Below are 144179 nucleotides of genomic sequence, written 5' to 3' on the forward strand. Positions count from 1 at the left end.
TTAAAAACGATTTTCTTAAAATTGTTTTAAAAGACTTTTTTAAGTATTTGACATACCTAACCCAAAGGTCGATAGAGACTACCAACTCAATTTAATCAAAATAAACACAAAAATTCATTTTCCCCAAATAAATCGTAATTTATGATTTTCATCGAAAACTTATTCGTTCGCCAAAAAAGACGTTACGACACCTATAAATAGATATTTTCAAAAAGAAAATCACAAAAAATATAGTATATATAAAGAAAATTATAAAAAAGAAGATATTTTTAGCATTAAGAAGTTAAAGATGTATAAAAAAATAAAACATCAAAATACTGTTTCTTTAAAAAATAAATATTTAGTTATATTTAAATAATAATTAACTTGATAAAAATGAAAAATTATTTAATTGATGATGATGTACTACAATAATTTATATACAAAGTATCCATAAAAAGATAATGGAGAATCCAATTCACGTATAAAGGTGGGAGCAGCAAAAACAAGATCAGTTGCTAAAACTAAAGCTATAGATGAATGAACTCCTAACTATCATGAAATGTAATGAAATGCTTTATATCATATATGAACATTGTAGATATAAGAGGAAGCTAAAAATTTGAGAATCATGATAATATGTTGACGGCCTGCGCCCCACGAGCAACCTTGATGAAGACATCCTCGAGAGTGGTGTCGGCCAAACCCCATGCAAACACTGTAAACCTGCTCTTTGCATTCTCGACTGCTTGGAATACGTCTGCAATTCTCACCTCTTGCTTTGGCATCTCGAACTTCTGCGTCCCTGATATTTGGTATATCTTGTTAGCATTCGGCGAGAGATGGTGTACCATGTTCTCGACTTCTTCCTCGTGATTCGAGGACGTTGTTATAGTAAATATGTAAGATCCTCCGTATCTTCCCTTCAGCTGCCATTCACAGTGTAAAAGCAAGTTACATGTAATTCAACATATACCAATCACTGGCTAACTTCATATTAAAAAGGGTTTTAGTTAAAATCATCTCGAGTTTATCGACTTGAAAATATCCATAGAAGGCGAACTTACCTCTTTGCATTTCCTATGCACTGCAAGCTTCCATCTACAAAATCCCTAATCGATCACATAGAAACTCTGCCTCTTCCATCGAATGGGCTGAAAACATTCAGATAATGTTGGTTGGTATCTAAAGGCCATTAGTTCTCACCTTCTATAAATGGTGCTTCTTTTGCATGCACCGTTTTCTTCTTTTTATGTTAAGTGCAAAACGGAGAGCAAAGCATGCAAATAGGCTACTAATACCAAGAACAACAAATCCAGGATGCAAGTGATGCATGTTCAATTATCCAGAAAAGAAAGAAGAATGAGATACTTGTGAGAATAATTGCCCGATCTCGTTTTGCCTGCTTCACAACGCTCCACAAACTATTTCTTGAAGCTGGATCGAGACCAGTACTGGGTTCATCCATATAGACAACCTTGCAAAATATCAAAATGATTAAAGCCATGAAGAGCATTGGAGGATTTTAAGTTCAGGAATGGCTTAAATAGGAATGGCTTAAATAGAAATGACGAGTGAACTCTTACCTTAGGATCCCCAATCAGTGAAATGGCAACGCTGAGTCTCCTCTTCATACCTCCACTGTATTTTCCGGCTTGTTTGTCGGCAACCCCTCCATGAAATAGGTTGACACTCTTAAGAGAGTCTTCCACTGCCTGCAGAGCAATGGCATGAGAATGAGGACAACAGAATCAAAACACTTTTACAAGATGATAAATGGAATCCAATAGAAGAGCCTCTAAACCTTTATATTTGATTAATAAATAGTATTTATGCAAGTAAAATCCACAACAAGCTCAGAACATGTAGATAATTTTGACTTACTTGATTTAATGCAGAACCTTTGAGGTTCTTCAGTCTGCCATAAAATAGCAAGTGCTCCCTTCCAGTTAGTGATTCCCAGAGAAGGCTAGTTTCCAAATAACAAAAACAAAATGAGAAATCTTTCAACACGGAAAATTATTTGTTTCTTTGCAGAAGGAAGTGAATATATCATACTCGTGCTGAGGACAGACACCCATGCTTGTATAGATTGTATCCATGGAAGTCAATATATCCAAACCCTGAACGTATGCTGTCCCTGATGTTGGTTTTGTAAGCCCAATCATCTGTCCACAGAATAACACACAGATATTGCATATTTTTACCAGCTAAATCTAGTTCTGTCAGTAGAAGATACTGGTGCAAGACAACAACAATCATGCCAGCACCCTCACATGAAAGAACATGCATATAAGTCTGGGTTTAATTCCATAAAAGAATTTCTCTTAATTAGGAACACACACACACACACACACACACACACACATATATATATATATATATGTCATACACTACCATATTTATTAAAGATGTCTTGCCAGCGCCATTGGGTCCGAGCAGGCCAAAACACTCCCCTCTAGGCAAAGCAAGAGAAAATCCTCTCACTGCAGTTTTCTCAGGATTTCCATCCCTTGCAGGATATTTCTTTTTGAGGTTGTCACAAACGATGGGACAACTTGTAGTTGATTCAAGTAGCAACTGTTCAACCTTCTCTCGCTGGAAAACAGGTATAAAAGAAAATATCATAAAAATGAGTCATATCACATTGAGCTAGAAAACAACACCTTGAAAAACATACTACTTCTGCGTAATAATTAATCAATACATAAAAAAAAGTTTTAATTTGCAATGGATTCACTTGAGTTCAGATAATGACATGAAAGTTACAAGGATACGGATAGAGAAACATCTGGAGAAAATTACTAATGCTATAGTTGCAAGAGGTGAACCTGAAACCTCAAATGACATTTTCAGCTCCCATAAAGGCATAACCAAGAAACCTAGTCATCCTTCTACTGCATTATAACAACTAACAGAAGGAGCAAAAACATTTAAGGACGGAAAATAAGGGAGAGAAAAATTAAAGCTTAGAAATTTAGATGATCAAACTGTTTCCTGTACTACCATTAAAAATTATCATGTTAACAGAAATTAAAGATCCCTCTCTGTCGGTGAGGGAATGACTGGTCTTTTAGAAGAATGTCCGTCAATTAAGGGAATGTTGGTCACAGACCCATTCAAGAAAACTACCCCTGCATAAGAATATGCTTCTACAAAGCCAAAGAAAAGAAATTATGTTACCTCCTGATTAACATCATCTTTATCTATCTGAACAAGAACTTTTGATCTCTGTCTTTGTAGACTAGGACTCTTTAAAGGTAGTGCAGGCTGTCTCCGGAATTTATGCAAGAAAAACAGGGCTCTTCCCCAGCACCGTAGAAGAAACCTGATCTACATAAAAAGCAACAAAAGAACCAAAATCCACTCGACCGAAATGATAACCATGACCTCATTCAACCCATTTGTGCTATCACTCAAATCCCCCCACCGCATCCCATCTGTGCCCATAGCATTTCCTTGGAAAGAATATTGTCCAAAACTCGTATAATCCACGATACAAAGAGAATCCAGGAAATAACTCCAACACGATAAGCCAGCCTCCTACAAGTAGCAAGTAGGGTGAAAGGTACAAGTGAAGATTGTTAGTTTAAATGAATAACAATAAGTCTTGAGAGATTGAAAGAGATACATCTTGCAGAAATGTGTTACAGCTATTCTAACTTCAAAAAGCCTACTAATTTATGATAGTATGACCTCAGGTTGAATTCATTTCAATTACTCACTAATCATTATATACCACCATTCAGTACATCAAAGAAGTAAATGACTCCTATATGAGGCATTCATCAATGAATAGGATAAGGTGATCAATAATATTGGATGGGAAAGGAACAGTCTCTGCCAACAAAATTAAATGCTAAAAGCAATTTTCTTTCTGGCCACGAAAGATATTAGCTTCTTTACAGCGTCCTTTAATCAAGATATTAATTTCATTAACTAATAATTCATGGTTGCAAAATAAAGATTACAAAGCTTGCAAATTAATAACAATTCCTTTTATAATTCCTTAATAGTTAAACTTACTGAAATGATTCATCTTCAACGAAGGGCTGGAAGAGAAAGCCACCTAAAGTCCCGCTCCAAAGACAAATGTATCCAACAACTGTAATCATTACAAGAAGTTATGGGAAATAAGTCGGTTAATTTCTTTAAACAGAGTGGAGTTTTGCCAACTAAGAGAAATAAATCAAAGAGCTAAGATAGACCTGAAGCAGTCTTAACATTGAAACAATGCAGCGACAAGGAAGGCCAGGGAATTTGCAGGTTTATGTAGAGGAAGTAAACACAAACTGGATGCTATAATCATTTAGTGTGAAAAACTTCAACCCTGGAAAGAAATCAAACACATTAAAGACAGCTTGAAATAAAGATACTAAAGAGCAGTAAAATGACTAGATTAGTACCAATGACTGAGCCAAATATCACAAAACATAACATGTACAGCAAAGAGATGACAAGAAAATAAGCATAAGATCATCCAATAGGTCCATCTCCAAGCCCATGCATTTTCATCATGACTCGAAGTTTCTGTTGTTTTTCGTAGACCAGTGAAGTCAACACCACCTACATTGAAAAACCAGAAAGTTGAGATAAATATGGAACAATAGATTTATAGAACCATCAAGACATTAAGAAAGAGATCATAACTGACAATGACTCTTGGGTAAATAAAATTGTAACTTGGACCACCTTAGATCAGATTTTCCATTTAATGAGTTTGCTCATAACTTATGAGCAATGCAGAAAGCCGACAACTAAGACATACTTGTTATCCAAATACTCGGAGTGGGGAAGATATCATCCAATAAGGTCCATCTCCAAGCCCATGCATTTTCATCATGACTCGAAGTTTCTGTTGTTTTTCGTAGACCAGTGAAGTCACACCACCTACATTGAAAACCAGAAAGTTGAGATAAATATGGAACAATAGATTTATAGAACATCAAGACATTAAGAGAAAGAGATCATAACTGACAATGACTCTTGGGTAAATAAATTGTACTTGGACCACCTTAGATCAGATTTTCCATTTAATGATTTGCTCATAACTTATGGAGGCAATGCGAGCTCGACTCGAAACTCTGAAATGGAGCTCGACTCGAAAACTCGCGAGCTTAAAATTTTCAAGCTCTACTTAAACTCGAAATCCTGAACTGAAGCTCGTGAGCAGCTCAAAAAGGCTCGAAATGAAAAAAAAATTTCTCATTGTCCATAACCCCGCCAGATTTATTTTAAAAATTTCCCTGGACTAGGGGTGTAAACGAGCCGAGTTGAGCTCGAGTATTGCTGAGCTCGACTCGAAAACTCTGAAATGGAGCTCGACTCGAAAACTCGCGAGCTTAAAATTTTCAAGCTCTACTTAAACTCGAAATCCTGAACTGAAGCTCGTGAGCAGCTCAAAAAGGCTCGAAATGAAAAAAAAATTTCTTAAACTTAACTCTATTGAAGCCTCAAACTCAAACTCGAACCTGAACCTTAAATACATGAAAATCTTACTGTATTTTTTAAAAAAAAATTAATAAATAAATGTTAATATTATTAATAATTTATTTTAAAAAAACAAAAATTTAATATATTATATTTTTGAGCTGTTCACGAGCTTTTCGAGTCGAATATCAAGTAGCTCATTTCGGTTCGTTAAGAACTCGAGTCGAGCTCGAGCTCGAGTCCATTCGATCCGAGTATTTATCGAGCCTTGATCGAGTCGATCTCGAGTAGCTCGTGATTTGTCTCGTCTCATTTACAGCCCTACCCTGGACCCAAACTAGAAATTAAATTTGATTATAGAACTTATACTATCAAATAAATGTTACCAAACTGTGATGGTTTTGATGACGATCAACTTGATATAGGAGTAATATATTAAAATTTTGCAACCCTGGGGACACTAACTGAACTGTACTTTAAGACCGAATACTAATGAATAAGAGATAAGTACTTACAGGGAATAGTTGTATAATAACCCATGTAAAGAAGAGTGTTCAAACTCTAGCAGCATTCTTGTACCAGGCCCTTGCAAAAACTGAAGGTAGGCATTGGATACCTGTATATGCAACAATGGAAAATATCACTCTCCACAGGCTTATGATCAGTAAGCTATTACCATATAAACTTGTGGAATTACCAATAAATTCATAAGAGAGAAGCACATTAGCAATGCAGATTGTATAACAAATTTGAACCATTGAGGCAGCCCTATTCTTTCATGTCACTACTAAACCTAAATGCAATGCACATAGATATAGACTATAGTATAGCACAAAAAACTTGAATATAATGGGCAAGGATTCTATCTGTACCTAAAAAGAACACCATAAGCCATTAAATGATTCAAGATTTATATAAAAACATTTTGTATATATCATATTTGGAAAATATACAAAATGAAACAATCACTGGAAAAGACTCTCACTCCTCATGGTTTCCTAAACCTTGACTGCTTAGTCAAAACAATTTATTCCGCTAAATATTTCCTTCTGACAGATGTTGATAAATTAAAACTATCTACTGAACCAAAACTAGATAGAGTATAAGTGATGACTTTACAAGAGATAAAACCTGAGTGCTTGAGTAATCAAAAGGCATGATATTGCACATAATTTAATATGGAAATTATGATGGACGACATTGAGATTCAGCCAAGATATTGCCAGTTTAGGATGGTTTTCATAGATGCCTTCACCTATTAGTAACAACTTTTGTGTTCAATCCAATAACGTAACAAATACATGAGTCTAAGGTCAACCTAAGGTGTAAATGTAATGTGGAAAGGAGGAAAGCTAACTTCAGCTAGTTCAAATATATACCAGATTTACAGATCGGGAATCCGCAATAATGACAGAGACATGCCACTTGTGTAATTCCTGTAGGTAGAATTGTACCAGACGCTCACATTAAAATTACTGCCATCTGAGTTCAAGAATCATATGCTGTGTGGAAAAGATAAAATTGTCAGAATTTTCTCCACCTAACATGATTTTACGTAAACAAGGTATTATTACAATAGCAACGACACAATTTAAGTCAGAATTTAAGCTTTAGACTAACCTGCAACAAACTCATTTATCTTCTCTTCCACGTTCCCTTTTCTGTAACCTTTATACAGCTCATCGTTCACCTCAGAAAACTATTCCTCCATAGGTACAAACCTTGAGCGCATCTAATCTCTACATTCATAGAATATTAAAGAATAAGCATAGATTAGGAATCTTCATGAAATAAATTTTAAAGTAGCATTGTAATTTTCTAGAAAGAAAGGTAATACTGTAAAATTAGATCATAATTATTATAACCCCATCAGATAAGCTGATGGCACCAGAATTCTGAAGTTTGGGATGTTTAAATACACACAACGATTATTACTTTTTCCAACAAATATTCCATACCCCTTATAAACCATGCCTAATATTCTTGAAATTTCAACTATGGCATTTCAACTAGCCCATTCAAGCAATCTCACTCGTATAAAGGAAAGTCACTGGCATTTAATTAGAGAAAAAGATTCTTTAAGAGAGAGAAAATTTGAAGAGCATGTACCGGTTTCATCTGCTATAGATGATTTGAAGAAAAAGAATATGTTGAGTTTGCTGTGCATTGACTTTGAACATTATAGATGGGAAGCTCTGAAGAAAAAGCCGCTTCAAGATATTGGTATGCTCTGGATATGTTTCTGTACCCTGAAGCATTTTGAAAGAAAAATAAGCAGATAAATAATAAATCACAAACCAAAAGATGGAAGCAATATTATGGCATCATATAAGCCATCACCAAAATCATAACAGAATTAGGAACTATGTGAAAGCGGAAAAGGAAGGAACAAACAGGAGAACAACTTACCAGGACATTGCTGGACACACTGCCTAAAACATTGGAGGAATTGATATTGAAAGAAGTTGAGAACACTCCGCGTCAAAACTAACAAAAAAAGAAAAGAACTTTAGATCTAACTTCATCTTTCACTATAGCAGTTCGTTTAAAATCAAAGAAATTTGAATTCTAAGTTTATTAAAAAAGGAAAGAGAAGTAAGACACATACTTTGTCCAAGCGTTTTATTATTCCCAGTGAAAATGATGTTGCAGGACAAGACCCCGTACTTCTGCAAGACTCATTTGGCAAGTCTGCAGACATAATTGAATTAGTTCTAACAGCACGATAGTTTGGACCTGGTATTTGTAACAGTGCCGGCCATTCCGGGGGATTCGGGATTGGACAAGCTGCAACTTGATCAGTCGTCGAGTACTGTATCCCACATTCTCTCCTCTGGCACCCACCATTTCCATCACTTTCAACACAAATACACCCACATCGACGATCGGCTCTGTCTAGTTGATTGTCCAACACAGTTTGCAGCACAAAAACAGCACGCAGAAAAAGAATGGGAAGGAAATCAACCGAACATTTGTCCACGTGTTCCTTTTCTGCAAAATAGAACAATTATCTAATAGTTAGATATATAACAAAACTTTTGAAGGCTTGTGCAGTGTTATGGGAAACTCAATCCTATTTGACGATACACCTATTTTGAATGGATAATTTTCAATTTTATAGAAAATAATTACAGTATTGATTCTAGTAGTTGTTTAACATTAATGGAACAGAAAAATTCAGACCTAAATACACAATTGTTTAAGAAAGTACTGATCCCACATACATTCTGACTTAAAACAGAAAACATTAAACAATAATAAAAATAAGAAAAGATCAAAGATCATATCAGCTAGTAAACCAATCAACAACTGCAATAACCAATAGCAACAATAAATACAAAGCAAAGCCCAGAAAACAAAAAAGTGTTCTAGGCACACACAAAAATATCTAACCCGCTATTCGTTATCATCTTCCGAGTTTCATTTTGTCATAAAAAAAAAGTGGTTTTTTCACACCAAAAAAAATCTTATATATAAGGAAAGAGTCGAAAATGTGAGAAATTGAATGAGTTTCACCTGAAAAGTTAAATTCTTTCTAAGAAGAGCATTAGCCTGAGTCCAGAAACTGGCTGGACTCAATGTCGGACGATGATCCACCATTGATGAGTATGAATTTGCTTACCCAAATATTAAGTCCTACAACTCTGAGAAAAATTGAGTGTTCAGCTCCTCTGCTATGCTTTATAAGAGGGAAACGTAGCTCTGTCCTATGCTGATTCGTTTTCCCGATTAAAAAAATCCGTTAATTTTTTTTATTAAATTACTGATTTCTCCCTCTTTTGACTTCTTTCATTGGTCTGTTGGAAGATTTCCCCGGGGTTTTTAAACTTTGGCAAAGTAAATCTTTTAAAATTATTATTGTACCCTTCACGCGTTTTCCAATACTAAGAAATAAATAGAATATCTTTTTTATATATTCTTTAATAAAATTATTAATGAATCAACTTATAGTGGTTAAAATAATCGTTAATGTTCTTAGAGGTCATGTGTTTCGAGCACCAACAACTACAATAGTGGTTGATCGTTCATTGTCAAATAATTGAGAGTACTTATAACATATACTACTTTGTAATCGCTTTTAACTTAATTAAAAATAATAATATATAATAAGTATTTTACATATTAGTTTAACATAAATATAATATAAATATCTAAATTTACAAATGGTTGAATGCTTGAATGGTCCAAAGAAATTGAATGAAAATTTCTTGGAAATGTTAACCATTGGTTGAAGTCAATATCACATGACTTTTCCATCAAGTAAAGAACAAACAAAAACTTGAAATGACTTTTCCATCAAGAAAACCATTGCTCTAGTGATTATTATATTAGTATGTAAGTGGTCCTAACATTGAATAAACGAATATTAACTCTTCGTTTTACACGTCTCTTACGTATATAATCGTTTGAATCTAAAACTTTTAATTTATTACTAAGATTACTCGATGAGTTTAACTCTATGTTCTTTTGCTGTCAAAGGATATACTTTTATTGTAAATTTCCAAATTTTGTGTGCAAAAGTCTTGAGTGGCTAAGGTTAACATTATGTCCTCAAATTTTTAAGAAGTTATAATCAAGGTGATTCAATTAATATTTTTATAATTAAATCACTCTTTTGTTAGAAAAATAAACTTGTTTGATAAGATTTGATATAATAATTTTGGTCTTTAAAATTTATATATCGTATTAGTTTAGTCCTAATTCGAAATAATTGCTCGTCCTTCCATCATCGTGATCTCTTCTTCATCTCTCTCTCTCTCTGCTTCTCTCATTGTTATAGTTATTATCTTCTTTCTCGTTGTTCTCACCCTGTTCCTCTGTCACTGCAACTATGAAATATTCCTCCAACAATAACACTTCACGTTCAAACTTCCTCCAATTATTCCCTCCCAAAACACTCGTATAAAAATGTATTAAATTTAAAATTTTAAAAATATTTAAATTTATTGAATTCATTTAAATTAGAAATGAATTACTAGATTACATAAAATTTTAGAGACTAAAATTATTGTTATATCAGCCTCATCAAGCATTACTTTCATTTTTAATGGAGGAGTGACTTGATTGTAACAAAATATTAATTGAGTGAATCAATTATAACTTTTTAAAATTTGGTGTCCCAGAGACTTACCTTAACTATTTTTGCATGTCAATTTTTTGTATTAGTCAAAGGCTCAAAGCTTGTGTTTTATAATAATTTTATAAATTGAATTCCACATTTTATTTTTATATATCAATTTACCTTTTTGCCTTTGAACAACGCGCTTATTTCAAAACTGTAAACTAAAACCATGTTTGGCAAAATAGTTTTTCATGTTGTACACAGTATACATCATTTTTTATTTTTTATTTTAGGAAAATTCTACGATGCTCGATGAGTATCGCTGAGCACCACTAATGATGAGCATCATTAATTTAATTTAATAAAATTTAAAATTCTAAAATTTAAAATGATGAGCATCATTTTATACTCAACGTATAATTATAAATTAGTTAAAAATCTAAAATTAAATTGTTTAAAATAAAATATTAATTACATTATTTTTCATAATATTTTTAGGTAAATTATACCACTGACACCTAACTATTATCCCTTTCCATTTTGACCACCGTTTTTGAAATTTTATCAATAAGGTCATCCAACTATATTTATTTTTATGTAATTAAAGAATTATTTTGAATTCTTAACATAATTGATAATATATATATATATATATATATATAATTTATTTATATTTAATCATTAATTAAAATTAAAATTATTAATTATATTGAAAAAGTTAATTTAATGATTATATATAAAGAATAAATATAGTTTAAAAATCTATTTTTTTTAAAAAACTCAATTAGATGATTATATATAATATTGTAAATTTTAATTAAATATAAGGTTTGAATCCCTTTACAATTACGTCAGTTTCCTTTTTTCTCTGCCATTAGTTATAACAACTTATATACACAAATTTGTAAACAAATACCAAGTGAAGTGTGTTATAAGTCATTGGTTTGATTCCCCTTGGAAGCAGATTATATTATATTATATGCATTCTGCATATCAAATCAGTTGCTGATTGGATCCAAGATAAAATGCATTTAAATAGTTGAAGGACCTGATTGTTAAAATTTCAAAAATGATAGTCAAAATAAAAAAAGGAAATAGTTAGGTGGCAAGTGGTATAATTTATCCAAAAAAATATGAAAATAATATAAATAATATTTTATTTTAATTAATTTATCATTTTAACTAATTTATAATTATGCGTTGAGTCATTTAGGATTTTAAATTTTTATAAATTAAATTAATGATACTCATCGTTAGTGGTGTCAAGCGGTATTTGTCGAACGTGGTAGACTCATCCTTTATTTTTATCAACTAATTTTACATATTTTTTTAATTCATAAAAAAATATTTCATTTGGTTAATGTAAAATAACATTATTTAAATAGATGGTCATAATTAATATATATTGATTATTCTAAAATTACAATAATAAAAAGCTCTAAACCATAATTAAACTTTGTATAGAAAATAGATTCATTTCGCATTATTTTTTACACGAACTGCAACTTAAATCCATTTTGTATTAAGGTTTATGGTTGTTGCTCACAATGATGAAAGATAATGATATTTTCATCTTTTAAATTTGAGTTCTCTCATTAGAAATATATATATATATATATTTGATTTTATTTTTTGTTGATTAAAAGTATAAAATCTAGTTTGAATAACTTTTTATTAAATAAGTTTCTTTTGTGATCAAATAATCGTCTCTATAAATAGATATTAGGGATTAGAGTTAAAAATTAAATTGTTTCTCAAAATTCTTCTTGTATTCTTTTATTTTTGATAATAGTGAAAAATTCTTCTACTCATGGTTTATTTTTTATTTTTTTAAATCCATATAAAAGTTTGGTATATTTTATTGTGCAATCATTATACTCATCGTTAACTTTCAATAAATTGGCATCAACGCATTCGTGTCGTTTGTCTGGATCACAACAATGATGTCTTTGAAGAATGAAATTTTATTGCTGGATCACAACATCATATTCGCATTATGGTAGGTGAAGCTGTAAGTAATTGTAGCTCATATGGATTTAGAAGATGTCATGCTAGGGTTAGATAAGATGTCTTCGATATTGACAATAGAAGAATAGTTGTTTAAAGAACGAAAGGCCCTATCCAGGGCCGTGGCTGGGGTGGCGCGAACTGCGCGACCGTGCAGGGCCCCAAAACAAGTATATATATAATGACGTTTTCCAATAAACGCCACTATAGATGGACCAATTGCGACATTTTTTTAAAAAAACGCCACTATTATTGCGGCTTTATTGATAAAACGTCATTATTGTTGCCCCGAAATCGAATATATCTAAAAAATAAGGACACATTTATAAGAATTTGTATAGGACCCCCGAAAACCCTGCCACGGCTCTGGCCCTATCACAATTACATCTATATTTATCGAATAAAAATCTGTGCTGAAATAGAAAAATGTGGCTACGTTATAGAAGAAGTTATAGAAATTATGTGCGAAGAAAACTCTACATCTAAAGCAAGGATGAACAAACTCGATTCAACTTGAAAAATCGGTTTCTTTCAACTTGATTCGACTCAAATTGACTTTGAGTTGTAATTTCATAAACTCAAATAGAAAAAATTTCAAGTTTAAATCAAGTTATAAAATACAACTCGAATAACTCAAAATTTTAACGACTCCGATGAGGGAACTTTACAACTTCAACGTAAAATTTCAACATCCTTATTGAAAGCCTCAAAATGATACAAGTTTACAGCATTAAAAACTAAGTTGATATGCAAATTTGAAGACAATTCGACCATATAAGCATTAGAGCTTGTTTTCTTCAACATCTTACTAGCCCAAACCTCTTTGACTTCAACTTGTGATAAGCGCCCTTTGTAAACCTTTCTCGCCTCATATGCACAAGAATTAAATCTTCTTCTAACTCCTTAATACAATGATGCAGATTAGTTTTATTAGCATAGCTCTTACCGTTTGCTTTTCAATGTAGTTGTCGCCTTTCGATGAACTTGTCGTATATGATCAACAAAAGTCTCTCCATCGTCACTCACTCTCGTTTCATGTGGCAAAGGAATCAAATCAAGACTTCCTTGAAAAACAACTCAGCAACATGGGTAGAATCAGAAATTTCAAAACAAAGGAATGAAATACGTCATCTTTAAGAAATTTTCTGTAAAACCTCCAACCCGATCTAGTCAGAAACCAAGTTAGATATGTCATATTGACTGACAGAAATTTAGTCAAAGTTGAACCGGAATTAAATCGAACAAACAGATATTCAAACAATCACCAAACATCAAAACTAGGAGCTAAGGTGTCACGTATATCAAACATAGGGTCCAAATTACAAATCAGAGCATCAAAAAAAGGGTCTAAAACATATTTTTTTTTTCCAAAATGGGTCCGTGAGTTTCGAAACCTTGAAAGAAGGTTCGAACCCACATTAAAACAATCAAAACTCAAGGCAAAGTTTCGAAACCACCAAACCTAATTTCTCAAAAATCTCAAAACCTTACTGTTGGATTATGCTGTTTAATTTTCTTTCGAATTCAATTATCACTTGTTTAGGCATTTGCTATTTATCATATTTTAGCCTGCATTCACGCACTCGTGATCATATTTTAGCCTGCATTTCCTAAATAATGCTGAAGAACCAGATGATTAAACTCCATCCTCTATTGGGTTATTTTCATTCTTTTTTCTTTTGTGTTGATGCTTGTATAGGATTTTCAAAACTTCAAAGTGAAGTCTCAAGACTTGTTCTGTTTCTTTGTTTGTTTCTTTCTTTTTTTAACTTAGGTTGTTGCTTTAACCTGGGATTGTTTTTGTCTGGTATTCTATACAGTCGAAGACTCATAAAATGTATCAAAATCGTTCTACTTGTTTTGTTGTTGTTTATTAATTCACCTTTTCCTGATTTGAGAGGATCACAAGTCAAACCAATCAACCTAAAAAGGAAGAACCCAATTCATGCATCAAAGATTTACATATTTAAGCACAAATTCGAACAAATTTACAATAGACGAGGATTACCCAACAACAACTACATGAAAAACAAGCAGATAAAATATCTGGGCATCCCTAAAACTTGATAAATTTGAAGAATTAAGAACTAAAAAAATAGAAAATACGATAGAAAAAGAAGAAGATGACGAAGGGTTGAGGTTGTTATCTGAAAAAGTCAATCAATCGGAGTGAGAGGCATCGTCTTCGTCTTCGTCGGTGTAGTCGGAGAAAGGTTGATCGGGAGGATTGAAGCAGAGGTAGAGCCATAAAGAGTCGGCGAGGCGGCCGATATGACGGCAAGGGAGGCAAAAGGTGAGGTACAACACTTGCTCGCTGCTCAACCTCTCTGGATTACAGGCTATGTATTGGCATAGATTTGCTGATAGATTGGCGATTGCCACCACCACCGAGCTGTTTAACACCATCGCCCCTTCTCTCTGTCCCTTTCCTTTTTCCTTTTATTTCACTATCTGTATTTCCTACCTTGTCATTTTTTGAACCTGTCTGGTCTGATGGAGTATTATGTATGTAGTTTTGTTTTGGTCAAATTATATTATTAGTCTCTGTAATATACATATTCTTATACTTCACAAACAGGTGACTCAGATCGGGTTTAGATCATGTCATTTTGGGTTTATATTATATTATGTTTAATTATTTAGGTCAGTTTGGATCTGGTTCAGATTTAGTTTGGGTGTATGTAAATCAAGTCGGGTCAATATAAAATCCGTTGATTTTCGATTTGGGTCAAACTTTGGATCATGTCAATTCGGATTGAATTGGTTACGAGTCTAATCAAATATATATAGAATAATTAATATATTCTTATAAAAAATATGTCTTGTTGTTTGTTAATCTTATCATTTATATTTAATTATAATTCTCAATCGTTTAATATTTTGAATTAAACTGTCATTTAGAGATCATAAATTGATAATTTGACACAAATATAATTTTATAATGCTTGTTACCAAAATTTTATATTGATCTTTGTACGGAAATTGTCTAATGACAACTATTTGATAGAGAAATAAAATTTATTTTTTAATTATAAATTTAATATTTTTATTAAAGTCTAAGGGTTACTTTCAGATCAGGTTAAATTCGGTTCGAATTACTTTCGATTTGGGCTATTTTTTAGTTCGGGTTACTTTTGATTCAGATTAATTTCGGTTCGAGTTGTTTTCAGTTCGGGTTAATTTCGATTCGAGTTAATTTCGGTTCGGCTTGCTTTCATTTTGGGTTATTTTCGATTGGGGTCAAATTGGATATGGTTCATATTGGTTCAGCTAAATTTTAGATTATGTATGGCTCTGGTCGGGTATGATTCAGGTTTCATATCAAATTTAATCATGTTCGGGTTAATATCGTGTATTGGGTCGGATAAATCGATTCGGATCAAGTTTGTCGGGTCTAACTTTAATATGTAAAATTTTAGTAATGTGTTCTTAAGTTTTAAAATGTCAATTGATTTAAATCATATAAAAATAAATTAAAATAATTTATTAGTGTCAAAATATAACTATCATTGTATCGATCTTCATAATTTATATAGAATAAATAATAAAAAAAAGTAATCGTTTTCAGGGGAAAATACAATTTTATCATGCACTAAATGTATAATATTATAATTCATAGAAAGGCTTGTCCGCAGTTTTATCAATTTCGGGGTGGTCGTGCCTTTGTTAACAGTTATAATTTAATTATATAATGTATAAATATTAGTTGAAAAATAAACTTTATAATACAGCTATAATTTGTTTTCTTTTATACTAACTAAAAGTTTTCAATATTTAATCTAATAATCGATTGCTAGGGTTTGATACTGGAATTGTGTTGACCATGACCAAATAAATTTGAGGAAAAACCAAACATTGTTCAAATTTTCCATGCCTCCCATCCTTGTCTTCGACAGGAAAATTTCTTGAAATCTTCGTAATATTACATGCCAGTTATGACTAAATGAAATCTTTAATTACAAATCAATTGCTTTGATTTCCTGTATCACTTGGAGAAGTTGAAGCACTCTTGGGAGTTGAAAATGGCAAAGCATTAGGTTGTAGAAATATCGAACTCCCAGGCTGCGAACCAGTGGAAGTCGGTTTGTTGAAGAAGCTCGATCCACATCCATTTCCATTCACTGCAAATGACTGCTCTCCCCATTTCAACTTTTGTGCCAAGCTCTCCGCACCGCCACCATTATTGCCGGCTCCGAAGATCGACGTGAGAGCCGCTGCTAATGCAGATTGGAAGTTTGGGTCTGTCGTGATCGCTTTGGTTGCAGCAGCGATAGTATCTGTAATGGCGGTTGAGGATGGCCTTGATGATGCTTTTGCATATAAGATTGATAAATGTTATTCTCCATCGTCGACGGCGGTACTCTTCCGTTAATGTTGAGAGCTCCGATATGGGATTTCATGTAGGGTTGTTGTTGAGTACTTCCGCCATAGGTGAAGAGCCCGTTGCCCCATGACAGGGTGTTGGATTCCGAAGAACCGAAGCTGAGACTCGTGGAAGTGTTGTATCTCGATGTCGCAGGGTAAGCCGAAGAGAATCTGTTGAAAGGAAACAATGAGGATGACGATGAGGATGGTGTTGAAGTAAGGTCGAGAGTGATGGTAGGATGGGCCGACGGTAGTGAAGTGTTGGGCAAGTAGAACTTCGATTTCGAGTTATCGGAAAGGTAAACGTTGAGTCCATGGAGGGAGGGGTGGGAGGAAGTTGATGATGGAACATTGGAACCTGACGACGATGTGGAACCGGACAATAGCATAGAGGCTGCCGCACAAGTGGTGGAAGCCATTGCAGTGGCCGACATTGGAAGTGGATGATTGTGAGTTCCTTCGTATGTTGTGATTAAGATCGACATGTCTTCGGCACATCTTTGAACCTGTTTTCTCACAGGGCAAGAAGGTACAACTGTGCAACGATAATACGCTCGAGGACATGGATTTCCTTTAGCAATCTTCTGTCCATATTTCCTCCATTGACATCCATCATTCATCTGTAATTATAAAGAAACTTGTTATAATCGAAAATGTGCAACAATGTAGGATGTGTACAGTGTACGAGATATTAATGCACGTACTGTGGGAGTATCACATCTGGTTCTGACGCAAACCCTAGCTTTCTTGGCAGGGTTTTGTTGCAAGACTTCATCGTCTCCTCCACTTTTGGTTGTCTTGACAACTTTACTCGGAGGCCATGTTTCTTCTTCCTTGTGTTCTTGAGAACTATTCACTGGGCTCGGATTCGGCAGGGGTTCATCGTCTACCTCGGACTTAGAAGCTTCGAATTTGTAATCCAAAGCGAGAGATAAACCTTCATTGCCTCTGATCTCCTCCTCTTTTCGATGGCCGCTGCCAGATGCTTTGCCCTTATCGTCCCTTTTCGAGTCACTCGAAAATCTTCCGAGCGTAAGGGAAACAAGGTCGGGTTCTTCTTTTTCTCCTTCGATTTGTTGTTCTTGGTGTTCATCGTTTGGTGCTGATTGAGATTTCTTGAATCTTCTCCAACGATGTCGTAGAATTGCATTTGTAGCATCTGGTAATCCTTCATTATCCGATTCAGATACATCTTTAGCCTTTGGTTTTCTTCTCTCGCCTCTCCCATCTCAGCTTTGGCTGATTCAAGTTGATCACCCTATTTCCATACACAAAATTCAATTAACCAAATACTCTTCATTGCTTATCTTTATGTTAACAAGAACCAAGGTACTTATCATTATGTTATTATTTCTAATCATTACAACCAAGATTTTATATTGGAACGAAATTTCAAAATTAAAAAATAAACGAATTTATAAAATTCTAGAGAGTGAAATTAAATTATCAATAAAAAAGATCTAAAATATACGATCATTTAAAAATTTCAAGAATCACGACTATCTCATCTTCCCTTCAATCCATTTATTCCTCTAATTGTTCAATATTAAAACTATCTTAAAACATTTTAATTAAATAAATCATTTTAACGTCAAGGACGATATATTGTGTTGATAGAATGTTTGAATTCTTGATGTTAGAGATAAGAGCAAATCTAAAAATGAAAGAAAGAAATATCATACATACATGCATACAAAATAGTCATTGATCATCTACTTTAAGATGGATATATATATATATATATATATATATATAGTGTTTTTCGTTTAGTATGTTTTCAGTTAATTCATTCGAGGTTACTAAATCATCAATTTTGTATGCCCTCTATCCGAAACTCTTCTATTAATAATTTGAGAATAATCTAACCTGCTCCTTTCGACTTGAAGAAGATGCCATGGGGTACTCAGCTTCTGCTCTTCCAGTATCAGATTTTACAGAAACCTGTTTAGTTTTGCACAATATAAAATGTTTCTTATAATATATAAATCAAAGCTTGAAGTTTAGACGGAAAATATGAATTAGAAAAGTAATGGTGCCAATAAAAGATGGGCGATGACTTCAAGTCCAGCATCTAGACGATGAACATACATGAGTACAGTCAAAATCTTGGAAAATCAAGGGATTCAAGAAAATTAAAAATCTAAAAACTCTATATAAGAACAAAAAAAACGCAAGAGACTTGATTAATTGTCAATGTCTGCCAACTTGGAAGGTTGCCCTTATTTCTTTCTTTCACAACCAGTTGATGTATTTGTCCAATATATCTCTTTCTTGTGCAATTGATAGAATGCTTCATAAACTTATGTATGTATATATGTATGTATGTATGTATGTGCAGATGTTGATTGGCGATATGTTACATGAGAACCATCTAGGATCAGAAATACTTTCCGGATAATGTGGAAATATATTTTTTATAATTTCTTTTTTTCTTTTATATATGTCATTTTATTAATGTACAATAAATCATTTTATTTTTTTATTTATTATTACTTATATATTAGTATTTACTAATAATATGGTGGGTCATTCCCAGTTATAATAGATATTGGTGATAAAAAAAAGAAATCAAATTTGTAAAACAACCATAGCAAAACTATTTATTACAACAACAACAACAAAACCCTATTCTCATATGCAATGGGGGTGAGGGTAAGGGGAGGTAGGTTAGTAGGTTGCCCCCAACGTCAGGTTGAGAGCAGCTTCCATGGAAGACCAACGGCAATTCAAAAAATTAAAAATACAGATTAAATACAATGCATATATAAATAATTAAATAAATAAATAGCAAAACTATTTATTAAATGCCTCTAATTACTAGTCATATATATTTATATGTGAAGTGGGGGTTTTAATGAGTTTACCTTGTTGTTGCTGCTGCTTAAATCCTTTTTCCCAGGGGAAGACGGCTTCATATCATCATTTTCAAAGTATGGCTGTTTATCTCCTACCTGATTTTTTTTCAAACACGAGATAAAGCCAAAATATTTCATTTATCCAGAGATGGAACATAACAAAAACTGTATATATCCGCCATTAAAACATAGAACAAAGCTGTGTGTGTTTTTTTTTCACCTTGGGAAGAACAACAGCAGCAGCAGCAGGCTCTTCATCACCAGAAGAAGAAGAAGAAGAATCAGCCGTCTTCTCTTTCTTTATCACCGAACCTCCGTCAATACCATCGCATCTCTTCATCTTCATCAAAATCTGCTCCATCTTCAGCTTTCTTTTGATATATTAAAGTCTCTGAAACGAGGCAATTAACCTTTTCTTTTATAGAGAGGCTGCTGCTGTATTTGACTCTATTTTAATTTTTTTTATATAAAAAAAGTCATGAAATCTAGTTGTCTCATTTAATTATCCATAAATAAAATATTTTTATATAAACAATGACTTCATAAATCATGCAAAAAAAAAAACAAAATGTCAACAAAACCCAATCCACTTGTGATAAGAAAAAGAAGAGTCGAATGGGAATAGGCAAAATAAATAATGTGTAAATGAAGTTCAACCCGTCCAACTCAGTTGGTAGAGCGCAAGGCTCTTAACCTTGTGATCGTGAGATCGAGTCTTACGGTGGACAATTCATAATTCTGACTGCCGGAGGTCTTCTACGGAAGTTGCTTTCAACCCGTTGAGTAGGACTGTAAATGAGACAATACAGATCGTGAGCTACTCGAGATCGACTCGATCAATGCTCGATAAATACTCGGAACAAATTGACTCGAGCTCGAGCTCGACTCGAGTTCGTAACGATCCGAAACGAGCTACTCGATATTCGACTCGAAAAACTCGTGAGCAACTCGAAAATATAATATATTAAGATTTTATTTTAAAAAAATAAATTATTAATAATATTAACATTTATGTATTGATTTTTTTAAATACACTAAGATTTTCATGTATTTATCGAGTTAAGTTTAAGATTTTATTTTCATTTCGAGCCTTTTCGAGTTGTTCACGAGCTTCAGTTCAGGATTTCGAGTTCGAGTCGAGTCGAGCTCAGCAATACTCGAGCTCGACTCGGCTCGTTTACACCCCTACCGTTGAGGGCAACCTACTACCTTACCTTCCTTTACCTATTATATATGGGATTAGGGTAGGCTATTTTTTTTTATGTTAAGGGCAACAGAGAATAAAGAAAGAGGGGATTGAGCCGCAATACACGGTCCCCACCTAATGTCAAATAATGCTACCATTCGTTGAACTTTCGTACTTTTCATTACATAACGTCACATGGCCTTTTGGATTTGTTCATGGTCAAACTATTTATCCCAACCCTTCTCTTTTTGGTTACCTACGAAAGACCCCGGTATATCATTATTATTTTAAAATTGTATTGTATTTAATTCTTTTAGATAAACCGGGTGAATATAATGTAATATATGTTAAGAATTTTTAGAAAAATTTAACCTTCTGACAATAGACCTTTATATCCCTACATATAAAGTATTCAAACCCGAGATTTCAATAAATATTAATTAATTCTTTAACTATTGAGGTCGTTTGATTCATGTACCATTAGAATTATACTTAATTTTAAATATATTTTTTCTAAAATTTTCTTTGCCTTAGTTTTTCTTTTATCTAATTTATTTCAAAGTGTTGCTTTAAGTTAATGTATTGTTTGATTTTTTATTCGGATCTAAATGAACATCATCTCTATTTTAATTTCTTTCTTATTATATATTATTTGAAGAATTTATTTTTTTTGTTTGTTTTAATGGCATGGTTGTTCTTCTGCGTGTATAATATGACTTTGTCTATCATTACGATAGTTTGACGTTTTATATTTCATTCATCATGACGTACCCCCTAATCAGGAAAGATTAACGGTACCAAATTGATAGATCTCTTTTTACGATAATTTATTGATTTATTTAAAATTGTTCGTGGTGCAATCTGACAAATTGATTTTCTCAATCACCACGCCTACATTAATATTAACTCTAGTCTTAATAGAGACAAGAAAATTATTGATAATGGATATTATTATCTTTTGAAAGATAAAATATGTATTTGAGAAAATTATTGATTTCAATTTTTTAGGACATTTAGATTTCCATGTTAGGATTGTGTTACTTTTATTGGACCTTGTCTTTTGTAGTTTTGTTTAATGAAAATCCGATTTGTTGTTTTAAAATATAAATACAAAATTTTCTTAATATTTATATTTTTGATTTATTGTACCCACTGTTTTAACGTTCGCATTTCCCAAGAATAGAGGAGTTTTAAGGTTTAAAAAGGTGGAGTTGGGATTGATGTCAAACATGGGATAAAATAATTAGCGGCATTGACCCTTCTTTAACCAGTTATTGTTGTTGGTGAGGTCGAAAAATAATATAATTTTAAAATATTTTTTAATAATAATAAGATCAACATGTAAAATAGCTATTATTATTTTTTAAATCTTTAGATTAAATAATGATTATTGTTCTTAACCAACTCCCTAAAAAATTAACCAAAATAATGATTATTGTTATTATTTTACTATTATTATTATTATTATATTTTTCACTACTTAATTTCACACGAATTATTATTTGAGAATGTAATGTTTTGTTTCTATGAGGTTAGTATATTTATAGATAATAAATTATATATGGGTTTTATATAAATATATATTTAATTTCAATGATAAAAGAGATTGTTATTTTCTCTAAATAATTCAAGTTTGAGCAGTTGTGTTTGCAGGGTGTATGTAAGTTATTAATATTAAAAACGATTATGAAGAGATATTATATTATAATTACCTTATATTTAATATTATTTTTTACCTTTCCAAGTTAGCTTCAATGGTGCATGCATTGTTTTGGTTTTGTCCATTTTCTGAAAAATGGTTTGACATTTCCCAAAAATTAAATATCATTTACATGGATATTATATTTCACGTCTTTAATTCATTAATTGTATAATTACAAAATAAATATTATGTATGTCAATCGTGTTATTCTGTTTAAAATTATATCGTGTTTATTGTATTATTTTTATATCTACTAAATTTATGTTATGTTTTTTCAGAGACCGTTAATTTTATTTAAAAAGAGAAAACATCTTAAATCACAATGAAAATTTACGTTGAAAATTTTATTTATGTTATTTTTATATTAATTATATTCAACATTAATGAATAAAAAGTATGAAGATAATGTAATGAGTAGTGTAGGTAGTAAATTCAAGTACATTATTGTTCCCACATTCAAGTTCTATAATAGTTTAACTTTTTTAATAGTTTAGATGATTATAAGGTGTAATCATCATTTTTCAAATCTATATCTATATTATTATTATTATTATTATTATTATTTACAAACCCAAAAACTAATATCCAAATCCATTTACAAACGGGCCTCAAGCCCAACCCAAATCAACCCCAAAATAAGACCCAAACAGGCCCCAACCTAAAACCCGACCCAAAATCCAACTAGAATCCGACCCGAAATAATATTGGAGTTGGTTATTGTCCGATGATATTTTCTTATTTTTCTTATCTCATATCTTTATCTTTTATTTTTAATAATTATATTTTTATGATATGTTTTCTGTCTTTTGGAATGTTTTTTATTTTTGTTATTGATCGTTTGATCTCTTTTTTGTTTTATTTTTTAGGGTTAGATTTGATATCGCCGCGACTGATTAAGATGACACTCATTTGTTATCCTTCTAATATTTTCTCCTTTGGACGTTCAGATTGGATTTGAATACACAACATGTGTTCGTAGATACTTTTCTCACGATGTTAAGCTCTTATTTGCATTTGTTAGTGATTTTTCTATAGTTTGATCGAGTTTTATGGTTCATATGTTGATGCAGTCAAATATGTTTGTATCTACTTTTTTGTTAGATGAGTTTTCACATTTTCCTTGTATGATCTTTATATGATCTCAAATGGCTAGTTTATTATGCTAATGGTTATAGGAGAATATTCTAATTATGTGTTTGATTTACAATTTTATATGTAAACTTTTATTGTAATTTTAGATACTTTTTTATTTTATTTAATAAAATTAACTACTTTTGTTTCTGTAAAAAAAATCACATTTATGATATAAAATGTTACTTAAAACGACCAATTACAATGAAACTGGGACATATACCATCCATATTCTTACATGAAAAATATCTGTAATGGAGGAAAGCTCAATATCGTGTGAAGGTAGAAAGTAGGAACAGTTGTTAGCAGCCTTTTGCCTGCAAATAATAGTCCACATGCATAATTAAACTATTTACATATATAGAAGAAGGAAGAGGGATGTTGAGAGATGCATGTATATGGAACAAGTCATACAAGAATATAAAATATAACCCAATAGTCCACATGTATAATTAAACTATTTGCATACATAGAAGAAGGAAGAGGGATGATAATAAGTGGCGAATCTAAAAATATTTTTTAGGGTGTACAAACATATGTTAATAACATACAATTTTTTAATGTGACGAGCTTAAATAATATTTTAGGATGGACACAATCAATAAAATAAATAACTAGACAACGAAAATTCTGATTTCAGGGTGGATACGTGCCCTTCCTTCGATACATGTGGATCCGTCACTAGTATTAACTATAAAACATTTAGATATTTTCTATTGATAATTTAATTGCATCTCCTAAAAAAATTTCTAATTTCGTCTCCAACATTGTATCCAACAACACCTTAGCTTAGTTGAAAGATTAAACAAGCTTAGGTCAATGCTTTGTTCTTTATTCTTGCTTGTGATTGTTTATAAGCTTTAATAAAAACAAGTGGATTTTATTTATTTTCCAAGTCAAATCACTTAGGATACATAATATATAATATGGCGTAGGGAATTATATTCAATGAAATATACCGTTAGGGACTTGGTTTCCAAACGGTCATACAGGCAATTTTAAACTATTGAGGCATTGGAAAGTTGAAGAAAAAATAGGCATACTAGTCCTTTACGTTGGGATATATATATATACATACATACATGGAGGATTAGTTCAACTACGTATTTAAAGAACCCATACATTGGAATGTCAAATATTTTGATTGGATAATAAATCTTGTAATTTTGGGTAACACATGAAAGAATTATGTAAAGAGAAAATAACCTCAGTGACCAAAAATCCTAGATAATATACGATTTTGACCAACTTTTTTTAGATTTGCGAAAATGACCAACAAAATCGCAATGTGATCTCTAATTCGCATTGCGATCTCCACTATCGCAAATTCGCGTTGCATTTCGCGTTGCGATAATTGAAAATCGCGTTGCGATAGATGAAAATTGTGTTGCGATTTTCCATTTCGCGTTGCGATAGTTGAAAATCGCAACGCGAAATGGAAAATCGCAACGCGAAATGCAACGCGAATTTGCGATAGTGGAGATCGCAATGCGAATTAAAGATCGCATTGCGATTTTGTTGGTCATTTTCGCAAATCTAAAAAAAGTTGGTCAAAATCGTATATTATCTGGGATTTTTGGTCACTGAAGTTATTTTCTATTATGTAAATATAGAACATGAAAATAGTAATAAAGGACATCTTCATTTATAGTTAATACATGTTAGTTGAATTTAACTAATTTAATATTAGTATTATCATAATATTATATAAGAGGACGTTTAATCGAATATATTTAAACGTCAAGTATACTTCCCAACTTAAATTATTCATAATGAAAAATTCTTAAGTGGAGGAATCTAATATATACACGTAGGAATAGGATAATTAATTAATTAAGTATTCCCATATGTTTATAGCTAGGAATGGACCAAAGGGACGGGTGGGGGTAGTTGTCCCCTGAAAATTTAAAATCATCATATATTTTAAATTTTTTTATGTGTTTTCTATTAAAAATATATATTTTCGTCTCCTTGTAAATTTAGAAATTCATCACTCTAACAAACTCACATAACAAACAAAAAACAAGGAAAATAATAAAAGTCTAAGGTCAATGATGAGTAAGATTTTGCATATGGACGCAACCGTTAAGTAATTATATAATATTTTTCATTAATATCGATTTAATTGTTTATTTATGATGAAGTCAACTTTCTAAACAAGTTCTAATCACTGGATATTCGTTTAAAGAAAAAAAAACATCTATTTGTATGTTAAGAATTTGACTATTTCTAATTAAGACGTGTATATATATATGGATAGGATCCACTTTCAGAAAATATATTTTCTTTCAATTTTGTATAGATTTAGAATCGTTAGATGAGTGAAAATTAACCGTTGAGAATAACTCTTTGTTATTTTTCAGTGAATATCTTCTCGTTTCCTATTATTAATCCCGACCGTCTATTTTCACTCATTCAACGATCCTAAATATGTGTAAAACTAAAAAATTTTACATTGTGTAATTAGATCTTATTTTATATATGCACAATGTAAAACTTTATAATTTTACATAGATTTAGAATCGTTTGATGAGTGAAAAGAGACGACTGAGATTAAAAGTAGAAAACGAGAAGACATTCGCTAGGAAAAAATGAGTTAATCTCAACCGTCTATTTTCACTCATCAAACGGTCCTAAATCTATGTAAAGAAAAAGAGTTTTACATTATGAAAATAGATCATAAACCTATATGAATATATATATATATAGAATTTGTAGATATTTTCGTAAGACATGTGATGTAATTCAAAAAAAGTCAACGGGATATGCACATAAGTTTCGACATTTCAGAAATTATAGTTTATATACAAAGTCAATTGTCTTATATATAAATTTGTATACGTTGAGAACTTTTATTCAAACAATCTTAGCTCAGAGTTCCTTTCGTCTATGCGTATGTGTATTTGTGCATAAACAATAGGGAAATTGTTAAGGTGAAATGTATAGAATTCATAAAAAAAATTATTTGACTTTGTTCTAAATTATGTTATTTGGTTTGGTTAAGTTGTTATTTATTTATTTATGAATATTGATATACAAACAATTTGTCTTATATGAATTTCTATTACCGACGCATGATATGTTTTTTTTTTGACAAAATAGCTTTTAAATAAGAGAAATTAATATATATTAGGGTTTTATTTTTCATAAAATTTTGGAAGATATCTTGAAAGCGTCATTAGAGATGCTGGATTTCATCCGTGCTGATTTTTTAATAAAATTATTAATTTATTTTATAAATATAGAAATATAAAAGTAATTTGGGCTTGCAAGTCAATAGATTCGTTTTGGGGTTTCCATCGGCCCAATTACAATATTTAGGAGACAACTATGGTTTTGAAATCATAGTACCAAAAATGAGAGATAAAAAAAAAATCAAAGTACCAAAAACACCCATTCAGGTTTTGAAAACCCAAAGGCCTCTAGGCCTTATTTTGTAAATACATGTAACACCCAAGATTCGAGCTAGATTAGGGATGACAATCGGACGGGATGAGTATGAATACCCCTTCTCCCATCCCCATACCCACTTAATACTTTTATATCCATCACCTACCCACTATCCACGACGAGTAAAAGTTTTTAATTCACACCCGTCTATATGGGTACATTCTCAAATCCACCCCCACCCCCACACTTACTATCCAACTAGATATCCACCACTCATCTCGTATCCGTTTATACTCACACATACCCGCCTGACAGCAACCTCACAGATTACATAAGCAACAAAACATAAAACAAATACGTCCATTAAGAAACATAATAAAATGTTTATACCCTAATATTTGGATAGACATTATGACCAAATTCATGAGGTCATAGAATTTTAATATCAATTATATTTTATAAATTTTAAAATTCCAGTAAAATATTTACGAAGTCACAAATTAAGAATAATACAAAATTTTAAAGCCGTAATAAAGTGAAAACACGAGAACCTCCATATAATGACGAACGTTGATATGAAGAAATTATAAACCTCCATTTATAGATTGAGAAGAAATTAGACTCAAAAAATTATACATCTTGATTGTTTTAGTAGACCCAGTAAAAGCAGCAGCAATTTGCTTATCCGCGTTCCCATAAACAGTTTTATCAATGGCTAACGTTGGAGATCAAGGACGCTCTGGTCATCGTGTAGCTCAGAAGTTTGAGCCTTCCTCTGATTGGACTCATGACGATAAGGCCAGTTATCTTTTCGTTGATCTTCCTGGTACGATTCAAAATCTTTCATTTTCATTTAATTACCGTACACATATATATTGATGTTCATGTGTTGTGTTGAATAAGGTTTTAAAAAGGAGCACCTGAGGCTTGAGCTAGCTTCAACCGGTCACATAATAATCAGTGGAGAAAGAATAGTTGACGACAACAAATCCATGTATTTCGAGCAAAGCTTTCCATTGCCTTAGAATTCGGATACGGATAAGGTCAGTGGGAAATTCGATGGCGATTTTCTTCACATTACAGTCCCCAAGCTATCTGTTGCAGAAGAAGAAAATCATGCTGCACATGGCTTAGGCGATACGAGTGTTCCTACGGAGACCAACGTTTACCATGGTGAAAATCAAAGCAAACATGAGAATCATGAAGGGAGTGATGATCACGATCGGCGGAGCAGTGACGGCGTCGATGAAGCCGGCAAAGAAGGTAGCCGAGTTGCGAGCTTTCCGGAGGAGATGGTGAAGACCGTTAATAAATTAACAAAACTGTTGACGTAATATTTTTTAAATTTTGTCAATGATGACATGACATTATTTTATTTTGATACGTCAACATCACCGTTAATTTTTATAGGTGAATAATCAAAATAAAATTAAAGCATAACATTAGATATGATGTTGAAGAAAAAAATAGTTAAGAGACCAAACATAATTGCACGAATAGTTAAGAAAAAAAATTGTAATTACACAATAATATATGTTTAAAATTTAAAATATTATTAATTAAAAAATGTAATTACACGCATAATTATCTCAATTCTCATCTATCCTCTAAGAATTGTAGACGGTAATTGAAGGCATTCAATTACATAAACCTATGAATTATGGTGATAAATTAAAAAATTCACAAGTGTATATTACACTCAATTAATTTTCAAACATACTCTATAAACATGTACATATTGAATACTAATATTATAATAAAATAATTATTTGAAAAATATGAAAAGATAAAATGTTAATAAATCTATAATCATATATCAATAATATACATTAATATGCTTTATGAGTATTTTTTTTGTACACAAAAGTTTAGGTCAATGGTGGCTCTCTCAGTCCAGGGCTAGGGAATACCTAAGATCCAATTGTGATTTACATAGAACTTTACAGATTGCCCACTAAGAGTGACGGTGGTGGGATTCAAACTTGTCCTTACAAGCTCAAATTCCTGAATCTCAACCACTTGTGCCAACACTCGTTGGTTGCATTATGAGTATTTTCCATCTAACCATTTAATAGTCTAAATAATGATTTACAAGTCAAGATGTACATCATCTAACTAAACGGACCATAATAATTAAAGAGATGGTTGTTATTTTTAGAGATCTCATGTTCGAACACATCTGCAAAGAGACTTCTAAAAATAAATTATGCCTTTGTCCCTCAATTCCACCATTCCTGTCCGGATCCAATAAGTTTTGATAACACACTTCATCTGATGTCGCCAACAAAAACTTTTACTTGTCCCCTTGGCAAATAATCAAGTACCCCATTGAAAAATCTTGAAGCACGGTAAAAAGAATAAACTGTCACACCCCAATTATGGGGTAAATTAATTAAAAAAAATTATGAATGAGGATGATAGAGTAGGTAGAAGTGGACAAATTGTTGGGTGAGATGAGAATAAATTAAGGATAATGCATTGCCACCCTTGAATCTATCGTTTTCCAGCTTAGAGGAAATTTTATTTTATTTCCTACTTGTTGATTCACAGCTTAATTAGTTGACAAAAGAAAGAAAATGGCTCCACAACATTTATTGCTCCTTCTCATCTTCCTCCTCCATATCTCTCTTCTTCTTCCTCCTCCTCCATGTCTCTCTTCTTCTTCATCGAATGCACATTTCATCGCAGGATGTTCATCATCTCTGACCGATCTTGTTTCCGACGAATATCCACCTTAAAAAAATCCGCCGTACCTCATATTCAAACCTCCAGTTTCAGCCAAGTAAATGTGTGAACAGACCTATGGGTTCTTACCTACACCACCACGGCCCTTGGGAACTTGTTTTTGATAATTGTTTATGGATACCTTATGTTTTAACCACCTATTGTGATCACTGCACATTCATGGGCCGTGGTAACACCCTGCTGGAAGTTTTCGTTTCAGAGCTAAAGGGGCCAGTCGAGTGGAAAGCCTCGAAGAGTCCAGCGTATTACAAACGTGTGGATTTTGTTCATGGTTTGAAGGTGGATGGTATGTATGCCCTCGCTGTGAAGCAAGCTTGCAAGTTTGCTAAAGAACATGCCTTGAAGAGTGGACCAATAATTCTTGAAATGGACACACACCTGTAGGTATCATGGTCGCTCCATGTTTGATCTTGGAAGTACCTATATAACACGTGATGAGATTAGTGGTGTTAGGCATGAGCGTGATCCAATTGAAAGAATTAGGAAGTTGATATTATCCCATAACCTAGCTTCTGAGAAAGAGTTGAAGGACATCGAGAAGGAAGTGAGAAAAGAGGTGGACGATGCAATCACTCGAACAAAGGAAAATCCAATGTGACTTTCGGTCCTGCAATTGCCGTGGGGGCCAATGAATTATCAATTACTTTCGGTGCTGAAATTGTCGTGGGATCCAATGCATTTTCAATTGTTGCATTTGCCGTGGAGACCATTCCATTATCATTTTGTTTATTCATTGCAAACACATGGCTATTCAAATCATTATCAATCTCCAATGTCAAATGTGGGGCCAAATTTATTTGATTTCCACCTACAGCTTGGAATTTCGAAGAAGCATATGGTAAGAACTTGGCCTTGTCTCCTAATTTTCATTAGTTTTTGTTTACGGCCCAATAGTGTAAATTATTTTGGTCCAGTCTCTAATTTTAGTGATTAATTATTAAAGTAACCCACAAGTATTCTATTATACAAATTGGGTTTCCAAATTATTATTTAAATTCTAATAAGCTATCTTTATGGCGAGGGAAATTATTTGGATACGAGTTAATAATTTTGATGGCCTGGATCGTGAGGAAAATATTGGAAGTTAAATTAAAGATCGAGGGCGTTCAAATGGAATTTAAATGGTCGATCGATATGGCACGGAAAATCGAGATAATACTTTACTACCTCTTTATGCTTTATGGAACATGTTGATATTGGTAAATGTATGAATAAGATAATGTTGGTCACTTTTGTGGAGTTGAATAATTTATTCACTCGATATGAATGTGGTAGAAATTCTGTAACTAAATACGGATCGAATGACTAAGATAAGAGATTGATAATTGTTAGAATTAAATTACAAGTTTGTGATTGGTGATAAAGAAATCAGCTCTGGATTTGTAACTTATATTTTATATCATCAAGGGTTAAATGTTAAAGATACTTGGATGAAAAATTATGAGAATACTCCGATATGGTAAAATTACGAAATTACCCTTATGTTGGAAAATGATAAGAATTGCCACTGGAAGTTGGTTAATAACTCTGAAAAGATATTGATCCGATATACTACTGATGTGCATAAGAAATGTTAGTTTTATTTGGAAATTATGGATAACCGGTTTTAATCCTATGAGAGTTTGTGAAGGAATCATTTCAAAATCAAAGAATGTTCGGGAAAACAATTGATCATAGGATCTCTAAATTATAATTGTTTTCGTTAAGAGCTAATATTGAAATTTATCTGGTTAAGAAATTACGAAAATGCCCTTGAGAGATAAAATAGTCTGAATTGACCCTGAATGAGAGAGTACTTTGAGGATTTGTACTTAACTCGATTAAGTACGAATTTAATTGTTAAGATCCTGTCTTTGTACAGAAAAATTTATAATATTCCGTTTGTAAAATCTGAGAAGACACTTGACCCGAAAATATTCGAATAAGGAGTAAATACTTGAAGAGTAATTTAACGGAGGTATTCTGCTGACAGAATTGTTCGAAAGGACTGAAGTAAATGATAAGATTGAATTAAATAATAAGACCGGATGGAAGGAAATGATTGAAATATTCTAGAATTATAAAATGACCAAATTACCCCTGGAATGGAAATGACTCAAGAATGTCACCAAGCTCAGGAATGAATGGATATACTCAAGCTTTGAAATGAATAGAAAAAAATGTTAAGCACCAAAATGACCAAAATGCCCTTATGACCTAGAATAAGTAAATGTCTTGGATTAATTAAGAAATCCAAATAAACATGGATGTTGTGCTACCAGTAAAAGTTATGGAACGCAACTTAAGTGATTAATCAACGTTAATTACCTGAATGATATAAGTATCACTTGAATGTTTGTTCATCTTCTCAAATTTGGATCGATGATAATTCTGGAAGTACTTGGCGCAGCTCAACTCTAGAGCGCATACAGTACTAATAAGTGGGTAGTCGTTAGTCAAATCAACCACGAATACCAGAATGACTTTATTATATGAATAAATTGAAATGAAATGAAGTACAACGTGTATTTGAAATTCAGAAACGTCTGAATTATTCTGGAAAACTTTAAAGTAATCGGGATAGACTTGCTTACCAAACGAACTAAGTAACATCAATGACTAAGGATTAAATAGGTGATTTGATGAGTTTGGAAACACTGTTGAACTTACATGATGGATTGTCATTATGGGTTATGATCCATGGATCAAGTACGTCAGTATTTCCTGATATTGTTGAAACGTGGAAATGAAATAAAGACCGTTGGAAGATTTATTCAGTGATGATTATGGGGATGATCTATGGATCTGCACTATGGTATTAAAGAGTGAATACACTGGAAGGATAATGAGTTGACTTGTTGACATGCATCAGTTTGAGAGTTGTGTAACTCGAGTTGTTTGATAATATGATCGATAGTCGTAGATTGTAAATGACTTGAATCTTCGATTCTATATTTCATCTAAAATCACTTCGGTCATGTTTGAAAAAAAAACAAGTAACGCAGATGGAAAAGATTCTGAATATCTCATTTGGTTCAATTGGGCTGAAATCCTATGAATTTAAAGTATATTCCTGAATACCCCTGATTGTTTGGGTAATGGAATCACTCGCAGTAAATCTGAATTTAGAATTATTATGTATAAAGGTTCCTGAACGTTTTCCTAAAGCACACGAAAATATAGTGGGATTCTAATGTATCAACATTAAATGTCTGGCTAGATCGGTTAGTAATCGATTCTCCTCAATAGAACCTTGTTCCAGGAATTCGTTCAAATTTCATAAGTTTCATGTTATCCAAAATGATAACTACAATGGCCTCTGGAAATACTTGGATTCTCTAGTGTGTTCCCTACTTATTACTGAACTGTTTTATTGGTTTTAATATGTGGTACACTGAATTCATTGGTTATTGTTTTATGGATGCACCAATTTAATGTGACAATTTATGGAATATGGCTGCTATTTAATTTTTGTTTTGAAATGGTATATGATTACCATGTTTTTGGATTTATGGAATTTATGTCACGGTGCAATTGAATTTTGGAATTGAATTACGATGGAATAGCTCTGATCAAGCTAAATGGGCCTAATGTGACTCTTGAGGGCCCCAAGATGTTTCATTAGGTCAGCTTTCCTTTACTGTGTGCTTAGGGTAAGCTATATGGACTTATTGACTTAGGCTTAAGGATACAAGCTTCATAGCCTATCCTTAAGTCGACTTTCTTTTTGCTATGTGCATAAAGTAAGCTATATGGAAAATAATTTTTGGGAACTACTGATGGTGTACCAGAAAAGGGTTTAAACTATGATTTTCAAAAGTTAAACTCTTTTACGAAATTGTGAGATTTACTGGACTATGATTTGTACCTATTATGATTTTATTATACTGTTGGAACACACTAGACATCCTATTCGATCTCCTGAAAATGTCATACTTTGAAAGGTTTCTTATGAACTGAGATTCATGGCTTCTACTCGATGAACTTTTAATGGAACCCCAAATTATTCTGCAAGCTGGTATACGTATGATTCAATAAGGAAATTATATGGCTTTCCATTTATCTACATGTCATGTAGCATCATCTGGTTGTTTTGTATTACTGAGCTTTCCAAAGCTCACTCTATTACTCACCTTTTCAGGTTAAAACAATTGTACCAGTGCATCTATCGACTTCAGTAAGGGAGTTCTTCCGGCGTGGTTGTAGAGTATGGTACTTGTGATTAGGGGGCATGTAATTGTATTTTGATTTATATACGAGTTTGGAAATCTGTTTTATTTTTAAATAGTGGTAAATGATTTTATAAGTTTACATGTTCTGATAAAAAGTTTTAAAATTTCCGCTATTTTTACGGTGGGTCGCTCCGGTGGCCCTAATGTGACTTCCCGAATCGGATCGGGCTACCCACATCGGTTTGAGGTGTTACATAAACTCTGTAGGAAAACAAGACAACAAGGTCCAAACATGGGCCAAGTTTGGAATAAAGATGCAATACTTTCACATTCACAAGAAAAGTTGAATGACATGATGTACATATGTACATTAGTATTTTTTTAGTCTCACTGGAATGAACGTGGAATTTTATGTTAGAGATTGAATTTATAAATTTTAGGAGACCAAAACATATTATCAATAGAAATAAAAAGAAAATACCGGAAATTTCTTTTACCTTGTAATGTTTGTTACATATATTAATCATGCTTCATTTAGAACATTTGTTAAAAATTTCAATAATGGGTGATGTTCATGGAACAAGAACAGCTCAAGAGTTGGTTCCCCATGTGAAATGGATTGAAGACTCCATGGCGCATTATCTATTAATTCATCTTCCTGGTACAATTCAACATCTTTTATCTCTATGTTTCCTTTTATGCCTTTGGTATATCCTAGAGACAAACTAAAAGTCTTAATGATATCTTGTCTCAAGTCATGTTTCATCTTCTTCTTCTTCTTCTTCCTCCTCCTTTCGACGTCGTATTTTTCTTGATATAGGTTTCGAAAAGGAGGACGTGATGGTTGGGCTTGCTTACCCAGGCTATGTGACAATCAGTGGAGAAAGAATAGTGAATGCTGAGAAATCCATATATTTCGGGCAAGCTTTGAAATTAGCAGACAATCTAGACATGAATAAGATCGATCAATCTTTTGAGGGTGAAACGTTATGCCTCACTTTTCCCAAGAGAATAGGAAAAGATGAAAACGACCAGTATCACTGCAGAAAAGCATTCACAAGAAGTAATCAACAATGGGGAAAATCAAAGAGAGAGATTGCCATGATCCAGAGAATGAAGAACGAAGCAAGTTAAGTGATGATCAATTTATTGAAGAACATGATGAGATGGGAAACGAGGGGGGAATATTGGAGAGTGCTATCAAATTGCTTAAGAACAATGTTACCGCAACGTTTGTTTTGGCATTTTCTTTGGGGGTTCTTGTGTCTCGATGGTTTGGATCAAACCAGCAATCTGGTTTACATGTCTGTTCATAAATTTATCATCATACAATGTTATTAATGCAACTCGCAATAACTTCATATATATATATATATATATATATGTCAAAATCGATAATTTGAAAATAATTTGTGTTTTGACACTTATCCACTTCATTATTTTTTCTTGAGTAGTCTATTCAAACCAGAGTTTTCTAGGAAGAACAACATTTTCTTTTATCAAGACCACTCGATGGATTATACACTATTCACCTCAAATTCACAAGTAATATAGTTAAAAAAATCTATTACTGTATCTTGAAAAGATGACATAAATTGCTGAATGTCTAATGATTATAATCAACTTGAAAAGTAGAAGAACCTGTTTTCCTACCTGGGTTGTGCCATTGAAAAGTAAATCAAATAGTATATCCATATTAAGCTGCCACTGAATTTGGAACAAAAGTAAAGGCAAATCCCAGATGGAGAGAGAGGTGATTTTAGCCTGCCATTTTCCATGGACCCGTATTATTGGTTCCTGGAAATTTCGTCATATACAGGGGTATCTTTTTGTTTGTCACTACTTTGGAAGCTTCCCTTTTGGCACATTCTTCTCATTCTTCTCAATATATTTTACTGGAACATTAAAATATATGTATTTTAATATTAAACCAGCTTAATATACAAGTTCAAATCCGGTGTTTAAAAGATTGAACACCATATTTTATCATGAATCCTGGTTTATACTTTGCCATAGGCAGAAAAGCTAGAGGTTTGGTTATAACATTTGTTTAATGCAGATTTAGAAATTGTTTGATCTTCTTCATTCATTCTTACCATTCTGAATCTTCTGATAGATGTTCTTTACAAGGATTATGGTCAAGCTGAACAACACCGACCACTACAGGGTCGCGACCAAAGTTATGATTGGAGTTTCAATTTCTCATGTCAACGTAATTTTTCTCACCCTTAATCTCTTTGATCTTTCAAGTTTGCTTTCTGGTATCTGATCTCCGTTTGGCCATTTATATATATATATATATATATATTCATAGAATTTTCTGAGTTCATCATATCAATTTTCCTGTCCTTGTCACAACGGAGATGGTGTGGACACATGAAATCAACAGTTACACTAGTGAATCTATCAGTGTCATGCAACACGCACCGTTAGGTGATAGCTAGCATTCAGTAGATTGGAGTTTGAATTCCGGTATTTGCAACCGTTTTCCTTACCCGAGCTGTACCGAATAACAAATAGCAGTCCTTAATAGCTCATGTTGCTAAAGAATTACTCAGTATATGTTGTTGTTTGCAGGAAATTCAACTCATATTTCATTTCCTGACTTCCAAAGTTTTTATTGGCTTTACAGTTGAAGAGGTTTTACCAGGATTGAACACGGTTTTTAGCGTTATTATTCCGGATTCGAGCAAGGTACGTACGTAATATGTTTAGACTTCACTTGTCACCTGAATCTTTAACAATGTAATGCACAATAAATATAAGATATGATCATATGATCCTATTATAAGTATGCAGAGTGCTTAATTCTTACAGCAATGGTGATTGCACCTAACAGGCAGAACTGCAATACTTGCGTGAGTATGTGGGGTTTAGTGCAGGATTAGGAATGAAGGCAAACAATCAAAACAGATTCGATCCTGTAGCAAACATCTCGGGTGTAATAGGAAGCACTTTTTTCTCTCTCGGAGCCGACGTGGGCATCGATCTAACAAGAAGGACACTCAACCAATTCAGTACTGGTTTTAGCTTGAATTGTGCCTTCCTTATTGCTTCCTTGACGCTGTGAGCATTTAATATATATCTAGAGAAGAAAACAGAATTAATTTCTGTTAGAATATATGTATTGAAAACCTTAGCATCTGTGGACAATGCAGGAGTGATGGTTTCGACAGCTTGAAAGCATCAGTTTACCATCCGCTGAACCCCCCGACCAGGACCGGAATCGCAGCCGAGTTGAAGCATAAAATGTCGGAGGAGGCAACCACGCTTACACTCGGAGCGCAGCATGCACTGCTACCGTTTACATTGGTTAAGGCCCGAATGAATACCGATGGCAAAGTCAGTGGCGTTCTTCGGCAGGAAATTTGGCAAAAGCTGTATGTCTCCGTTTCCGGGGAGCTGGATTTAAGGGACCATAATAGTATTCCAAGAATTGGAGTTTCAATGGCTGTCAAGAACTAGAATATCCAATCCATTATACTCGGTTGATTTTGTTGCCAAAAAAAACACAGTATTAACTAAGAAATGAGTGGGAATATGCATACAGGTTCCATTGTATTACTGATAAATAATGTGAAACGAAAATCAAAGTTGGTGGGTGTTTCTTCAATGATCAGAAGTTAAAGCTATATTCATCATGCAGCTGCTAATGTTGTGGAAACAATTGCAGTCAACAAGAAGTGTTCATTTTGGAGAAGAGACAAGATTTGCAGAAAGAGGAAGTCATCAACCAGGCAATTGGAGTATTGTGTTTATATTTTGTTGGTGTTATATCAATTTTTTCAATCATATTTGAGATATTTTTTAATACGTGTACCATGTTCATGTTCTTTTATGCTCATGGATGAAAACCATAACTACTAGAGAAAAAGGCTCCAAGAACCAACTAAACAGGCAAAAAACATCAAAACCCATTATCCCTCTACAAAGGAAAGAAAAAGCAAATGAAAACCCTAACTAATGCTTCTCTTTAAGCAAAGTCCATAAATATAATGGAATGAAAAAAAAAGTGGAGATGCGGGGTATCGATCCCCGTACCTCTCGCATGCTAAGCGAGCGCTCTACCATCTGAGCTACATCCCCAGTTCGCTGTAGAACTGTACATTAAGTGTATGATATATAAAACAAACTTTCTGAAAGCCAAAACGGTGTGTTGATCGGAACTCGGGCTGCTACTTATTTTGTTCAATTTTCCACGTTCCTGACTTACACTAGTTATGTGTACGTTGCCAAGTAAACTGGTTACTTCATTTTTTAACTCTTTGGGTAGTTCTTTCTATCTTCTTTATTCACCTTGCAAGTTGCGAATGTGTTGTTTTTGTGTACATCAGAATTGAGTAGACACATGCAAGTGTTAATGTTTCAATTAATGTTGAATTGCTGAATTCCCTAGAAAGCAAGGAAAAACGACTTGTCAATTACCAGGGAAGTACATTCAAATTGCAGGACCACAACCAAATATGTTAGTCGTATTTGACTACAACAATTCATTTATTCCAATATTTTCCCATTTTTCAGATACTCAACATAGATTGCTTCTTCAGATCAATCAAACAGGGAATAAGCTGAGATTTCCCTTTTGATTCTATGTTTTAATTACATAAAACATAATAATTTCATAAAATTATATGTTCGACACGATAATACTATTATATCTATTATAAACAAGTATAGTAGGCGAATAATTTTTTGTTGGAGGTATGGTGTTTCTCTTGTATAGTAAGCAAGATATGTGTTATGGCAAATTATTCACTCGTTTATTAGCTCATTGGTTTGTACATGACTTTCATGTCCCCCTCTAATGGCATTAATCACTCACATGATATGGATTGTACATCTGATGAATTCGGTTGACAACAACTAGTACGCCTCTAGACATTTCCAAAGTTCGAATCTTTGATCAATTGGCCGAGCTTCAAGTTCTGTACTTGTAACGGTTTGCCCAGAAGAGGTAATGGAAGAAATTTAGACCGCTGAGTACGCACATCAACCAGTAGAACCTCTCTAGGTGGTAGTGATTCAAGTTGCTACCTGCAAGCCACGTTGTGTGTCGAACGATGCTGGTGACATTTTTGACTATTGATATAAGGACTGAACTGAAATAGTATCCCATGGAAAGTGAAGCCCAAGAAAGGGAAGTGGCCAAGGATCTCATGCTTGTTGGGGCCTCGGTGAAGAAGAATTCCATCATTCCAGCTAAGGTGAAGAGATCAGCTGATCCGAGGAACAGGTATTGGAGAGCTATCCAGAGGAACGTGATTGGTAGAGGCTCGGCAGAATCGAGTAGTCCCGACTCAACTGCTACTTTTTTTCTCTTTATTTCCACTAGAGCTGCCATTGCCATCGCAACGATAGATAGAATCAGCCCTGTTCCTATTCTCTGGAGATGAGTGATTCCCATTTCAGTCTTGGTCACTTTCCTGGCAAATGGAACAATGACATGGTTATAGGTCGGTGCGATGATCATCACGAAGATGATAGGGAAGACGGGTAGAGAAGCTGGTGGAACTTTTAAGGAACCAATCTTGGTGTTCATGGTGGCTGCTTGTTGGACAGAAAACGTAGAGAGCTGAGCAAGGCAGCAGTTGAGCATTATAGTGCACATAAAAACTGGGATTATCCTTAGCACTACCTTCACCTCTTCTACTTCCTTTACAGTACATTGTAACATCGGGCTAACCGGTTTTTCTGCGATTGCTTTATTTAGGAACTTGAGGTCCTCTGTAAGAGTCTGACTTGGGACCTTCACCTGTGCATCACTCTCTTCTTTACCGGTTTCGATACTATCGGTTGATGGACTCGTAGTTGTCTCCATGCCAATGACTTCATTATTTGGATTCTTAGACTTGCAATTGTTGTAAACTGCTGCAAATAAAACCTGTTGGAGATATCAATTGGTCAAGCTCTAGCTTTGCAACTTGCAGTGCTTTTTGTAGACTTAATTATTCGTTCAAGTTCTACCTTAAACATTGTTGTAATGGGGCTTCCAGCAGGTATCTTTGTTCTGTAAATAGGAGAGCCAAGAAGGAAAACGGGGATTGAAGTCAGTATCGCCACAGTAGCAACACCGAAGCCCCATTTCCAGCCTTTGTTGTCTTCAATCCATATCACGAATGTCACCGCAATTAATCCTCCACAAGAAAGGCAGAAAACGAAGTAATTGAAGAATGACGATCTCTGCTTCCTCCCTTGCGGTGTGGTATCATCGAATTGCTCAGCTCCATGAGGGGGAAGTGAACCTTTTATTCCACCAACACCTAGTGCCACTAGATAAAGGCCGATAAATAACATGGTTTCTTTATGTCCATTGGCTTTCTCGCACGGGATTTCAGTGCTTGTGAAAGCACAAACTGGTGGTTTCAACGAAGGCATGTGAGCTTGCACTGTGAGTATTAACAGGCCCTGTTAAAGTCAAGTAAATAATATCAGAGAATAAAGAAAACACAAAGTCCCTACCATCTGAATTCAATTGAAGCGGACTCATTAGATTGGGAATTTTTCTCTTCCACCAATCAGATTTCTCTAAGGGAAAGGCAGATTCATTTGTGGGACCAAGCCGGCACAATGCTAGTACAGGCCAAATTAACACTTTCAATCTTTTTCCCACATTCCCCACCACATTTTTTCAAGTGTCATTATTGGTTAGGCTTGCAATGTCTTGGCGAGCCAATTGATAATGTGTTAATTGCAGGTAGGGACATCATCAGGTGGGCCTAGAGACACTGCAGTATTGTTCACACATGCTTCTAGATGAATGGAGCATTGAATGCTTCATCCTGCTTGAAATAATAATCAGATGATGATTTCCTCAACTGTGTTCTACACCTTACCAAAAAAAAGGACCTGCAAACTGTGTTAATTAGACTCGAGTGCGGGGTTTTTTTTATGCTTTTACTTGTATTTGGAGGATCCTTGGAGGTTAAATACGAGTACTTCAACAAAAATACGAGTCGGAGCAACATAGTTCGAGAAAGCTAATTAGGTGTTCTCTTTACCAACTTGTACCCCAGCTGGTAACAGCTTTTGTGCTTTTTTGATTATCATGTTTCAATCTTTACTGTTAGATTCTTACCACGAATTCTATTGCAGCACTCGTCAAATAGAGTCGATAGGTGGTGAAGAAAGCATCTGATAAAAAGCCACCAAGGAGAGCAAGCAGGAATGCCGTTCCCATGAAATTGGTAACAATGTTTGCAGAGCTAGATGGAGAATAGTGCATGAACTTGGAAAGGTACAGCACGAGGTTGCTCGCATTGGCCAGGAAAGCCAGATTCTCCAGTATCTCCACCACTAAAATATAACAAAGATAACACAAGTTGTCTATTGAATTTACAATATCTAAACCGTTGGTTTAGCAAAAACCAAGTTGTCTACTTTTGTATGACCTTGGAAGCTTACAAAAAGCATAGCAAATATGTTAGGAATTCATAAGCGGAAAAATAACTAACGCGATATTATCGGAAAAATAACTAATGCGATATTAACGTAAAAAATAAGACATGTACAAGACAAAGAACTGACCTAAGACAAAGGAGGCTGCAATCATGCCACCGTGCTGGTCTCTCATGACAGGTCTATTCCTCCAATTCACATACCCTTCCCATGTGTTCAACTGTCGTCCATCTTCCTGCAACGACGTCGGACCAAGAACTGGATTAGAAACAAGTGGCAAAGCCCGGACATAAAGTAAGAAAAGGAATCAGAACGTAAGAACACACCATGGCAACTTTTATTATTATATATTGTGTTTGAAATGAAGTGGGGGATCTCTCTCTGGTTGAGAATACTTTCATAAGGGGAATTTCTTGAATAAAAGGTAGTAGAGGCTTGAGTCATTTATATAGACAAAGAAAATATGTGGTCCAAGTTTCAGAGAAAGGTCTAGACCCGATTATAAAGACTACTCATTCCTTCCTACATTTTCCGTGTTGACAATTTGTATTACATGGAAATAGATTGAAGAAGTGAAGAGAGAGAGAGAGAGAGAGAGAGAGAGAGAGGATACTAGTGGAGGTGTGTTCTTATCTAAGATCACTTGGTTTTTGTGAATCATAATGGAAGATAGAGGATAAAAATGGAAGGCATGACAGATTAGGAATCAATACTTGTTTGCACACTTGTTATGATGATTGATACATGTTATGTTTTCTATTTTTATTTTTTTAAGTAGTCTTGGCGATTATAAGGTAGTATTTGTTCGAAAAGCTCTTGATCATTTGACAATGAACGTCCAAATATTTCTGTAGACGTCGTACTTAAAGTCGAGACCTCTAAAGATAACAACTATCCCTTAACCATTTGATTAGTTGTAAGCCTTAAATAGTGAATTCGTAAAGGGGAAAAAAGGCAAAAAGAGATTGAGAACAAGATCATTGTAGATTGGGAAAGAATACCAATGACAAGCATTAAGTTCCAGGTCTAAAGTTCTAGTTTTGTAGTCTTAGCATTCTCATACACCCAAAAATACACAAAGGATATGAGCTCCTCAGAATATCTCAACATGCAGTTCTACAAACTATAAAGAAAAATACAATATAGCTTTATGCAACTTGATGGATTACTTTTAAACTTTAATTATCTCTCAGAACTAGTAAAACTCTAAACAATCCAAAACAACTTAAGAATGAGGTTCTGTACACTGGTGGTGGAGTCAAAGCAACAAGAGGATGTGAGCCAAGATAGAAATTAGATAAGAAAAATCAATTTTCAGCAACATGTGTTGATCGCTAGTTAATTAATAGTTTTCATCCATAAAGGGTCATTTTTACTCAAAATGAAATGTTTGACTAAGGTGCGAATGTCTAATTACATAGCATAGTGTATTTGGTGTTCTTATCCATCTTCTATATTGCTAAGGATTAGGTTTTTAGAGGGTTAGACGTACTCAAATTCAGATGCACATTTGTTTAAGACATGTCTTAGAAGGGAAACACCAACAAGATCATTTGAATTTCTTATTTATCTAATAAAAATAACTTCTTATTTATGATTATTATTATTACGGGACTTGCTAGATGCCATCATTTATCAACATGACTAATTGTCCTCGTCTATACATGTGTAAGGAGATGATTTTCTAGTTGATATTAGGTTCGAATTGGAAATGAATGTGGTGTGAGATGATTGCCTGCCCAAAGTCCAAAACTGTGCAATATATAGATGACTAATGGTATTTAATTTAATTTTCTTTATCAACAATGGGGTATCTGAGATCGAGATATAAATAAGAACAAAACAAACAAGTGGACTAGATTAAATGAAGTTGTAATGATATGATGTTGATTAAGGTACAACTAAGGTCATTGCTTTTGTTGTACATGTCCCACACCCCAGACACTCGCCCTTCCTAGTGGCACTGCCACTGTGTCTTTAAAGCTAATCTTGAGAGAAATGAGTGCCTTTTTTACCTCCACTTTCTCTGCATTATCCTCTTGGATCCCATATTTGACTTTCCTAATTATATAAAAGAGCTTGTTCCATATCAGATGGGTTAGGCTGCTTGAGTTTCTAGTCCGACAAAAACCCAATCTCATGTCATGTTGTAATCACTGTCTTATACATGTGAAATTGTCTGTTTTTTCATGTTTCCCACTTGTGTTTTCACCTTCAATTCTTACCTGTCACTGCAAAGAGAAGGTCATCCGAGATAGGGACGAATGTAAGATTTTATATTACAATTGTAACAACCCGAATTTTTTTAAAAAAAATAATATTTAATTGAAATTGGAGGTTAATTGTAAAAATTGGCGAAAATTTGAGGACTAAATTGAAAGATTTTAAAATTTGGAGCTTGTGTTAGAGTTAAAGAAAATTCAGGGACTAGGCCCTGAATTTACCCAATAAAATTAGGTGAATTTTGGTTATATATGTTATATGCGTGGGTGGTTTTCTGCTTCAAAACAGAAAACCACCACCCCAAATTTCCTTTCCCCTACTTCCGTTTCCGACCTAGATCCAGACGCCGTTCGAATTCCGATCGTCGTTTTGAAACCACCGTTGTGTTCATCATCGAGCGAGGAACAAACTCTTCAATTTAATTGAAGTGAAACGCTGCCAAACGTCGGGAATTTACAGTCAAAGTCTTGACATTTTTATTAGCTCTATTACCGGGAAAATTTTAAATTCACTGCCGATCGTTGCTCCGTTTACGAAACCTCCTGCACCATCGTGTTCCTTGTGTCGTTTCGAGTCCGCCGGTGTCAACCTTGTTCGCCGTCGACGGCGGCGCGTGAGGAGGTGGAGCAGTCAAAGATTCGGCCGAGTTGAAATCGAGCTCTCTGTCGTTCAAAAATTTGAACCGATTGTTGTAAGTATCTCGAAATCGCTCAAAATAATTTTTAGAAATTTTTCCGGGATTTTTAGGGTCCCGGAGGAGGCCTCACGCGCCACACGCGCCGCCGCAGGGAGAGTGGACGCTGCTGGAAACCGGTTTGACTGGTTTTCAACCGGTTTGACCGGTTTTACCGGTTTTACCGGTCTGACCCGACCCGATCGACCCGACCCGACCGTTGACCGTTGACTTCCTTTGACCAAAACTTAAAATGGCTTTGACCGAGCATTAAACGACCGTTAATCTTTTCCAAGTATACCTATTCTGATAGTTTTCGACGTCCGGAATCTGTTTCCGAAGTCCATTTCGTCAAATTCGAACCCGAATGCCTCCAAATCGACGGTCAAAGTGGTTGACTTTGATTTTGACCAAGAATTTGAATTTTCGGAAAGTCATACTTTATGTTTTTCAACGTCCTGATTCCGATTCCGCAATCCGTTTGGCCAAATTCAGACTCAAAATACCCCAAATTGACAGTCAAACCCGAAAAATGCTTATATACTTAAGAAGTTTAGCTTTGAACAATTAAATAGGATTTGGGACTGATAAATTATTATTGTTTAAAGGTACAAGAGACTCTTCGGATCGTTCGACAGTTCGACCCAGCTCTTCTAGATCAGTTAAACCACGTGTGCCAGTATTCACCCGTTCGAAAACTGTAGCAGAGCGTGGTGAAACCATCAATCAGTAGATTTGCTATTTAAACCTATTGTCGAGGTGTGTTATCTACTTATTACTGAACTGTTTTATTGGTTTTAATATGTGGTACACCGAATTCATTGGTTATTGTTTTATGGATGCACCAATTTAATGTGACAATTTATGGAATATGACTGCTATTTAATTTTTGTTTTGAAATGGTATATGATTACCATGTTTTTGGATTTATGGAATTTATGTCACGGTGCAATTGAATTTTGGAATTGAATTACGATGGAATAGCTCTGATCAAGCTAAATGGGCCTAATGTGACTCTTGAGGGCCCCAAGATGTTTCATTAGGTCGGCTTTCTTTTGCTGTGTGCTTAGGGTAAGCTATATGGACTTATTGACTTGAACTTAAGGATACAAGTTTCATAGCCTATCCTTAAGTCGGCTTTCTTTTTGCTATGTGCATAAAGTAAGCTATATGGAAAATAATTTTGGGAACTATTGATGGTGTACCAGAAAAGGGTTTAAACTATGATTTTCAAAAGTTAAACTCTTTTATGAATTTGTGAGATTTACTGGACTATGATTTGTACCTATTGTGATTTTATGGAAATGTTGGGACACACTGAGCCTAGCTCACCTTTCGAAAATATTTTCCCCTTTCAGATACTGTTGGTTAGATACATCGGTTTGAGCACTTAGAGAATCAACATATCTCTTGAAGTAAATCAGATTGTAATGTTTTTATTTTGCAAGTTGACTTTATTTTGGTGACATGCAAGTTGATTTTATTTTGGTGACATGGACCTTATCTTAAAATATCGGATTTTATAATGATGACTCTTTTACTATTACTGTTCGGTTTATTGTGATTTTGAATTTGAAGACATGTTTTAAATTAATTTATTACTTATTGGTACTACATTTACGAGTTGGATTTTGATAGTATAATTTGTTTATAATTTCATGTTATTTATAATGTAATTTTATATTGATGGAATAACGGGTTCGAAAAATGTCTTTAATAATCATAATGTGATCCACTAGACTTAGTCGAGACGCATAGACCGAGTCTAGGGGGTTACAACAATAATAAACTTATAAAATTTTAATGATACGAAAATATATTATCAATATAAATAAATATATACATACCCGTAGTCATCCCTAATATGAGGTGTGTACTATTTTGATCCCAATGATGGTGTTACCTTTTCCACCGGTTTCCTTTGTAGGCCACCTGAAAGTTCGGCTGGTTATGTGGACACGATAACCGATGTGCCTTTGGGAAATCTCTAAATTGTGTGGCTTATAACCTACAGAATTGGGGCCATATACTTGGTGGCATTTATTTACATGCATACATTGCCACCCTTTGATAGTTCTCTAACTCGCATAGCAAAAATTCAACGAAACGACTATGATAAATATATAAAAGAGAAAATTACCTCAGTGACCAAAAATCTCAGATAATATACGATTTTGACAAACTTTTTTTGGATTTACGAAAATGACCAACAAAATCGCAATGCGATCTCTAATTCGCATTGCGATCTCCACTATCGCAAATTCGCGTTGCATTTCGCGTTGCGATAGTTGAAAATCGCGTTGCGATAGTTGAAAATCGCATTGCGATTTTCCATTTCGCGTTGCGATTTTCTCTAAAAAGATAGTATCCACGACCACGACCACGACCACGACCCGACCCGACCCGAGACGAGACGGACGGCGGCGGCGCGCGAGAGTCCCCCTTGTTCTCTATCACTCAACAAGAAAGTGGGAAAGTCAAGCCTTAAATACCATTCCCAATAGTGTTTCCAATACTATGTGGGATTTGAGCATTACCAACAATTGTTCCCAATACTATGTGGAATTGAGCCTTAAATAGTGATATTATTTTTGAATGTTTTGCTTAAAATTACAATAATCGCGATTGATTGTAGATTGACTTTTAATTATGACATATTTAATCGTATAATACTAATGTAATTGGTTGTTGATTCAATTGTTTTAAGGTGCATGATTGTTAATTGTTTCCTGAATAATCACATTGTATTGGAAACAAGTGTTGGTAATGCTCAATCCCACATTGTATTGGAAACACTATTGAGAATGGTATTTAAGGCTTGGCTTTCCCACTTCATTGTTGAGTGATAGAGAACAAGGGGGACTCTCGCGCACCGCCGCCGTCGTCCGTCTCGTCTCGGGTCGGGTCGGGTCGGGTCGGGTCGTGGTCGTGGTCGTGGTCGTGGTCGTGGTCGTACGTGTCTTCGACACGTCCGCGCGTATACTATTTTTTTAGAGAAAATTCTTAAGGAACAAAATCTTTTTTTTTAACTATCACAACGAATTTGGAAAATCGCAACGACAACTGTAGACTATCGCAACGCGAAATGGAAAATCGCAACGCGACTGTAGACTATCGCAACGCGAAATGGAAAATCACAACGCGAATTTCAACTATCGCAACGCGAAATGGAAAATCGCAACGCGAATTTCAACTATCGCAACGCGAAATGAAAAATCGCAACGCGACTGTAGACTATCGCAACGCGAAATGGAAAACCACAACGCGATCTCCAACTATCGCAACGCGAAATGGAAAAACGCAACGCGATTTTCAACTATCGCAACGCGAAATGGAAAAACGCAACGCGATTTTCAACTATCGCAATGCGAAATGCAACGTGAATTTGCGATAGTGGAGATCGCAATGCGAATTAGAGATCGCATTGCGATTTTGTTGGTCATTTTCGCAAATCCAAAAAAAGTTAGTCAAAATCATATATTATCTAAGATTTTTGGTCACTGAGGTTATTTTCTCTATATAAAATCTGTCAAATTCTTTTATTAAACTAAAATAAGCAACCGGATATGACGGAAATATTACGTAAATTAGCATTTAAGGCAACAATAAAAGCCAACGAAAATTGAAGGGAGACAGGACGAAAATGAGATTGAATGTGATTTTAAATTAAGACAGTGAGGGATGTCTACCGGTTTTCTAAAAATTTTAATTTTTTTATATTTTAAATTTTTTTATATATTATTTATTAATAATCTAATTTTATCTCTCAAGATTTTATAAGTTTGTTTCCCTATAAAATTTATATGTTGATCTCTCCTAATATAAAATTATGTATTTGCCCCTTAAAGTGAGCATCATAGGTTGCTGAGTATACGCAGGACCCCGTCGTGTGTAACCCCGCTGAGCTCCGTTGCCTAGGAACAGCTAGTTGTACCGGGAGGTAGGCTTATGTTCTCCATCAGATACCACCGTCCACTAACAGGCCTTGCCAAGCCGCTATCTGCACTTCTCCAAAAAAAAAAATTGGGCATAATGCACAAAAATCCTTCTAATATTTGATTAAATAGACACTTTTAATTTTATTCTCTTTTTAGAACATTTTAACCTCCAACATTTTATTTTTAGATAAAAAGACATTGTAAATGAAAATCGATAGTCAACAAACACTCAACACTAAAAAATATAAACTTTTTTGTATTAAAATGAAATATTGGAGACCAAATATTCAAAAAAAAAGAATATGAGTTAAAATTACTATTTAGTCTAACGTTAGAATCATTTTTGCTCTAATATAAAATATTGCTGGACTAAAATGTATTAAAAAATAATATGGACCAAAGTAATTATTTAGTTAAATATTAAAAGTATTTTTTGATATTATATTTTTTATACTTTATTTGATAATTTTATATTTAATAGTCCATGTGATATTAGTCTTTTATATTTATAACATTAAATACAATTAAATAATTTAGTTAAAAAATTTAATATTTTCATAAATATATGTAATTAGTTATCATTACAGTTAACTTTATATATTTTTGTTTGGTAAAATTATAATAATTGAATAAGATAGCCTGGTGGTTAAGTGTTAAATTATTCTTTCACTTGATTTGATTGATCCCATTATTAGATATTCGAATGGTTTAAGTGGTAACATTTGATTGGATGTCTAATTAATTTAATAAAAATAATAATTAATTACAATTAATTAATCTAAAAATAATTTTGGATGACGTATTTCAATATATATGAATATATGAAACATTGACTATTAGTCAACTAACAATTTTCATCAAATCAATAAGGTGATGTTTGTTTTCACTTAAAGGTCTTCAAAGCTTTTATGTCTGCGCCGCGCAGACCATGCGTAGACATTGAACTTCGCAGATCGTTTATTTTTTAGAAGACAAAAGCTCTTCTAACGTCTGCGCGTCCTCTCTTCTTGGCGCAGACGTGGTCTTATGTCTTCAAAACTCTACTAACCTCTTCAAAGAACATTTAATTTTTATTAAAATAAATTTAATATTTTATTTTTATTTATAATTCAAATATTATATATAATTTTAAATTGTATCTTTTTTATTTAATTAGTGGTTTTATTTTTTTAATTAAAAAAATTATATATAATATTTTCTAGAGGTCTAGTTTTAAACTTTTCATGGGGTATAGGTTCAATATATAAGGTATTGTGTAATTCATGACACAAACAGGCGTGTGTAAACTAATTTATATTTTAGTATGTATTGATTTATTTTAAAATATGGATTGATTTATTTTAAGAAAATTATTATTGTAGTTGTATAGATTATTTAAATTTCAGTATTGTAAAACTAAAATTATTTAAATTTCAGTATTGTAAAACTCTTTTAAGTTTAAAAAATCAGTTTATTTATATTTCAGTTTATTTTAGCAGTATGCAGACGTTAAAAAATAAACAGTCTTCTTCTTGCAGACTACATATCTTTTACCTCTACAAAAGCAAACACGACCTAAGTATTTTATCCTGAAGTGAAATATTGGAGTCAAAGTACTTAAAAAATAGAGATTAAAGTGATAATTTTATCGAACGTTAAATAATAATTTAATATTTTCATAAATATCAAACGTTGAACCCAACTAGGCTTAAGGGTTCAAACTGTGGGTTCCAAAAGCTCGAAGAGCCTACTTGGTTAGACACTTAACCATGCCCTTTGGGGCCTTACTAACGCCCTAGAAGTTTAGTTAGACCAAGGGCCTTGAATCGTGTCCGAAATTATTCATTAGCCGCCCGTCACCAGCATCAACAAAATCCACACCATTGTTCCAGCATCGAAAATTAATTTTTATTGGATTCTACGATACGTGAAATAAAATAAAATAAAAATGTTAAAACATGCATCAATGTTTGAACTTTACAAAAACAATCAAAAGTTGAAAAGTAAACCAACTTTCCTCCGATTCTTCCAAGGCAAACAAACTGCAAGTCTGCAAGTGCATAAGGATTAAGGGCTAAGGCATTTAAGGTTAGGGTTAGTCAGCTGGGTTAGTGTCGTAGTGGATTATTTATTTATTGGATTAGAGGTTGTTTAAATTCTAAAGATCTATTTTTTTATTAAATTTCAGATAATTTAAAATGAAAATTTAAATAATTTATATCTGATTCGATTATGATTTTTTTTCAAATATTCAATATGAATGAATCATCTAAAAATTAAAAATAAATTAAATATATAAATTTTCTTATTGAATCAATAGATTAGATCGATGAGATATGATTTACTTAAAGGTGTAAAAGAATTTATTCTTTATAAGCCCCCAACAAAACCAACCAGCTCGTATAAATAGGGATGAATATGAAACCTGAACTCGATGGGTCTCGACCCGTCTCACTCCAATCCGAAAAATATAATTTTACATTATATATTTAAAAATAATTATAATAATATTCTTCTATATATTATTATTTTTTAATTAAGTCATTATTTTTATTGAATAAAAATAATATTTTTATTGAATAAAAATAATATTTTTATTATTATTTTGGGAAGGATCATGTCGAATTTTTAAATTATATATCGAGTCAAGTTCAGATCAGGTAAAATCTTATTTTAATTGAATCGAGTCGGGTCTCGGATGGTTAATTTCTTATCCTTGACTCGGGTCGTGTGGACTAAAAAACCGACCCGACCCTTTCCTATCCCTAGGTATAAAGCCAACAAATTTGACTCCTTATTGTACTATTCAGATAATTTTATCCCTTTGCCACTTCTTCATCTTCCCCAAGCTTTCTTTGTATCACTTTCTTTTGCCAAAAGATCAAGAAAATTTCGACTTGTTCCGAGTGATGATGGGTGTGACCTACCGGTGTTCTCATACTTCCCATATCACAGAAATCATCATCACCAGCTTCTTTCGCCATAAGTGAAGAATTTCTTCTTTATCTTTTTGGTCCTTAAATTTTGAGATCTTCTTCCGGTTAATATGATATATTGAAAAAAAGAAGATCGATCCTTTAGATTGATAATTTTCATGCCTGGTTCTAGTAATCCCTCTGTTTTGCTTCAAAGTCAAAGGGTTTCTTCCTCTTCTGAGTCTCTTCATACCCTCTTCATTCCAGGCTCTTCTCCTTCATCTTTTCTCGGTACTCTCTCCATCATCTTCTTCTTTTCTCACTTTGGGTTTCTTTAAAAATCCTTGCTTGTTTCGGTTTCAGGTAAAGATCGATGTTAAGCTTCGACGGTGTTGATCGAAACAGATCATTTTTTACGACGTTTGATGAAGAAGACAACGGAGATGGCGATATAAACGAGTATTTACATCGACCAGAGAAGAAGACGCGACTTACCGTCGAGCAAGTCCAGTCTCTCGAGAAAAGCTTCGAGGCCGATAACAAGCTTGAACCGGAAAGGAAAATTCAGCTGGCCAAAGACCTCGGCCTGCAATCAAAGCAAGTTGTTATATGGTTCCAGAACCGCCGTGCTCGATGGAAGACGAAGCAGATAGAGAAAGACTACGACTGTTTGCAAGCCAGTTATAATAACCTCAAGGCCGACTATGATGATCTCCTCGAAGAGAAAGATAAATTAAAACAAGAGGTCATTTGTAATTAGCTAAATCTCTCAAATCCGAATTTTCTTTTATTAGTTATTTATTTTGTTGGTTATATTCCCTAAAATTTTACTTGTATCTATTTCATATAAATGTTATATTATTAATATGTATAATCACCCTCAAAAATATTTCTGAATTATTTTACCTTTCATATTTATGTTACAGGTTCTTGAGCTCACAGATAAGTTATCAATGAAGGGGAAAGAGCTACTATCAAAGGCTTCCGAGGGTGAAGAGTCTAAGGTCTCGGTGGTGTCTGCTCATTTTGAACCAGACCAGTCAGATTTATCGCAAGAAGAAGATAACTTGGGTACGGCCATGTTACATCTTCCATCAAACGTCCTCCCTAAACTCGAAGACGACTATGATTACTCCTATCCGCCTGCAAATTCCTGCAATTTCGGATTCCCTGTTGATGATCATGCCTTATGGTCTTGGACTTACTAAGTTATATCTATCTTGTTTAAGTCACCGTGTAGTAGCAACTATATAATGAACAATAATAACCCAGTGAATGAACAATAATATGAATGAATCATCTAAAAATTAAAAATAAATTAAATATATAAATTTTCTTATTGAATCAATAGATTAGATCGATGAGATATGATTTACTTAAAGGTGTAAAAGAATTTATTCTTTATAAGCCCCCAACAAAACCAACCAGCTCGTATAAATAGGGATGAACATGAAACCTAAACTCGATGGGTCTCGACCCGTCTCACTCCAATCCGAAAAATATAATTTTACATTATATATTTAAAAATAATTATAATAATATTCTTCTATATATTATTATTTTTTAATTAAGTCATTATTTTTATTGAATAAAAATAATATTTTTATTTTTATTTTGGGTAGGATCAGGTCGAATTTTTAAATTATATATCGAGTCAAGTTCAGATCGGATAAAATCTTATTTTAATTGAATCGAGTCGGGTCTCGGGTGGTGAATTTCTTATCCTTGACTCGGGTCGTGTGGACTAAAAAACCGACCCGAACCTTTCCTATCCCTAGGTATAAAGCCAACAAATTTGACTCCTTATTGTACTATTCAGATAATTTTATCCCTTTGCCACTTCTTCATCTTCCCCAAGCTTTCTTTGTATCACTTTCTTTTGCCAAAAGATCAAGAAAATTTCGACTTGTTCCGAGTGATGATGGGTGTGACCTACCGGTGTTCTCATACTTCCCATATCACAGAAATCATCATCACCAGCTTCTTTCGCCATAAGTGAAGAATTTCTTCTTTATCTTTTTGGTCCCAAAATTTTGAGATCTTCTTCCGGTTAATATGATATATTGAAAAAAAGAAGATCGATCCTTTAGATTGATAATTTTCATGCCTGGTTCTAGTAATCCCTCTGTTTTGCTTCAAAGTCAAAGGGTTTCTTCCTCTTCTGAGTCTCTTCATACCCTCTTCATTCCAGGCTCTTCTCCTTCATCTTTTCTCGGTACTCTCTCCATCATCTTCTTCTTTTCTCACTTTGGGTTTCTTTAAAAATCCTTGCTTGTTTCGGTTTCAGGTAAAGATCGATGTTAAACAAACTGCAAGTCTGCAAGTGCATAAGGATTAAGGGCTAAGGCATTTAAGGTTAGGGTTAGTCAGCTGGGTTAGTGTCGTATTGGATTATTTATTTATTGGATTAGAGGTTGTTTAAATTCTAAAGATCTATTTTTATTAAATTTCAGATAATTTAAAATGAAAATTTAAATAATTTATATCTGATTCGATTATGATTTTTTTTCAAATATTCAATATGAATGAATCATCTAAAAATTAAAAATAAATTAAATATATAAATTTTCTTATTGAATCAATAGATTAGATCGATGAGATATGATTTACTTAAAGGTGTAAAAGAATTTATTCTTTATAAGCTCCCAACAAAACCAACCAGCTCGTATAAATAGGGATGAACATCAGACCCGAACTCGACGGGTCCCGACTTGTCTCATTTGAATCTGAAAAATATAATTTTACATTATATATTTAAAAATAATTATAATAATATTATTCTATATATTATTATTTTTTAATTAAGTCACTATTTTTATTGAATAAAAGTAATATTTTTATTATTATTTTGGGTGGGATCAGGTCGAGTTTTTAAGTTATATATCGGTTCAGGTTCAGGTCGGGTGAAATCTTGTTTTGGTTTGATCGAGTCGGATTTTAGGTGGTGGATTTATTATTCTTGAGTCGGGTCGTGTGGACTAAAAAGGCTATTTGACATAATTGACACCAATTTTCTCTAATATCCCCTTTCTGACATCGTTTGACCAATATTTCCCGAAGTAGCACCCTTTCTGCTGAGCTGGCGAGTTGGATGCCAAGTGTGGAAGGCGCATCCCCGGGGAAGCGCCTTTCGCCAGCTCGACTGCCACGTATTTTATTTAATAATAAATATTTTATTTTTATTATTATTATAAATTAATAATATATTATGTAAAGTGTTTCGATTATAATGTAAGAATTATCAAATGTATTTTGTTAATGTGTGTTAAAGGTGGAGTGAATTATCTACATTAATATGATATAACAATATATGAAAACCAGTTTTGACTTTATTGTAGTTATAAGAAAAATGTATGAAATTATAATATTACACATATGGTTATATTATTATTTTTTATTTTGATTATCGATATATTAATTTTATCAATTAATTATTTAAATGTTATCAATCTAGTCATCTCATATCAATATTTAACGAAAATATTGATGCATAAGTTAATAAATTAGTATAATTACATATTTAATCTTCAAGACTTACATATTTTATGAAATTAGTCTTATTGAAAATTTAATTTAATAAATTTAATCCTCCAATCAGAACATGAAATGTGTCATCGTATATATAAATTTTTTAATAACTTTTAATTTGTTTAATTTAATATTTTTCTCTACTTAGAAAGTGGAATTATTATTATATTTTTAAAAAATTATAACTAATAATATTAATTATTATATTAAATAAATATATTAAAAATATTTATGTATTTAAAAGTTAAAAAAAATTATTTAGGTGTACATACATTGACAAATTATATAAATGCAATAACATTAAATTATTAGAAACTAAAACATTCATTTAAATACAATATTAATTACATAAGAGTTAACGGTTATATGATGATAACAGAGCTGGACATTTTTTTCTATTGTGCCCGATGTTTCTACAATGCCCACATCGTTTTTGTTCTGTTGACTTCTCCCGAATATCCATATCACAATGTATTCTAGTAGATTTTGGACGACCTGAGTCCCTCAATAGCAATGGATCTGGTACAATTGTTAGCCAAGTTTGAATCTCATTTGGGTCTCTTTCGTTTCCTATGGGCGGAAACTCAAATTCATATACCTTGAATACTTGTGAAAGTTGGTATACGGGATCAACATAATTTTTGTAGTCCAAATGCGAATGTGAGCAAGCAGCAATGACATGAGAGCATGGATATTTGAGTGCTTGAAAGAAACCACAATCGCACCACCTCTCTTGCAGATTAACTCTGAAAGAGTTAGCTCCAATCCCTTGCAGCGGAAGTGGCATTTCGGTTACACGAAACAATTCACGGGTGCGAGGAAAATTTGTAACTAACATCCCATTTGATGCAGCCACTTTTTTCTGTAAATCAACTACTAGTCTTGGGTGGTAAATATGTCCGTTTTGCATCCAAGTAAGAGCTTGTCCACCGAGCTTTGCAAAGAGTTGACCCAAACGAAAATAAGTCGTTTTAACCAACGCCGTGACTGGTAAATGACGCGCCCCCTTTAAGGTTGAATTTATTGCTTCAGCCAAGTTTGTTGTCATATGACCATAGCGATACCCTCCGTCATATGCATTTGTCCACATTTCTTTGCTGATGTCCATAATGTACTCGCACCCCTTCTTATTTTTTCCAAACAGCTCTTGTAGCATCTACTCAAACCTTTGAGGTAAGAGTTCGTAACCTAAGCCATTAGGAATATGTAATAGTTAATATGAAGTATAAATAAGTAATAAGAAATTGATAGAAAAATTGGGAAAAAGTAACATACCCATCCGCACAACTAACTGACGTTCATCGTTCTTCTTGTATTTTCCGTAATAGTTTGCAGCAATATGATGGACACAATAACGATGTTGAACATGTGGAGGTCTATACATTGTACCCAAAGAGTCCATTGCTGCTTTTATCCCGGCTCCTCGGTCTGAAATAATGTATACTCGTTCCCTGGTGACAACATGTAAACGTAAATTTTTAAGAAAAAAAGCCCAAGACTTAGTGTCTTCTCCTTGAACGAGGGCAAACTCAACAGGAAGAATATTGCGGTTTCCATCTTGGACCACAGCCAATAATAAAACTTACTTGTATTTCCCATACAAGAAAGTACCATCAATTTGGACAACTGATTTACAGTAATTGACTGCATTAATACACTGAGGGTAAGTCCAAAAGACACGGTAAAATTGGAAGCGATCGCGAACCATTCGATCATTCACGTAATGATGTTGAGTTTCGAACTCAACAATTGTCCCGGGATTAAGTCTTTGCACAACATGAAACCAACTGGGCAGCTCGTTGTAAGAGGAATCCCATTCGCCATGAAGTTTGCAAATGTCATTTTGTTTTGCCAACCATGCTTTTTTATATGAGACAGTGTACCCATATTGTGATTGTATAGCATAAATCAACACTGCAACAGCTATATGAGAGCTTTGCTTCACAATGGGCATGATTGCTTGACAAATAATGTTGGAGTCCATGTTGGGATGATCCTGGTTTATACCTGTTGCACAACATGTATGAGGATCGTTGTATCTGGTTAGTTCTCATAAGTTGTTCTTCCTCTTCCTCTTTGATACACGGACCATCCATTGACATCCGTTGTCATGTTGGACGCAGTAGCAGACATATTTCTCCGTGTTAGATCGATCAACTCGGGACTTAACTGAGTTATGAATATTGTAACTCTTTATTGCTATCATTGATTCCTCCTTCGATGCGAACTCCATTCTAATATGTAAATTACCGTCATTGACTAATGATTGAAGTCCATAGTTGCCAACATCAGGAAGATCTGGAAATTTAGGCTCATACATTGCATCATAATCAGCCTCATGCATATGTGCAGGAAGTTCGGCTGGTGTTGTATTTATCGGAACGACATCCTCGTCATTATCATAATGTACGTCAAACTGTGGTGAGTCAGGTTCAACGAATAATCCCATTTCAGCACCATCTGCACCTGGCTCCCGAAGAGGTTCTTCTGGTGGAGATGAGGGTTCCTCCGATAATCCAATGTTGAGGTCAAATAAGTTCCCGCTTGCGTGTCCTCCCCTTGAACTTGAGGCTATTGTATCATGTGGGATGTGAATAGACTGTCGTCATGTTGGCATTTCCATATGTAAGTCGAAAACATTGGCAGATGAATGTATGCCCCTTGAAGTAGAAGAGATGTTGCCATATGGATTATTGGTGAAGCCACGTGGGTTGAGATCATAAGCAGTTGCAGATGAATGCCTTCCTATTGAACTTGATGGCATGGTATCTGGCGTTGGATCCGCCATTAATGATGTGAAATCATTACAGATCAGTTGTGTCAGGCTATCAACTTGATCAGTTTGATATGCAATGCCAAAGTTAGAGGAATATGAGAGACCACGAGTTGCACGAACCTCAATAAAAGTGGCATACATTTCAATAAGAGATTGTGAACTCCCCATATGAGCATCAACCATCATAGAAACATCATCATCGTTTGAAAGCTGAAATGATGTATACGTGAGCGGAAAAAGTTCAGTAGGAAATCTGTACTGAAGTGAAGATAGTCTTCTCTGGCATGCTACACGAATCTTTAACGAAATTTTTGTGATTAACTCCTCAATTGTGATGTTTCTCTTCAAGGTTAAGGGGATATAATGATTTGACTCAAAAACAACCCCCTCTTCAGCTTCCTTAATTTCTCCATCATACAAAACAACATCAGAAAGACGACTCATTTTCAGAGAATTTGAGAATTTAGAGTTTGGGAATTTGAGAATTTGAAAGCTTGTGAACTGAAGTTTGTTTTGAAAGTTTATAATATGTTGCATATAATAGTGTCTATAATCGGAGTACTATTCTCATGAAGGCGCGTTCCCGGGGGCGCGCCTTCCATTATTTTGTCAAGAATATGTTATCATTGCCCTATTATGTCACTCATGTCCCTCGGGGACACTAGATATATCAGTACCTATTATTTCACTATTCACATGAAGGCGCGTTCCCGGGGGTGCGCCTTCTATTATTTTGTCAGAGAATATGTTATCATTGCCCTATTATGTCACTCATGTCCCTCGGGGACACTAGATATATCAGTATCTATTATTTTACTATTCACATGAAGGCGCATTCCCGGGGGCGCGCCTTCCATTATTTTGTCAGAGAATATGTTATCATTGCCCTATTATGTCACTCATGTCCCTCGGGGACACTAGATATATCAGTACCTATTATTTCACTATTCACATGAATGCGCGTTCCCAGGGGCGCGCCTTCCATTATTTTGTCAGAGAATATGTTATCATTGCCCTATTATGTCACTCATGTCCCTCGGGGACACTAGATATATCAGTACCTATTATTTCACTATTCACATGAAGGCTCGTTCTCGGTGGCACGCCTTCCATTATTTTCTCAGAGAATATGTTATCATTGCACTATTATGTCACTCATGTCCCTCGGGGACACTAGATATATCAGTGCCCATTATTTCACTATTCACCCCCCTCTTGGCCGATTCCGTCGATCGATTAACTCAACATAAGTTGATTTTAATGTATACGTTTTAATATATATGTTAATGATAAAATCATATGTATGGATAAATTTAATTTCAATTTAAGTATTGTGAACTATAATTGGAATATAACTTTTAATTTCGAATACAATTGGAATATTAAGTTGAAATTTAATGTTAAATTTTGAATACTATAATTTATATTTTAAATTTAAATTTCGAATAATATTATTTTTATTTTTATTTTAAATTTCGAATAATATAATTTGTATTTTAAAAACATTTATCAAACATTTAATGTTAAATGTGAATAAAAAATAACATTAAAAATATGTATGTAACAACCATGAAACATTTAAATAACATAACCAAATTACATAAAATTCTGAAATATAACTATTTAAATAACATTAAATACAACTGGATCACTGATGTCGTCTTCTCGAATGAGTTCCACATGGCGGTGGTTGTCTATTTCGTGGAGGATTTCTTCGTGGAACTTGTTCTTCAGTCTCCTCATCTTCACTATCATCATCGGCAGCATTTTCTTCATTTGGTGTAGTTGACGCTGAAGGGGCTGAAGGGCCTGTATAAAATAACGACCCTGGAGGAGTGTTAGTAACAATCCCACCGCTACCCGGGAACTGTGAAAACTGTGGAAACATTGGCATCGATGTCTGTGATCCAGATGGAGATTGAGGTGTCTGCGGAGAAGCACCACCAGCCAAATAAGATGCATATGAACCATATGTTGGATCATTAAACATAGTCGTATATGCACCTCCATATGGTATAAAACCCTGCGGGCTAGGCATGTAACCTGGCGGGCTAGGAATGTAACCCTGCGGAGATGGCATATAAACTGGTGGGCTTGGCATATGAAGTGGAGGGCTGGACATGTACCCCTGCGGCATCGACAGATAAGGATGTTGTGGTGGGACTGATGCAGAACCGGTAGCGCCTTCTCTCCGTCCACGCGTCGGGGGACGATGATATTGAGACGGTTGACGTCTTTCTCGGCGCCTAGGAATGTTAACCCCTCGTTCTTCCGCCGAAAGTAGAAACGGTTTCCCATTTTCATTAAACCAGTCCATATAGTTATCCGTAACCATATGACCAGTTTCAGCGTAATATTGTCGAGGGGCCAACAATGTATATCGGTTCTCCCAAAGCGCAATCCAATCTATGTGTCTCACCACCCAGTTAACATCTTTATTTCCTCGTCTATCTATGTTATGCACGTCGTCTAAATTCCTAGGTGCTCCAGGAATATATTGCGTACAACCATACTGACGGAGCACGCGATCAACTGGATGCCACTCAATAATAGCATAACATATAAGAGGTATAATCGATATCCATACCTCTAATGACCCACTAAGGTGGGGTGGGATGCAAGTTTTCACTTCATCGCTCGCATAAGGTATCCACTTAAACTGAAATATAAATATACAATTCAAATAAATAAAATATTCTAATTATATCTAGCATTTTAAATTAAAATATTAATAATTAAACAACTTTAAAAACATACCTCAGACCCAGCTTTCGTATCAATAAGTAAACGAATTTTCTCTAACCCAGTAGGTATACTTTTATGGTCCTTTCTTTTTATCGACCACCTATGAATTATATTATAAACTAAATATAACCCTATTTAATTGAAAACATTTAAATCAAAATTTAATTCGAAAATTACCTCAACAATTAAGGGAATACGTATGTTTCATTCACGATCGGGCATAAGAAAGGCATGCGGAACCACGCCCATGATTGTAGAAGCAGAATACATCCATCGATAGCAGTTTTCTTATAATTCGTCGCCCGACACATTTCTCTAAAGAGAAATGCCAAAACTGCAGCGCCCCAACTATATCTTCCAGTTTCATCAAAATCGATCAGATGCCACAACCACATACAATGCACCTGGTTGCGAGATTTGTCAGGCATCAATATTCCTCCAATTATTCGTAGAATATATGCCCGAACACATGCCTTTGCTTGATCCTCTGAAGCATTTTCATTTAAAACCTCAAAATTAGCTTTCAACCAAGATAAAGCTATTCTACCTCCATTAAACTCTGGCGGAGCAGCTCCAAGATAATCAATGCACATTGATTGCCAATCACCATCCGTCATACCACACATCATATTTCCGTCGACGGGAAGCCCCAGATGCATAGAGACATCCTCCAATGTAATTGTGGCCTCTCCACATGGAAAGTGAAAAGTGTGTGTCTCGGGCCTCCACCTCTCAATCAGTGCAGAAATTAGGACAGGTTCGAGTTTGCAACTGCCTATAATTGTTGCAATATACCCGAACCCGGCAGAAGCCAAATATGGCAAAATATGTTCTGGTGTCGGTATACGTGGATTTTTAATAAAAGTCTCTAAAATACGATCAGTATCCTAAATAATATACATTATAAAAAATAAAAATTAATATAAATTCATAATAACTTTAAAATAAAAATAAATTTAAATATTAACATTAATTATAAAAAATATTACCATATCACTAAAATGTCTGGAGATATGATCAATATCCAATCGCAACAACATTTCGTTTTCCATTATAACTATAGACAAAACAATATAATTAGCAAAAAAAATTAATAATTCTAAATAAATAATAATTATATAAATATTATTTTAATAAAAAAATAATATTTACATAAATATATTAATATAAAATATAATAACTATTTAAAAAAATACTAACATAAAAATAAATTTCTTACCACTAATAACAAATTTAAAACTCAAATAGTTGGAGAATTTGAGTTATATAATAGAGGAGAATATGATTTTGGTGTGAAGAATGAGGGAGGGTTGAGGGGGTTTATATAGGGGAGGAGGGGGTAGTTAGGGAAAACGGATGGTGGTATTTATGGCATTTAATGGAAGGCGTGTCCCCGGGGATGTGCTTTCCACACATGGCAGTCGAGTCAGTGAAGGCGCGTCCCCGGGGATGCGCCTTCCACACGTGGCATCCAACTCAGCGAAAACACGGGTAAGGCGCGTCTCTGGAGACGTGCCTTTCGCCAGCTCAACAGAAAGGGTGTTACTTCGAAAAATATTGATCAAACGATGTCAGAAAAGAGATAGTAAAAAAAATTAATGTCAGTTATATCAAATAACCGACTAAAAAATCGACCCGACCCATTTCCATCCCCATGCCATCAAATTTGACTCCTTATTGTACTATTCAGATAATTTTATCCCTTTGCCACTTCTTCATCTTCCCCAAGCTTTCTTTGTATCACTTTCTTTTGCCAAAAGATCAAGAAAATTTCGACTTGTTCCGAGTGATGATGGGTGTGACCTACCGGTGTTCTCATACTTCCCATATCACAGAAATCATCATCACCAGCTTCTTTCGCCATAAGTGAAGAATTTCTTCTTTATCTTTTTGGTCCTTAAATTTTGAGATCTTCTTCCGGTTAATATGATATATTGAAAAAAAGAAGATCGATCCTTTAGATTGATAATTTTCATGCCTGGTTCTAGTAATCCCTCTGTTTTGCTTCAAAGTCAAAGGGTTTCTTCCTCTTCTGAGTCTCTTCATACCCTCTTCATTCCAGGCTCTTCTCCTTCATCTTTTCTCGGTACTCTCTCCATCATCTTCTTCTTTTCTCACTTTGGGTTTCTTTAAAAATCCTTGCTTGTTTCGGTTTCAGGTAAAGATCGATGTTAAGCTTCGACGGTGTTGATCGAAACAGATCATTTTTACGACGTTTGATGAAGAAGACAACGGAGATGGCGATATAAACGAGTATTTACATCGACCAGAGAAGAAGACGCGACTTACCGTCGAGCAAGTCCAGTCTCTCGAGAAAAGCTTCGAGGCCGATAACAAGCTTGAACCGGAAAGGAAAATTCAGCTGGCCAAAGACCTCGGCCTGCAATCAAAGCAAGTTGTTATATGGTTCCAGAACCGCCGTGCTCGATGGAAGACGAAGCAGATAGAGAAAGACTACGACTGTTTGCAAGCCAGTTATAATAACCTCAAGGCCGACTATGATGATCTCCTCGAAGAGAAAGATAAATTAAAACAAGAGGTCATTTGTAATTAGCTAAATCTCTCAAATCCGAATTTTCTTTTATTAGTTATTTATTTTGTTGGTTATATTCCCTAAAATTTTACTTGTATCTATTTCATATAAATGTTATATTATTAATATGTATAATCACCCTCAAAAATATTTCTGAATTATTTTACCTTTCATATTTGTTACAGGTTCTTGAGCTCACAGATAAGTTATCAATGAAGGGGAAAGAGCTACTATCAAAGGCTTCCGAGGGTGAAGAGTCTAAGGTCTCGGTGGTGTCTGCTCATTTTGAACCAGACCAGTCAGATTTATCGCAAGAAGAAGATAACTTGGGTACGGCCATGTTACATCTTCCATCAAACGTCCTCCCTAAACTCGAAGACGACTATGATTACTCCTATCCGCCTGCAAATTCCTGCAATTTCGGATTCCCTGTTGATGATCATGCCTTATGGTCTTGGACTTACTAAGTTATATCTATCTTGTTTAAGTTACCGTGTAGTAGCAACTATATAATGAACAATAATAACCCAGTGAATGGCATTGAATCCAAATGTATTGGTGATGGTGTTGGGTTTTAGTTGTGGATATGTAATTTTTTTTTTGTCCTTAGAATGTAATTAAATAACATGTTTTTCTCATCGAGATTTGAGTATTAAATTCAGCTTTGAATTGCTCTTGCTATCCCACGGAAAGCCGAAAAAGTTGTATTTTCCATATGTGAAAGCTTACATCAGTTGACATTTCCTTGGAATTGGCTTCACAAAAAAAACGGAAAATTATTATCCTGTGGTATTGGGATGAACTGTTGGGTGGGAACCACTCCATGTGTGAGGTGTTACCATCCCTTGCCTTTGCATTTTGGATGCAATTTTGGTTTGTGAATTCTACGTTTATAATGATATACATATACTATTGTTTTTTATTATAAAATAGCAAATAGCAATGTTGGTCTCGGAGACAATCGCCAAAACATCAGATACTACCAAAAAAAGAAGAAAAGCACACGTGATTTTTTTTTAGATTATCAGCTCAGACTTCCGTTAATAGTTAACGGGAATTAACGAACGAGTGACTAAAACCAAACGGACTAATTAGATCAAAATCACTTTTTAAAAACTGGTGACTAAAATTGAACAAACAAAAAACATAAGAGGTCTCTCGTATAATTTACTTAAAACAAATTACAGCCGATAAAGAAAAAAAAAACTACTAGCTTGTCTTCTCCCGTCTAAATCCAAACAATCTTAAACAGTGAAAAGCAAGACCATAACCCTCGGAAACAGTCATGCATGAGTCGTTTGCACTCCATTTTCTCAGCTATAGCAACGGTACAACGTGTGATGTGCATCGTTTTCACTCCGAGAAGCAAAGGAGGGATGGGAATGGGACTCGAATTCAACGGGTTCCAACCCGACCTGATCCAGTTTAATTTGATTTTTAAAAAAAAATCAGATTTAAATTGGATCGAATCAGAATTTTTTAGAAATTGTGTTCGGATCGTGTCGAATTCGGATTTAAGATGAAAAATATCCGACCTAAGAAAAACATATAATTTTATCTTTATATTTAGAGATAATTACAATAATACCTCTCTATATATTATTTTTTTCAATTAAATTTCTATTTTTATCAAATAAAAATAATATTTTTTAATAAATATATTATTTCTAGTTAGATCAGATTGAGTTTGAATTTTATCTCAAAAGACAAATCGGATTCAAATCAGGTAAAGATTTTATATTTTTTAGGTCATTTCCAGATTGGATGAAAAATATTTCGAGTAAGTTAACCGAAAATCAGATCCGACCTGACCCATTCTCATCCCTAAAGCAAAGTCTAAACTTAGTCAAAGCACACCGGTGGGCATTCTTATCTCCACTACACGCAATTCTAAACCTGACAATCCTCATGTTATAATCACTTTATCATCAACATTTTTGAGGTTAAACATTTGCCGGAGCCAGCAGCTCATTCTGGGTTTTGATTACTACCAACAGTATGAAGCTCTTGTTATTTCCCCAACAAAACTATAAACTATTTTCCAGAGTTTGTTTGTTTTTGATTCGACAAAACAGGATAAAGAAAAGGGCTCGAATAAATACAAACAGTAATAAAAATACATGTTCATAAAAGCTAAACTGCAGAGCACTCTATCCGGCACAAAATGCAATGTTTCAGTCTCTGATAATGACCAGAACATGCTTGTTTTTTTGTTTCTTACAGCTTCTCATTTACGTATAATACCAGAGTATGCCTTTCAGCTCATTCCCTCTAGACTGTGTACGCTTGCTGGATCGTGTCGATGTCAAGGTTCTTCAATCTCACCACCGATTCGACATGACCTTTCAGCGTGTGCAGTTCCCTCAACCTGGAAAATTTGACATTAAAGAAGACGAAATGAGTCTAAACTTGTCTCGAAAGGAATATTTCAAGCATGAGGATAGTAGCCGAGCTAAGAAAACAGTGACTAAAAAACTCAACCAGTAAACAGAAGTGAATGTAAGCTGAGCTGACAAGCTGTTTACCTAGCGATTTCAGCCCTCCTCTTGGCTTCCTCAGCCATTTGATTGAGCTCTGTGAAATGGGTTCGCTCGGTGAACATCTTGGTATCGGGTGCCTGCAAACCATGCAATGTCCTCTGTGCATGAGCCCATTGAAGCTCGCGTTGTTCTTTTCCGAAATCTTTCTGCCTTGTGAATGCAATCTACGTAAAAAGAAAAAGAAACCCATTAGCACACACGAGATAACAACGAGGGGGAATGGGGAAACCATCTAACAGACAGAGCATACCCTCTGCTCGATAACAAGATCCCAGGCGCGGCCACTCAAAGCATAGCGAATGAAGAACTTGATGAAATCAAGCGGCATATAGAAGATTATGTTATAGAGCCAGATAACACCAGCCCAACCCCATCCGATCCCTTCAATTGCCGCAAAGCTCCAATTTGCATAGACCGCAATAAGAGTAGCAATCTATGCATAATCAAACGGAATGATCAGTTTTCCAGCTACTTACAAGAAGGAACAGCAATTCAAACAGAGAAAACCGACTCACCAACTGAGCCACCACAAAAGCTGCCACTAGTAGTAAACCCGGACGTTCAACATAAGACCAGCTTCTGGATCGCGTTACAAATATTAGGGCCTGACTTATAATGCTCACTTGCAAATACACAGCCGAGGCAAGTTTCCTATAATCGTCATGAGCTGTTTTCTCAAGAGTCGACACGCCAAATATGCGCTGGCAAGTTAAAACAATTCAATCAACTGTTTAATTCATCTGAAGATCATGAGCAATACTAATATACACAACATGATTTTACAAACAATCAAACATATAGTTGAAACTAAAGTAGATCTTCCAAAACTAAGGAAGCTCATCATACCGGGAAAAAGTCTGTTTTGTATGCAGCCCAAAAGAATATAACCGTCATCACTGCCAGGTAACCACCAAGAACAACTCCAGTAATAAAAATTTCTGCCAGTTTCCAGCTGTCGGGTAGAGGTGATGGTTTGACCCTGTCCTTGGATATCGTCATAATAGTACCTGAAATTTGACGAAAACTAGTTGTTTACAAGGAGTCGTGAAAAGCTGACAACAGAGTATATATATATAGACAGACACATCGCCAACAATTATCCACACTAAGGTTTATGAACGCTAGTGGAAAATATTGCATTTTATAAAAGCCAGTGCAACTTAAAATGAGCATTAATGAACTGGAGGCAACATGGAATACCATAAGGTTTAGAAGTGCTTATGGAAAATATTGCACTTGTAAGTTAATTTATTGTTCAAAACTAAAATCTTCCACGTAGTTAATTGAACGGCTTATCAAACGAATTGAAAAAAGAAAACCGAGAAATCTTCAAAGTTCTAACAAGCACAATTAGTACATACAGAAGAGATAGAAGATAAGTTCGGATGAGAATGAGAGAACAGACCATCATTGAGGATTGCAATGATAAGCACCATGAATGGCGGAAAGTCAAATTTCCAGATAAGGGCCAGTAGCATGAATCCCAACTGACATCCGGCAAAGCATACAGAAAAAAATTGGCAGTTAATAATACTTATTTTGACACTGTTAGTAGAGAAAAGAGATGTGAAAGATGGAACGATTTTAGTTGTTGGGGGGGAGCTGCTCCTACTCACCACAATACGGATTGTGATAGAAACTGCATAAATCTGCCAGGAAAAAGACAAACATAAGCACACTCGCATGTAATAACCACATTCTACCGATTAAGGACTCGCAGACTACATGACAAATTTAGATATCACCACCAAAATTGCCAATAGGTACTGGCATTTATGACATCAGATGAAATTCTACAAAGATCAGGGTCAAAGAGAACTTACAGTGTAATTTTTCATCCTTTGGAAAATGGCACGACTGGTCAAGACAGCACTGATGATGACACTAAGTCCAGGTTCAGTGAGGACAATATCTGAAGCACTTCGCGCTGCATCAGTTGCATCAGCAACAGCTATCCCAATGTCAGCCTTCTTAAGAGCAGGAGCATCATTAACTCCATCGCCAGTCATGCCACAGATGTGTTTCCTGGCTTGCAAGCGTTTTACTATTTCATATTTGTGCTCTGCACGAACATAAATTAGGGAAAACCAAAAAACAAGCTTAGGGAACGAACGCAGGAAACGATTTACAATGTCGTCAAGAAAACATCAAATCTAAAACAATAAATACCAGGGAAAACACCAGCAAAGCCATCAGCTTTTTCTATTAGTTCATCAACCGGCAAGGCAGCTATAGATTCATCCTTGTCCTGTCCCAACAAAGCAGATGATGGATACATGTTGGTTCCCATGCCCAAACGGCGCCCTGTCTCCTTTCCTATTGCCAGTTGATCTCCTGATAGAAGTCACAAGGCTCAGCAACATTAAGTACTAAGAAATTCAAGACACCTCACAATAAGGGTCCGAAAAGTTCGACACAAAATAAATACAATCCCCACAGAGGAGGATAAGCTGCTGACATATGTGATAACTATAAAGATCAAATCACTTCAAAGCATTTAGATACATGGAATGCTATATCAGTTTTAGTAACTGGAAAACACTTTCTGAAGTAATTAGGCAATAACCACATTAACTGCAACAAGAAACCCACCTGTAATCATTTTGACGTTTACTCCAAGGTTTAAAGCCCTCCTAATTGTCTCTGCACTGTCATGCCGAGGTGGATCAAAGAGAGGCATGAGACCGATGAACTGCCATGGACCACCAGAACTCTCTTTCCTTCCATCAGGAACCTCCTGCAGAATGACAAAGGAGCCACAATTTGATTAGTTCTAATTTGATTACAAATGACTGAAAGAGAGACAGAAGCTTAGCACTAGAGACATAATCCTACAATCAAAATTACCTGGTATGCCACTGCAAGAGATCGTAAACCTCGCTCTGCAAACTTATCAATGACTGCATGAACTCTTCGCTCAATATCTGACTTATCGTGTGCAAGATTTAGGATCTAGGAAGCATTTTGTAGGCAAGGATTAGGATGCTATACAAATGCATACATATATAAGCATCGGAATAAAGGTGATGAGACAAGCTACCTGCTCAGGTGCACCTTTACTGACTCTGTGCATTTTACCATCACCGTCAGTGTAAGTTAGAGCTGTTCTCTTATCTGTAGGATTGAAAGGAAGGAAGTGTACTTCTTGAATTCCTGCACGTGCCTGACAGAACCAAAGAAGATCAGAAAAAAAAAAGTGAAGGAAAGATACTTGGGGGAAAAATTAGTAAGAACCCAAAAGATTTCTCATAAGAATCAACACTGGATCGGCCCAATTACCTCCTTTGGATCAGCCAGCATCCCAACTATTGCAGAATCTATTGCATCTTGGTTCTCGGTTCTAGATGCTCGAGCTGCCATTAGAACCACAGTGTCTGGATCTACTCCTTTGGCAAAGACCTGACACATTAATTCACACGCATTGTAATGAATAAAACACCTTCTCCCCAAGGAGGTTCAATCTGTAGCCAGTAGGTAAAATTATCCAGCAGACCTCAATAAGATTTTTGTCAACTGTAAGTTTGTTCAGTGTCAGTGTTCCCGTCTTATCACTGCAAAGAACATCCATGCCGGCCATTTCCTCGATTGCAGTCATTCTTTTTGTGATAGCTCCCTGTAGAAATTATAAACAAACCCTTAATGAGAACATATATTTTGAACTGTGGTTAAACAATATTTTTTTGAAACAAACCTGCTGAGATAGCCTATGAGAACCAATAGCCATAGTAACTGATAAAACTGTAGGCATGGCAATCGGGATTCCACCAATGAGAAGAACAAGAAGATTGTCGATTCCAGGACGATATTTCCGGTCTTGAATTGGATACATGACAATTATCTCTATTAGCATCCCCACTGCAATAGAGCATATGCAGAAATTCCCTATCGCTGTCAAGACCTAAAAGATGTAAAAGAAAGAATTAATTAACATATATAATATTCAAAAGCACAAAGTTCCAACATAGTAAAACAAAAAATGATGATGAATCAATATACTTACCTTCTGAAAATGACCAACTTGGTTAGTAGAATCTACAAGGTGAGCAGCCTTCCCGAAGAAAGTATGAACACCGGTGGCAATAACCACTGCTTCGATCTCTCCTTGTTTACAAGTAGAACCAGAGTAAACACCATCACCAGGTCCTTTCGTTACAGGAAGGGACTCTCCGGTTAGTGCAGACTGCAAACAGCCAAACACAACAAAAACAATCAAGGTTTGGATAAACCAACATGAACACAGTAAATCAAGCACCAATTTGATAAACAGCAAACCTACCTGGTCGATTTTAAGCGGATCACCCTCAAGTAATCGGCCATCAGCAGGAATAATATCACCTAATTTGATACTTATTATGTCTCCAGGCACAAGAACAGCAGCATCCTGCTCATTCCACCTTCCATCTCGAAGAACCTATGATTAAAGATTTCATCAGTGATTAACAACAACGATGGAACACCGAAAGAAATCGCACTGAAACTACAAATTCGTGAAAGGAAACACGAACAGTACCTTTGCTTTAGGAGCAAGACGAGCCATGAGAGCAGCTGCTGCATTACCAGCATTGTTTTCTTCAATAAAACTGATGGTGGAGTTGATGAAAAGCAGAGTAATAATACCGACAAAGTCTTGCCAATCAGGCGGCTTCCCCTGCAAAAGACACAATATCAAATTCATTTTTAAAAAAGCCTAAGATGACAAAGATCTTCCACTGAATTTTGATAAAATAACCCATAAATCCATTAAAATAAACATCACTGACTCCTCCATTTGCAAGAGCAATGGCCATGATAGCAGCAGCTTCCATAACCCATGAGAGAGGATTCCACATAAAGCCCAAAAACTTCAAGAATTTGATATCCTGAATACAACAACAAAGTTGATAAATTATTGGCAAAAACCAGACCTGAATCAAAATTGAATTTTCTCAAGATAAAAACGACTACTTTTTTCTCTTCAAGCTTGTTGTGTCCAAAAATGGTCAGCCTTTCCTCGGCAGCCTCGGAAGTAAGACCTTCTTTGCTACATCTCAGATTCTCAAAAACTTCTTCAATGGGTATATTTTCCTGCTCACATCAGACAAGTTCTCAAAAACACAAATTAAACACAAGTAAACACGAAACATATCATGGTTTACAGACAAAATGCTTCAATGTTTTGCTCAGATCTATTTACCAAATCCACGGTTTCTTTCACAACAGCCTCCAAGACTTCATTTTTGTCCCCCATCTTTTCTTCCTCTAAAGCTCAAAACACCAACAAACAAAAACTTCACCTTGCTGGGGAAAAACAATAAAAACAGGAAATTATCCATTACAGAACAACCAAGAAACACAAAAAAAAATCCTTCAACGAGCAAATGGAACAAATTATACCCAGTTTCAAAGACTTGAACTTTAGATTATGGTTGAGGAACCAAAATGAGAACAACCCAACAACCTCAAATCTACAACCCAAAAGAAAAGAAAAGAGACCAAACAGAAAAAGAGAAACCGCTAAAATAGTGGTGGCAGTGTTGGTATTGATATATATGTCCAGTAACAGTCATTTCCAAACTTGTTTTCTTTTTCTTTTACCTACTTTTTTAAATATTTTTGTTTCCAAAAATCTATGCTCTGTTGTACCTTTGCGGTCTTTCTGAATTTTTAAGCTTTTTCAAGGGATTAGTTGGGAATTTCAAGGTATCTACATTTAGTATTGCTTCTTTTCAGATTTTTTTTATCAAAATTCCTTTTTCCCGTTTGGCTTTACAAGAAGATAAAAATTAATACCAAGTTACCAACCGCCTGTGTCCGTACAATATGTTAAATCATAAAATGGATAAATTATTTGTATAATCAGTTTTTATTTAGATTATTTATCTAGAATAATTTCTGTGAATAATATTTATTTTATATTGTTCATTAAAGTAATATTCAAATAATATTATCGATGAAAAAGATATATTTTTTATATATATCACATGTAAAATATATTTAAAAGATATATTTTATAAGGTGTATCTTTATTGAAGTGATAAATCTTTCAAATAATATTTTTACACTAACATCATTTAGATAAATAAATATAAAATAAATATTCATTTATCTATGATTCTTATTAATTAAATTATTTAAACAATATCAATTAAGTTATATTCCGTTAAAAAACATTAACAAGAAGACTTACATTAACAACATTTAGCTTATAGTAGTCATTCTTATAGATTAGTTACCATTTAAATGACAAAAATTTATAGATTAGTGATCAAAATATAACACTTTTATAACTTAAGGACTATACATGTAGTTTACCCATAGTAAACGGTGATCCTTTAGATTAAGAGGGGGTTTAGTTAACGTATTATAATATTTTTTATAATAAAAGTTACGGAATGTAAGATTATTTTATATATTATTATTATATATAATTAATTTAGTTTAAAGGTTAGATTATGTTATTTTATTGAAATAATATTGTATTATTTAAAATCACATTTTATTAAAGTGTTCTCATAGAATTTATTTTTATTTTATCATTCACCACATGAAAAATAAAGTTTCTAATATCTTATTTTAATAATAAATGATTATAAGATATGGCAAGACTAAGAGAGGGGGTTCAGCTCGACATTGGCGATAAATGGCAAGGGTTTCAAGTAAGAGATGTTAGAACCAAATCATAATAAATATGAAAACAATCAGGATTTTAATCATGCCAAATCATCGAAAATAAAATAAACTAGATTTGCGGAAGCGTACCTGAATTAATTGATAGGCCAAAATCTTTGAATCTTTCTTGGTTGTGATCTTCCAAGAAGATAGAATTATCTTAAGTATAAACTCTCTGACGTGATAAGGGAAAATACAAAATGATCTATTTCTTTGGGGATCATAACCTCTTTATATAGTTGATTTAAGAATCAGTTATTATATGTATTTATAACCATGTCCCTTATCAAATTATAAATAAGAATATAAAATTCCAATAATCTTTCTTTTTAAGAAATTGATATGCAAATTTTTATGTTTTTTCTTCGAGAAATGTTCACGTGCGGCAGCCTTAATATATGGCTAAAAAAATACGCTACCGGTTTTGTTATTACTTAAATAACAAAATCGGTAAAAAATTACCGGAAACATTATTATTTCTACCGGTTTTGTTATTATTGGACGTTTTACCGGATTTGGAAAAGCGCTACAAATTTTGTTATTATTGGACATTTTAACTGGAAATGTTAAAAAAATTGATGTTTTAAGTAAAACTAATAATGTTTTAGGTATTTTTTACCGATTTTATTATTTATTTTAGTTCTATATTAAAATGTCGCACTGTATAACTTCCCTCTTTCTTCCCTCGACACACAAAAGTAAATTTAACATAATATTCAAAACTATAGATATACAATTGCTTCCCTAAAAGGCTTAGTGGATTCGCTTATGCTCGAGAGACTAGATAATTTTATACGAGAAATAATGAAATTTGTTAGTGTTTATTTTAAAATAATTTAGGATGATTATAAAATAATATATATTAAAATTTTAATATTTTTTAAAATATTATTTGAAAATATATTGAATAAATAGAAATTTGATTTTTTATTTCATAGAAAAAGAAATAAAACTATCTAAATGCTACAATACCAATGTATGTAATATCATTTAGGAAAGATGTTAGATTAAGATTTTTGGTATACATACTAATATTTAATTTATTGTTTGATTTATTTAAATTAAGTACGGTAGATACTTAATATGAGGTAACCTTTTCAACCCAATTCGATCAATTTACAAATATCATAATTCAAACCATTAACTTTTTTTAATTGATCGAGTGTCTTATCTCACTAAATCAACTAATTATTGGTGAAGTGAAATTAAGATTACCTTTGTATATATTACTAAAATTCAACATTATCGGCATGTATTATTTTTTTACTTTATGATAATAATATATGACTTGGCATGCTAATGTGAGATATATTGAAATGTAATATAAATATTTAAAATTAAAACTATATTTTAAAAGATTATTGATTAAGTCTTTATTTAACATGTTATTGTTGTTGTAATAATGCGAAGAATGGAGTTAATATATATTTAAATATATTATTTTTTAAGTAAGTATATTTTGTCGATTGATCAAATTGTTTATCATTTTATCTTTATTCTTTGTATTTCTTTAGGTCATACATTTTTGATCCATTAAGAGCACTCTCATTCTTTCCCTTATACTCCCTCTTCACTTCTCATCTAGATAAAATTAAGATTAGATTTAAAAATTATAAAAAAAATATTATTCCTCTAGTAAGAAAATTGGAGATTATAATTAATTTAACCATAATATTAAAAATGAACTTTTTTTTAATTATGTAAATATATTTTAAATAAAATTTATGCATATAACAACGATTATTGTAATAAAATGTATTTGTGTTGCAAGAGGGAGTCGTCAAAGAAAGCATGCGGTTAATCAGTCGAGGAGTCATTTAAGTGTAACCATAATACCAACTTACTTCGGTTAAGAGAATCGTTGTTATTTTTAGAAGTCATAAGTTTAAGTATCAACAGCTGCAAGGACGATTGAACGTTCATTATCAAATAATTAAGAGTAATTAGAATAGATATACTTTATAATCACTTTAACTTAATAAAAAAATATTTAAAGGGTAAATTATATATTTAGTATGTAAACAATTACTTTATTTCTATTTTGGTATCCAATTTTTTTTAAATCATACATAATGTTTAGCTTATGTTTCAATTTGATACTCAACGTCAAAATCTTAACATGATTACTGACGTGACATTTTTATTTTTATTTTCAATGATGATGTGGCATTGCGTTATGATGATAACAGAGTATCAAAATAAAACTTAAACTAAATAGTATGTATAATTTTAAAAAATATATACCAAAATAAAATAATAATAATAATCTAAATATACCCTATTTAAAAACTTATAAACTTTTTTCCTTTCAATTGTAATTCACGTTTGGTTGAGTTCTTGTGTTAGCTTTGGCAGCTTACCGGATCCTTAACTAACTACTCTTCTTTCAACGAGTTTGAAGTTTGAACAAAAAGAAATTCGAAAACAAATAGTTAATTTAAAATTTTAAAATTATTATATATTTTAGATGGATGAGTCTACGGCGCACATAGCACACTACAACACACACTAAAACGATGTACCGAAACACACTACAAGTAAATTTGTTTTATTATTCAAATATTTAAAAGTATGATGATTTATTTCAAATTAATCATTTATTAAAATTTAATTTTAATTTTAATAGAATTATAATTAAATTACAAATTTTTATTAAAAATAATAATTAATTTAAATAATTAAATTTGTTTTAGAATTAAAATTTTCAAATTATATAAGTATAGTGATTAACCGGCCATCACCATCAGTCACCGACAATGACAACTTTGCTTCGTCGAAAAACGATTTGCTACAACATCCAATGCTATCGGAGACTTAAATCAAGAGGAAACTAGTCTTGCTCGTCATTAAACCTCGTCCAGTTCATCGTCATCCATAATCTCTCTGGTTTTCCATTGATTTAAGTCTTCTACAACTTTGGATGCTATAGAATTTTCTTATTTTAAATATATATATTTTTTGATAATCTATATTTGTCCACTACAATTTTAGAAGTTACATATTTTTTATATTTTTTAAAATTCAGCCCTTGAACATAAGATCTGATTACTTCTTTTATGTTTAGCATATTCGAAATTGTTGAAACATATTTTAATCATCATGTTAGTTGCTTCTTAATTTTGACCATTGATGGTTGTAGTAGGTTTGGTTGGATTGTTGAGCAGTAGATGGCGGCTGTTTGGTAAACTAGCAATGCCAAAATGTTTAAACTTTTACTTTATAGTTAATATATTTGAGTATTGTAATGAGGTTCAAAACAGAGGTATTGTATTGATAAAAAAAATAGATATATTTTATTGGTTTTTATATATATAAGAGGTAGAAAAATTCTACGACGCTCGTCGAGCGTCGTAGAATACCATTAACGATGAACATAATTAAGTTAATTTATAAAATGTTAAATTATAAAGTATTAACGTATAATTATAAATTAGTTAAAAATATAAATGTAATTCAATTAAAATATAATATTTATAAAACATTTGTTTTAAGGGTAAATTATACCATTGACCACCTAACTATTTACCCTTTTTATTTTAACCATCGATTTTTCAATTTTATCAATCGAGTCACCTAACTGTTTAAATCTTGTCAATCAAGTCACCTGCCGTTAAATATTAACGGAGGAGATGACGTGATAGTTAATAAAATTTGTATAATTACACATTTAATCCTCATTACTTACACATTCTATTAATTTGGTCCTAACTTATAATTAATTAAATAAATTTAATCCTCAATAAGATGATGACATGTGTCACTATGTAATTAGATTTTTTTCTTAATTTAATAAAATTTTTCATCCAATCAAATGGTGTCATGTGTCACCAATTGAATGAATAAAAAATAAATTGAATCAATAACCGTTGTTGGTGGGGTTTAAACCCAAGACATGAGGAGATAAAGCAAACGCCCCAACCACTGGGTTGCACCATTCAAATGACAAATCTATCACGACATAATATATATAGTTAATGACAATAATAAAAGGGAAAATGACCTAATAAGAACTCCAACATGGAATAATTGAATAATACGATAATATGATAATATGATATATATACACAAATATTATAATTGATTAATATGTAATGTATTTTATTTATATTTTAAATTTTTATAAAAAAAACAAAACAAAAATAATTTTAATATATTATAATTGAAATAAAACGAATATCTTCGTTAATTTAGAATTTTCCTGATTGTTGAAGGTTTATCGTAGTAAGCATTTTAACTTATGCATTAGCTTGTTTATATCTCAGATAGAGTAAGAATTTTATATTTTATTATTTATTCATTATATATTTGAATAAAATCTTAGGGAAAACTTTATTTATTGAATTAGTCTTTTTGATATAGAGTTGATAAATAAGATTAGAATCCGATCGACGTTATAATATTTTAAAATATAAGATATAATACATTTCAGTTCAATAAAATTAGAATAATGAAGAAAATTTATTAATTTAAAATACGTAAAATGATACATTTCAATTATAGCATATTAAATTTACTTTTATTTTAATTTTTGCATTAAATGTGATTTAAAATATAAATACAAATATTCATTTATTAATTAATTATAATATTTGTTTATGTATATTTTATATTTTCGTACTATTCAATTATTTCATGTTTGAGTCATTATAAGGTCATTTATTACCATTAACTATATTATAAATTATATAGATTATGTTCTATATACTAGGTAAATTTAGTGGTCCAATTTAGTGGTTAGAGCACATAGTTTTTCGACTTGCATCCCAGGTTCAAACCCCACCAGTAGTTGTTGTTGATTAATTTATTTTTGATTCATTCAATTTGTGACATGTGACACCACTTGATTGGATGAAAAAATCATTAAATAAAAATATTAAAAAAATCCAATCACATAGTGACACATGTCACCATAGGATTGAAGATTGAATTTATTGAATTAAATAAAAGTTAGGACCAAATTAATAGAATGTGTAAGTAATTAGGACTAAATGTATAATTATACAAATTTTATTAAATGTCACATTATTTCCTCCGTTAATATTTAACAACAAGTGACTTGATTGACAATATTTAAATAATTAGGTGACCCGATTTATAAAATTAAAAAATCGGTGGTTAAAGTAAAATGGGTAAATAGTTAGGTGGTCAATGGTATAGTTTACCCTAAAAAATAATGTTTTATAAATATTGTATTTTATTTAAATTACATTTAGATTCTTAACTAATTTATAATTATATGTTTAGTAATTTTATAAATTAATTTAATGATACTCGTCATTAATCGTGCTCGTCGAGCGTGGCATCATCATCCTGAGAAATATAGTTGTCATTTATTAAACCCATTTGATTATTAACACTTTATTTTATTACTGAAATTATAATTTTTAACATTTTAATTTAAAATCAAACTATAACAACATTTTATGGTCATAAAATCTCTATTGATTTATTTGATGTCACCGAATCATTAATCATCATCTAAGATGTTATTGGACATAAGATTCTCCTTAATTGGTGTGGATTAAGGGATTGTTTGTTTATTTCATAATGATTAAACGCTGAATGATTCAAATGATGAATGATTCGGAGGCTATGTATGAATTAACTATGAATATGACATGCTGTTGATCATGGCTCTGAATCATTCAGAATGTACTTTGATGCTGAATCATTCAGCATTGTTTTGTTGAATCAGTCAGTATAAATCATTCAGGGTGTGAAACAAACGTGTTAAATATTAAACGGTTCAATATTTAACGTTGAATGATTCCATTAAGAGCCAAACAAACAACCCCTAACACTTCTATAATCGTGGTCTAAAAGAAGAAAATGCACAATCTTTGCCCTTGTCTATTTTTTGTCATTAAAAAAATCCCCATGATTGTCTTTTTTTTTAATCAACGTGGGTACAATTCTCATCTTGTCACGATCCATTGAAAATACCCCTAAGTTAATATATATTTATGATAAAAATCACTTTTCATTATATACTAAAAATAACGATCAATTTCTGCTTATATTTATTAAAATAATATTTAGGAGGGTGTAATAAAACTTTGTTATAATGAAAAGGGTAAACCACACCATTTTTCATTTTACTTTACTCTCTCATATTTCAATCATTGTACTTTAAAAAATAATAATTTATTTAATGAGTTTTCGAGTTACTTTTGTTTTGGTCACTATAAATATTTTACTATTATTATTTTATGATGTAGTATTTTTATTATTATTAAAATAAATAATAAAACAATATTTTCACTTCTCCACTATCTGCAAGATCACCACCATCTTTCTCGTCGCCGTCGACTATCGTTGGCCTTCAAAACCAGCAACCTTTTGATTCCAAATTGTACCTAGAAACTCGTTTTGACACGTTGAATTCGGATATGGTGGTTGTTTCACTGAAAATATCCCAAAGCACGTGAATATCGACTAAAACATTTCGATTTCCTTACTTTCGATCTCTTATTTGTGGACTTCGAAGCATGTTTCGAAAAAATAGAGGTCAGATTCGGAATAAAGGGGTTGAGGTGAAGCGACCCATTAAATCCGGGACCGAATTACCACCATCTAAGGCGGTCGATGTCGGTCGGCGTCTTAGTTTTTGGATTCGGTGTATCTTCCAAAAAAATGAAGGTTGAATTCGACTAGGGGGTCAAGATGAAACAACCGATGAAATATGGGACCGAACAACCACCATCTACTGCCGTCGACAGTGACATCCAATGCTGGCGAGTAATGGACGACCACAATCTATTTTATTTTATATTTTAACTTATTTTTATAATAAATAATAAAAAATATCACGTCATACCAAAATAAAATAAAATAATTTAGAGTGACTAAAATAGAAGTAATTCAAAAGTTTAGTAGGTAAATTAGAAAAATTAAAAGTATAATAAATGAAATAAGAGAGAGAGTAAAGTTCAGTTAAAAATGATATAGTTTACGCAAATGAAAACTATATTTTTAAAACAAAATATTAACGTCTAATGATGTACATTGTATAAAATTTTTAATATCCATATTTTGGAATCATGTTTATATATATATTTATCATGAAATTGATAAGTGTTTTAAGTGAATAGATTTTTAAACTCATCGATCGATTTTAATAACTAAAAGTAATATTTTTTTTTAGAGGTTTTGAATTCAAAGAATAACATTTAAATGGTATATATATTATTATTATTATTAATTAATTAGTAATATTTTAAATAAATATTTCTTATAATCGTATAATACTAATAAAACAAATAGGTAGGTTTCCTTTTCATTGAGGAGAGCAAAAACATTGATCCACCCCCATGTGCCACATGTCTTCTTGGTCGGACATTTGGTGTTCGGCTCAACTTGTTTCTTCGGCCACACAGACCCGTTACCCTTTTTCAATAAAAACATCCAAAAGAGAGACCCTTTTGAAAACGTACAAATCCGTACCATCACCCCATTACATTTCTTTCTACTTTTTAGGGTAAACTTTATATTTACTACCTACCTATTTCTATCATTTCAATTTAGCCATCTAACTATTTTAAAAATAATTATATATAATGTTACGTTTTGGTTATCATCACTAAAAAAATTAACGAATACATGGTATCACAAGGCAATGCAACTTCATCACTGGATAAAATAATAATAACTTATAAACAATCTTATTTATTTTTTTAACGACGAATAATCAAAACGGAATCAAAACATAATGTTAAATATGATTAACACTAAGTTGAACTGAAAAACAAAATTCTCTTTATTCCCATCGTAATTTAACATGAATAACATGTCTTTATTTTAAAGACCCGAGTCTTTTATTTGAATAATTAGGTTTATGTACCCTATTCTGTAATATTTCTAGAAAACAACTAAATAAGTTCTCATAGAACTTTATGACTATAAGAAAGAGAAGACCAAGAAAAATAGAAAAAGATGTTTCGGTAAATTTACGCTGTAACTATAATAAAAGACAAATTATTGACGTTAGAATTTATTTATTTATTTATTTTACCAAGTCGAAGGCCAAGCACAAGCACCACCGCCTTTGCTCTTCTTTCTCCTGACAAGACTCCTTTGCAGTTATTGTTGTTTGAAATGGAAGTAAATGCTCATATTTCATTTTTCCCATTTAAAGTTTGGACGAATAAAGTGACTTTGATGATAAAAAAATTATTATTATATTTTGAAGTCTCGAGTTTGAAGATCATGAATGTTAAATATAAGAATATTTAATGTCAAATGATTGAAAGTTATCTTTAAATAAATACTACCTTATATTTACCTCGTATTAATAATAAAAAAGGGAATGGAAGTAAATGCTCACATTTCTTTTTTCCAATTTAAAGTTTGAAATGTTAATCAAAATTTCCTAATTTTGAAAGGGTTTAACCAGAAGGACAATACTTCCAGAAAATGAGTGAAAAAAATTATTTGAAAAATGTTTTTGAGTTGTTTTGTTTAAACTATTTGACATCTTTTGATTTCAAAAATACTTTTGAAAAACATTCTCAAATAAGTGTATATAAGACTTTATAACCAAACCACATGAGCTAGTTGAAGAAAAAATAAAACATAAAATTTATTTTTCAATATATTTTTTGTTGATTAAAAATAAAAATTTATAATAGATTTAAAAATAATAAAACATAAATACCTTTATCATTAAGAATTTAAGATAAAAAGAATTATTAAAATTCATAAGATGACTATAGTAAAAAAAACGAGGAATGTAGCTAAAAGTAAAATTTGAGGGACTATTGTGGAAATATGATAAGCTAATGACGTTGAGAATAAGGATGAACTTATGTTACCAAATATGAATTCAGGAGTTAATTTTGTCCCAAAAAAAAAATAAAGGGAACAATATAAAAAAATCTGTCATATTTAGTTCTAGATCAAATTTTACGTCTATAATAATATAATATAATAACCAACAATTAATCGATTAGGTGTCAATTTTAGGGTGTTGAGAAGGTATTGATCTTTCCCTACACGTCTCCTACTCCCGAACTTATTTTCTGATACGTAGGCCTAAAAATTGTTTTAAAAATTTTTTAAATTAAATTTTATTAAAATAACAAAATATTTTTGGGTAAGCCAATCAAATTCTAAACAAAGATTGGTGGCGACTCTCCCGAATCACATTTTTCAATTTTTAAAGGAAACTCAATTTTGTCAAAATGAACCATAAAACTATTTTTCGATTCTTCGGAACGTTATGATAGTAATACCATGTCATCATTGAAAAAATATTAAAAATACGAAGTCAATAGTTATGTTAATTTTTTAACAGTGGATGATCAAAATGAAACTAAAATGCAACATTAGATATGATTTTGAAGAAAAAAAAAACAATTGGGTAATCAAAATAAAATAAAAGTAATAGTTGAGATACTAAATGTGTAGATTACCCTAAAAGAAAAAGCTTGATTAAACAAAGAGACAAACAGGAGAATACGCAAATCCAACTCAGTTAAGGACTCAAGTTGAAAATGAAGAAATTAAATTATTTTTCTTAAACTATATTTAAAAAACTTGAATGTAAAATCATATAGTTTCATATCCCATCCTTATCCTTTGCATTGTGGATTGTTCAAGGAACATAAGCCAGCTCAATGAAATCATAATCAGATTGCTTCCTCCCTGGCTCCACCCCTCTTGCATGGAACCCTGTCTTTTTTTACAATGAATGAATTACAATAAAGAACATTGTTTTCTTATCGGAAGAAGCCTGTCCAGCCCATCTTTGTTTTTAACAAAAGCCCATTGTGGCCTCACATATCATTACCAGCTCCACGCTTTTGACTGAACACTCACCGATACAATGATCGACTGATCGACTCTGAAAGTGGCACGACTCTCCTCCGCCGATGAGAAGAAGTCCACTCATCACTTTACTAGAAGAGAGAGAAAAAACATAATATTAAAAGCAGCTACCGACGTTTATTTAAAATAGTTTGCGTAACCAAGTGAATTCTATGTTACAACGAACGATGACTGATGCTGAGCTAGCCACTTTTGCTACTGTTGAGGAGCTTCAACTTCGCCTTTCACATGCTGAACTGTATTGGCGGCAAAGGTCTCGTGTCCAATGGCTCGCCCATGGTGACAAGAATACTGCTTATTTCCACTCTCGTTCTTCTGCCCGGCGTAAAAAGAACTTCATTACTGGGCTCTTTACGAATAGTGGCAATTGGGTTGAGGACGTATAGGATATCCATCGTGAATCACTAGATTATTTTAACATGTTATATTCCTCAGCAGCACCCTTTAAATCGGAGGCCATTTTGGAAAATATACCTGTGGTAACTTCTACTATGAATGCTACCGTTACAGCTCCTTATACTCGGGAAGAAGTCATGGTTGCTTTTAATCACATACATACCAATAAGGCTCCCAGCATTGATGGACTACCAGGCTGTTTTACCGTCCGTTTTGGCCGATTGTTGGAGAGGACCTTGTCACTTTGTGTCTTGATTTGCTTCATGGTCGCACAACTATGTCTGAGGTAAATCGTACGGTTCTAGTGCTTATACCGAAGGTGACTGAACCAACGCGAATGAACCAATTCAGGCCTATCGCTCTGTGTACTGTTGCATACAAGGTCGTTGCTAAGTCTTAGTTACTCTACTTCGTCCGTTCATGGCAACTTGTGTTGATGATACTCAGGGTGCTTTTGTGCCTGGGCGATTGATTTCAGACGTCATCATTGCAAATGAAGTTTTCAATTATCTTCTCTCGGGACCGCAGGGTTCAGCACGTGGAGCTGCTTTGAAATTAAATATGGAGAAGGCTTATGATCGAGTCGAATGGTCTTTCCTTCGAGATATTTTGCTTCGACTTGAATTTGCTAATGATTGGGTGGATCTCATTATGTCTTGTGTTTCTACAGTGTCCTATAAAGTTCGGATAAATGGCAGTCTTACTGAAGAATTCATACCTCGTAGGGGGTTGCGCCAAGGAGATCCACTTTCCCCGTTTTTGTTTGTTTTGTGTGCCCAAGGTTTTTCTTCTCTTATTCAAGCTGAAAAACAAGCTGGTCGTATTTGTGGTATCCGAATCTGTCGAACTGGTTTCCGTCCGTATCAGCCATCTTTTTTATGCCGATGACTGTTCTTAAATCCTCTCATGCTGAATTTCAGCGACTTTGCGAAGTATTGGATTTATATGAAGCATCTTCTGGGCAAAAAGTTAACTACTCGAAATCCAGTATTTATTTTAGCCCGACTACACCTCCTGATTTGTGTTCCAATGCTATTGATATTTCCAGCGTTACTGAGCCTGGGTTCTATCTAGGTATGCCTCTCCTGATCGGCCGGAATTGAACTGACGCCTTTGGCTTCCTCTGTGATAAGGTTGCTTCTCGTGTTCGGAGTTGGACGAAAAAGACGTTGTCATATGGAGGCTGTGCTATCTATATTCAGTTAGTGGGTCAAGCTATTCCCACACATGTTATGGGCTGTTTTCTGTTACTGGATAGCATTATTCGTGATATGACGGCTGTTCTTCGTTCATATTGGTGGTCGAGTGATCCTTCCGATAGGGGTTGGCCTCTGGTTGCGTGGGACACAATCTGCCAATCCAAAATAGTGGGTGGTCTGGGATTTTTGAATCTCTATTTGTTCAATATTGCTATGCTGGGAAAGCAAGTTTGGCGTTGCATCCATCATCCGAACAGCCTGGTCTCTCGGTTTCTTGCTGCCAAATACTTTCCGTCCGGAAATATACTTCATGCGACTATTGGCTCACCCTTCGTTCGTTTGGTGGAGTATATTTACTGCTCCACAAGCTTTCAAGGATGGTTTTTATTGGCAGGTGTGGATAGACAGTTCTAGTCGCCTTCATCGTGATTGTTGTTGTGGGGGGGGTATGTAGCATGTGCAACTAAAAACGACATATATGGACACTGATGCGGAGCCCATACGACTACGTGATTTTATGATTCCTGGTGTAGCTCGATGGAACGATCGTCTAGTTCGACAAGTTTCCAACCCTGTTGATGCTAGCAATTGTTGGAGTATGATTACATGCTTATGTGCGTGTGTGTGCAGTATGGTTTGGTGTGTGTGTGCAAGCAATTAGTGTGCAGTTGGTTAATTAGTTAGAGTGGTTAGAAGCAGTTATGAGGTTGTTAAGGCTGTAAACTTGTGTATAAATGTACTGAGTAGTCTTGGCTAATAACACATATTTGTATCTTCTTGATAATCTTCAAGTTCTTGTGCATAAACTTCAACATGGTATCAGATGCTGGTGATCTTGTGGTGTAGGAAGAGCTGCGTCAGGTTCTTGCTAAGTGCATGGTGGCTTTATGGCGCTTCCGACCTCTCCTCTTTCCAGCGGTGTTGTGAGCAGTTCTGAGCATTCGATAACTGCCTCCAAAAGCTTTACCAATAAACATTGAGTGTTGTGCTCGATGAACGGAATTTCCTACTTTGGAAGTAACAGGTTCTACTAACAGTTAGGAGTCATCGGCTGGAGAAGCTACTCTATGGGACGGCTATTTCGCCACCTGCGACGGTTGTGCTGGAGGATGGCACGTCGCTGAAAATGAAGATCATGAGGTCTTTGTAGCCCAAGACAGTGCCTTGGCCTCGTGGCTACTGTCTATGATCAGCCCGTCCTTGTTACCACATTTAGTGGGGGCTGAAACTGCAGCACAAGTTTGGAACAATGTGAATAAAATCTTCGCCTGTAAGTCTGCGACGGCGGTAATGAATTTGCATTACCAGCTTAAAGCAGTTCATCAAGGAGAACTAGGAATGCGGGGCTACATATCTCAAGTTAAAGAGATATGTGATGCCTTGGCATCGTGCGGAAGTCCAGTCTTGGAGTTGGAGCACATTGCAAACATATTTAATGGACTATCAGTTGAATACAGGCCAGGCCAGTGGTTACTGTTCTTTCAGCTAGCCGTGATGTCTTAACTTATGAAGGGGTTGTGTCTGTTCTTGTTGATGCTGAGACTCAGCAAAAGAATTTTAGTAGATTTGACAACATTACAGCTGCAGTTAATGTTGCTCAAGTAAAAACATCCATGGATGAAAGAACCGCTCGATTTGTTAGGCAAGATCAGGCTGCGTCAGAAAGACAGGTTAACTGTACTGCTCAAGCCGGTCGTGGTCGAGGGTGTGTCAAGATGCAGTGCCAATTGTGTGGTAAGAATGGCCATCTTGTGAATAGATGCTGGTACAGGTTCGATAAGTCGTTCTCGGGTGTCGATGAATCTAACCCAAGGAGTTCTGACTCAAGGAACTCGTTTAAAGAACGAGTACCCAAAGCTAATATTTGTCATTACAATGCTAATAAGTGCTCGTGTGCAAGTAGACCAGATGGAGGTGCAGCTGGGCTCAATGATCAAGAACGGTTCAAGCCTATTGCAAATGTGGCTGCTACAAGTGCAACCCCTGGTTCGTGGTTTGTTGATTCAGGGGCGACACACCATATTACGCCTGATGCCACAGAACTAGTAGATGGCTCAGATTATACAAGAGCTGGTAAGCTGACTGTAGGTAACGATAGTGGTTTGTCTATTACTAAAATTGGTCAAGCGTCTATTTGTAATGCATCGTGTGCTTTAATATTAAGTGACTTGCTGCATGTGCCTTCAATTACTAAGAAGTTAGTGTCAGTTTCCAAGCTTGCTAGGGATAATGGAGTATTCTTGGAGTTTCATGCTGGTTACTGTATGGTTCGAGATGAGAGAACTGGTGCTGTGTTACTGCGAGGTAGAGAGGTTGATGGCTTGTACGAGTTTGGTGCTGCGTTGTCTACTCGAGGTCGAGCTACTGAAGCAAACATAGTGTTTAACCCTAGTAATAACTATGTACTGTGTCATGATCGTTTAGGTCATCCATCTTATAAAATCTTACTGCAAATTTGCAAGCTGTGTAATGTTACTTTGCCAAGCAATTTGAATAAAGATTTGCTTCCAGTATGCGTGTCATGTCATATGGGTAAAAGCCATAGGCTGCCGTTTCATGCGTCTCAAACTCAATATGAACGATCGTTTCAGCTGGTTTTCTCTGATCTATGGGGTCCGGGACACGTTGAATCAAATGGCTTCAGGTACTATGTGTCATTTGTAGATGCCTTTTCGAGGCATTCTTGGGTGTATCTGCTGAAAACAAAGGGCAGGCAGTTCACGCCTTTCAATTGTTTCAGAAGCTAGTTCAGACTCAATTTGGACAAGAGATTAAGACTGTACAGACTGATTGGGGAGGTGAGTTCCGATCTTTGTTAGCTGTGCTTGCACAAGGTGGGATTCAGCACCGAGTGACATGTCCGTATATATCCCAACAGAATGGGGTTGTCGAGAGGAAACACAGCATTTGTTTGAAATGGCGTTAACTCTGTTAGCTCGAGCTTCGTTACCTCTAAAATACTGGTCATTTGCAGTAGTTACAGCAACTCACTTAATCAACAGGCTGCCAACTAAGGTTCTTCAAGGTTGTACTCCGTTTGAAAAATTGTTTGGATAGCTTCCTACGTATGATTATTTACGGGTATTTGGCTATAGGTGTTTTCCTCATCTGCGGTTATTTCAACCCTATAAGCTTGCATACAGGTCACAACCATGCGTATTTTTGGGTTATAGCATGAACTATCGAGGGTACCAATGCTTAGCGACCGACGAACGTGTGTATGTGTCTCGGCATGTCATTTTCGATGAACGTGAGTTTCCGTTTGCTAAGTCTGGAGATGTAACGAATGTAATTCCTGCAGAGAGTATCTATAATAGTAATTCGTTGGTTGTGGTTCCTGGTACACAACGTGTTTGTGGTAATTCCCCACAAGCTGTTGTGCAAGAAGCTAGATCTGCTCCGATATGCACTAGAGAAGTCCCAGAGGTTGCCGAGGTTGGAGCTTCTAGCAGCAGGGTGAATCAACATACCGAGAGTGATAGTGTTGGTGAAAGTCAAACTGGTAACTTAGTTGGAGAGAATCAACATACTGGAAGTATTAGTGAGAGTCGTAATGACAGCTTAGTGGGAGTGATCCAAGATCAGGTGTTAGATAATGAGACAGGTTGTGTTGCGAATACTTCAGGTCATGTTGAGGCTGCCTCACTATGTCCCTTGGTGCAAAATGCACATCCGATGGTCACTCGTAGTAAACGAGGAATCTTCAAACCAAAGGCGTTTGTTGCACAGAGTCGAGGTGATAATGGAGAGCCGTGCTCGGTGGCTCAGGCACTTCAAGATCCGCAATGGAGGGAGCCAGTGCTAGCAGAGTACGATGCATTGGTCAACAATGGTACTTGGACGCTAGAACCACTACCAAAAGGGTGAGCAGCGGTTGGCTGTAAGTGGTTGTTCAAAGTCAAATTCAATGCAGATGGGTATGTGTTGAAGCATAAGGCGCGTCTTGTGGTAAGAGGTTACTCACAGGTACTTGGCCATGATTTCAGCGATACATTCAGCCCGGTCGTGAAGACAACAACAGTAAATGTGGTATTATCTCTAGCAGTGGCTCGTGGCTAGAGTTTGAGGCAGGTGGATGTTAATAATGCATTCCTTAATGGCGAGCTTGGAGAAGAAGTATACATGGTTCAGCCACCAAGATTCGAACGAGTGGCCAGTGATGGTTTTTGCTAGAGCTTGGGTTCTGTGGAACCACAGCTGATGCGTCGTTGTTTGTTCGCCGAATGGGTGGTATTCGTGTGATGGTGCTTGTTTATGTCGATGACATTATCATCACTGGTGAGTCTAATGTTGCTATTAATGAGGTTGTGCGCTTGCTTGGTGACAAGTTTTCCTTGAAAGATTTGGGGGAACTGGGGTATTTTCTTGGTGTTGAAGTCCATAGGACTTCTGAGCAGTTGGTACTGAGCCAGCGTAAGTTCGTTCAAGGGCTGCTGGAACAAACTGGTATGATTGCTGCTAAGCCTGCACCTACGCCGATGGTGGTTTCGTCAAAAATTGACTGTTGATGCTGGGAAACCACTCTCAGACGCATGGTTATATCGAAGCATTGTTGGCTCTTTATTATACTTGAGTCATACGAGGCCTGATATCGCGTTTAGCGTTAATCGTGTGGCTCAGTACATGCATCGACCTTGTGATGGTCATTGGTTGGCTGTTAAGCGAATATTGCGTTACTTAAGTGGAACGCTTGACTATGGCTTGGTGTTTAGACGTTCTTCTACGTCTGAAGTTTGCTGTGTAACTGCGTTTGCGGATGCTGACTGGGCTAGTAACGTCGATGATCAGCGGTCGGTTTCTGGCTCATGTGTATTTCTTGGCTGTAATTTGATCTCGTGGAGTGCGAAGAGGCAAAAGGCTGTGGCTCGTTCGACAACAGAAGCTGAATACCGTAGTATTGCAGATACCGTTGCTGAGGTGGTTTGGGTTAAGTCATTGTTAGCATACATGGGTGAAGCGGTTGATACAGTTCCGGTTGTGTGGAGTGATAATACGAGTGCTGTTGCCATGAGTGCGAATCCGATATTTCATGCACGATCGAAGCATATAGAGTTGGATATTCACTTTGTACGTGAGAAAGTTGAGTGTGGGACTGTTCGTGTGAATTACGTACCAGCAGAGCATCAACTTGCGGATGGCATGACCAAACGTTAGCTAAGTCAGCGCACATGCTGTTTCGTCAGAAAGTTCAGATAGCAAAAAAGCGAACAGCTGAGAAGGACGGGGAGAATGTTGGAGTATGATTACATGCTTATGTGCGTGTGTGTGCAGTATGGTTTGGTGTGTGTGTGCAAGCAATTAGTGTGCAGTTGGTTAATTAGTTAGAGTGGTTAGAAGCAATTATGAGGTTGTTAAGGCTGTAAACTTGTGTATAAATGTACTGAGTAGTCTTGGCTAATAACACATCTTTGTATCTTCTTGATAATCTTCAAGTTCTTGTGCATAAACTTCAACAGCAATATATTTAATTGTCTGATAACGCCCGTCATGTTTGATGTTTTGACATAGTCTGGACACTCGTGGGGGTCTTACTCGATTCGATCTGGTTATTCTTGGTTATCTAGACAACAACGACCTCTTTTACAAGCAACCAAGTTATGGTTAGCCCTTTTCCGTCTTCCCACGTTACCTCGAGCACGATTTTTTGGTTGGCGTGCAGCTCATGAGGCATTACCGGTTGGACGCCGACTTTATTTGGCTGGAGTTTCAGATGGTTCTTATAGCATTTGTGGTGCTCTTAAAGAATCTGTTTTACATGCTTTGAGGGACTGTCCGGAGGTAAAACCTGTTCTCTCTTTCGCGGGATTTCCATCGTTTGTCACTACTGGTATATTTCCCTCTTGTCGTACATGGTTAGAATCGCTACAAAGTTTTCTAGATACATCGACTTTTGCCTCTCTAATGGTGCATCTCTCCCAAATCTGGTTTAGACACAATTGTTATGTGCATGAACAATGACTGCTTCCGAGGTGACACTTGGTTGCCACAGCTCGAGCGATGCAGGTAGCGTATAATCAGGTCAACTTCCCTTCCCCAATAATTGGATCTCTTACTCTCTCCCGTGACCATTCTAATTGATGGGCTAAACCACCACTTGATTTTCTAAAGTTGAATATAGATGGAGCATGTCCTCTCTGTTGGAAATAAAACACTCACACAAACAACTTTTATTGAAACTCAAACAAATATTACAAGAGCACTCTCACTCAAAAACAAGAACTACAACTCACTCTTATAAGACTTTGCTTCTTCACTCACTTAGAAGCTCTTAATTTTTCTTGATGCTTAAAACTAAAATGGGGAGGGGTATTTATATTACTCAAGAACAATCCTACACCACACAAATAAACTAATTTAAACCATTACAAATTCAACAAATACCTAACTCTCACCTAACTAAATTGATGTAAGCAATGACATCATTACTTAAATAATGTAAGCAATGACATATTTACTTAAATGATGTAAGTAATGACATCAATTTAGTTTGGGTTTAGGCTCCCATAATGGATCAAGTTTATGGTCCAACACCCCCCTTAAACTTGATCTTGTGACCCCTAATAAGTTCCTTAATCTTATGAAGTCTTCACTTTTCAGTGGCTTGGTAAAAATATCGACAACTTGATCTTGTGACTTCACGTATTCAACTTCCACATCGTTTCTTGCAACACACTCCCTTATATAGTGGTAGTGAATGTCGATGTACTTGCTTCGATCATGGAATACTGGATTCTTTACTAAGGCAATGGCTGACTTGTTGTCCACACAAACCTTGGTAGGCTTTTCTTGTATCAAACATATCTCATTCAATAGATTTCTAAGCCAAATTGTATGACAAACGCATGAGGTAGCAACAACATATTCCGCTTCACAAGTGGACAATGTGACAATCGGTTGTTTCTTTGACATCCATATGAAAACAGTATCTCCCATGAAAAATACGAATCCAGTAGTGCTCATTCGATTATCTATGTCTCCACCCCAATCACTGTCGCTATATCCAACAAGCTTGTAATAATTAGAAACTGAATAGAACAAGCCGAAGTCAATTGTACCTTTCAGATAGCGAAGAATTCTCTTTGCAGCTTTAAAATAGGTGGTTGTTAGAGATTCCATGTAGCGACTAACCAATCCAACTGCGTGAAGAATATCGGGCCTTGTGCAAGTTAGATAGCGTAGACTTCCCACCAAACTTTTGAAGAATGTTGGATCTACACTTTCGCCTTCTTCATGTTTGAACATCTTGATCCCATATTCTGTCGGTGTGCTTATTTGCTTACAGTTCTCCATCTTGAACTTCTTCAGTATCTCATTTGCATAACTTTTCTGTGAAATAAAAATTCCATCATTTTGTTTCTTAACTTCAATGCCAAGGTAGTATGACATGAGTCTCATGTCTGTCATCTCGAATTCCTTCATCATCACATCCTTGAATTCTTTAAACATGTTTGGGTTGCTTCCGGTGAAGATCAAATCATCCACGTAGAGGCACACGATCAAAATATCTCCATCTTTAATCTATATATAGAGCGTGCTCGTAGGGACATTTATTGAAGCCATTCTCTTAGAAGTACTTGTCGATTTGACTATTCCATGCTCTTGGTGCTTGTTTTAGCCCGTAAAGAGCCTTCTTCAACTTCAACATTGTCTTCGTGCCCTTTGACTTCGTAGCCTAATGGTTGCTGAATGTAAACTTCCTCTTCAAGAACTCCATTTAAGAATACAGACTTTACATCCATCTGCTGTATCTTCCACTTATTTTGAGCTGCCAAAGAAATGATTAGTCTAATAGTATCCAATCGAGCAACAGGAGCAAATACCTCATCATAGTCAATTCCAACCTTTTGACTATAGCCTTTAGCAACTAGCCTCGCCTTGTGCTTTTCAATCTCTCCTTTGGCGTTTTGCTTTGTTTTGTACACCCATTTGACATCTATCGCCTTATGTCCCTTGGGAAGTGAGGTAAGTTCCCATGTGTCATTCTTCTCGATGGCCTTGATTTCTTCGTCCATCGCATCTCTCCATTTCTTTTCTTGTACCGCTTCTTGAAAGCTCACTGGTTCACAATCGGCAAACAGACAAAATAATGTAAGATTATCTTGTCGTTCAGTTATCTCATAGAGATCTCTAAGGCTTCTTGTGCGTTGCACAACTCTTTCACTTTGACTCCCACTTGACGATGACGAAGGTGATGAGTCTTCTTGAGTGGTTGATATTGGTGAAGTGGGTGGAGTTGCAAGCTCTTGTTGAGATTCATCTAGTTGTTCCCTCATTGTCTGCTCATCTTCTTCAAACTGAGGAAAGAAATTGAAGTCATCTGTATGAGAGTTAAAATCCCATTCTCCTTCTTCGTTGAAGACCACATCTCAACTAATCACAAAATTCTTATTGTCTGGATTGTACAACTTGTAGCCCTTCGAATTAGCATCATAGCCGATGAAGATAAAACTCTCGCTTTTATCATCAAGCTTCGTTCTTCTCTCGTCTGGTACGTGAACATGGGCTATACTTCCAGAGGTTCTCAAGTGGGAAATGCCATGATTTCTTCCACTCCATGCCTCTTGTGGTGTCTTTCCCCATACACTTCTTGTTGGAGATCGGTTTGACAAGTAGATTGCACACGATATTGCTTCCGCCCAAAATTCTTTGGGTAGTTTCTTGCTTTTGAGCATGCTTCGTGCCATGTCAAGGATTGTTCTATTCTTTCTTTCTGCCACACCATTTTGCTAGGGGATCTAGGAACTGTCATTGGTCGACGAATTCCATTTGCTTCACAGAACTCTTGAAACTCCTTGGAAGTAAATTCTTAACCTCGGTCGGATCTCATGGCTTTGATATTTCTACCGCTTTCTCTTTCCACTACTGCTTTGAACTTCTTGAAGACTTTGAAAACTTCTGACTTCTGTTTCAAGAAATATACACAGGTTTTTCTTGAAAATCATCAATGAAGAGAAGAAAATAGTTACTGTTACCGAGAGAGCTTGGCTTGATCGGTCCACACACATCGGTATGGATGAGCTCGAGTGGCTTATTGGTTCTTGTCTCTAACTCCTTTGGAAAGCTTTTCCTGAATTGTTTCCCAGCTAGACACCCTTCACAAAGCTGGTCAGGATGGTTGATGTGAGGTAGTCCCTTTACCATCTCATTCTTAGATAGCAGCTCTAGACCTCCAAAATTGAGATGCCTAAATCGAAGATGCCAAATCCATGATGCATATTTATAGCAAGCTTTCAGGCACTTTGCAACATCATTTTGTATGTTGATCAAGAACATTCTATTCTTTGACATCGGCACTTTAACAATGAAGTTATTCTTATCATCTTTTATAGAAAGATTATAATTATTCATATGAATATCATAACCTTTCTCTACCAGTTGCCCTAAACTTAAGATGTTATTTTTCATATTGGGCACATATTAGACATTTGAAATAAATTGACGTCTCCCATCTTTCAAACGGATAAGAATGTTACCTCTCATTTTCACTACTATTGTGGAATCATCTCCAAACGAAACATTTCCGCTTACTGACTCGTCTAGCACCACGAACATGTCTTTCCTTCCACACATGTGATTGCTTGCACCACTGTCAAGATACCAGGAATTTGCTTGGCCACCGTCAGTTTCCTTTCGTGCTAGAAGAAGAGTTTCTTTGCCATCTGTCTTTTCCTCCACGTAGCTGGCCTTCTCCTCAATTTTGTTGTTGGGAGCTCTACATTCTGAAGCATAATGCCCAAACTTTTGACAATTATAACATCGAACTTGAGATTTGTCATGCCTTGAGTTCGGATTGGTTCTTCCACGGCCACGTGTTGAGCTTTCTCCTTTCTCATAGTTGTTGTTTGAATTGTTGTTGTTGTAATTCCAGCCTCGTCCACGACCTCGACTTCTACCTCGTCCATGGCCTCTACCTCTGCCTTGGCCACGTTGGTTTCTATAATTGCGTTGACTGTCATGCATATCCTTGAGTTGCAGCTTGAGGAGTTGCTCAGTAAACTCATGCTTCTTTTTATGCTTCTCTTCGTATGCTTGCAATGATCCTTGGAGTTGCTCGATCGGTATTTCTTCCAAGTCTTTAGTTTCTTCAATCGTCACGACGATGTGCTCAAATTTGGGATCCAATGAACGGAGTATCTTCTCTATTATCCTCACATCTTCTAACTTTTCACCATTTCTTTTTAATTGATTAGAAACAACTACTACTCTTGAGAAATAATCTGAAATAGACTCAGATGCTTTCATGTGTAAGGATTCAAATTCACCTCTTAATGTTTGGAGACGAACCTTCTTCACTTACTCGGATCCTTTGTAAGAGGTTTGCAGCTTCTCCCACGCTTCCTTGCTAGAGCTTGCACTTGAAATCTTTTCAAAACCATCATCATCTAATGCTTGATAGATGAGGTAGAGAGCCTTCTTGTATCTCTTTCTTGAATCCTTCAAAGTTGTCTTTTGATCTGGTGTAAGAGTAACAAAAGCATCATCATCCGTAGGCTCGTTATAGCCTTTCTCTATGATATCCCACACATCTTGTGATCCAAGAAGTGCCTTCATTTTGATACTCCAATTGTCGTAGTTGTTGTTGTTGAGTGTCGGAACTTGGAATGGTGCCATATCATTTTCCATATCTCTCAATATAATGATAATTTGCAAAATCCGATTGCACGGATGAATCTGGAACGCCAAAAAAAACTTGGAAGGGACTTGGACAACTCGGTCAAGGGGCTCCAACTCGGCTGACTCGGCTCAACTCGGTGAGTCAACTCGATTTTCTGGCAGCAGTCTTCCGGCGGTGCGTGGCGGTGCGTCAGAACTCAGATTGAGAAAATTCCGGCGACGTCGGATTCCTCTCGTCGAGACCTTCAATCTTTCCAACTCGCTCTGATGCCACTTTGTTGGAAATAAAACACTCACACAAACAACTTTTATTGAAACTCAAACAAATATTACAAGAGCACTCTCACTCAAAAACAAGAACTACAACTCACTCTTATAAGACTTTGCTTTTTCACTCACTTAGAAGCTCTTAATTTTTCTTGATGCTTAAAACTAAAATGGGGAGGGGTGTTTATGCTACTCAAGAACAATCCTACACCACACAAATAAACTAATTTAAACCATTACAAATTCAACAAATACCTAACTCTCACCTAACTAAATTGATGTAAGCAATGACATCATTACTTAAATGATGTAAGCAATGACATATTTACTTAAATGATGTAAGCAATGACATCAATTTAGTTTGGGTTTAGGCTCCCATAATGGATCAAGTTTATGATCCAACACTCTCGACGATGGTTCTTTGGCTGTTGGAGCTATTCTACGTGATTCTGAAGATTTTGTAGTGGCTGGAAGTGCACGTTGTATTGCAGGTCTGCATGATGCTGGGTTTGTGGAAGCACATGCTCTTTGTTTTGGTCTGCGCTTTGTATCGGAAATGGGCTACTCTCAAGTTATGGTTGAAAGTGATGCTACTAACGTGGTTAACCAACTTTTAAATCATCATTCTGATAATTCCACACTCCGATTCACCTTATCTGAAGCTCGTCGGATCTTAAATTCTAACCCTTCGATCAACATCCGTTCTATTCGTCGTTTGGCAAACGGGGCAGCACATGTATTGGCTAATCTTGCTTCCACATCCTCATCGAGTAGTTCGTTTTAGTTATGATTATCCTTGGTACGTTTAAATGATACTATAGCAAATGATGCTATCTATGGTTAATGCAAATGGGTGCTCTTCTCCCTTTTTAGGTTTAGAAGAGGTTTTAAAGAGGCGTTTTTAATTCTAAAAAAAGAAGTAATTTTAGTTTTTATAATTTTTATATGAATATTTTAATTTTAATATCTTAATTTTCGGTGAAAGTAATCCATGCAAAATATTAGTTGACCCTATTCCATATGTAATGGGGTATGGGGAAGGTAGGATAGTAGGCTGCCCCAACGCTAGGTTGAGAGCAACTTCTGTAAAAGACCTTCGAGAATTATGAATTGCCCTTGCAAAATGAAAATTGTTAATTGATTAATATTCAATTCATATAATATTTCTACGTATGTTTATTTGTTGACATGCTACATCATCACCTTGAATAATATGATACATGTCACATAATGTGCAACGTGACATATAACATGTTAATAATTTAACATATGTAAAAGTATCACATAAGTAATATACATTGACTGTTAGTTAATTAATAATTTTTAATATAATTTTTTTTTAAAAACGTTAAAATTTAAAAATATTAAGAAAAAAAAATCAAAATCATCATTTATATATAAAAAAAATTATTACTATATCATCATTATAAAATTCAAAACAACAATTTCTACATTTAAATCAATTAAAAGAATTAAACCGTCTACTATCATCGAATGTAAATCATCTCACAATAGAAATACTTTTTATTTATAGAAATCTCACAATAAAAATCTTAAAATTAAAAATAAAAAGGAAAAAGGAAGAAAAAAGAGAAAGAAAGAAAGAGGTTTCATGTCGTTAAGATGTCTTCTAAGGTGGCACGGCGGAAGAGTGAAGCACACTGTACTTACACATGTCCCGATTGCGCAAACCAACAACATAAGAGTAGAAGTCAACGACAAAAAGCATTAATACATATGAAGATGATGCAAAAAAATTATCCGAAATCAATCAAAAGTTGTTAGCAGAGGCTGCAGAGCAGAGGATGGAGAGGAGGTTGAATCTGAGACACAACAAATGGACATCAACGGTAGCCAGCATATGGATCCAGTGCACCAGCGGTTCACTCTACACCTTCTCCATCTATTCCCCAATTCTCAAATCCACCCAACGCTATGATCAGTCTACCCTCGACACCATCTCCGTCTTCAAAGACATCGGCGTCAACTGCGGCGTCCTTTCCGGTCTCCTCTACACTTCGCCACCTCATATCACCGCCGCAACTCTTATCTATGTGGACCCCGGTTGGTCCATTTGGTGGGTATCATCCAATGCTTTCTGGGTTACTTCCTCATCTGGGCTTCTGTCGTCGGATTGATCCCTCGGCCTCCGGTTGTGGCGATGTGCTTGTTCATGCTTTTGGCGCGCACGCTATGAGTTTCTTTAACACTGCTAATGTGGTCACTGCCGTTCGGAACTTCCCTGATTACAGTGGCACGGCTGTTGGTATCATGAAGGTATGCTCACGAGAACTTGAGATCTTCGATTTTTGAAGTTTCCAGTTTCGAAGTTCTTGTTTTTCACCCCTCTTTTGCTAGGGTTTTCTGGGTTTGAGTGGAGCAATTTTAATTCAAGTTTATGAGACCATGTTCAACAACAAACCCACTTCATATCTTCTATTACTGGCGCTGTTGCCCGCCATTAATCCTTTGTTGCTTATGTGGTTTGTGAGAATTTATGACACAAATGAACCAGAGGAGAAGAAGCTACTCGATGATGTTTCGTGTGTTGCTCTGCTCGTTGCTGCTTATCTCATGTCTGTAATAATATTGGACCACCTCTTTGATTTCCGATTTCTTGTTCGAATCTTTACTTTTGTGGTGCTTCTGCTGTTACTTTCATCGCCATTGTTCATTGTGCTGAGAGCAGGGGAAAGGGACTCACCTCCTTCGATGAATCGGAGTTTGATTTCCGAGGAGCAAAGGTTTGATGACGAAATGGATGTTCATGGTACAAGGGATTTCCAGGAGGAAGACAAATACAACCTTAATCTTTTACAAGCCATGTGCAGTGTGGAGTTCTGGATTTTGTTCTTTGCAATGGCGTGTGGCATGGGTTCGGGGCTTGCCACCGTGAACAACCTCGGCCAAATCGGAGAATCTCTTGGTTACTCAAGCTTCGAGGCTAACACTTTAGTTTCTTTGTGGAGCATATGGAATTTCCTAGGCCGGTTTGGGGCCGGATGTGTATCGGATCATTTCCTGCATGTTAAAGGATGGGCAAGGCCATTGTTCATGGTCCTCACTCTAGCAACCATGAGCATCGGTCATTCCGTGATCGCATCCGGTTTGCCTGGTGCCCTCTATGCCGGTTCGATACTAGTAGGTGTCTGTTATGGGTCACAGTGGTCTCTGATGCCCACGATTGCTTCAGAGATATTCGGTGTGAGACATATGGGAACCATATTCAACACCATCACGGTAGCTAGTCCTGTGGGATCATATATTTTCTCGGTGAGAGTCGTTGGGTATATCTATGATTTGGAGGCATCAGGGTCAGGTTGCAAAGGACGCCATTGCTTTATGTTATCGTTCCTTATCATGGCATCAGCCACCTTATTGGGCACTCTTGCTGCTTTAGCCTTGTTTTACCGAACCAAAAGGTTTTATAGTCAGGTTATACTTGGAAGGCTGCTACACTCCTTGTGATCTGGTTGTGAATCGTGGCCTGTTTTTGGATTAGTTTAGTGTCCCATGTAACATAACATGAGAGAAGAAGCTCAATTGTCTAAATTCAATAATTGAGCTATTGAGTTAATTTTTATTAAGATTAATGAGCATGATTGAGTGAGCTTAAATTTCGAGTTCCCAGACTTTGTTATTGACTTATTGTACCTTTCCTTTTTGTTTCTCTCTGGGCTTCCGATTTTCCGTCCAACCAAACAGAATCTCTCCCAATTTATTATATATATATATATATATTATTAAAAATACAAGTGCATGAATGAAGGATGGTTTGGACATTCGGTTCTCCTTTCCTTAGACACTCCTCTGAAGTCTAAATCCAAACAACCCTCAATTAATATAAATCACCCTTATTCCTTTCTCCTCTTTTTCTTTAATTTTTTGTATTGTTTTTTGTTTTTATAATTAATAGTAGTGATAACAATTTTCTCTTTCTTGTTTTATTCATAATGGAAATCTCCTACGCTTAATCCCACCGTATCCGATCTGTCTCTTTTCTCACCATGTCCTCGATTCTTCCCTTTCCCTTCCGATCCCTCCCGACCCACGTCAAAACGACGCCCTCCCTGCTGAAAACGACACGCCTTTAACCCAATCCCCAGAAACCACCACCACTGATGGAAACCCTGCGCCGACGCCGATCCCGCCCTTAACGAGGAGCAATCGTCCCTCCCGGGCTTGTACAATCCGAGCCTCCCAGAGGCTCTACGCGCAGCAACAGCTGGCCGCGAACGAGCGCCGGCAGAAGCAGGTGAAGAAGGAGCAGGATAAGCAAACCAAGGACGAGAATGATGGTTCTTCGTCGCCGCAGCAGCAATGTTGCGCTAGTAGCAAGATCGTTACTCCGTTACTGTCGCCGCCGGAGCCGTCGCAGTTGCCTAGGTGGACTATTCGATCAATGTGGGAGTTAGCTTCAGTACTTCATTTCTTGCATGTGAGTTTTCAATCATTGAATTGTTTTTGTTTCTATTAGTTCATTACGAGACTTTGCCTTTTGTTGGGAACTTACGAGTTTTAAGTGTAACAGGTTTTCAGGCCGCTTTTGAATATAGCTGTGGAGTTCTCGGCGGAGGAGTTTGAGACAGCGCTGATTACTCCTAATGATACTTTGGCAGATATTCACATGCCTTTGATGAAGGTTTGTTCTTTTCCTCTTCATCTATTGAAATGTATGATTTTATTGTTGGATGCTTTCAAACATGCCCTTTCTTGTATAGGTTTCTCTTTTTCATGGTTGTTGACGTTGCTTTATTTCTTATTGAGGCAATTTGTTCTTTGTAGATTTGGACTTTTCTCTTCTGCTATACATTTAAGTGTGTAGATTTCTGCTAAGGTTTTTCGAACATGATAGAGTATAATTGGATGGTTATAGAATCTACTTCTTGAATTATAGCTTTCTTCAGTTAAGAAATTATTTTCTTTATGAAGCTTTTGGTATGCAAGTATTTTTATGGGGTGCAGTTGAATGAACTATTTTATTTTATAATCAAAGAGATATTTTACTCTTGTATTCAAGTGCTAGGATTTCTCTCTGAGAGCAGTAGCTGTTGATGAGTCCCAGGTAACTATTGTATAACACACATGAATTGGCTTTCTTCTTCTTTAGGGTGATTTTCCATTTCTTAGGTCTTTGACTTCTTATATTTGATCAATGAAATTACAAAGAACATGGATGAGTTATATGGATAAGTTGTTTACTACTTTGCTTTGGAATATTTATAACCCCGAATATATGTTCTAACATGACAAAATTTGGTCCCCCCCCCAAGAGAAAAGAAAGAAAAAGAAGTTTGAACTCTATGTGTTGTCAGTTGAAACCCCCGAACCCGAGATATTGTATCTTTAATGAAGCCTTAAAATAAAGACATGGAATTGTTATTTTCCTGAATTATGATTGAGAAAACTAGCTAATTCATTAAGATTTGTCCTCTCTTGAATTTCTGGAAATACTTTCAACGATCTGGAAAAAAAGTCTAGCAAAAGGAGAGTCTTGATATTTTTTTAATCATATGCTTTTTTTGCTTCTTGTTTTCATAGTTAGACCTTAACAAATTGACATTTAGACTTTGTGGCACTTTTAAACTGTGACATGGCGCCGAGCATGTGTATTTTGTTATGGAAAGCCTTCGAGAATTGATCGACGGAGTCTTTTTGTACATGAGTAGTAATGGTTAAATTTGGTTATTGCCCTTTAGTGCCACTTCTAGTCCAAAAACAACTGTTGTTCTGAAACTGTTTGTCCCTGAGTGTGTTATTTGCTTAGAGTAGTGTATATCTTGGTTTACAAAGAACCTAGGGCATGAAGAAAGGTTTGTTATGTAACTTATTTGGATTTATTTTTTTGACACAAGAGAGCTGGATTAATTATGGTGAAATATCAAGAAAGAAAACTGTTGTCACATTATCAGCGGTTCTATTTAGCATTGCACCCTTTTTGTTGGATTTATGGCTAGATAACATTTTGGAAGTTTATGAACAAGATGTCACGCTTGTAACGAAGCAAACATGGTGATATGTGTCATTGCTTTTAATGATGATGCCAGGAGTCCATAATTGAGTTGGAAGGAGCTTCAATGAGTTCTGTATTCTTCAAAGGGTAGCCATAGCTAATCACTGATTAAATGAACAGTTCTCTGGAAAGGGTTGCAGGGGCCTCTTGTATGAAATTAAAAACTTTAAGCGATTCTAAGTTGTTGGGCTGAATTAAAATTTCCACTCAATATGATTCTACATCCCAAGTTGTGTTCGCTTTGAGTTGGATGAATTTTTTTTTATAAGTTGTGGTAAGTTGTGTCATTGTGAATTATTGGTTGCCTGTTGCCCTTATGTCTTCCATCTGTGTATAAGGCAGTTTTGGGGCAAAGTGTGCATCAGAAATTTGTTTCTAGTTTTTGCAGTCGAGTCGTTAAAAGTTGATATATGGCCCAAAGAGTGACTAGGGACCCTAAAGCATTATAGCTCTTTGATTAGTGAAAGGAGATATAGGCTGGCACTTTTAATGAATTACCCATGTACCTGTTTGAGAAGAGGCTTTTATGATCATAAATAGTATATATCTTAATGTGGGTAAGATGATTTCTATTAAATTTGTTATCTTAAATGGCTTCCCTGAAAACAAGTATATTAAAAGCATTCTTGTGTGGAACTGCAATGACTTATCAATGTACTTCATCCATTGCAGGCAATCCCTCCAGTTACACGAATGCCTCTTAAACGTGGTACCTGGATTACTGTTCTTTGCAGAAAATTAAGAGACTGGTGGCATTGGGTAATTTGCCCTCTCTAGTTCTTTTATTTATGCTTGATAATATGCAGCAAGCATGCTTATTTATGCATTGTTTTGGATGTTTGCAGGTTGCAGATGGGGATCTTCCCATTGTTGCTTCACATGGGTGAGTTGCCGTATTAATAGAATATTCTAAACATATAATGCTTAGTGTTTCTAATGACTACTAATTTGTTAGGGCGGAGATTGAAATATACAAGTCACTTGATCCTGGAGTTCGTGCTGTGATCTTGAAAGCACTATGTGACATTCGTGTTGAGGTATGATCATCATCTATAAATTGTATTTTTACTCTCAATTATAGATGCCTGATGTTTCTCTTATCTTGATCATGACCTTGATTTCCAGTAATTTTATATGATCAATTCCATTCATGTAAATATCAGGGGCACTAAAATTTAAGTTTGCAAATATTACAATAAATCCTGACTGGCTGAATTCCTGTAGCTTAGGTTTTGGATGGTTGGTTTTGTCAAATATTGATGCAGTGACATGGTTGTCCATACAGCTTTTGATGTGTGTGTTTGGAGTTGTTATCATGAAATTTGAAGGCTTCCTTCTCTTCCGGTTCCTCATTGCATTGAAGGAATTTTGATATTACCTAAATAAACAACTCCCTGACAATACTTTTAGATCTAAATGTCTGATCTGATCTATGCTGTTGTAATATGCATCTAAATGTCTGCTTGGATCTTCTATGTTATTATAATATGTTCCTTATAGTTAAGTTGTGCAGCCCTTGCTGAATGGTTCATTCTTGAAGAATTTTCCTTCTTTTCAATTCTATGCAATCATAGGTCATAATTTCAAACTAATGTAATGTTTTTTGAGTTACCGAGAGATGATGTATCTGTTATCCTTTATGTGTGTTTTATTCTGTAAATCTATTGTTTCTATAACCAAGGAGTTTTATTCCAAGTTACCTTTTGCAGCAAGAAGACATCCGGAACTACATTGACAACTCACTTAAACATGGTGTTCAACTTTCAGCCTTTCGTAAAGAACGTATTGGAGGTGATTCTCAGGGAATTAATTACTGGTAATGTCCAGGGCTTATCAAAAAGCTTCTATGTGTTACCCCCTTGTAGCTAGCTTGGTTTTGAGTGTTGCACCTGGTAGATTATTTATTGTAATTTTAGTTGCGGGTATTTCTTCCTTGGTATTGTTGTGTAGGCTATTTGTTTGTTGTTTGCACAGGTATGAAGATGATGCTGTTGTTGGTCATCGCTTATACAGGGAAATAAGGAAAGTTGAGTTGAAGAAAGCAAAGATGAAAGGTTCCCATGTCCCTAATAGTGCAACATATCTGTGGGAAACAGTTGCCACAAATTTGGAGGAATTTCAAGATGTTTCTGTAAGTTGTGTTTGTGTATGTGTATAAACTTCTTTTATGAGTTTGTGGGTTTATTATGTTGTTCATATAATGCACCAAATGGATTCATGCACTGTAATGTATATCCTCAGGCAAACTTGGCTGAAGTATTGACTAGACCCTCTGTTGTGATTTTATTTATTTAGTTTAATTTTTCACATGGATCTGAAAATTAAGTCTGAGGGTGGTACGCTCTTTTAGCTAATAAAACCTTCAGAGCAGGCAGGTGCCATTTAGGAAAAATCCTAAAGTTCAGTTAGGTGCTGCCTTTTTTAGCACCTTGTGTTCCTTGAGCTAGGTCTCTGGGGTTCATATTTGGGGGGCATCATTGCAATGACAATTTGTGGAAGAAATGAATAAGGAAACTTCTGCTTCTACGAGGAAAGATTTTGAAAATGTGGCTATGTTACTGAAGTTTTAACCTAGTAACATTGAAGTGGTTGGAGTTTTGCCGGAGCTAAGAAATAGTCACTAGAGATGGATAATGGTTTAAATGATGACATTAACAACATGGAGCAGGCACTGGGTGTTTGTTTGATATCCTGGGTTTCAGAAGATTATTCTGTGAGTCTGCTTACATCTAAAGTTAGATATAAGGTGGGAAGCAGGCCAGTGTTCATTTTAACAGGATGATGTTTTCATGCATGTTTTTTGCGGACCCTTGTTATCCAATCATCTCTTGTTGCTTTATTTGAGGGCGATAACAAACCTAATGATTTCAGTATCTTGATCTACAATAAATTCGAGTTGATGTGTTACATAACTACCTTGCTGTCCTTGCCTACTTTTATAAATTTCTGAGAAGTTCCTTTCTTCATTAATGTACTAGGTGAGGGCTATTGTTAGGGTATATGTTCTATAATCATAGATGCCATTATCAGCTTTGATCCTTGCACATCTTTGGCACCTAAGTTCCCAGAGTTTTACCCTTGCATTTCTTTGTGGAGTGGACACTGGGATCATAATTCATTAACCAGGATGATTCTGATCTAGACAATAAACTTCATCTTCTGAATCGCTTGCATTGCCTGTTTCTTTCTCAAGACCTTCAGGCTTCAAGTCATAATGTTAAATTGTTATTGAAAAGTGGCATTTTGGAAGTAATCATATATATCATGATGTGGTCATAGAAGTGAATTTCTTGTCATATGGAAATTTGGATGAGGAAGCTATTCCACCCTCCTTTACTGTTGAATAACAGACTGAGTTTTGTGTACATGATATGTTTTTATTGGCTTGAAAATGCAAAGTTTTTATAGCTTTCATTTGGTCCTAATATTGATATTATCCTTCATCTGCTGTTGTAGGAGAAACTTTTTGCCAGTAAAAATAGAACGGAAACATCGCTAGGGAAGAAGTTAAAAAATGCCATGCTTCCTGAGATTGAAAAGGAACACAAGGTACTAAAAAGTTGCTTCTTGTCAGTGAGCAACATCACAAAAACTGTTATCCTTCATACAAATTGTTTCTTAATCCGATTCTTTTTTTGGCTCAGAGGAAGGAGAGGTTACTGAAAAAACAACATAGAGAAGCTCTTCTTCTTAATAACTTCTTGGTTGTTGATGGGCTTGGTCCAGGACGCTCCCTTCGTGACAGAAAACCTGTCACTTACACATTTGGTAAGGAACTTTAAAGTCCAGCATATCTTTTTTTACCAGAAATTTGCATTTTAATTACGAGAGGAAGAATTTTTTTCCGGTGTTTTTTTTGGGTTCCTTGCCATAAGTACTGGCAGTGTTAAAACCGACTTATCTGTGCTTGTTAAAGTTCATATTCTGGGTAAATGCTTTTATCTGAGCTAATAGTTTCTCTTATAATTTTGCATTCAGACTCTGGGCGAATGATTTTATTCGAGCTGATATAATTTCTTATAATTTTGCAGACGATTATGATCGGTCAATAAATGAGGCCATTAAAATTACTAAGTACGTAATTAATAACCTAGACATCTTCCTGAACACACTGATATATTTCCTTTTGATCATATGTACTTGTTTTTCTGCCTTTAATATGTATGCTCACTGTTGACCGTGTGTCAGGCGGAAAGCACCATCACCGGATCCTCTTAGTGGAAGAGATTATGCCAAACCTGAACCTTCTGCAAATGGTAAATTGAGTGGTCCTTCACATGGCTTTGAACAGGACAATTACAATATACCATCCCCCAAATCATCTGAATATGATGATTTTGATGATAATAAATCTGGGGAATTGGATCGTAGGTATGATAAACTTCATTGCTGAATTGCTTCTATTTTTTTCTGTAATCTTTACCTAATATGTTATATGATCCCTTGTAGCAATCGGCGGAGGCAGAGACCTCAACGATATTTGGTGAAAGAATTTGTCGAAGCTGTTTCAGACAATGAGGCAGACTTTGTCAGTGATGATGATATAGTTGGAGAAGCAGTATATGACGAGGAATACCTAAGAAAAAGAAAACAGATAAGGCAATCCAGCAGCTCAGAAGGAGACGAGGAGTATCACTGGGATGAGGAAAATGCTGAAGATGAGGAGGAAGAAGAGGATTCATTTAGTATCAGTGACGACAGTGATGAGGCCCCCAAAGTCAAGAAGTTGGCAGGCCGTACTCGGAGGGAAACTAAGCTAAGGTCAGTCGATGAGCTTCATCAGGTCTAAGGCGTAGTAAAAGATCCACCAGAAATCGTATTGATTATAAACAGTATGAGCTGTCGGAATCTGAAACAGAGTCGAAACCCGAAAAGCCCAATCCATCAAGAGAACACTCTGATGCAAGTGAGAATGAGGAATATTCAGAAGGAAGTAAAGAGTCCAATGGTAGTGATGATGACCAAGAAATGGAAGTCGATCCACCTATGGAAGAAGGCAACTCGGAGATGGTGGAGAAAGAGCAAAGTCTGCCACCTGAGCAATCAAGTGGCAGCGGACAAGACGAAGCAGGTGGTGAACGGAAACCACGCTTCCTTGACCTTAATGAGCTGGCTCCGAGTCCTGGTTGTGACGACGATCTGAATTCAATAATGAAAGACGACGATAACAACGGTTTCTAGCGCTTGTCTGGTGGAGAGGAAATGTTGTAATTTTCTCCTGGGGGAGAAGCATAGTGTATGTTAGTAAAATTTATAAATTTTGCGATAAGCCAATCGAGGAAGTTATCGTTGGGATTCCTCCGAGGGCTTTCACTCTACCTGGAAGCAATCCCACGAGGGTTTGCAGCCAAGATGATGAGAGAGAGGTGTAGAGCAGGTAGTCATTTTTTAGCATGTCTACATTGAAACAAACCTACGGCAGTGCGGTGGATGGGAATTCAGGAGTTTTTAGCTTATCCACTTGAATGCACAATAACCCTTTTTTACCAAAATATTTGTAACCGATAAGAAAACTGGGATTAGCCCTCAGCCCTGTAGTTTTAATGCTTTTATCACCCTTGTGCTACCTGGCTGCCTGCCTCCCCTATTCTTAGGGTTACTTTAGTACTGTTTTTTAGATTTTATGTTTTAATATTTAGGTGTTTAATATTATTGTAATTTTTTTTAAATAAACAAAATGTCTATTTTTTATTTTTTTAAATGTAGAAGAATTGGTAATATGAACAAGAATAAAATAATCGTTCTGTTTAAAAATATTTTTGACGAAAGTTAAAAATTAAAAATTTTAGTTTTCAAAAACACGTTTCAACTTAAGTTGAAGATTAATTTTGGTATAAAAGCATACACATTCGCATTCACACATTTGGCATTAATTATTTTTTAAAAAATAATGTTAAAACATAAATTTTGATATGATTAGTTATCCTCTTTTTATTATAAAATCATTTAAATTTTCTTTTGGTTTAACACAAAAATAAGTTGTTAAACTTTACTAAAAAACGTTTTGGTGTCTAAATAAATTTTTGTTAAAAATAGATGTTTAACGTTTTCTCAATTATACTTTTAGATGACTACCATTATATTTTAATTTTTTAATAATCATATTATTATTTTAATTTTTTTAAAAAAAAACTTAATTTATTTATTAGAAAAACCCAAACTTTTAGTGAAATTATAAAAAAAACTCTAAAAAACTAAAATATCTCATTATAACCCATTATCAGTCGTCGACGGCATCTCCGGCCACTGTTGTCACTGAACACTTGGCTTTTGATTAGAATTTCATGGTGGTTCAAAAAAGTTGTGACAGTGGCTTATGGACGTCAGAACCGACCAGAATTGACGAAAAACAACGACGATGGCTTAAAATCCGACGAACATTTGTACATTTCTTAACGGCAAACAGTGGCACTTTATGACGAAAGGTCAATGGGGTTTGATCGGGGGCCGATGAAGGTGGCGGTGACGGTCACGATTGGTCGGCCGACAATTATGGAAGGGGAGGGGGAAGTGAGGGGGAACAGGCTGGTTGTTTGGGGTTTTTTTAATAATAAAAAATATTGTTATATTTTAAATAAATTCTCAAAATTACCATAACGTGACATATGTAACTTAATGGTCAAATTTAACGGCCGTTATGGTCTAAAAAAATGCTCTGAAAATGTTAAACAAGAGAAATTTTTTTAGGCACGATACATAGACACTTATATTTATATTTTTTTAATTTAAATTTCTTTTTTTCTTTCTTTCTTTTAGGAACACTTCATAATAATAGATGACCAAGATCATACGAATACATAGTTCATGCTCGTTCTTTTGTTTTTAAATTTATTTATCTTGTATTTGTTAAGAAAAGCTAATATGGCTGTCCATCCATTCCTATTCTAACACAGTCAGTGGCTGCACCTATTCTAACACAGTCAGTGGCTGCACCTTTCTAAAAATCCCCATGTTTCTTTCACGGTCAAATTTAGAGTAAATATACAGTTTGGTACTTGTACTTATTTTCAAGGTTTAATTTGGTATATAAATATTTGTGATCCAATTAAATAGCTGAACTTGACTACAAGGTTTACTTTGATACCTGAAGTTTTTCTAGTCCAATTAAATACTTGAATTTGATTTTTTTTCCCTATTCAAATTAGTATTTGAATTCGAGTTTTTCATTTAAATTAATTAGGGTTAACTATTCATTCGGTACCTAAACTAAGCACCTTCTCTTAAGATGGTACCTAAAAAAATTATGCTCTCGAATTAGTACCCGGATTTTATTTCCATACATTGTTCTGATATTTTTATTTTGAACATTTATTATTTTTATAATCTTTTTGATAATTTAAAAGACTTAAAAAGTAGAAGATGATACCATCATTGACATATGACACAATCTAATGTTATCATGTCAACAAAAAATAACAAGGTTAATAAATGTAACGACTAAAAATGCATGGTTAATATTCACACGTTAACTCGAACCTATGATAATTTAAACAACGAGTCTAATTAGCTTGATGGTCTAAAATTTAAGTTTCATCGGATAAGAATTGAAACCATATAACATTAAAAATAATAATTGAGATTAAGGTTAGTAAACTTGGAGAACAATTTGCCCATTTGAGGCAAATCATGGGTTAACACTTTATTAAGTCAAATTTTATTTTTATTTATCACTATATCATTTAAGTTTGGAGTGATATATTAAAATTAAAAAAGTATATAATTAAAATTAATTAAATTAAAGTCTATAGACTAAATTTATAGCTTACACATAATAAACGGACTAAAAATGAAATTTCACCAATTTTATATGCTAATTTTGGGTAAAAGCGAAAATGAATCGATCAATCCCCACACCCGCCCCTTAAAGAAACCTTAACGGCCCCATCTCTCCTCCCTTTTCTCCAGTTCCAACAACACCGGCAATTCTATAGCCATGGCGCACCGCCGCAGCTCAGCCGCACCGGAACTGAACCCATCTCCCCATCCTTTTAACCCCACCTTAAAAAGTTCGCCCAAATCCACTAAAACCTCTCATCCTATAACCCAAACCTCAGATCCATTAATGGATTCCAAGAAGCCCTTTTCATGACCAATCACTTCTCTAGATTGAACCTCAATCACAAAACCCGCGCACCCAAAAAATCCACCAACAACCAGCAGAGTAGAGACATTCGTTTACAAGCCAAAGCTTTGACGGTCTCAGCTGATGCTGATTCCTCCAGGTTTTCACTTATCAAAGCAGGCCACTTTCTGACCCATGAGAAGGCCAAAGCATCGAAGGATTTGGGTGGAAAGAAACAACAACATCGCCAAAGATCAGTGCTTGATAGCAATAAATTAGCTTTGACGACAGTGAAGGAGAAACAGTTGAAGAATCTACACGAAGGGCATGTTGATGATCGTGATATGGACAAAGCTTCAGCTTCATAAGCAGGAGAAGATCCTTAAGCGGTTCACAAGTAGAGATGGTTGGTATTCTTGCAAATTGTGGTGTCAAAATCGTTTCAGTTGATATGCCACCGTTTATGCAAATCCATGCGGTTGATTGTGCAAGGAAGACTCATGATAGCCTTGAAAAGTTCACTTCTAAAGCCCTTGCACTCACTCTCAAAAAGGTAAAGGTTATTAATTTAATTAAAAATAACACATTTCCCCCACTTTGCTTTGTTGATTCTATGAACTAATGATCTGGGAATTTCAGTTTGGGATTGAACAACTTGCTTTTGGGTTTGCAGGAGTTTGATGGTGTGTATGGACCAGCATGGCATTGTATTGTGGGAACGAGCTTCGGGTCTTTTGTAACACATTCAGTTGGTGGGTTTCTCTATTTCTCAATGGATCAAAAGCTATATGTTCTCTTGTTTAAGACAAGTGTACAAAGAGCTGATTGAAGTTTGGTGACAAACCTAGAACAATTTCGAAGCTAAAATAGCATAGCTAGTATATCAAAACTTTTGGAACCATAAAGCGTCGATTGTTTTTCCCATTTGTAGCTTGTACATTGCTTTTCATAAGAACAAAGAAAAAAAGAGAGGATATTTTAAGTCCTTGTTCAAGTGGTCTTAACCTGTATGAACATTCTTAATGTAGTAACCTTGTATGCGGTTTATAAAATACAGAATCCATTAGCACCTCATATTGTTTAATTTGATCCTACATTTTGATTCATCACACTGGTAGAGAGTGGAAGATGCTTTGATTTCAGCACCCTAGGAGTCATTTAAACGTGGCAGACTATGGTTGGTCCGCGCACTAATAGGAGTCTCTTAAGGTAGAGAGGACCCCATGTTCCCCTCTGCAAAGCTATTCACATTTTTTACTGCAGATTCTGAGCATAGGGTGTCATGTGCCGTGACTCGGCATTCAATTTTTTGACAGTGGTTGTCCCAATATAGGGTCCATGCCCATAGCCAAATGGAGTTATTGGCGTGTTCTTATTTAAACTTGCAAGTTTAGAAGTCTGCAAAACAAGTGAAAGATTGATACTTTAGTTTTGGTGCAAAGCCCTGGTGATCTTGTGAACTTGCCTGTAACATGACAGGTGAAAAGCATTTGTCCAAGTGAACTTGTGTAAAGGATGGAGCGTTTTACTTGATTGCGTGTTGAAAGGACTGGTAATGAAGCACTTTTGACTGGTTCTCTCGAATAATTTAGTGAAGTGTTGGAGGTGGGGCCTAGTGCTGCTCATTCGGCCAAAGCCCGAATTCTCACAGGCTCCACAAGCGAAAAGAAATAACCATGTTCTTACGAAGAATCAAACTTTCGTTTGCAACTTTTTGTAGGGACCAAATGAAACTTTTGGTTTTGTATGTAATCCGAGTAAGGCACAACTGATGTTTCTTGTAAGGACGTTGGAAAAATGGAGTATGGATACTCTCTTTTCAGGCATGGCTTTTATGGTGAATACTTGAGAAAATAAGGAAAATGCTAATGTATGGAAGTATTTCACAGCTCTCTTTGATTATTTACCTCTGACTGCACTGATTGGGAGTCAGATTTGAATTCTCAGACATATTGGTTCGTTTATCAACTTGTTTCTCTCCTTTTTTTTCCTTCATTTAAATATTGGTGAAGGTAGGGACTAAATTGAACACAAGGTAAACTTTGAAGTTTAAACTGTGAAGCCCAAGGAAATTAAGGACTTGAGGCATGATTTTACCATTTTTATTTGTCTTGCAAATAAAAGTTAAAAGAGAATGTTAGTTGTAGAATATTAGACAAACAAATTCGTGAACGTTAAATAAATTTAACACGAATCTCTTAAAAAATAAATACACAAACATAATATTAAAAATCTAAATAAACTAGAATCGAATAAAAACATTTTTAAAAATAAATAAACTGACACGACAATCTTCCTTATTTAAGTTAAATTTACCTACCGTCGAAAGTTCAACCACACGAATGGGTTCACCCTGATATCTAGATCTCACCAGCTTGTTATGGAAGGGTATAATTGGTCCCAGATTAGTATACCTTCGAACTTTTACAGTAGCAATAGAAATTATTTTTTCAAAGGTGGTTGTAAGAATTACCTGAGCTACGTTTTGGATATAGGAGAACCTTTTAACAAATCAAAAGTTGTGATCATTGGAAAATAAAGTATTATTCTCTTCTCGTATAAATTCGTCGTCACCCATCAAAATCAGGTGTACACGAGTCAATCTGGATTAGTCAAGACAAAATCTTAGAGAACCGAAGGAAAAAGAAGAAGCAAAATGGACAAGAAACCATTAACTTCTCAGTAATTTTTAGAAGACTGCTCTGTAGCCTTATTTCTTTCTGTTCATTAAAAAAAATGCAAAGTGAGTCGATATTTTCAGACCAATATATATACACAAACATACTAACGTTTTCTTATCACTAATTTCAAGTTCAAACTATAATCTCATTTATTTGATTCCATTGCAGCTCAAAAACTTGATTGCTTGCCAAGTTGTTGAAGAGTTCAATTTGCTGCTAGTCCTGCAATACGATTATGTACTATAGGTGTAAAATAATTTACCAGAAATGGCAAATATTCATGCATTAATAGTTGCAAAAGTTTGAAGATAATTATGCATCCCAACTTTCAGCATGAGGCATTATTAATGAAGCATTAGTAGAAGAGAAATCTGTCATTAGTTCTTCGATTGACGCCTTCTTCATCCGAAAGATCGGTACCTTCATCGCCTGATTCAATGATGAATGTTGCTCCCGTTTCCTGGAACATTGCAGAGTCAGTTGTTCTTGAATGGTTTTGAAAAAAGGAAGAATGCATGAAATTTCGAAAGCCATCTTTGGCCGCCATTGCAGATCAAGTACACCATATTTGTCATTATAAGCATGCTACCTGTTTCTTCTTCCATTTCAGAATCATTTTGCATACGAAATGAAATATGTCCGCTCTTGTCTAGATTTTGCAACCGTCCTAAGTGACGAGCGCCTCGACGTACTTTCTTCGGTTGTTCGTTGGCTTCTTCGTCTTCTATCTCGTCAACCTGCTCAAGGTTCTGTAGTTTGGGGGGCTGATTACGTATAAAAGTATTGGTGCCACATTCAACTCTTCCATTGAAAGAGTAAGATAGTAGTTTCATGACATTGTTGCGGTCGCCGGTCTTAATACTTTGTTTCGGAAAATCGAAGTCCTTTAAGAATCCATACTTTTGTCTATAAGCCTCGAGTTCAGCCTGTAAACCTTGAAGTTGTTCTTCTGTTTTAACCAGCAAATTGTACATCTCTTGCAGGGCTACTTGGTCGTATTCGGCCTGTTCGTCCATCATTCTCTGGTATTGTAAGGCTTCCATTGAACTGCTGCCTTCTCAGTTTGCAACCTAGTGATCATTGCCATTGCATTATTAGCTGCCTCAGCTGATAAGCTTCTTTCTTCATCCAGTTCCATGTACAATGACATCAACGACTTGCGATTCATGCGAACTTGTCCCTTCAGATGTTGCCAAATATAACCTTCGGCCTCATGATTCGGCACTTGCCCCTCTGCAGATTCTGAAGCAAATTCTGTTTTCTCGAGCGGTGATTTCCTTGGAATTTTCGCCAATCTCGGACTGTTTGCTGTGTAATCCGTTAAGGAGACTCCGAAAAACTTAGGGGTCTTAGGTTCCTCAGCATCAATCAGCAATGGTAAGGAACCAGCCTTGACATGTCCCCCCACTGTTGAAACATCCATATTTTTTCCTTTAAGTATTCGTATATGATGCATATCCAGAGATCAAACATATAGACAACTATGAAATGAACATACACGGAATGTATAGCTAAAAATATATTCATATTGGACCTTTTCCATTGAAAATATATGATAGGAAGAAGGAAAATTTCCTTTCATAGTGGCGAAATCAATAAATTAAGGAATATGAAACCAAATGGTAGTTTAAGCTTTAAACTCACACGGCCTTTCCACTGTTGTTCCTCTTGAGAGATCAAGGACATCTGGTTCCTTTGGATTCGGGTTAAGCTTGAAAGATGAGCATTTAATGTGAGAAGGAAAATCAAAATTTCGATTGACCGGTGCACGGGGAGATGGGGCAGGAGTGAGGGGTGACAGGTAAGAACTCTTCCATTTAGGATCGGACGATTTCACCTTCAACGGCTCCCCACAACATGCACAGCAATGATCGTTGCTCTTCAGAACATCTTTTGTTCCAGAAGGCAATGACAAATGAACTTGATGTTCCTCGTCAAGAAACAGTTCAATGTCCTTGTGTAAGATCCCGAGGAGGGACTTGTAATTATGACAATCGGCTTCTTTCTCGGTAGCGAAAGACAGAAGACAGTTTCACACAAGTTTCGCATGTCAGAAAGCTTCTTGTGAGCATGACAGAATGCAAGAAATGAAACATTCTTCTTGTGGTTGCTACATATGGAATCATTGTAATAGAAATGTTCATTCTCAATCCTGGTGCAAAGCAAGCAAGGGATAGCCAAACCGAACCCTTTGGCTAATACGTTGGCTAAATATCCAAGAAACCCGTCCATAAACAGAATCAATATGATCACCCATTCAAGCACTACATAAATGAAAAACTTTGGGACCCTCCCAAGCTCCTGTTCTGCATACTGCAGAAATGATCTTTTTTCCATTTTAAAGACCAGACTTTTGGCAATTAAAAACCCTAAAAGATCAGATTAATGTACTTAAAAGGGTGGTCCAGATATCATTAAATTATGCATTTAGCAGACCAATATCATGGCTTATACAAGAGTGTGGTGAATTTCCTTTGGCAGAAAAATCTCTGAGAAAATTTGAGGTTCTCAGGACAGTATTAGGCCTTGAAAAAAGGTTTATCAAGCATTTTCCAACCATTAATATGCCTACCAATCCCATGTGACATTGCTTTTTAAGTAAACAATTCAAAAGATATAGATTTAGTGCGGCATCAGATTCATAACTTAGCTTTATTTTAGGCTTCCTGGATGGAAATCCACCAATTTGCTCAAGGAATGGAAACCATCCATTATTGCTATAAAAAAATGGGGTATAAATATCACCAAATTAAGCTCCATTGAAAGCATATATAATTATGAAAACTTCCCATTTTTTTCAAGTCTTTTGGTGTATTCTTAGTCTTTCAGCCATGTTTCTAGGCTTTTACGTCTGGGTTTTAATTGCTCGTACCATCTCACATCACCATTAAACATGTTTCGATAATTCAATTGAAACATTAAACCAATAACATTGACTAGTAAAATACTGCATTAAACCAACAATAAGTTTTACATCGGTTTCTATGGATTCATGGATATATTTTTTAAAAGACCAAAAAAACTATGAGAGTTGGCTCCCTGTTACTTCCAAATGAAATACAGAAGGCAGCTAATGTTTATTGGCCACTGCCTATAAACATCAATAACAGATATCTGATGAAAATTATTTGTAGGCTTAGTAAAACCTATCCGACAAAACGTTTGAGGTTACATAAGGTGATCGGCATCCCGTAACCTGTAAAATTATGAATAAATATGTGACCAGTTGTTAAGAGAAGAATCAAAGTTGTAACCATACAATGTGTTATAAAATTAATGAATTGAGACGACTATGACAATATTCAGCCACTAGCAAGTACATATCAGGCAAGAACTAGAATATTTTTATGATAATATAGTGCAAAAGAATGTACAGACTGCATAGACATCTAAAACCAGCAATTTCGGAATTTTAGTTGAGAAAGCCACTGCTCGATTCAGCAGGACTGCCTCCTATCAAATTTTTGCACAATTGTATTTCCCTCTTAGGAACAACTGAGTGGAGGTCTTTCTCTTCCACACCCTTCCCACTATTCCTCCCCGTCTTTTGTTATAAGAAGCATGCGTCCTAACTCCTATATACTCTGATCTTAGTCTATCACGCTAATTCACCTCAAAAGAGAAGTGAGAGAGGGTTGCAACGAGAAGAAATAGCAAATATTTTGCCTTTGAAAATATTACAGTTTTGGGCTCAAATTACCTGCAACAAGCAAGTAGGAATCTGAATAAAGCCCTGCAGGAAAAGATTGACCTTCTCCAGAGTGCTCGGCAGAACAGGAGTTATCACATAAAGTACACCTTTGAGTGTATCAATTCCTCGCACAATTCCTGGATCATAAAGGGATCAAGAAAGAAGGAGAAAAAGTGAAGTTTCCTATAATAGTTCAAACTAATATTCACCCTAGCTGAGCCCCACAAGATCTTAACTCTTATTTATCAAGGCCATCCAGCCTATCTATCATAGAATGCTTTACTCTTAGCAAGTTTAAAGATGATACTCAGTTACCATCCTTCATTTTTAAGAAATTTCTATTTTTGCATAATATTCAACAATGAATTTCTGTGACACAATCACCAGCATATGTTGCTGCCTAGTTGGTAAAAAGTATGAAAATATAAACTTATATGCCATTAATTAACAACTCATGGATAGTTTATAAAGGCTTCTCAAGCTTTTCCAATAAAAAAATGGAAAATTGATGAACCAAAAGATGATTCAAAGCAATATCATAAAACAAAGTTCAAGGTGACAAAGCAATCAACTAAGGCAGTGTAACCATGACCTACCAAGTCCAACACACCAGGGTAAATCTTCAGACTCCTCCGAACTAACAGCCAAGCCAACAATAGTTGCATTCAAACTGTAGTATGTTTCAGTGCTTGGAACCTAGAATTAAAGAGAAAAAACAATCATACAAGGAGTTTACTGGTAATCCTTTTTTGGTTTTCAGATTACGAAAGTATGGGATATGCTGATGCTACAAATGGTTTATGTTAGCAGCGTGATCATCACTGAGTTCTTCCTTGTAACATCATGCAATGGAAAGAATTAACAGAGAAATGAGTAGCCTCGACTACTGAATCATATAAGAGATTAATAGAGCTTCCAAAACAGCATCAAAGCATTATTTGAGGGGTAATTGAAGAAAAATTTATTATCGGATAATTGGCCTCAGATAGTGAAAAAAGGATTACAATTTTTTTCTTCAAGGAAATTTTATAGCAAAAAAACCACTGTAATCCATCTTTGGTATGTAACCTGGCAATGAAGATGTCTAATTTTGATAATTGATATTGGAACTTCGTACGGAGAATGAGAAGCCAGTGCATATGCAAGTTCTTTGATTGTAGTAATAGGCATGTCACTAGGAAAGCATTGCCTGAAATAAGCAATAATCCTTAAATCTCGCAGAAGGCGGGCATCCTTTTGTACTAGCACCCTACAAAAATACAAATTAAAGTAAGATGTAGGAAGCAAAGCCACATATCCCAGGAATTATCATATTTTCCAGAAAATACGCAGAACTAATTAAAATAGCAAAACATAGAAAAAGAGACACATTATTAAGCAACCAAACAAATGCCATTAAAATGCATATTGAAGTAATTCAACTTACAAAGATTCAAGATATCAAAATTTACAGGTTAACTTAAAGATGGAAACAAACTTACGATCTATTAAGGAGTCCCGGCGAGCAGACTTGATCTCCATAACATTAACAATCCCATCACAATCACCATCTAACCAGAATGCCCCACATGGAAGATTCTTACTCTCGGCAGATATGTTATCTTAACCACATGAGTAGGAGAAATATCTCAACATATCCACCAATATTTCGTAACCAATGCCTGACAAATTCAAGATAACAAATATTCCCATTATAGTTGTAGTAAATTACATTTGCATAAAAAAGGAAGATCTAAAAATTGTAACCAAAGAAGAACTGGTAATAATAACAAGTTCACAAAAACAAGGGCATTAGTAATTAATTGGATGCAGATCAGAGCATACCTTTCACCCAGCCAGGGGTATTGACAACAAGGGGCAATTCAGTCCTACCAGCACTTTCACTCTCGTCAAACCTGTATTGCTCTCGATAGTAATCGTATAGAGCACATATGTATTTCAAGTATGATGTCGGGTTTCTTTTTGATGAAACATCACCAAAGTAAAAGCACCTTAAAGAAAGTCACACCAAAGAGTTTTAGTGCTTATTACAACGAAACAACAAATAGATATCAAGTTCAAGTCTTGAAATACTAAGTCCACAACAAAAATCAAAATTGACAGAGTAGGTTCAAAGCAGAGTACCTCTCAGGTGTCTTCAAGCATGGAATTGCCAAATCTATCATCCAAAATAAAGCCTCCGGTCAGTCGACAAAAGAACAAATTGATTAACACAAAACTTTAGAGGGCATGAAGAAAAGAAAAGTGTTAAGAAAGCTGAAAACCTGGGGTTATTTTGTCGACAACAGTAAGCGACACAAAACCTGGAACTGTGAACTCAGGCTGCCCAACATCTGTGTCCAAATAAGCTACTTTCACATACCTGCTAAGAACATGCCGAACAGATTGTTAGAATGAAGCCGTTAATTCTCAAAAAAGAACCCAGTTCAATTCAGAAGGAACGCAATTTATTGTCTACTAGTGTGTTTCACATGCAAATGCTACCAAACCTCTGCTTTTCCGTCCATTAACAGAACAAAACAGCAAGGAACACATTTTCCCCTCTATGACAGTATGACTACAGCTTGAACAAGTCAAATAAATCACCAAATGGATATATTTGCCTTCTGGAATCCAAAACTACAATTAGCCTTCCAAATAAAGCTAGAAAAATGAAATAAAAATAGGGGCAGATTCATAAACCATCCAGCAATAACACCCACCAAAAAAATTATTTCAGCTAAAAACTGCGCATATTTAAACATTAAGTCATAATCCCTTTCACAACAAATAAATTAAACTCGGAGAAATTAGAATAAAAAGAAACAAACCAATGATTCTCTCCTGAACTCCTAACCTTTGGAGAAGAACGTTAAGGAGATGACGGGATAAAGTAGTTTTTCCGGAGTTTTTGGCACCACAGATTAAAGACAAAGGAGGAGGCGAAGTTACAGAATCATAGGCTATGGAATCAGCAGCCTCTGACCACTCTTCCGGTAAATATATGTTAGATGTTGAGCTTCCAGGTTCCAACATCGAAGCCATTGTGGGATCTCCCTTCTGCGATGTTCCTTTCTGGGTTTTCTTTGCTATGTCCTATCAGTTTTTTCACTTCTGGTTACTGAGTTTCTGGCAGGCGAAGCGGCTTTGGTGTGACACTGTGATTTAACACACTTCACATGATTCTATAGACTATATATACATAGGTTTGTAGTAGGTTCCTCTTTTGTTTCCCCAAATGCCACTTTGTTTGATTTTCGGGTATTTTTAAAAGTAAATATTATGTTTAAATTATTATTTTTTATTCATTTTTATATATAAAATAATTTTATTCAAAGTAGGTAGTTAACATTTTATCTGTTATTATTTTAAGTAATTGATATGTCAATATGGTTATAAAATTTGTTATTTATTTAAAAATTTGATATATCTCGTGTTCATAAATTTTTATTTATGAAAATTTAAAATTATAATTATTTTTAGAAAACTTAAATTTTATTAAGGCTTAATATAAAAAAATGTTTACACTATACATCTTTTCTCATTTAGGTATCTAAACTTTTTTTTAGTTAATTTAGGTGTCTAATGTTTTTAATGTTATCATTTAGGTGTATCTACAGTAATAAACGTTAAATAAATTCCATCAACCACTCAAATTATGACATATGATACCTTTATATATTGTTCCTGACGGGAAGTTCGTCCTATGGTGTGAAAACATAAGTGCAATTGATGTCTCAATTAGGGGTGTGTAAAATTATCCGACCCAGTTGATTCGACCCGTCGAGTCAGACCTAAAAAACCGGGTAATTTTTTTGAAAAATTTACCCGGTTGGGTCGGGCCCGAATCATAAAATTAAAGTTTTCCAGGTACCCGATTACCCGATTACCCGGTTATATATATATATATAATGGATTATTTATATTATGAATTATTAGATTTTGTATTTCGAACTTTTAAATTTTATGTTCGGATGTTGGAGTATGTAATTCGAAGTTTCAAACATTTAAATTTGTGTATATATTTTTTAAATTAATAATTTAAAAATGAAAAAAAATGAGTACCAGATACCCGTATTAATCCGAGTACCCGATTACCGCGTACCCACAACATCCGGGTCGGGACATGGGTCTAGAAATCACCGACCCGGATTTGTGTCGGGTACCTGGATTTGCACACCCCTAGTCTGAATTAATCCTATTATGCATTCAAGATTTAAACATATGGAACCGAATCTGTATTTTGTTCATGTAAAAGTTGTTGAAAAGAAGTTGGCGAATGAGGTTCTTGCATACGAACAAGTTACTGACATAATAACCAAGTCCTTGCCAGCAATAACATCGTTCCTTTGTTGCTTTCGAGACAAGTTATATATGTTACACTTCTTTAATCAACTAACCGTGCAGGGTTAAACATTATTTGTGTTCTTCTGGAGTACATGTGTTGCAAACGGAGGAAGCATGGTGAATGTTGGAAGTCGAAGCTTGAAGATTGAAGCTGAAATGAGGTCAAGAATAGAAGAATGCATGATGACTGTTGTGAGCACAAGTAACTGATAGTAATAATGTGTTTGTATTTCTTTAGTATCAAGGAAAATTCATTGATCAACTGCGTAAATTTGAACTGGTGTATTTAACCATGAAGGACATGCTTTTGGCCACTTTGGTGATAGCTCATTCCAGGTAGATCTTATAAGCATCTAGAGAAGACCATGGAAGAAATCTGAGCGATAAAGTGCATCTGCATGGAACAATTAAAGCAGATTTAAGAAATTAAAAGCACTAAAACATTTCTATTTCAAGATAATAAGAATCTTTCCAAAGCATGAGCATGCAAAACCAAGAGTTCAAGAGCTATCCAACTCGATTTCATGACAGAACGTACCTGGATCATGCACAAACCGCTCTTTCCCATGGTAGGGGTAAATGAACATAGTATTCGACGAACTGTTTGTGAACCGTTCGTTTATGTTCGTTTATAAATTTAAAGAAACGAACGAACACGAACATAGGTGTGTTTGGTTCGTTATGTTCACGAACAAGCTCATTTGCTTGTTTGTTTATCAATTCGTTTATAAGCTCGTTTACTCGGTTTTCATTTTCCTTCATCTTTTTACATTTTAATATTAGTAAGATAGAGACTAAATTGAACATAAGGTGAACTTTTGAATCCAAACTGTAAAATCTAAGGAACTCAAAGAATAGTGGTGTAATTTCACTATTCGCGGAGATAAGAACCCTTTAATCTGAAGAGCTGCTATGATATGCTTGAATCGTTTTACTTTGATCCTCCTCGAGGATGGATTAGGGGTTTGGAATAGTTACACCTTCTAAAATTTTAATAATTTTAAATTTTTATATAATTTAGATTTTTTCTTTATTTATATCAATTATTAATTTCGTACCTCTGACATTTTATAATTTTAAATTTTTAATACAACTTTTTAAAAACTCACACCGTTACTATAAAATCCTATGATAATCCCTTATTATCTCTATCTTGACCATTCAACGGCTCATTAATGCACCTTATTCGTATGTCAGCTGCGGGCTGAAAACATCGCAAACCAAATATGAAAGCAAATCAATGACAATTAGCAGTGATTACAAATCTTCCAAGACAATTGTCCTAAACAACTTACCCATATCAGTATGCCATACTATACATCTATTTATGCATGTACACATCCATGGTAGAATGTGAGATTTTCATGAGAATGAAATTCACATTATTCCGTTTGGTTAGTCTGAGAATTTTATTCTCGATAATATAAGATTATCAATAGTAAATTTTTGAGGTATATTACCGGGAATGTCATTACCTCTATTTCCTTAGGTATTGTTGGATTACCGGTGTTTTGGACTAAAATGCCCTTAATTTTTTTTCTCAAAAATATCATTCTTCTGTCATTAAATAATAAAAATTCTATGAAGGTTAAATTACAAATTTATCCTTAAACTATTTTAGATTTATAAAAAAATATATAATTAAAATTTTATATGAAGTTTAGATGTTAAAATAAAATTTTACCCTTTCATTAAACCTTTTTATATTTTCAATTTTATAAAAAAAATTATATAAATTTTATGAATTTAAATTTTTTGAAGAAAATATATAAATATTTTCCAACTTGTTAAAAAAACAAATGTATAATAAGGACAATTTGGTCAAATATACATTCCAATAATCTTTATTCCTTTAACCAAACACGATAATCTTACATTCTTGCAAAGCCAACCAAACACAAAATATAACATTCCCAGTAATCCTACTCCCTGGTAATCTTACATTCTCACAAATAATCTTACATTTCCACTAGTAATCTTACATTACAAGAACTAATATCACCTTAGTGTTTGGGCATTTTCTCCAAGGAATCTTGAAAGATCTAATACCATTTGTCAACTTATCCCGTCATGTAGAATGGGTCATATCCACAAGGTTTAAAACCAGTCGAATGGTGATGAGTCATGAGTGGAAATTGTATGAAAATTTTAAATTATTATATATTTTATATTTTTTTATTGATAATATATTTTTATTTTTATTTTTATTTTTTTTAAAATATTATAAATTCACTTTAATATAAAGTCTTAGTCCATCCCTATTCTCGCCTTTCACTTCAGCTGGGGTTTTGTTGCCCCAAAGATGAAGCAAAGTTGTGATGACTGAGAAACCTCTTTTCCTTTTATCCTTCTTTGAGATACTGCTCTACTTGCGGCAGCGAGTACAGCTCACCTCAACTCATACCCAATTGCCATTCATGGCTTCTCTTCAAGACAAATCTAAAGAGAAAAGGTTATACTAGACTGCCAAGTATATCTTTTCCTTTTACCATCTATCCCCATTCTCACCGACAAAGCTCCTGTGATGACTGAGAAACCTTTTCCTTTTATCCTTCTTTGAGATACTGCTCTACTTGCGGCAGCGAGTACAGCTCACCTCAACTCATACCCAATTGCCCATTCAATGGCTTCTTCTTCAAGACAAATCTAAAGAGAAAAGGTTATACTAGACTGCCAAGTATATCTTTTCCTTTTACCATCTATCCCCATTCTCACCCGACAAAGCTCCATCTCTAAATCTAAAGCAGCAAAAGAGAAAATAAAATATGACATCGAAAGTAAAAGATTCATTACTTAGCCCCAAATAATAATAATAAATAAAATGATAATTGAAAGAGAGGTGCTAGGCCTTCAACGCACACAGATTTGGCCAATTTCAATTAATCCCATTGTCTCAAACATTCTTCTCAACTTCTTGCTGTAAAGGACAAATCCAAAATGGGGATTGTAAAAGGGGAGTAGAACTAAGAGGAAACATGTTGTTTTATCATGCTGGTTATTCTGCTTGTGAGTTGCTGCACCAATGGTGAAGATCCATACAGGTTCTATACTTGGAATGTCACGTATGGTGATATCTATCCTCTTGGTGTTAAACAACAGGTTCCATTTTCATGTTTGTATTTTGATTATTGTTAAGTTCCTTTTTCATGACTATATCTGATGTAATGTGATCTGATGGCAGGGGATATTGATAAATGGCCAATTTCCGGGACCGCTACTCGAAACTGTCACCAACGAGAACTTGATCATTAATGTTTTCAATAGCTTGGATCAACCCTTCCTCATCTCTTGGTTGGTTTCCTTATCACATCCTAGGCTACCATCTATTATGATCTGATTGAATTTTGTAACATTTACGGATTGAATATTCAGGAATGGCGTGCAGCAAAGAAGAAACTCTTGGCAGGATGGAGTATATGGCACCAACTGCCCCATCCCTCCTGGGGGAAACTTCACCTACACTATTCAAGTGAAGGATCAGATCGGAAGCTATTTTTACTTCCCGTCACTCGCTTTACATAAGGCCGCGGGGGGATACGGTGGCTTGAGGATTCATAGCCGCTCTGTCATTCCCGTTCCTTTCCCGCCTCCTGCTGCTGATTACACCATTTTGGCTGGTGACTGGTACAACAAAAACCACTGTATGTTTTTATGTTTTATGTTTATATATTGATTTCCATTGCTTTCTTTGGTTTCATGGTTTTAAACTTGGAACACTACAGGAATTGAAAGCGATATTAGATAGGGACATGATCTTCCGTTCCCCGATGGCCTACTTATTAATGGTCGTGGTGCTAATGGGTATACATTCACAGTTGATCAAGGTAAGCTGTATTTTAGTAGGGATTTGTGCGCATAGTCCCCTAGTCGGAACAATAGAGTGATTCTCTGAGCTTGTGAGCAGGCAAGACCTACAGGTTTCGAATATCGAATGTTGGGATTACAACATCCATCAATTTCAGAATTCAGGGTCACAAGTTGCTGTTAGTAGAGGTTGAAGGAACTCACACACTGCAGAACACTTATGATTCCCTTGATGTTCACTTGGGGCAATCCTTGTCTCTGTTGGTTACTGCCGATCAACCGACGCGAGAGTACTACATTGTGGCATCAACCCGTTTCACTTCCCAGGTGCGGTCCACAACTGCAGTTCTTCGTTATAGTAACTCGGAAGTATCCGTTTCTGGTCCTATTCCTGGAGTGCCAACTACTCAAATTGATTGGTCTCTCGAACAAGCTCGATCCATCAGGTATTGCCTCATCAGTTTCAATTAGTTTCCTTTTTCCTATCAACAGTTAGTTGAATACTCTCGTTAATGTAGTTAACTTGTGCTATATACCAACATTAGGGAGAATCTCACAGCTAGTGGGCCGAGACCTAATCCGCAAGGTACATACCACTATGGACTAATCAAAACCGCACGTACGATCAGACTCGCAAGCTCTGCTTCGATTATCGATGGCAAGCAGAGGTATGCTGTGAATAGTGTTTCATTCATCCCAGCTGACACCCCGCTTAAACTCGCCGACTATTTCAACATCTCCGGAGTATTTTCCCTTGGAAGCATTCCATATGCTCCAACAGGAGGTGGTGCCTACTTGCAAACTTCTGTCATGGCTGCTGACCATAGAAGTTTTCTCGAGATTGTTTTCGAGAATCCGGAAGACACGGTGCAATCATGGCACATTGACGGTACAACTTCTTCGTGTGGGGTATATAACTAATATGTCTAAAAACCATCTTATATATATGATCTCCCTTACAATTTGGATGTTGCAGGATGGATAGGGGGCAATGGACGCCTGCAAGCCGGTTAGCTTACAACTTGAGAGACACAATTTCACGTTGCACTGTGCAGGTAAAGTAACATATATGTATGTATGCATGCGTGCATGCATGTGTGCATGTGTATATGTAATTGAAAGCTATAACTGGCATTTGTTTTGCATAAACTGATAAGAGTTGAGAGTTGCAGGTGTATCCAAAGTCATGGAGCGCAGTTTACATGGCAGTGGATAACGTGGGGATGTGGAACGTAAGGTCGGAGAACTGGAGCCGGCAGTACCTAGGACAACAATTCTATCTCCGTGTATTCTCCGCCGCAAATTCGTGGAGGGATGAGTATCCAATCCCGAAGAATGCTCTTCTTTGCGGTCGGGCGACACGGAGACCACACCACCAAACGGAAATCGGTAACAGGGTCACTCTACTGTCGTCAAAATGCATAATCTGTATACTATTCTGTTACCAGTGCTGCAACAATTGCCGAAGACTTTTTCTCTAACTTTCCTGTTTACTTTGTTTTACTAAATTCAGTAAAATCCGACTCGATTTAAATATCAATTAATTGGTAGATTTTAAATTAAAATTTTATTTATATTTTTGAAATTAAATAAATAATTCAAGTTAAAGTCATTTAATTCAAATTATTCGAATAACTGATGTAATATATATATAATTGAAGAAAACATAACTCTATCGGCCGAAAAATAGATAAACAATATCCTTTATGTGTTAAACTACATGGTCGATTCAATATATGTATAATTTAAATATTACAAAGGGTTAACCCCAAAACATTCTCAAACCATTGTCTATATCCTAAATGAGTCTCTAAACTTCAAAATATGAATTAAAACCAAAATTAATGATTATAACAACTTAAAATTTCATTACTCTTGTACTTAAATTTTAAATTATTTGAAAACCTTTTATGCAATTATTTTTTAAACAAATATTGTGGGACATGACTAATTAGTTGTTAGTTTAGTAGGATACGGCATTAGGTTTATAAATAAAGTCTAATGTTAAATCACGGTTTTATGAATGAAGCAAGTTAGATTCATAGATGATTTTCATTATAATTTTTTAATATTTAAATTAATTAATTAATTTAAATATTAAAAAATATTAATGATTATAACAACTTAAAAATTCATTACTCTTGTACTTTAGTGATTTTCAAATTTATCCCTGTTTGTTGTTAGGCTTCACATCTCCTAATCCATTTATTACTTAATTTTTGTTTTAATCATCAAATTATTATTTTTTAAAATCATATTAACGTTATGTTTTAGTTCTATTTTGGTCATATATCGTTAAAAATTAATGGTGATGATCATATGTCATGATAAGATAATGTCATGTCAACATCACCGTTAAAAATTAATGATAAATTACTAAAACAAAACTAAGTATAACGTTGCATATGATTTTAAAAAAATAATAGTAAAATGTCTAAAACAGAAATTAAATAATAAGTGATGACCAAATAGGTAGTTTACCCCAATAATAATATTGACAGGTGACGCAAATCGATATAACGTGTCATTTTGGGTGAAAAACAGTGGGGCATTTCCCGCCACACAGATGGAGGACCCCCAACATATGAATTATCCTCCTCTGCTTTCTTTTTCACCACACACGATATTATTTTTCCTTTTTTCTTCTTCTTTCTGCTAACCCCATATTCTCTTCAATTTTCTTTAATCCTCAATCTCGTTTCACCCCCAAGGATCGGAGCCATGCTCATGCACTTCTCTTCTCTTTCTTCTACTTATCCACCTTCTCATTCTTCTTCTTCTTCTTCTACTTATTTCCCCAGCAGCTTATGCAGTTCAAGACCATCGTACTGGGAATTCCCATTAAAACCCAGAACTCATCTCTTTAAATCTCCTTATCCTTCTGTTTCTTATTCAGTCAACACCAAGTTGTTGTGTCCTTCTACCAATAGGATTGATTTCAGGTCCTGCGCTCTTCCCGGACTAGATTTCGGCAACGTTGAATCCGTGTTGGAAGCTGCCGGCGTCTTGACTGCCATCATTGTTGTTCACGAGACCGGTCACTTCCTCGCTGCTTCTCCAGGGAATCCGTGTAAGTAAATTCGCTGTTGGTTTCGGTCCAATTTAGCAAAGTTCAATGCCAACGATGTTGAATATTCTCTTAGAGCTTTCCCATTGGGTGGATTCGTGGGTTCCCTGATAATGATCTGGACAGTGATATTCCCGACGACGATGAGAATTTGCTTAAGAACAGGCCGATATTAGATAGGATCATCGTCATTTCGGCCGGTGTCGTAGCCAATATAATTTTCGCCTACGCAATCATATTCACTCAAGTCTTGTCTGTTGGATTACCGGTGCAAGAGCCATTCTCCGGTGTGCTTGTCCCTGAAGTTAGACCCTTTTCGGCTGCTTCCCGCGACGGCCTTCTTCCCGGCGATTTTATCATTGCGATTAACGGTGTCGAATTGCCGAAAACGGGGACGAGCGTAGTTTCTCAAGTTGTTGATATTATAAGAAAATCCCAAAGAAATGTGGTCCTGAAGGTTGAGAGAGCAAAGCAGGATTTTGAAATTGGAGTTGTCCCAGATGAGAATTTTGATGGAACAGGCAAAATTGGAGTCCAGTTATCACCCAAACATAAAAAAAAAATTGAGACCGAACAATATCTTGGAGGCCTTCGATTAACCGGAAAGGAATTCTGGGGTCTCACTTACAATGTCTTGGATAGCTTGAAGCAGACTTTCATGAATTTCTCACAATCAGCAAGCAAAGTCTCAGGCCCTGTAGCCATCATTGCTGTGGGTGCTGAAGTTGCACGGTCCACTGTGGATGGCCTCTATGAGTTTGCAGCTCCTAAATCTTAATCTTGCAGTCATTAACCTTCTCCTTTACCTGCTTTGGACGGCGGTTCGCTGGCCTTGGTACTTCTAGAAGCCGCCCGAGGCGGACGGAAACTTCCTCTGGAGCTGGAGCAGCGGATTATGTCGTCCGGGATCATGTTTGTGATACTCCTTGGGTTTTCTCATTGTCAAAGACACACTAAACCTTGAGTTCGTTAAAGATTTGTTATGATTGTCGAATTGGCTTTTGAAGTTTGGATGCCACTTGTGTTGAAAAACTTTTTGTGTGTGGAGATTGAGTCAGATGAATCCGATCCATGCCTACGATGTCTTGTAAAGATGAATTAGGTTTATAAGACGCTTGCATGATTCTTGTTTCCGCAAACAAGATGCTACCTTGAAGGTACTTTTTAGCTTATTGGTCTTCCTTTGTTTCCTTTGCATGATAAATCATTGACAAGTGATACAATTTTATGTTCAAAAATCACATTGGTATGCTTTTATGACGGTCAAAATTAGTAAACGAGCTTTCTAAACCCAAAAGCTTAAAAAATAGCTTTTCAGTTTGGTGCAAAATCACTTTACAAACGTTTCTGTCAACACTTTTACTTGTTTGGGATTGATTCTCCTTACGGGTTGCCAAAAGCAATCCTAAGATAATTAAGTGATATGTGTGGCCCACTAGCCCATGCAAGTTTTCTCTTTCACCAACCCAAAGTGAGTACAGTTAGGTATGAGTATGAATCGAGTCGGGTTAAATTTTTGCATTACTATTAAGGATGATTGGTTTAAGTAATAAAATTTAATATTATTTAAATAAATTTTGAATTTGAGTTATTGTGTATGAAAAAAAATTATAAAAGAATCACTTATCAAAATTAAGTGTGACACGGGTATCAAGGTAAAACCTTCGTAACCAGGAGTACAACAAAAAGAAAAACAGATTACTTGATTTCGAGTCAAAAATGATTTTTTTTTACATGCTCATGACTTGATATGGGGTTTAATAAGGTCTCACCTAATTCGAAATTTAATTTGATTTTTTAGGTCAAAACATACATTTGACCTAAACGTAAAATTTTAAATTAAAAATCAATCTAATTGAATTCGGTCGAGTCGAAATCCGTCAGATCCAGATAAAACACACACGTGTGTGTACATATATAGCCTTATGCTATGTATATAGAAATTGAAGTAGGCGTATGAACATATTAATTTGGTCAAATTGAAAATATACTTAATTTGGAAAAAATATTATTCCACCAACTCCTAAACCACACCTGCAAGACAGCAACACATTAATATTTGAATTTCATGGGTTGACTCTCAGCTTACATTAGATTCGATCATGTTTTTTTAGGGGTAAACTACAAGTTTAGTACCTAACTATCACTTTATTTTATTTTGGTTATTAACTATTTTTTTCCAAATTGTACTTAACTCTATTTTGGTCACCATAAGATAATGTGATGTCATCATTAAAAAAGATACAACGTTAAAATTTATGTTATTTTTTAACAATAGACGGCCAAAATGAAACCAACACATAACGTTAGGTTGATCCAAAAAAATAGTTGATTGACTAAAACGGAAAAAATAACAATTAGAATACTAAACATGTAGTTTGCTCTTTTTTAGAAAATAAATATTATGTAATTTTTTTTCCACCAAAACTCAAATTGCTCACTTTCTCGCCTCGCCTTTCATTCACATCTATATTGACGAGCTTTATGATAGAAGTTTTCTTAATAAAATAAATCAATCACGGAACAACTAGTTGACAATAATAACATAATTTAAATTATTCTTTTTTTATAAAATTTATTTTTGAATTAGTAAACTAATAGAAATATTTAATTATTTCATAATATTATATTTATTCATAAAATAAATTTAGTAACTCAAATTAAGATAAATACGTTTATATATTGATTTATTAAAATAAGTGTAAGGACTATAACTTTTAAAATTGTTTAAAATTGGATTAGACGTGTGTATTAATATCAATAACTTATGGTATTTTCTAATTATATTTAGATACAAAATTTGTAAGTCTCAATTAGTTCTGTAAGAATACTTTGTATAAGTATTGATGATATGATCATAATAATGAAATAATGTTTAATATGTATAATATAAAACTATATGACATCTATAATAATGATTAGTATGTATACTAAATTAAAGCATGTTAATTTTATAAATTTGACTATATGGATATACTTAATTGTTTTGTGTATACATGTTACATGTATAATTATGTATAATATACATTTTTTATATATCATTTTATAGTTTGTGAAAAAAAATTATTTTTTATTTTTATTTTTATTTTTAATTTTTTATATTTATTTTAAAATAAATAATCTCTCAATTTTTTTTAAAAAAATATATTTTCGAACTCAACCAAAAAATCAATTAAACCCCTTATTAAATCATCATCCACCTTGGACTGTTACATCAGTATCGTAAACTGTCATATCATAGTTGTGAACCGTCACACTAGTATTATAACGACCCATGCTTGATTTTGTTGATCAAATGACTAGATTTTTATTTCAATTTAAAGACCATTTTGATTTTTTTAATTACTAAAAGAATAATTTTTATGAATAGTTTGCGATGATTACAAGATAATATGTTTATATATTTTTTAGTTATTAAAAACACACCCTATAAATATAACTAATCAAACTCAAGAACTTTAAAGAAAATAATATTTTCTTTAATTATTGATATTATAAATTCATGTTAAAACAATATATTATAAACGGAATAAAATAATAGTTTGGATACTAACGTGTAATTTATCTTATAAATATGATCTTTAATAATGCTTTGTATTTTAAGTTTGAATTTTCTAAATATAACATATGAATTTTTAATATTATATTCTGTTTAAATTTATTATTTACAAATTTATATTAATTATTTAGTTTTTTTAATTGTATTTGACAGTAATTAATTATGTTTGAACTATAATATTTACATTTGTTTTGTAATTATATGATTGTATATAAAATTTGGGACATTAATTAATTATTGCATCACTGTCAAAACGCGGGCTCCAACGCAAACGTGATCGAGCCGCAAATTTACTGGGAATGAAGGATTAATTAATACTACGAGAGTCGACCGTGATTTCATCACTTTTTTAATAAAATCTTTGATTACTGATTTGTTATTATTAGCATAATCAATATTTTAATCTTTTCCTGCTAGTTGCCTAAGCAAGAAAAAACAAAAAGTCCGTAGTTTTTTTTTTTAATTTTGAAAGACGTATGCACACCGGTGACTTGACGTTTCCAGCAATCTTCCTTCTTCTTTATCGGCCCAGCAATCATTTCTCCATAAAACTAATACTAGTATTCGTATGAAATTTGAATTTCTTGCTAATAATCAACCATCATATTAATAGTTGATGTTAAATCAGATTAAATTATGTAACCAATAGGATTGGTCTGGTTTTCCAACTTACGATTGTCTTGGTGACCCCACAATCCGTGTCCCTGTGTCATGGGCGAGCTTTGAACAAATTTATCGCCACCGACATTGAGACCCGGTAAGCAGTTGTTTATTGAAATAGAAAGCTAAGCTAAGGGTTTTGGGATTTGCATTTCCTCTGCTTTGCTTTGATGCATTTTTCTGGGATCTGGTTTTTGTTTTTCAAGTGATTTCTGAGCTGGGTTTATAAGTTGAGCAACCAAGAAGTGGTGGTGAAGTGGCGGAGTCATGTCATCAGCAGTTGGCTATGGGGAGTTTTCTTAGTTTTGAAGCAAGGGTAGTTTGTTTGGTAAAATTTGGTGATTGGAGTAAAAGTTGGGGGGTTTGGGATTTTCAATTTGATCGAATTATTGTTTTGGATGAATCATGTGAAGCTTTCGTTTGAGGAATTTTCTTTCTTTAATGAGACTGTGTGTGTTGGTATATGTGAGAATTTATAGGTATTCTTAGTGTACCATCAATTTGATCTGGTGACTGAATTGATGGCTACTCCATCACAACCTCCACAGTCTTCTTCTCCTCCTCATGCGGCGTCGCCACCACCTTCTGTCACCAGTCCACCACCACTTACTCCACCTCCCTCCCCAAGTACTACTCCTCCGACTATTGCTAATCCACCACCATCTCAACCTCAATCTCCACCTCCAGATGTTTCCAGCGCTCCACCTCCTCTCCCCGCATCCCTCCGCCTCCAGTGGCCACCGTATATCACCTCCTCCCAGTTCCACCTCTCCCCCTCCTCCTCGAGCTGTTCCATCCACTTCCCCTCCGCCAGCACCACGACCACGATCAACCCCAAACTCAGTCCTCCGCCATGCACCTAGGCCATCACCTCCACAACCACAATTTCATGGCCACCTCCGTCTTCACCTCCACCACCACAAAATTCATCTTCACCTCCATCTCCATCTTCACCTCCACCAACACCATCTACTCAACCACCTGTTACTTCACCACCACCACCGCGGCGACCCCCACCATCTTCACCACCTATTAATTCACCGCCACCATCACCATCTCCACCAGCAGTACCACCAAATTCACCACCACCACAAACTCCACCAACAGAACTGCCAAATTCCTCCTCCTCCATCTCCAATATCTCCTTCTCCAACACCTCCTCCCTCTAGGCTTACACCACCCAGTTCTCAACCATCACCTTCTCCCCCGAATTCTACTTCAGGCTCATCTCCACCAGCACCTATATCAAGATCATCACCTCCTCCTCGAGTTTTGACACCGCCTCCAACTGTAAATGCTTCCGGTCCAAGTGCACCCGAAAGTTCGGGCTCCCCTAGTGGTGGCATTGGTGTTGGAGGTACAGTTTCTATAGGAGTAGCTGTAGGGATCATAGTGCTTGGCCTTATAGGGCTGACTGTCTGGTGGTGCTTGAGGAAACAGAGGAAAAGAGCCATACTCGACTTACTGGTGGTTATGTAATGCCATCCCCACTAGGCTCTTCCCCAAGATCAGGTAGATTTTTATCGCTGCATATTTGTTTATTCAGTTGTTTAAGGAATTGTTGATAATTTTTATTTACATGTAATAGGAGCTCATGTTTTGATCAATGTTATATGTTTATAGATTCATCCTATACAAGACACAGTCTTCAGCTCCTCTCATTGGAACTAGTTCCGGAAGTGACTTTGTGCATTCACCACCGATGATGGCAGAACCTAGCGGTTTAGGCAATTCGAAGTCATTGTTTACATATGAAGAATTAACCGAGGCTACGAATGGTTTTTCATACCATAATCTTTTGGGTGAAGGTGGATTTGGGGCTGTTTATAAAGGGTGCTTACCGGATGGAAGAGAGGTGGCTGTAAAGCAGCTAAAAATCGGTGGGGGACAGGGTGAACGAGAATTTAAAGCTGAGGTTGCAATTATTAGTCGTATACACCATCGCCATTTGGTCTCACTTGTCGGTTACTGCATATCTGAGAATCGGAGACTTCTCATATATGATTATGTCCCTAACAATACCCTTTATTTCCATCTTCATGGTAAGGCCATAACTGAACTTTGATTTGAATAATTGACCCACTGCATTGGACTGCTAATCTGATTGTGTTACTCCTGGCTTTTGACAGGAGAAGGCATGCCTGTTCTGGATTGGGCAAAACGTGTTAAAATTGCCGCTGGTGCTGCTCGTGGGATAGCTTATCTCCATGAAGACTGTAAGTATCAGCATCCGGATATCAATGGCCAAGGAATAAACACTTTGATACTCTAACCTGCCAAACGCGTAAAAACTGGAAGTTTTAGTTGTCCAGAATAGCATATTAGCATTAGTGACTAATGTCTGCTTTCCTAGTGAAATCTCTCAAAATTTTGTGAGAAATGCATTCTCATATCTTGATGTTGTTATGTTTGTTTGGCCACAAATCAGAACTTATTACACAGTGAGACCAATTTTTTTTTCCATGTCAACATGACAAACTTGTTTCTTTTAACCTTCAAGTTAACGTCATTTAAAATTTACTTCTTTGCTTTTTTTTTTTGATAATCTTTACTTCTTTGCTTTAAAAGTTAATGTAGAGGGATTAAATTGCTCATTTTTATAGTAGACGAAAGTCACAAAACAATTTATTCTTCATCTATAGTACAAGGACCTACCACGTAGTTTGATGAAAAGAACAATGGAAAAGGGAAGGATTTTATTATTCCTTGGCTTTTTCCAAGCTGGAAGTTAAAAATTGGCAAATTCATTACCGCTGTTATTTTTCTTTTATGTAGATATATTGTTTAAGCTAGTTTAGAAAAAGTATCAGTCATCCATCCTTCATTCGTTTGCAGTACATGAGTAACTTTCTATACAGAATTTAGCCACTTCAAGATTTGCAGAATATTTCCTTTTCCCCCATCTATTATTTGTGTTTCCCAATGCATGAAGTATTTTATTGGTCTATTAATTTGTTTTGATTGTTTGATAATCATATTTCAGGCGATCCTCGAATTATTCATAGGGATATCAAGTCGTCAAACATTCTTTTAGATAACAACTTTGAAGCTCGGGTAATGGACGGTTCTCTTTTCTCTGTTTCATCTCAAGTAAACATTCAACTGTTGTTTCCTTGATGAGTGGTCTCCCGGTTCCTATTTCTAATCAATGTTACAGGTTTCGGACTTTGGACTTGCCAAGTTAGCTCTGGATGCAAATACACATGTAACAACCCGTGTTATGGGAACTTTTGGGTAGGCTTTCTTCTTTCCTACTTGATTTTATGTATAGTAGTCTAAGGTATATAGCTTCTTATTAACGACACATATTGACCATATTATATTGGTTGTTTAGATACATGGCCCTGAATATGCATCAAGTGGTAAATTGACTGAAAGTCTGATGTATTTTCTTTCGGAGTCGTGCTTTTGGAGCTAATTACTGGACGGAAGCCTGTAGATGCTTCTCAACCTCTTGGTGATGAAAGTCTAGTTGAATGGGTAAGTTATTGATTTAACCATTCATTAATGTCATGCTTCAATTTCTATGAATCAAACTATTTTGGCAAATGTTGTTACTTCTCTAGTAACGCAGTTAAGAAAATATTGATGCATCTAAACAAGCATGCATGTGACAGACCTGAGAACAAGGAAAATATTAAAAGACATCTGCGAATGGAATGCCGAAAGGAATAACTGAAACTTTTCATAAATTCCTCTTTATGCTTCAGGCCCGACCTTTACTGAGTCATGCACTGGATAGTGAGGAGTTCAACGGTTTAGCGGATCCAAAGCTTGGTGGAACTATGTTGAAAGTGAAATGTTTCGGATGATCGAGGCTGCCACATCTTGCGTGCGGCATTCAGCTGCAAAACGACCACGGATGGGACAGGTAATAAAGATCTTTTAGTAGTGTTTCCCATATCATAGCCTGATCATTAGAACGATATGGAGTTGGCGTTGCTGTCACCATGACGCTTTCTTACATGAATTATTTTCCTCAGTTGTGAGAGCGTTTGAAAGTTTAGCCACCTCGGATTGACCAACGGAATGAAAGTGGGTGAAAGTGAGGTATTTAACTCCGCACAGCAATCCGAAGAATCAGATGGTTTCGGAGGATGGCTTTCGGCAGTCAAAATTACAGTACAGATTATTTTAGTGAAAATGGCAACAGCAGGGGTAGTTTGAAGAAGAATATGATAAAACATGAATTGACCGGAGCTGGCCTGAGCAGGCGGAGCTGCACGGGTGCGAATTCAAATCAGTATAGCTGCTGGAGGTTTGGTTCTTAGGTTGAAAGATACTAAGTTGGCCTTGGACAGCACCTTGATGTGGAGACAGTTTTAGAACCCTCCAATATATTGTAAGGTGTACTGGGTTATGTAGTTTCCTTAAATATCATTAATGTATATTATTATAATTGTTTTGGTTCTCCCCATTCAGCCATGTTTAACTGCAATTCTTTTTGTGTTTTGAATGGTTGATGCCAATTTTGTTACAACCGAATTTAAAGCTTTAATAAAGCTTGTATGCAAATTTGCTAGAAAAAGAAGCAGACATTGTCATGTAAATTATGTGCATGTCTTGTCTTCTTGTTCTGTGTATATAGAAAACAATATTAATTCCATGGAGAGAGCATGAATAATTCTGTCTAAAGATTGAAGGACCAGGATGCAACAAAATCAGATTGGACCTCGTAAATGGTAAAACTGATTTAGGTGAAATCGGGCCTCTCAAAATGGTAAAACTTTGATTTAGTCCCTTGAAAAATTATGTAATAAAATTTTATTCTGACTGTTCAAAAATTTATAATTCAATTTTTATCTCAAAAAAGAAAAATGTCATGTAATTATGTGCATGTCTTGTTTTGTGTATATAGAAAACAATATTAATTACATGGGAGAGAGCATGGAATAATTGAATCTGTCTAAAGATTGAAGGACCAGGATGCAACAAAATCAGAGATTGGACCTCGTAAAAATGGTAAAACTTTGATTTAGTCCCTTGAAAAATTATGTAATAAAATTTTATTCTGACTGTTCAAAAATTTATAATTCAATTTTTATCTCCAAAAAAAAAAGTTACGGCTTTTCCGTTGGCCTACTACATGGACTTGGATCTAATATGTTAAAGGATAAGCAATGTTAATAAAAAAAAGAAGATAATAAACATTGAATGACATGATCGATATAATAGTAATAATTTAATTATCAAATTATAAGGTTTTAAAGATTACGGACTAATTTAGAATCTAAATCAAAATTCAAGTACGTATGATGCAATAAAATATATACTTGTCTTAGCGTGTAATGTATTTGTTGGGCAAATAAATGGGCAAACGCAATTGCCTCACCGCTTGCCGCATATGCAAAAATCTCTGCGTTTGCTTTGCCTTTGCTAATAACCTAACCAGCCCTTCCAACAGGACAAGGAACTTATTCCTTAACAACAACAACAACATGGCTTGTACGAGTGCAACCATTTTATCTCCTTCCCCTTATTGTGCCTCCTTCCACCTCCGACGATAACAATATCGAATCAGTGATGGAAGACTGCAACACGCTCGTCGCTGACTGCGTAGTCATATGTTGCTGTAGCCAATGCTTGATTCTCCAGATCATCATCTTCGTCTTCCTCAAACTTCCTTACAAACTGATCCGGAAAACCAAGCGATACGCCAAGAATCTGATCGGGGGAGGACGACGAACAAAAGGAGGAAGGAAGATCATGATTGAGCTTGAGATGGTAAAGGGTGGATTGTTCCAAGATGAAGTACAGTTAGTGAGGAAGAGTTGCAATTGCATGATGAGCATGAGTGTAGAATTAAGGGAAGGGGGTTTTGGGGATGGTGAAGGGGATTGGATATTGTTGCATGCATGAGAAGGTGTTGAGGAGCTGTCTCGTAAGGAGAGTTTGCATTTGGAAGCTTTGGGGGAGATCACAAGACGATGCTGTTGCATCATCATCATCATATCGTGTAGCCAATATGAGAGATTTGAGTTTTTACGCGTCGAGTTACTTGACATGTCTTCCTTGATTTCATCAGCTAAATGCCAGCAGGAATGGACTATACGGTGATGGGATGTATGGTTATATCTATTTAAATTTTCATATGATTTATATTATTTTTTATTTTGTATTAACAATTTAATTTAATAGAATCTAAAATTTTAATTTTACATCTCCCGTAAATTTTTTAATATAAATTCTTAAATTCGTATATTCTAATATAAAATTCTGCATTTCATCCTTAAATACTAGCTTCCTATTATTGCTCCAAACCAATTTATCTTATACAACAAGACATGATGCCAATATATATTCTGTATATATCTTCAACCTCCATTATTTGAAGATATGTTAGGTTGAAACAACCGAATCTCACTCGGACATTATTATGACAAATTCTATGTTTTTCTTTCGAGATAAAAATATATAGAATAAATAAATTTTAGTCACTGAATTTAATATTTTTTAAATTTAGTCCCTAAATTTTATTTTGGGCCATATTAGCTCATGAACTTAAAAAAAATTCTTTTTAGTATGATATGAGACTAAGTTTATGCCATATGGCATTACTCCCATACTCTCAGTATGACATATCATAAAATGTATTTGTGTTTTTATTTTTATTTTTGTTCTAATTTTTCATTTATAAAATTAAATTAATGTAAATAAAATGTATACCAACTAATATAAAATATTATCCATTTTCTTTGTATTTACTCATAAAATAATAATAAGGTTAAAAAATAAAATAACAAAAATGCTAATATATATTTTGAATAGAATGATACCGATAACATTTTGAAATTTTATGAATCGATCCAATATTTATCTCAAAGTCTAAGGATGGGAGACAGAATTAACCCTAATTGTTATTAGTCAAACGGCAAAACGCGGTGTTCGTTGTGTTGAATGATTCCTTCCCAACACGGTAAACCCCACATCTTTAAAGAATCTCTCAACCAAAACTACATCTCATTTCAATTGAATTTATGAAGAATCTTTCTTTAATCTCTTTCTATATTCATCTTCTTCTTCTTGTTATTCTTCGATATGGCGATGAAGACTAGTAGCTGTGTCCAATCGGGAGACCAACTGAAGCAACTGAAAGACATATTCACCCGCTTTGACATGGATTCCGACGGCAGCCTCACCCAGCTCGAGCTGGCGGCTCTCTTGCGCTCCTTGGGTCTCAAGCCTAGCGGCGATCAGATCCACACTTTGCTAGCCGACATGGATGCCAACGGCAATGGTTTGGTGGAGTTCGAAGAACTGGTGGGTGTCATCATGCCGGATCTCACGCACCAGATCTTGATCAACCAGGCTCAGTTGTCGGAGCTTTCAAAGCATTCGATCGGGACGGGAATGGGTCTATCACGGCGGCTGAGCTTGCGGGAACCATGGCTAAATTGGGCCATCCGTTGACGTTCCGTGAACTTTCCGAGATGATGAGAGAGGCCGATTCGAATGGGGATGGCGTATTGAGTTTCAATGAGTTCGCAAATATCATGGCCAGATCGGCTGCCGATTTTCTTGGGCTTAAACTCAAGCATTCAGTTAACTAATTCCTACGGTTAGTTGGGTGTTGTTGATGTTTATGTAGCATGTGAATATTTTATCAGAAATTGGAATTAACATAGTTCGATAATAAATATAATTTCGATTCAATTATTTTATTTCATCTGTTGTCCCCTCGATCATTTGTGTTTTTAATTTGAATGAAATTATGTTTCATTTGAGGTCAAATGTTGAACTACGACAATTAGTACGAGAAATTCTCTTTATTTCACAAAAATATTTCGAACATAATACAAACAGCAGCCATATGTGTAAATCTAAACCCTAAACCACTATTCTATCATCTTCCTACTTACAAATCTGCTGGAAAAAAAAGAGTTATTTAAGAGAATAAAGATTTACAATATCCGGATGCTCGCCTCTCTGTAGATTTCTGCCATGCAAATACTGAATCTGTACATGATCGTCTCCCTAGCTGTGATGTGATGTTTACTTATAGTGCAAGGCAGATTTTGGCCACCCACGGCCACTCAGGTATCAACCATTTCAGCTAATGAATATCACCTCAATCACATCTTCGACTTGCTTCTCGCCGTGCTGGGAAGCCAACGGTTGTTTGTCGGATGGATCTTTGTCTAACCATTTCGCAGTAGGTCGGATCATCCGACAGCCCTTCATGTCTTATCCACTGTATCATTCCATGATACATGGGAAAGAAGCGCATCTGAATCGCATTGTACAAGAAGTATGGGATAAGGGTGGCGATAACGACAAAAAGCGTAATGAACCAGTACGAAGGAGCCGAAACAAGAGTTTCGACGAAAACTCTGTATGCATCGGTGGAAAAACCGGGAGGCATGAAACCGTGCACCACTTGAAACAGGTACCAGAATCCAATGGTACCCTCACAACCCAGACAATGCATGTGAACATTGTTCCCGTTAAAATTTCTCTGCTAGCAGTTTTCCCATCATTGTTGAAGGCCTGCTGCTCTAGTGCTCTCGAGCAGAAGAAAAATATGATTTCGGCACTGTAAAATCCGTTAAACATCCAGCTCAATATGCGCCGCCAGCTGAACAAAACATTCTGCACTCCTCCTTGGTATAACAGAGGAAACTGCCACAAATTAAACGTATAGCAGAACCGGTTAATCAACAAAACATCTATCTCCACAATATATAATTTGCGAAGTTATCACAAAAGACTGGAAAAACCACCTACCCTGAGACAATACCGTGCAGATACGTCCTGGTTCCAGTTTTTACCAGTCTTGTAACCTATGAATTTAAGTTGTCATTTAAATATGACAAAGTGGCAGGGGAATGATTCATGAAGAAACAACTCAAAACTGACTTTGTAAAATCACATGAAAGATTGAACATACCAATGCCTTCTGTTTTGGTGAAGAGCGGCAGCAAATTACGGATGCGCAACCAATGGCAAGATCCAGAAAACTTTGCTTCATATCATCCTCCAGAGCATAAGCAAGTGACTTCCCATCAATAATTAAGGCAAATGCCTCAGACATTGCTCTTAATGCAGAGACCCGAGTCTTTCCTGAAGCAATTTGTTCAAGGACACTTTTCCTCGATGCCTAAAAGAACAATCATTCCGTCAACAACGGTACAAAAATTACAACTATAAAAAAGAAAATACAATACAAATGTTATAAACAATGCGCAGACATATAAAATACACAAGCAGACATTCATGAAGCACAAAATCCGTATTAAATAAAGTCAGTTTACCTTGATGATAGCAACCTTGTCTCCAGTTTTCTCCAATGACTGGATTTCTGGAGCATCTAAAGTAATTATAATCTGCTTCATTCCTTGTCTAAGCAAACTACAAGCGTAACTGCGAATTTACAAATTTTGGTTAGAGATCAAAGCGAGCTAATGAAAGTAGGTGAAATTCAGGAATCATACCCAATATTGATGGCTGTCTCCATCTTGTCCCCAGTCAGCACCCATAGCTTAATCCCAGCTTGAGCAAGCTTGTCAATACAGTCAGGAACCTGTAAGATAAAAGTAAAAGAAAAATCATAAGACCCCAGCTCTGCCTCTTCAAAAAGAGATTGAATTATACTTGCATAATACATCCTACCCCATTTTGGAGTTTGTCCTCAACAGCCGTAGCCCCTAAGAGAATTAGATCCCTCTCAATTTTTTCTGCAACTTCATCAATTAAGGTTTCACGATCGGCGCTAATTGAGTTCTTCGCCTCGGTGAATTTCTCATTAAACACTTCGTATACATCTTCTGAAAGTTCACGATATGCTAGAACTAAGGTCCTCAGGCCTGCATCAGCATAGTCATTCATGTGCTCCCTAGTATACTCTTCAAAGTCACGACCATTCTTGGCCAGCATTTCAAACATGACACTGCATAGGGAAAAAGGCATTACTATGATATGTAGTGAAACTAAGTGTTATTGGTGCTTCCCAATAATTCAATTTAGTGTATAAATACTAACCTGTCAGCACCTTTGGAAAGTAGAAGAATTTTCCCCTCTTCATCTCTCACAATTACAGATGTTAAACTCGATAATATTCAAAAGTTTATATAATCTGCAAAATGAAAACTATTCACTCAAAATTTTCTTAAACAAGTAAGCCATCATTTCAAGGACAAAGCCTGCATGTTGATGAGTATACTATTGTCACACATGCAAAGAGTAACATTTAATTGACAAGTGAGAGCCAATTAAATCTTTTGAAGATTGAATATAAGAGTAAAATTCTAAATCAGAATGAAGCTTCAGTGACACGAAGTTCATATTTAGCTTAGTATCCTCATGCAATCAAGTGCCTAAAATTGCAAAAGAAAACGATCCCATGTTTCAATGAGTGTGTATCAGGGAAAAAAAGGCCTTAAGATAAGTGAATGAGATGTCCAGATGATCCTACAGTGCTAGTTACATTCAGGAAAACAGTATAAGATGATAACATAGTGACATAATATCTACTTGGTTAAGGCATGCGAAGAGATCCTTACCTGCTGACAGTCTGTCCAGAGATAGGATCCAACTCATGTAGGGAGATGCTTGTTTGTGTCCTTCTGTGGAATTCAAAACCTAGTACTCTTGCTGCAATCACAAATGCTGCTTCATCAGGTAATTCAGCCTCATATGAAATTTTCCCCGACTCTTCATCCACTTCAGGTATTGCAGTATGACAGATTGCTAACAGACGGAAAAACTTTTGGATGACATTGGCACGAGGCTCGTTAGTCCAGTTTCCATTCATGATCCTTTCATCCTTAAAGTTAAAACCTTTAATGGCTGGGATATCTGCAGAATCCTCAACATGGTTCGGGCTATTTTGTTTCACGGACTGGTGAACCTTTTTTTCTATCCATTGCCCTCTCAACGTCTGTAACACCACGACCGTAAGCTGTACCAGCCACAGAACACTTGACAAACTCCATCGAATTATAGGTTAGTGTTCCCGTCTTATCAGATAGTATCGTGTCAACTTGGCCAAGCTCTTCATTCAAATTAGATGTGCGGGCATGTGCTGGTTTGTCGGCCTCCTCATAATACATGTGAACATCTTGATTGATGAAGACGCTATGAAGAACTTTAACAATTTCTGTCGACACATACAAGGAGATTGAGATGAAGTAGCTATACAGAAGAAGAGCAGTTAGGAAATGATAAATTGCTGCAGCTGCTGCTCTTCTAGGATCAAAGAAAATTTCGGAACTATCAGGTCTAAGATACCATCTCCTTCTAATCCTTCCATTTACAAGATCATTGTCAGTTTCAATCCCAAAGAAAATAGAACCAATAAATCCCATGACAAATACGATAACAAACATTAAGTAGATAATGTGATCCGTCTGCTTCTCAATTTTGCTTCTTTTAGAAGGAGGGTCAGTAGAATTCTGCTTGACCTTGGTGTCAGTGAACACAACAGCCCCGTATACGAAATCTGTATTCCGGAGTTTTGAGTCTCGAAGGAGAAGTTGTTGAGGAGAAAGGGGATATCGTTGCTCTTCAAACTCCATAGTTCCAACAAAAGAGTACAAATTCGCATTCGGGTCCTCACATTTAATTGTAGCCTTAAAGTCCCCAAAGTTATAGTCATCATGTAAGGATGATGTTACCTCTAGAGCTTGTTTCAGCTTCAAATTTTTTTCTCCATCAAGGTTCATGGTCTCAACATAACAAACCGCATCATCGTAACTCGATGCGAGCAAGACTAGGTCCGTTGGAAAGAATTCATCTTTCTCCACCTTCACAATATCTCCCACTCTAAGCTTCTTCCATTCAGTATGATCAAAGATGCCATCACCTCGATGAACTTTTGTCTTTCTGTTGTTCACCTCGATATCCTGAAGAAATTTCAGATATATGAACAAGCAGCAACAAAGAGAGTAATACAGTTAAAAAAGGATAGAAACCTGTTGTTTTCGGCGCCAATCCTCGACGGCTTCTTTGATCATAGTAACGCCAATAACGATGATGAGAGGGATGATGGCACTAACAGGTGAATAAGGAGCAAGGTCAGTGAAGGAAAGTATACCAGTGACCAAGAAGTAAAAGTTAGCCACCCTCCTGAATTGCTTGAACAATGACTTGGGCCAGAAGTTAGCAACGTTGTATTTGGTAGTACTGACATAATTATCGCAGTAACGGCGTATTCCCGCTCCCAAGGAACTTGGTTCATTGCAGTGAACAACCCTGGAAAATCCTGGGGCCCCAATCTGTGAATGGTCTTCCTGGAATGATGCTTTACCATATGCAAGTCCATAGATCTTGCTCATCAACAGCTTCCTCCTCCTGCCACCACCCATTTCCCCCCCCCTTTTTTTTTTCTCTCTTTTTAACTACAATTAATCAGTTTACTAAATTTAATATATGCACCCTTAATTTCACCCAAAAACTGTATGTACAGTATATATATACGTATACAAGTTTACAGATTAAAAAAAAGTGTGGGTCGTTGTTGTTGAGCTCAAAGCCCCAGAAAATGAATAGAAATGAATAAAAATGAACTTTTTGAGAACCAAAAGTTGAAACTGGAAAAAGGTCTAAACTTTATAGATAGAGTGAGAAATAAAGGAGGAGCAGACAAAGGATCAGAATGTATTAAACATATATATAAATAAATATATGAACCATGTAAGAAGTGTCTTGAAAGAGAGAGAGAGGGAATGGGAGAATAATCTAAACAGAGTTTTCTTCCGGCAAGATACTAAGAAGATTGAAGGAGGAGATCATTCACTGCCATACTCCCGAGATAAGATGGGGTTGAATCAATTTTCTTTGTTTCTATTAGGAATGTATTTCCTTGATCTTTCATCGCAAACTTTGATTTGACTTGAACTTCTATTGTGTACTCGCGTTCTGAAAATTCTCTGGTTTGAGGGGCAAGAAAAATAAATTTCAAACGTTCAGTATGTTTTGCGTAAATTACGTATATAATCATCCAACTATCATTTTGATACCGTTTTGGTCATCAAATTATTTTTTTAAAATCATCACAAATGTTACGTTTTAATTTCATTTTGATCATCATCGGTTAAAAAATTAATAGAATTGCTAACGGGATTTTTTATGTTGGGTAAATGATAATTTTAGTGTCTAAATTATTACTTTTATTTTGTTTTAATACTCAATTTTTTTTTTCAAAATCATACCTATCATTGAGTTTCTGTTTCATTTTGGTAGTTTGTTATTAAAAACTTAACAATGATATTATCGTATAAAAATACCACATCAATAGTTCTGTTAAATTTTTAATAAGAGAGTATCAAAATGAAATATAAACTAAAGTTTATGTATAATTTTTAAAAAAGTAAAGTTTAAATATAAAAATGGAATAAAATTATTAATTTAGATACTAGACATGTAGTTTACCCTAAACATGTGGTTTGCACCTATTTGTGATACTATAAAAGTAGAGGGATCCATTTATATCAAATTGAAGGGATTAAATCCTAAAGTTTAGCACAATAGACAGACTGAAACCATAATTGGACCAACAAAATTATTACAATATACAACTCAACCGAGTCTACCGAGTTTGGCCAACAGAGATACGTGAACTCAACGATTTCCCCCCCCCCCCATTAACTCTATCTTCATCATCGTTCTCATCCACCAGTTCCAAACTTTTACTACTCTGGGGATCTAAATATAATATCTTTTTAATCCAACAAAAGTGCCTTTCTTTTTCATGTTGTAAATGATAAGGAGAATCTGATCTACGCATGCCCGAAATGAATGCAGATTTAATCTAAATCCCAGCAGATCCGAACAATCCACCACTTCCTTCAATGTAGAACTTAAAAAAAGCTGAAACTTGATATCGAACAATCATGTACAACTCTTGCAGTATTAGTTCAAGTGTGCTATCGCTTAGGGGTAATGGGTCTCTTTCATTTTCATCCAACGATTGCTCTTCCAACGTTTTCAATTCATCACTTGACAAAACCCCTTTCTTATCATCATCATCACCGTCATGTTCTTCATTTTGCTCATCTTGTGCTTCTTGTTGTTGCTCCGCATTTGCTGCTACTGTCACACATAGGTTACCCATTACCCCTTGCTTTTTGTATGGATTAAGGCAGTCTGCCCTTGTTCACTGCTCACCTTATAGGAGGTTCAT

At 35.0% G+C, this 144179-nt stretch overlaps 8 protein-coding genes, 1 non-coding gene and 12 pseudogenes across 10 annotated transcripts; 13 read left to right on the forward strand and 8 right to left on the reverse strand.

Moving 5' to 3' along the window:
- Positions 1–807: 807 nt before the first annotated feature.
- LOC120174469 lies at positions 808–9097 on the reverse strand (annotated as a pseudogene).
- A 7204-nt stretch (positions 9098–16301) lies between these two features.
- Positions 16302–20090, reverse strand: LOC120174481 (WRKY transcription factor 72B-like). The gene is given in 7 exon segments (XM_039181307.1): positions 16302–16783; positions 16786–17463; positions 17548–17963; positions 17966–18101; positions 18710–18784; positions 19708–19794; positions 19919–20090. Coding segments are annotated over 7 exon segments (1875 nt in total). The 5' UTR covers positions 20060–20090; the 3' UTR covers positions 16302–16441.
- A 14473-nt stretch (positions 20091–34563) lies between these two features.
- On the forward strand, positions 34564–35137 carry LOC120174470 (18.1 kDa class I heat shock protein-like). Its single transcript, XM_039181302.1, has 2 exons — positions 34564–34664; positions 34824–35137. Exons 1-2 carry the CDS (start codon positions 34565–34567, stop codon positions 35135–35137), a joined length of 414 nt encoding a protein of 137 aa, XP_039037233.1. The 5' UTR covers position 34564.
- A 774-nt stretch (positions 35138–35911) lies between these two features.
- Positions 35912–37505, forward strand: LOC120174454 (mitochondrial outer membrane protein porin 1-like). Its single transcript, XM_039181295.1, has 5 exons — positions 35912–36034; positions 36120–36215; positions 36636–36697; positions 36843–37069; positions 37162–37505. Exons 1-5 carry the CDS (start codon positions 35992–35994, stop codon positions 37466–37468), a joined length of 735 nt encoding a protein of 244 aa, XP_039037226.1. The 5' UTR covers positions 35912–35991; the 3' UTR covers positions 37469–37505.
- A 511-nt stretch (positions 37506–38016) lies between these two features.
- TRNAA-AGC lies at positions 38017–38089 on the reverse strand. The gene has a single exon. It is a non-coding gene; the product is annotated as a tRNA-Ala (tRNA).
- A 693-nt stretch (positions 38090–38782) lies between these two features.
- LOC120174458 (protein NRT1/ PTR FAMILY 4.6-like) lies at positions 38783–41789 on the reverse strand. Its single transcript, XM_039181298.1, has 5 exons — positions 41725–41789; positions 41528–41633; positions 41079–41296; positions 39968–40408; positions 38783–39884 (listed from the first exon to the last, which is right to left on the reverse strand). The coding sequence occupies exons 1-5, from the start codon at positions 41725–41727 to the stop codon at positions 38922–38924; spliced, it is 1731 nt and encodes a 576-aa protein (XP_039037229.1). The 5' UTR covers positions 41728–41789; the 3' UTR covers positions 38783–38921.
- A 9241-nt stretch (positions 41790–51030) lies between these two features.
- Positions 51031–52394, forward strand: LOC120174461 (homeobox-leucine zipper protein HAT5-like). Its single transcript, XM_039181300.1, has 3 exons — positions 51031–51417; positions 51490–51871; positions 52053–52394. Exons 2-3 carry the CDS (start codon positions 51500–51502, stop codon positions 52332–52334), a joined length of 654 nt encoding a protein of 217 aa, XP_039037231.1. The 5' UTR covers positions 51031–51417; positions 51490–51499; the 3' UTR covers positions 52335–52394.
- A 4438-nt stretch (positions 52395–56832) lies between these two features.
- Positions 56833–70783, reverse strand: LOC120174479 (ATPase 11, plasma membrane-type-like). 2 transcript variants are annotated; one of them, XM_039181306.1, is made up of 23 exons: positions 70622–70783; positions 70422–70525; positions 70193–70312; positions 70009–70107; positions 69759–69896; positions 69525–69659; positions 69249–69428; positions 68940–69146; positions 68742–68861; positions 68528–68647; positions 68289–68411; positions 68096–68200; positions 67841–67985; positions 67418–67582; positions 67072–67310; positions 66865–66897; positions 66654–66735; positions 66095–66255; positions 65764–65949; positions 65499–65681; positions 65212–65412; positions 61234–61247; positions 56833–56843 (listed from the first exon to the last, which is right to left on the reverse strand). In XM_039181306.1, the coding sequence occupies exons 2-21, from the start codon at positions 70473–70475 to the stop codon at positions 65230–65232; spliced, it is 2778 nt and encodes a 925-aa protein (XP_039037237.1). In that variant the 5' UTR covers positions 70476–70525; positions 70622–70783; the 3' UTR covers positions 56833–56843; positions 61234–61247; positions 65212–65229. The 2 variants fall into 2 exon arrangements, with proteins under 2 accessions (XP_039037237.1, XP_039037236.1); XM_039181305.1 differs by lacking the exons at positions 56833–56843; positions 61234–61247 and adding an exon at positions 64818–65076 and having other exon boundaries at positions 65234–65412; positions 70622–70782.
- Positions 61873–63346, forward strand: LOC120174480 (annotated as a pseudogene).
- Positions 70784–95842: 25059 nt separating the features above from the next.
- On the forward strand, positions 95843–97780 carry LOC120174459 (annotated as a pseudogene).
- Positions 97781–98125: 345 nt separating this feature from the next.
- On the forward strand, positions 98126–105779 carry LOC120174471 (annotated as a pseudogene).
- A 2864-nt stretch (positions 105780–108643) lies between these two features.
- LOC120174496 (dynein light chain LC6, flagellar outer arm-like) lies at positions 108644–109343 on the forward strand. The gene is made up of 2 exons (XM_039181316.1): positions 108644–108825; positions 108946–109343. The coding sequence occupies exons 1-2, from the start codon at positions 108676–108678 to the stop codon at positions 109099–109101; spliced, it is 306 nt and encodes a 101-aa protein (XP_039037247.1). The 5' UTR covers positions 108644–108675; the 3' UTR covers positions 109102–109343.
- A 2086-nt stretch (positions 109344–111429) lies between these two features.
- On the reverse strand, positions 111430–113342 carry LOC120174472 (annotated as a pseudogene).
- Positions 113343–113834: 492 nt separating this feature from the next.
- Positions 113835–117755, reverse strand: LOC120174497 (annotated as a pseudogene).
- Positions 117756–121570: 3815 nt separating this feature from the next.
- On the forward strand, positions 121571–124255 carry LOC120174473 (annotated as a pseudogene).
- A 1145-nt stretch (positions 124256–125400) lies between these two features.
- LOC120174495 lies at positions 125401–127036 on the forward strand (annotated as a pseudogene).
- A 2928-nt stretch (positions 127037–129964) lies between these two features.
- On the forward strand, positions 129965–131011 carry LOC120174493 (classical arabinogalactan protein 9-like). The gene has a single exon (XM_039181315.1). The coding sequence runs from the start codon at positions 130582–130584 to the stop codon at positions 130921–130923; it is 342 nt and encodes a 113-aa protein (XP_039037246.1). The 5' UTR covers positions 129965–130581; the 3' UTR covers positions 130924–131011.
- LOC120174474 lies at positions 130942–134486 on the forward strand (annotated as a pseudogene).
- A 2538-nt stretch (positions 134487–137024) lies between these two features.
- Positions 137025–137777, forward strand: LOC120174494 (annotated as a pseudogene).
- A 93-nt stretch (positions 137778–137870) lies between these two features.
- Positions 137871–142428, reverse strand: LOC120174475 (annotated as a pseudogene).
- Positions 142429–143595: 1167 nt separating this feature from the next.
- Positions 143596–144179, forward strand: part of LOC120174487 — a 10365-nt pseudogene continuing 9781 nt past the window's right edge.

The sequence above is a fragment of the Hibiscus syriacus genome, unplaced genomic scaffold (genome assembly GCF_006381635.1).
Source record: "Hibiscus syriacus cultivar Baekdansim isolate YM2019G1 unplaced genomic scaffold, ASM638163v2 tig00112107_pilon, whole genome shotgun sequence".
Lineage (NCBI taxonomy): Eukaryota > Viridiplantae > Streptophyta > Magnoliopsida > Malvales > Malvaceae > Hibiscus > Hibiscus syriacus.

Coding starts and splice junctions, on each gene's coding strand:
- LOC120174493 (XM_039181315.1), top strand. CDS start 130,582: ATGGCTACTCCATCACAACCTCCACAGTCTTCTTCTCCTCCTCATGCG.
- LOC120174479 (XM_039181305.1), bottom strand. CDS start 70,475: ATGGGGGACAAAAATGAAGTCTTGGAGGCTGTTGTGAAAGAAACCGTG. Junction 70,108..70,192: donor ACAAGCTTGAAGAGAAAAAA/GTAGTCGTTTTT, acceptor TGTTGTATTCAG/GATATCAAATTCTTGAAGTT. Junction 65,682..65,763: donor CTTTTGTGGTGGCTCAGTTG/GTGAGTCGGTTT, acceptor GATTATGCATAG/ATTGCTACTCTTATTGCGGT.
- LOC120174454 (XM_039181295.1), top strand. CDS start 35,992: ATGAATCCTGGTTTATACTTTGCCATAGGCAGAAAAGCTAGAG. Junction 36,035..36,119: donor CATAGGCAGAAAAGCTAGAG/GTTTGGTTATAA, acceptor ATCTTCTGATAG/ATGTTCTTTACAAGGATTAT. Junction 36,698..36,842: donor TTATTCCGGATTCGAGCAAG/GTACGTACGTAA, acceptor TGCACCTAACAG/GCAGAACTGCAATACTTGCG.
- LOC120174461 (XM_039181300.1), top strand. CDS start 51,500: ATGTTAAGCTTCGACGGTGTTGATCGAAACAGATCATTTTTTACGACG. Junction 51,872..52,052: donor AAGATAAATTAAAACAAGAG/GTCATTTGTAAT, acceptor TTTATGTTACAG/GTTCTTGAGCTCACAGATAA.
- LOC120174496 (XM_039181316.1), top strand. CDS start 108,676: ATGGTTGGTATTCTTGCAAATTGTGGTGTCAAAATCGTTTCAGTTGAT. Junction 108,826..108,945: donor TTGCACTCACTCTCAAAAAG/GTAAAGGTTATT, acceptor TTGGGTTTGCAG/GAGTTTGATGGTGTGTATGG.
- LOC120174458 (XM_039181298.1), bottom strand. Junction 40,409..41,078: donor GTGCTGCAATAGAATTCGTG/GTAAGAATCTAA, acceptor TGACTTTAACAG/GGCCTGTTAATACTCACAGT. Junction 39,885..39,967: donor CCATTACAACAATGTTTAAG/GTAGAACTTGAA, acceptor TATCTCCAACAG/GTTTTATTTGCAGCAGTTTA.
- LOC120174470 (XM_039181302.1), top strand. CDS start 34,565: ATGGGTGATGTTCATGGAACAAGAACAGCTCAAGAGTTGGTTCCCCAT. Junction 34,665..34,823: donor TCTATTAATTCATCTTCCTG/GTACAATTCAAC, acceptor TTCTTGATATAG/GTTTCGAAAAGGAGGACGTG.